This window comes from Lagopus muta, chromosome 10 (genome assembly GCF_023343835.1).
Source record: "Lagopus muta isolate bLagMut1 chromosome 10, bLagMut1 primary, whole genome shotgun sequence".
NCBI lineage: Eukaryota > Metazoa > Chordata > Aves > Galliformes > Phasianidae > Lagopus > Lagopus muta.
This window is the reverse complement of record NC_064442.1, coordinates 7,686,561-7,827,146: the sequence shown is the minus strand read 5'-3', so window position 1 is coordinate 7,827,146 and position 140,586 is coordinate 7,686,561. Positions and strand designations below refer to the sequence as shown.

At 43.7% G+C, this 140,586-nt stretch overlaps 4 protein-coding genes and 5 long non-coding RNA genes across 12 annotated transcripts; 2 read left to right on the top strand and 7 right to left on the bottom strand.

Moving 5' to 3' along the window:
- Positions 1-1,572: 1,572 nt before the first annotated feature.
- FAH (fumarylacetoacetate hydrolase) lies at positions 1,573-13,975 on the bottom strand. Its single transcript, XM_048956525.1, has 14 exons — positions 13,794-13,975; positions 11,566-11,676; positions 10,684-10,805; positions 10,145-10,194; positions 9,393-9,483; positions 8,824-8,921; positions 8,520-8,572; positions 7,421-7,520; positions 6,606-6,736; positions 5,862-5,937; positions 5,247-5,293; positions 4,091-4,192; positions 3,315-3,432; positions 1,573-1,832 (listed from the first exon to the last, which is right to left on the bottom strand). Exons 1-14 carry the CDS (start codon positions 13,872-13,874, stop codon positions 1,753-1,755), a joined length of 1,260 nt encoding a protein of 419 aa, XP_048812482.1. The 5' UTR covers positions 13,875-13,975; the 3' UTR covers positions 1,573-1,752.
- A 3,007-nt stretch (positions 13,976-16,982) lies between these two features.
- On the bottom strand, positions 16,983-50,774 carry ZFAND6 (zinc finger AN1-type containing 6). Of its 3 annotated transcripts, none has more exons than XM_048956045.1 (7): positions 50,644-50,774; positions 48,567-48,661; positions 28,182-28,351; positions 26,855-26,966; positions 24,650-24,750; positions 18,503-18,616; positions 16,984-17,898 (listed from the first exon to the last, which is right to left on the bottom strand). In XM_048956045.1, exons 3-7 carry the CDS (start codon positions 28,330-28,332, stop codon positions 17,750-17,752), a joined length of 627 nt encoding a protein of 208 aa, XP_048812002.1. In that variant the 5' UTR covers positions 28,333-28,351; positions 48,567-48,661; positions 50,644-50,774; the 3' UTR covers positions 16,984-17,749. The 3 variants fall into 3 exon arrangements, with proteins under 3 accessions (XP_048812004.1, XP_048812002.1, XP_048812003.1); XM_048956046.1 differs by lacking the exon at positions 50,644-50,774 and adding an exon at positions 50,411-50,516; XM_048956047.1 differs by lacking the exons at positions 48,567-48,661; positions 50,644-50,774 and adding an exon at positions 44,776-44,884 and having other exon boundaries at positions 16,983-17,898.
- A 7,213-nt stretch (positions 50,775-57,987) lies between these two features.
- Positions 57,988-66,920, bottom strand: LOC125698124 (uncharacterized). 2 transcript variants are annotated; one of them, XR_007379082.1, is made up of 3 exons: positions 66,861-66,920; positions 61,070-62,266; positions 57,988-59,623 (listed from the first exon to the last, which is right to left on the bottom strand). It is a non-coding gene; the product is annotated as an uncharacterized LOC125698124 (long non-coding RNA). The 2 variants fall into 2 exon arrangements; XR_007379083.1 differs by having other exon boundaries at positions 62,150-62,266.
- Positions 66,921-73,950: 7,030 nt separating this feature from the next.
- Positions 73,951-76,877, top strand: BCL2A1 (BCL2 related protein A1). Its single transcript, XM_048956084.1, has 2 exons — positions 73,951-74,462; positions 75,923-76,877. Exons 1-2 carry the CDS (start codon positions 74,043-74,045, stop codon positions 76,025-76,027), a joined length of 525 nt encoding a protein of 174 aa, XP_048812041.1. The 5' UTR covers positions 73,951-74,042; the 3' UTR covers positions 76,028-76,877.
- Positions 76,878-78,599: 1,722 nt separating this feature from the next.
- MTHFS (methenyltetrahydrofolate synthetase) lies at positions 78,600-98,839 on the top strand. The gene is made up of 3 exons (XM_048956023.1): positions 78,600-79,035; positions 82,203-82,467; positions 98,141-98,839. Exons 1-3 carry the CDS (start codon positions 78,892-78,894, stop codon positions 98,362-98,364), a joined length of 633 nt encoding a protein of 210 aa, XP_048811980.1. The 5' UTR covers positions 78,600-78,891; the 3' UTR covers positions 98,365-98,839.
- LOC125698110 (uncharacterized) lies at positions 82,474-90,041 on the bottom strand. Its single transcript, XR_007379078.1, has 3 exons — positions 85,733-90,041; positions 85,381-85,512; positions 82,474-84,646 (listed from the first exon to the last, which is right to left on the bottom strand). It is a non-coding gene; the product is annotated as an uncharacterized LOC125698110 (long non-coding RNA).
- A 555-nt stretch (positions 98,840-99,394) lies between the features above and the next one.
- On the bottom strand, positions 99,395-112,476 carry LOC125698111 (uncharacterized). Its single transcript, XR_007379079.1, has 3 exons — positions 104,438-112,476; positions 102,124-102,202; positions 99,395-99,464 (listed from the first exon to the last, which is right to left on the bottom strand). It is a non-coding gene; the product is annotated as an uncharacterized LOC125698111 (long non-coding RNA).
- Positions 112,477-113,151: 675 nt separating this feature from the next.
- Positions 113,152-115,071, bottom strand: LOC125698114 (uncharacterized). Its single transcript, XR_007379081.1, has 3 exons — positions 115,025-115,071; positions 113,568-113,683; positions 113,152-113,263 (listed from the first exon to the last, which is right to left on the bottom strand). It is a non-coding gene; the product is annotated as an uncharacterized LOC125698114 (long non-coding RNA).
- Positions 115,072-119,418: 4,347 nt separating this feature from the next.
- On the bottom strand, positions 119,419-133,373 carry LOC125698113 (uncharacterized). The gene is made up of 3 exons (XR_007379080.1): positions 133,052-133,373; positions 124,828-124,900; positions 119,419-124,738 (listed from the first exon to the last, which is right to left on the bottom strand). It is a non-coding gene; the product is annotated as an uncharacterized LOC125698113 (long non-coding RNA).
- Positions 133,374-140,586: the final 7,213 nt, after the last annotated feature.

Here is a 140,586-nt window from a genome sequence, read left to right as displayed (position 1 = left end):
AAAATGACTTGCATCAAGGTCAAAACCCACGAATAGCAATGTACTGCCCTGACACCTCCATCAGCTCTTGTCAATAGAGATTATTCCTGGGTTTTTCAGAAAAACAGCCTTCCTTCCAGCATACAAAACCCCTCCGTGCTTCCATGGGACGGTGGCATCGTGGCAAGATGAAATATGGGGCTGCCACAGCTTTAGCATCAAGGATCACACGAGTTATTTCCAAATCCAAGAGGGAATATGGCAGCTTGTGGTTGTCCTTCAAGGTCATTTGCCATCTAAGTCAGAGTGCATTAAAATAAGTATCTGTCTATTAGCTCAATTCGGAGTACCTAACAGACCCTGAAGAAAAAATTCCTTTTTTTTTTTTTTAATATAAACAAGGAGCTGTTTTTCTGCCCAGGTCATCCCTTCTGCCAACAGTGGAATGTCTTAAGCTAAAAATTTAAATTGGTTTGAGGATGATCCTCCCAGCATCATTCTTGAAAGGGACTGTTATTGTTGCACGCTGAGGCTGCCCGGGAGAGATCCCATTTCAGCAAGCATGCCCCGTTAGCAATGATTTATGCACTGTCACGTTTGTTCATTAATCTTCATTCCAAATTCACTCTTCCTTCCTGCCTGGCCAAGGGGTCACACAGCACACTCCCCCAAGGGTGATATTAAATGTCAGCATGCCCTGACACCCATGTTTGGAGGTGGTGCACCCAGACTCTCTCCTACAGGCAGCTCCATAAGTCAGAATCGTAGCTTGCCCTCCTGCTGCCCCCAGCCCCAGCATGAGGGGCTCCTGGCTCTGGGAATGCATCTGCAGCCCTGGGACTGCTATCCTTGCACGAAATCCACAGCTCCATCAGCCCCTTCACTTGGAGGACCAAGCAGATATTTGGCAAGATTCCCTTGCACCATACCAGAGTTCATTAGCTGTTCTCCTGAGCTACTTCAGTCAGTGATGTCCTCTAATTGATGTGATTTGGCACTGGGCCATGGCGTTAAATTGATTTGTAGGCCATGGGACAGAGGCAGATGCCCTTTGCACAGAAGTGCCATGTGCTTTGTTCACTGCCCGCTGCAAGGAGCTGCCAGCACCCAGACCCGTGTTGTTCCCTGACAGGGGACAAAGTGCAAATCATCATGCTGGGGCTGCCACCCTCCCTTTGGTACAGTGTAATTTCTGTTTTCACCCTTTTGAAAAGGCTGCTCCTTTAGCACCCTGTTGTTTTGCTGTCAGTTGCATTGACCATCACGTTCAGTTTTGTGTTTTTGTGTGTTGGTTTTGGGGGTGCTCCTGGAGCAATCTTCCTCCAAATGGTTCCTGGGTTTTAGCATCCACTTTTGGGGTTTTACCCCCAGAAGATGAACACTGCGAAAAAAAGAAGCCAGGATTTAAGCTCTGCTGTATCACCAACCTAGTGAATATTTCAGTTTACTTGAAGACCTTTTTATAGCTGTGATAAAAATATTAATGTAGAAGAGATAAAAATCTCGCTTTCTATTTAAATCACCCTATTCTCACATCGCAAGAACCTTAAAGCTAGGGCAGAAAAACTTTTCTTATCACACCAGAGAGCCACATTCATCTTGCAGATATTTATTGATAATTAAAAATAGTAAGTTTCCAATCAGTCATATAAAAATAATAAATCTGAGTTCAGTAGCACAGCTGTGAGAGGCTGGGGAGACGTCCTCCTTCTCCTTTCCCTTATATTCCACCTTCTTTTACTCCTCCTCCTGGATGATCCCTTCCCACAAACATCACAGACCTGACACAGCTGGGAGGATTTTTCCTGAGCAATGACCAAATCCCACGCGGAAGCCACTGCCTTGGCAGTAACCTGGGGGCAGAAAACAGGAGACAGGTTGTGCTGTGAGGACAGTGGGGTTCTGCCATGAATGAACAGAATTATCCTCGTGGATATTTGGGATGCATGTGCCCAGGCCTGCGCACGTTGAGATGTCGTGATGAGGCTATCCTATGGTAAGGATATTTCCATTACTTCTTAGATGCACAGACACAAGAACGTTTTTAAAGCTGGATCCCAACCCACGAGCACAGTCAGGCTTTGTGGATTGGTCCTTCTTGTCAGACATCAGGAAAAGTCATAGAATCACAAAGGCTGGAGAAGACAGCTGAGATTATCTGACCATCAACCCACCCTCACCATGCCCACAGACCACATCCCTCAGTGCCACATCCCCATGGCTCTTGAACACCTACAGGGACAGTGACCCCACCATCTTCCTGGGCAGCTGTGCCAATATCTCACCCCTATTTCAGGAAATAAATGTTTCCTAATACCCAACCTGAACCTCCCTTGATGCAGCTTGAGGCCATTCCCTCTCATCTTTATGCTGTTCCATGGGAGCAGAAGCTAACCCCTTCCTCAGTACAAGGAGAACCTGGGTCTGATCTTCCTTCAGGATCTTCCTTCAGCACTGTCCCTTCTCATCATGGAGCTGTGATCTGTGACAGCTGATGATTCAGGTGCTGCTACATTTAAGACTGTGTGTAAAGGGGGTTAAGAGTACAGTGGTCTTGAAATCTGACTGATAAATAAATCTTTAAGAACTGCAACAGGGGAAAAAAGAAGTTCAAATAGGCCAGGACTATTGGTGAAACACAGCAATATGCAAGTTCAGTGAATGTGATCAAAGAACAAACAAGATGTACAATATTCCTGCAGTCAGACCCAACCTGCAGCACTACCAATCCATTATGCTGGATTTTGTCAGCTCATCCATTTTAGCACCACCAGAAACACTGCTCTAGTAAGCATAGTGCCTACCTTCAGCCTCACATTTTACTTAGATGTCCTGGTGCTTTACTGTGTTGGGTTTTCTCCAATTAAACATTTCTGTGGTAGAGATACAGCTCGGTAACAGATCTTCAGCTTTAAATGCATTAATTAGGGCAGGCAATTGTAGCCTGCCAGCAAATGCCACAGTCCTGTTGTTGCTTTTGCCCATTGAACTTTCCTGCAAGGTTTAGGGTTGGTAGCTGGATCATTGCTAGAGGCCAGGAAAAGTGTAACTGAAGACAGTCAGGGGTGGGAAGGAAATGCTTTGCAGTGCAGAAGGAAAACAAAGTGGCCCATGCTCTTGCAAACACCAGCACTAGGGGAGATGCAGACACATGCATCTCAATAACAATGAAAACCATAGCCCAGCATGAAAGAGCTCTCAAGCACAGCTCTTTCAGAGGAATGGAAAGAGCTGGGGTTGCATGCGTGCACACGGAGCACAGCCATGTCCTCAGCTGTTACCAACACCTGGAAACACCTCCTAGGTACAGCATACGAGCATTTCTCAGCCATTACCTGTTATAATGATTTCATCTCCATCCTGCAGAAATTTACGAGACTGTCCATGGCCTAGAGGAATTTCTTTTGTCCCGTTCCAAGAAAGCTCCAGCATGGAGCCGAAGCTCTCAGGCTCCTGCAGCAAAAGTTATCAACAGGTGAATGTCTCTTTAGTAACAGTCCTACTGCTAAGCTACTTATTGCTGGAAGTAGATTCACAAATAGATTAACACACAGAATGGAGTTTTGCTGTTGATTTACTTTGTTGGTAATACACTGGCTTATTGCTTTGCCTTTGCATTACAATTCCTTGCTTGCTGTAAGCAGTCATAGCTTCATCTGGTATGTTTAAAGCAGTCTTAAATCCTTTACAAGCCGCTTGAGGCAGCTACAGAGAGCATGGAAACAAATCTAGGGCACTCCTGAAAACCCATGCTTTCATGTAACCACATTGCAGTTTTATTTATGTTTTGTTCTTCAGAAGCAAAGCTGGCAAAGGTTTATAAATCATCAATGTCAATCTGCAGCAGAATGGGTTGGGGAAGCAGAAAGCACTGCAGAGGTGCTCAGAATGGAAGGATAGGTATCAATGTTTGGAAACCACTTACCCTGAAGCTGTCTGAAAGACAGCATGAAGAGTGATTATATTTGATGTTTCAGCAAGTGCCAGTACCTTACTCAGACATTGCAACCACTCCCCGTACAAGAGTGATAGCTTGCAAAGTTAGGCCTGTGGATGTAGTATTTTAAATCTGCTGAGCTGTTACTGGTGCTATCAGCACTTGAACACTCACAGGCCCACTGATGGTTCCTGATGCCAGGAGGTCTCCAGGTCGAAGGTTGCATCCATTGATGGAGTGATGTGCCAGCTGCTGCTTCATGGTCCAGTACATGTGCTGCAGGAAGGAGGAAGAGGCTAAAGCAATGAAGGACAAACCTTTGTCACTTGCCTGTGCAGAAGGAATCGCATTCTCTGGATGATGCTGGTCAGGAGATCCCTAAAGATATTTCCTTATTTAATCAGGAACCTTCAGCAGCCTAAAAGTGACTCACCCAGCTGCATTTCTAATAGTAACTGTGACATGGCTGATAGCTTTCTATATGATCACAGGATAGTAGAATGAATCATAGAATAGATTGTGTTGGAAGGGATCCCAAGGATCATCAAGTTCCAACCACCCTGCTACAGGCAGGGCCACCATCCTCCATATCTGGTACTAGACCAGGATGCCCATGATGACCAAGGGGCTGTTGCATGCATATAAACTCAGACATATAACATGTAACTTTGCCCCTTAAAATTCCTCCTCTTTCAGTCAGATGCCATTTATCCTCTTCTTCCTCTTCAAGGCCAGCACTACTAGCCCAGGATCCATGATCAGGTTTAGTATTCTAACAGGCTTATAGAAAAATCTCCTCATTACTGCTGTGCTGAATGCTGATTTACTGATTAGGGTAATTACTACAGATGAACAGAGCCAAAGGTGAAGTTAAAATGGTTCACCAGCCCACATACTGTACCAGGGCAGACCTGGGCTCACGGCTGTGTCCCCATGGGAGGTACAAGTTGTGACTGCAAGGCTGTCTTCCACTGTGGCACAGCAAGAGCCCTTTTACATGAATTCAAAGCTGAGCAGGAGGAGGAGCTGCTCTCTTGTTCAGTGCTTGGGAGTTCTCATCCCAATGGAGGGAAAAGCTGCCACTACCATCCTCTCCTCTCCCTCTGTTTGCATATGGACTGATTTTTGGATGGTCCTGTGAGGTGCCAGGAGCTGGATTCAACAATCTTTAAGGGTTCTTTCCAACTCATGTTATTCTGTGATTCTATGAACCTTACCCAAACCTGACCTGATCTTTGACTAATGCAAAAATCAGTATTTGAGGCTGCCTAAGAGCTGAGCTGATGGCATCAGCAAGATTTCAAGTAAGTGAAAGAGGCCAAAGTCCTACCTTGAAATTGGACCTGCATATAGTGGTTGGCGTGCTCATTCCTTCTCCTGCAGAAAATAAAATGCAAGAAACAGGGAAACAACTCATTTGTTTTGGATGAATGATGGAGTCTTTTCATTTATAGATGGATGACTCCTTTTATCATTACAATCCCTAGCAGCAGAGCAGCAAATAACATTTTCCATTCCCTTAAGAGGGCCAGAAAACAAGTGCATGGATGGCACCAACGTAACATCAAGCTACCCAATTCTGATCATTTCCTTTATTGTATGAGCAACAATACGGACAACAACTGGACCTTCTGCTCAGTGAGGCCATTAACTGGGCTTTGTGCTGGCCTAACATCATGGATTTCTGCTCCCTCCTTGCCCAACTTTTGCCCACCCATTCAGAACAGCCCCCACAGGGGCTCCTCATCAAAGGTTGATTATCTGCAATCCTCAGGTGGGCTTCATTCCCTCCTACGTGCATCACTGGTTGGCCAAGAGGGAATGTGAAGAGCTTTGCAAGAAAAGAGGAATGCAGAGCCAAGAGCAAATTGCCTTATGTACGTGGGGGGTTCTGCAGTCCTTAATTGGTGATTTCAGCTTTACAACTGGCTCCACATTGCCATACCTTTTATTGCAACAAAGAGATTGATGTCAAAAGTGTAGGGTTCTTCATCCCGAAGGTAGGGCAGTGGTTTGGGATCCTAAAGTCATATAAAAGATGTGACAGTTTACACAAGCAAAAAGGAAAAATTCCATGTGCCATCTCAGTGAGTTCTTGTTAATGCAGGCTGTGCTACAATCCATTTACTTTACCATTATTACTGTTCAGATTATTGCTTTTCTTGCTCTCACACGCACGCTTTTAAGGATCTTTCTGAGCAGATGTGATATCCCGCAGATTCAGATTCCCTCTTTTGCACTTGGGCTCCAAAAGCCCTCTCCATCTTTTTGGCATGGATGTTAATCCAAAACTAATACAGAGCTAGCACATCTCTGTTCTGTGCCTGCTCAGAGAGGGTGGTAAATTCTCTGTAAGAACTTCATTATCTTTTCCCATTTTAACTACAGTTCCACATAACACAGATGTTTGAACAAAGTGCTCTGGCACGAACCCTTTCTCTCCCTCCTGCTTTCTGGATGCTAAGCACTACCAAACATGACCTAGCAGCTCAGTGATCAGTTCGTTTTCAAGACATTTTAGAGGAGATGATATTTCTGCTCTGCTCGAGTGGGCAGGATGGCAGGTACCACGTGTTTGTGCCGCATCAGTCAGCATTTGGATTCAAAGGGCTCAAGCTTTCTTTGTGTCTTTGAAGCAGGATCACACTTACAAACTGTTCAAAGTTTCAAGCCTTTTTCTCTTGCTAACCTGGATGGGGTTTGGCAGCAGGAATGGCCGCAGAGCTTCCATGGTGACAACCCAAGGGGAGATGGTTGTGCCAAAGCTCTTGCTCAGGAATGGGCCTAGAGGAACATACTCCCATTTCTGGATGTCACGGGCTAGGAAGGGAAAATTGAAAGTAATGCCATTAAACATACTTGGAGTTGTACAGCCTCTACACTGGTGAAAGACCTCTGCACAGCTACAGAACAAGTTGTGTGGACTTGGAAACGTTCTCACTACCAATTTACAGCCATTGTGCCCAAATTCTGGTTTAATTCCATTCCCTTTCTCAAGCCAAAGTTCTCAGACCAGCTACATTAAGTAGTCAGGAATAACTAAAGCAAGCTAGGTCATCCATAACCATATTTTCCTCCTCCGTTCAGTTAAACTGACACCCAGCCAGGGGGCTGCACCAGCCGGAGGGCTCATTTCACCTCTATAACAATGCTTTTGTCTGCTTAAACTTCTGCATAGGCAGAGGGATTTGTGATTGCCAAATTATTTCCTAATCCTGACATTGAAATCAATCCTCTGTTTAGATCACCATCCTTAGCGCTGCTCAATCCCTGCTAGATGGATATTAGCTCTTTCATAAGTAGATCAATCTTCATTAGGCAGCAGACACTGGTTCTACTGATTGATCAAAGATGGGTTTAGAAAGAGCTTAAGAAATGCAGGTAGTATTTCATTTTGAAACACACCCAGTGGTTTCAGTGCCCATGAATGTGTTTTTAAAAACATTATTCATCCATCTCTAGGGCACCCCATAATGCTCTGACCCCACCCATGGTGCTGGTTACCACTCCAGTCGTTCATAAGGACCATTCCAAAGATGTGCTCATGGGCTCTGCTGACTGGGATCGGCTCCCCGTGCTTGTTGCCAGGTCCTACAAAGAATGCCTGAAAATCAAAATGTTGGTTAAGTTTCTGAAGGTAGAAAGCTTCACCCCTTCACAGAGGGTTACATGTCAGAGCAACTGAGGTTGGCCAAGACATGGTTTTTTGCATCCTTTCCTGTACTAATTGGACAAGGAACAACCTACTCCCTCTTTCTTCCCCTCCTTAAGACTTTGAAACTCTTAGGAGACTTGCATTTCCAAGAGGCAGGAATTAGCAGGACTGTATCAAAACAAAGGAGAAAAATTAGTCCCTCCATTTGCAAATCAGTCCATTGGCCACTCATATTTTCTGTGGGCTGTGAAGATGAAAGAGAATTAAAGTCATTGCATTGCTCAGTGGGTGACTAGAGTGACAGGAGTTAGTGGGGAAATGTCCCTGCTGGGTGTTTACCATGACCTAGCATCTCTCTTACTCCCATATAAAACAACATATGCCACATAAATCACAACAGGGAACCCTAGAAAGCTCTCTCCTTTGGAACCACTCTAAGCCACAAGAAGATGCATTGTCCAAGGATATTTAATTACAAAACCCACAGCATGGGTTTTCTCTTTCTAGCCAGGATGAGGTGCTTGGGTTGCACTTGCAGCAATTTCTGCTCCCCCAGCTCCTGCACAGCCTTTCTGGGCCTCCAAAACCCCCACATCCAGCAAAGGATCCTGGCTGCATCTCCATGAGAACTGCTGACCAGGGAACAGGCTGTGGTGCCTGATAGGAGAACCTGCCATCTGCTTACTTCCAGGTTGCTCACGTCTGACCAGACAAGTTGTTTCCAGTCTCAAAGCTGTATTAACAAAACAGCGGATGATCTAAAGCACCCTGCTGTCCTCAGAAGGGAAGATTTCCTCCACAGAAACGTTCATTGCCTGCTATATGGAGTTTTCAGAGGAAATGGATAAGTGGATCGTGTAATATTCATTTTAGAACCTGATCCTACCTTTTTTTCCCCTCTTTTTAATGTTTATCTATTAAAATGGCAGGGGAAAAAACCCATCTTACCATTTCTAACTCGATATCCAAACGCTTGCAAGCACCGAACACTGGAGGTTTATCTGTGGGCATAAAAAAGAGTATTTTATAGGCAAGAAGCAAACAGAGAAATGAAAATGAAAACTGTACAGAAGAAACAAAGCATCCAATGCTGCCTGGCACACAAACACAGGGCAGTTTTAGCTCTTGGCTTCCCCTTGCTTTCTGCCTTGACCCCAGCTGGAACATCACAGACCCTACACTGCAATGTGCAGGGAAAACAATAGTTTAAAAAAGAGTAAGGGACCATGTTTAAAGCCTGTCATGGACTCACCATTGTCAGGTTTCATTTGCCCCACAGGTCTCCGGATGGGTGTCCCGGACACCACAACGGAAGATGCCCGGCCGTGATACCCAACAGGCAGGTGCAGCCTCGGGAAAGAGCATCACAGAGTATAGGTTAGATCTGAGAGCACAGCACCCAGAGCAGCTTCATGGGCTGCACAGAGTGCAAGGTTTGAGGAGCAGGCTCTGCACAGACGGGCAAAAACAGTTGCACCATCCTTGCTCTGTGATACAGACACATACAAAATCCTGCAACCATGTAGCTGTGCTAATGCACTCCCGTGCCAATGCTCTGCTTAATTCCTTGGAGCTTAAATCCAGAATGCAATTGGCAGAACACAGTTTCTTAGGTAAATCTGCCCTTGAACCAGAGGTTCATTGTGGTTGGTGCAGATGCACCAGCACAGGTTGGGGAAGTGGGATTTGGGGCTCTTTTCTCAAGCTCTTGACAGCAGTGTGAGCTGAAATCAGTGTTTTGCTGAAGGGTTACCCTGACCTTTAAAAATGCATGTATATACCTACGGGTGAGCACACAACACAGCCACCCTCATAACCCACCAGTTGGGCATCAGAGCATTCTCCTTCCCCCGGAACATGATTCCAACGTTGGTGGCATGTTGTCGCGACGAGTAGAAGTCGGTGTAATCTCCTGCATGGATAGAAACCCAGAGGATGTGGAGCAAAGGATGTGGAAAAGCCCCTCGTGTGCTCGGACTAAAGCTGATGAAAAGAGTGAGGAGGGGTGCAGGGAAGGATGCAGGGAAGGGTACAGAGGCGCTCAGCCGCATTTGGAATTGAATACAAGGCTGCACGAGAGGAGCTCCTGCCGAAGCGGGCGGGCAGCTGCTGCCCTCTGCTGGGGGATGTTGTGCTGGAAGCCGAGCTGCAGCCAACTGAGCGTTTAATGCTGTGCACAGCTTCGGGTGCCGTAACTTAAGAAGGACGTAAAACCATCAGAACCTCCACAGGAGGACAACGAAGATGGTGAAGAGTCTAGAGAGCAAGGTGTGTGAGGATCACAGCCACAAAGACCCTTAGCGTTACAAATCTGATGACAAGGATCTGATGGCAAAGGACAACCCTTAACACACATCCAGGAATTTTCAGGCTGATGTTGAGCGTCCCTGGACTTTTATTCTTGCACTGCAGACAGCACCTACCATTCACTGCATACAACAAGCTACTTCTGGCTCCTACAAAGCCCACTCCCCATCACAGCTACGCTAAGTCTGAGCAACCTGGAAATAAAGCAGGTCCTTTAGGCAGGAGCAAAGGGCAGAGCTGAGCAGCTGGCAACCCACAAGGCTTACCAATGTGTGCCGGCAGGTGCATGGTAGCAGAAGCCTGAGGTACAAATGCCCTGAAACAAAAGACAAAGACTTCAGCTCTCAGAACAGTTTGTGGCTTTCACCCTGAAGTGGTTTACAAGCACATAAAGGGCTGAGAATCTCTCAAAGCTGCTCCATCCTTATTTTACTTTGCAAAGCCTTGCAGCGATTCCTTTCTGTTGAAATAAAAACAAGGGCACTGCTGGGATAGGGGGAGGCATGGGCTGGAGGTCCCACAGCCACCTCCCTCATGGTTGGTGTGCATGGAGCTCCATGTATCCCCTGGACACCTGGGAACTCTGATCAGCTGTAGGTGCCCTTGTTCAGTGCAGGGGAGTTGGACCAGTTGGCCTTTAAGGGTCCCTTCCAATCAAATGGTTCTACGATCGCATTTGCAGGCAGTGATTAACCAGAGACACAGCAAGGGGTGGGAAGCTGTCCCTGAAGCTGTCATTAGGCACAAACAGCAGTGGGATCCCATTCAGATGGCAGGCAGCTGCCCCAGGCCCACGCTGGCTCACCGTTTCCGCAGGCCTGCGTTGTCCCGCAGCGTCGGCTCGGCGGCTGACAGCAGTGACTGCAGCAGGGCACGGGCTTCCCTCCAGGCTGTGGGACCCAGCCCCATGAAGGCGTTGAGGGTGGGCTGATGGGCAATAGATAAGAGACTGAGCTTTGCTTCACAAAAAACATCCAGGGCCCCAGATGCCCCCGCTGCATCCTCACAGCCACAGGCTCTGCCTCTAAGCGTAGCACAGCCAATGGTGCTGGCCGTGTTCCCCATGAGATGCCCCAAATTTGTGCCCTGTCACAGAGATCGGTTGGATATTAGGAAAAATCTCTTCTCAGAAAGAGCGATGATGCAGTGGCACAGGCTGCCCAGGAAGGTGGTGGAGTCACCATCCCTGAAAGTGTTCAAGAACCGTGGGGATGTGGCACTGAGGGACGTGGTTTAGAATGGTCACAGGCATGGGCTGATATCTAGACTAAGTGATCTTGGTAGTCTTCCCAAGACCACTCCATATGGCCCCCAGAATGGGACTTTGGGAAACTTGCGTTTCTGTTCCTGCCTTAGATCCAAATCCAAAGTTTCATGAGGAAAGCTGCTAGCACTGCTCTGTGCTGCACTAACAATTCAATGGAAAAGGCCTCAAGGTGACTGGAAATACTTTGCTCATTCTGGATGTTTCTTTCACTTCTCCTTACCACTCAAAACATGGGTGGCATTGCTTCATTGTATTTCCACTTTGCAACTACACCAGGCTAAAAACGGATCAAGAGCTTCAGTGCTGAATGAAAATCAGCATTCCCAGTTTGCTGTCTATGTCTCATCGCTCATTGCTAACAACTTTCATGCACGTATTTAAAAGCATGCAGAAATTCAAACTATAGACTGAGATAAATACCTGGTCAAAGACATGCTGGTGTTTGGCAAGAGCCGGTCCATTAAACAGATGCTTGATAACACTGAGATCCAAAATTTGGTCTCCAATTGCTACTCCAATCCTGTGCCGAGGCTGCAAAGCAGTGAGAGTGGGAGAAAGAGTTTACATTTGTAGCCAAAAATTCTCCAAAGAACACATGGAGGAAGGCAGCAATTGCAGGGTGCCGAATGCATGAGGACAGGATCTAATGTCACAGCAATTGGTGAACACTGGTGCAGATCCTGACTGCAGGGAAAGCATCCTGCCTGTGTAGGAGAGTGCCACGGTCGTGTTGCCTGACAGATGACAAACAAAGCCCCCATTCATTTGCTGCAGTCCTGAAGGGCTCACCATGCTGGTGCTCAGAGCAGCACCAACCATCACAGCCCATCACACTGCAGCTCCACCACTGAGGAATGGGCATTTCAGAAACGCTGCCACGTTCAAAGGCAAATTTCAATTACCCACACCTTTAAGCAAATAGAGACAGTCTGGTTACACTCATTAGGAAAACTAACTTAACAAAATGGAAAAAAAAAAATCACTGATGAAAATCCATGCTATTAAACCTATTTTTTAACCTTGAATTTCCAAACGAGATGTTTCTTAATCTTTAATTTCTAAGCATGATTCCCAATGCGATAAGGATTTATTCAGCAAACATTCCTGCAGAGCACTCTAAAGGTCACATCAGGTTAATTTGTAACTGGGGTGCATGACATCAACCACCATAGCTTGAAATCAGGGTGACACAGTGCCATTTTAAAAACATTTTTCCCCCAAATAATTTCCATAAACCCTTGCCTGCCTTCTAATAAGATCTTAGCAAATATGTTTTCTTCGATGAACAGTCTGAAGGTGGAAAAATAATCCAGGCTGGTTAGATAACAACGCATGCACCTAGGAAAAGATTAAACGAACCATCTCGTTTTGATCCGTGGAAAATAAGAGATCAGAAAACACAATCTTTGGGCTTAAATTCTTTTCTAAACCAGTATCGATAAGCAGAGACAGCAGCAACCAGGAGATAGCAATGAAGTTTCAGTGCGCAGTCCTCCAGTCCCTCCTTCCCAGGTACCTCTCTTTTTTTCCAGGGCCTGTTACAGCTGCTCTGAAGCATTGGGTGGCTGCAGGTTTCAGGTCAGCAGCTGCCTAATGGGGCTCAGCACCCAGGAACTGGGAACTCTCTTCTTTGGAAAAGGTTGAGCCACATTTCTTGGAGTTCCCAGTACAAGAAAGAAGCAGAGCAGGGCCACTAAGATGATCAGAAGGCTGGAGCATCTCTCCTATGAGGAAAGGTTGAGGGAACTGGGCTTGTTTAGCTTAAAGAGAAGGCTCTGGGGAGACCTCGTTGTGGCCTCCAGTACTTAAAGGGAGCATATAAACAGGAGGGGGAATGGCTGTTTATGAGGATGCGTAGTGATAGGACAAGGGGGAATGGTTTTACACTGAGATGGGGAGGTTTAGGTTAGATGTTAGGAGGAAGTATTTCACATAGAGGGTGGTGATACACAGGAACAGGTTGCACAAGGAGGTTGCAGATGCCCCATCCCTGGAGGCATTCGAGGCCAGGCTGGATGTGGCTCTGCGCAGCCTGGTCTGGTGTTGGCGACCCTGCACATAGCAGGGGGTTGAAAGTAGATGATCATTGTGGTCCTTTTCAACCCAGGCCATTCTATGATTCTATGACAAAACAGAGCTGGCTCAAGCCTTTGGGCACAGCTTTGCTTTGGCACATTTAACCCTTTGCTGCAGTGCTGTGCCCAACAAACCATAATGGGGCTGCAGCAGAGACAGAAGTAACATGTGCATGCTGTGCTCTGCTTTATTGCTCTTGCAACCACTCCACCCAGCTGGTGAAAGCAGGCTGCTAAGGGCCAGAACACGGCACGTACAAATACAGCTATTGCAGGAGACAATTCATTTAACAATAAAAGTAATCAAAACTACACAAGAACTATAGGACGCAGCAGCCAAAGTGCTCCTCAGAAGTATTAACACTTTCCATTCTTCAGTATGGTTTTGAGGAGGCTGTCACCAGAAACCCTACGTGAAGCAAAAAGACAATGCAGTAGCTGCTGCTCTGCTGTCAGATCAGCTACCTGCACCACCTGGAAGATTTTTCCTTATCCCACATCGCTGGGAGTTTCTCCTATTCACAGGATCCACACCATTACAACAGCCCAAGGACAACATGTGCTGTTACTCACCTCCTCCTTGGTGGAAAAAACCCCATAGGGGAGATTCTGAAGAGGGAAATCTGAGTCCTTGTCCACATGGATGAAAGACATGCTGAATGCTCACAGAGATGGGTCCGACCTGCTGGGCCACTGCGTTCCCACCTCAAAGGAAGAGCCCCTTCAGATGTTGCAAGGGGGAGCACAGCAGCACCAAATCCCACCCTCCATCCGCAGCCCCAAACCAATCACAGCCCTGCCTGCATCCCACCCCTCATCCTGCTGGCAGCAGTCGCGGTTAATTAGTGCCAGAGGTTTGCATGAGTCAGCAGCTGCTAACTGTTCCTGTCGAGGTACGGGGCCAGCGTGCAGACAGGCTTTTCCTGCTCGATAAACCCTTATGTGAAACCAAGGCCATCCTTCAGCAGCTCCATCCTTGCAGGTGGGGAAATCCACGCAGAGAGCTCCAGATGGGGCACTGAGACCAGAGATGCCATCCATTTACCTTCCATGGGGTGATTCACTTGACAGCAAGGCAGGAGAACGATGTCCCCACCGAACCTCAACGGAGCAGTTCATCTGCCAGCAGCTCAGCAACACTGAGAAAGTGCTCAACTGTCACCTCCAGCTGCACTTCACCTTCTTTTTAGCTTCATAATGCTGTATCCATGTTACATTTTCACCAGACAGTTCCAATAGCTTAAAAACGGGTTTGTGCAAACAGGACAAGGGCAGAGAAACCTGTGGCATCTTCTGATCACCAGCCCAGCTTTTACCCAAAGCACGGGACACCCACATTTGGGAAAAACAGAAACCAATGAGGGAATACTTGTGAAACTGAAACCAAATAGAAGAGGTCACACCTTTTCAATAAGTGTGGTTAGACAGCTTGTGACTGCCAAGGCAAAGAACTTATAAGAACTTATTTCCTGCTCAACTCTTTTTTTTTTTGGCAGAGAAGACTCATTAGAAGAAACAGAACAAACTGGAGAGGCAGAGATTCAGCACAAGATGACACAACACCAGTGACAAGAGCCCATCTGTGACAGCTCCTCACTGGTAGCAAAGACAGCTCACGTGGTGCCATCTGGAATGGGTTCTTATTTCAAACAATACAATGCCTCACACCAACTCCTGCAAAATTCCCCGTAAGCAAATTCAGTGCATCTCAGATACAACTGTTCCAGTGACCACTGAGAATGTTTAACACTGCAAAGTGGTTTCATGCCAGGTTACGGGAATTGTGTGCACATACTCCAAGAAGAAAACATCTTGAAAGCGTGCATCAAATACGCAGCACACGTCTGGAAAAACAAGATTTATGCAAGGGTGCTGTAGTGTTGTGAATGTACTGGTATTAATTAAAGTGTTCATCTGCTAACCTAATGCTGATGACAGAATATGAAAAGCATCGCTGGTTATCCAGGCTGAGAAGCAGATCAACCACCATGATAACATGAAGCCAAGGCCAAAGCAAACACCAACTTACTATCAGGGAAAGGTTGATTTCCAGTCTAAGTTTCAATATTACATCTTTCAATATTCTTTACTCGGAGCAATCTGCACAAGCCAGGCCACAAACAGATTTATTAGGTTATTTTGAGAATGTTACGTGTAGAAACAGAATTACCCAAGACTGACCCTGCCAGTCAGCACTGCCATCACACTGCAAGTCCAGTTTCCTCTTGGCACAGTTGCATTTCCTACCTTATAATCAAGGGCCAGCAGAATTATTGCTTCATAACAGGCAGCAGTAAGGATTACATGAATTCCAAAGGCAGCTGCTTCTCTGCCCTTTCTTCTTCCAGTCTCTCAGATACCAGAACTTACAAAACAATTGTTTTTCCCCCATTGCAAAATCGATGGCATCTCCTCTCTGCTTAGCCCAGAAACATCACTGCCAGAGGAAATAGAAAAGGGTACTTCCAGATAAAGGAGGAGAGACCAAAAATACTAAAGAGGAAGTTGTTAAACTCAGAAGGAAAGCTTTAGAGAAGAGTAAAGCGGTGGCTAAGTGAAAAGCAAACAGCCGCGAAAAAAGAAGCTGCTGCTCTTGTGTTCTCTATGCTGCATAAGAGGAAGTTTAGCAAATGCTCTGAGGAAATGTAAGATCTTTGACCCATAGGTGTAGACTGCTACTGGAACATGGAGTTACTTCTCCCCTCCTTTACTACAACAACACTTTGCTACATCAATTGTGAGTAAGCCACTTCAGCAAGAACAAGATACTTCATTTATGACTGGTCTTGCGAATTACTCTCCATAGCAATCTGATAGAGAAAGCTCCTTCTGCTGTGTAGTGTTTGTGCTAAATGCTTCATCTACTAATTGCCAACCATAGCTTTTAAAGAGCATTCAGAATTTTAAAGGATGCAGCCAGCTTTGATTAAAAATTTAACATCTTAAAGCCACGCAGTTCCATTTATTTCACAAATGCTCAAAGGCAGCCACAAGCCACCACGTGAGATTTCAGCCAGGGATCAGAACCACCTGGAGAGGAATTAGTCCCACCTCAGCGCTCTGCTAAGTCCTGTGATAAGCAGCACTGCCTGAATTTACCATACTACACAAACTACTCAGACTTTATGTGGATGACCTGGGTGGTAGAATGGTGAAACACTCTGGGTCTGATCAAACATACGGTCTTAAAGACAATTACTGAACAGTTACAAAATGGTAAGAAAGGTTCTCCCTACCCCCCACAGGAGGATTACTTACAAACCTGCAGATCTGCTGATGCATATGGAGGAAGAGTGGCTGTGGCAGCTTTCCATGTTGGAGCCTGTGGATTTCAAACCTGAGAACACAATGCCACTGGAGGAGCTGTCTCAGGATGCATTCTGTCATCTAACTTCAAGGAGGCTTGTGCAGTGCTCTGTCACAGTGAATCACAAACCCCAGAGCAGTATTTTCTAGGTCCAGAGTCACACATGCTTGGCCTAATCGCCAATAAAGCTGGAGACACTGCTTTCACCTATCTGTAGGCATGTTCCCAACTTAAGCATATCATCACAGATAACCCCACTCCTGCACATGTCAGGGATGCTGCACAAAACATAAAATCAGACGATAGCTGGCACTGGGATACGTACAGCCTGTGGACAAATGCACTGTAAGTAAAGGAACCATCAATGGAAGGATCCGTGAAAACAAAGCAGGAGAGATCCAGGTTATTGATGCCAGTGACAGCCACAGGGGCTCCAATTTTTTTTTTTTTTTAATTTTATTTAATCAAAGTTAAGACATGAATAAACATAAATACAGCACAGGTACTTCAGATCATTCTTCATATTGTGTACAGACAGACTGATGGATGTAATACCAATGGAACCTGCAGTCAGTGAAGTGCATACAGCCTTCCCCCATACACACAAACCAATTAAAAAAAAAAAAAACAAACCACACAGACAATCTCAGCACACACTCTCATTACAAATGATTCATACATAAATAGGTAGAGGGTGCAAACAAGCTAATATGCGAACATGTATAACCTCTCGTTAATGGGAAAAAAACAGAAGCAGCCATAATGATTAAAATACATTCAGTTACTGATAACTAGTTGTGCCATACAAGGCATTATCAAAAAAAGGAAATTGTGCTGCAGAGAAATGCTATATACAACAAGAAAATAAACTGCAAAGTTAACGCATGCATGTTTTATCCTGGAAAAGCACAGCCCTCCAATATTTTCTCCACGTTTGTTATAAAAGCCCTCTGCACTCAACTAAAATTAAAATGATCTTAAAGGATAATACTTGTAAAGTTTTACTTAAGTCTTCAGCCACAGAAAACTGCAATGAAAATAAATGTTCGGTCATTTTCAAAACAAAAACAAAGAACAAAATCTATTCATCTGATGACATGCATGATTAAAAGGTCTAGGCAAGGTACACTGCTCTACATTCCTGATGACTAAGGAAAAAAAGCTCAAGTCAATTTAATTTGCAGATGGTCAAAGGATTTTGTATTCCAGCAGGAGCAGCAGTTCAGATCTTCTGGATTTTCTCCCCCACAACTACAGGATTCTCTTTTCTGATTTTCTCAGCAGCATCAGCTTTGTAATTGTAAGAGCAACTGTGTACATCTGAGTAGCGGTGCATTCCGCAGTAAACGTTCCCACACCGACACTCAAACCCTGCGGACAGAAACATCAGTTTAGGCAGTTCAGTGTTCTGAGCACACCCACCTGTTCTAAATCCTGAACGTGTTCACTCACTATCAATAAATCTGTCACCAGTGTCAATCAGCCAAAGAGAAGCTCTGCTGCAGAAAGCATAAGAATCACAAATAATACATTTAAGTATTTAAATCAAGACTTGACCAATCCTTCCTATTGCATTATGTATCAGTGCAAAACGCATTCCTGAAGACTTCTGGATCACTTTCTTTGTTTCTGAACCATTATCCCACACAACCCAAGCTTCTCTGGCCCTTCCACTGACCCACTGCAATGATGGTTAGCAGATGGCAGCCAGCTATCAGCCAACCCCCAGCTAAGCAGACTTCAAAAGAGCACTACTTGGAGTTATAAATTTCACTTCAAGAAAAGAAGCTGAAAAACAAAACAAATGCATGGAAGACTAGATCTAGTACAAGCCAGCTAGAAACAAAACTTGGGCAAAGGCTCTTTCAATCAACAGCATGAAGAAGTGACCGCACCCCATTTATGCCATAAGATGCTTTCAAAGCTCCAAAGCCTAAGTTTCTTTTTAAGAAGAAGCAAAATGAGAATTTCTTACCAGTAAGTCCAACCTTCTTCCTGCACATGAAACAGCGATTCTTTTTCTGTTTTGGTTTGTCAAGTGACTTGTCTTGCTCTTCAGGTGTAGGCTCTGCATTCTCTGACACGGAAGCTAATATTAAAAAGTTGATGAGAACACTGGATAAACATTTCTCTCTTCTTCCTCTAAATGATACGATAAACTAAAGCCCATCTTGTTCAACTCAGGCTGTGGGGTTAGCAATTTTGCAGCACCTCCGGTATGTGAAGAGTCATGTACTCAAAGCACTCCCTCCCTTTAAACCTTCAATCCAACTCAAGGAGAGAACTCACTGAATGCCCTTATAGAACTGACAGTATTAAGTTACCACACATTAAAAGGTTTGCTATCCATCCCTTTATACATCAAAGTAAGTAAAAATAGGTTTAAAAATTAAGAGTCAGAGCTGCCAGATTTGAGGAGAGAATGAACATCCAGCACCAAGTGTTTCCCATCAGTGTTACTGGTCTGTTTCCTAACACAGGAAATACAGAAAGAAGCTTTTAGCAGCATTAGCAGCACTGTATATTATGAGTACGTGCTATGAAAAATCCTCCTTTCCAAAATGTTGGAACACTTATTTTCACTGAAGGCTGCAATACTGAGGCCATACAAAGTGCAGTGCTTCAGAACAATCTCTTCTACTGTGATGCTGCTGCTCACCTACATCTACAGCAAGGAAGTCACTCCTTTGCCCATGAATCTCAGAACTACAGGACGTCCACTGCTCTGAAACCCACGAGGGAGGGAAATACCTCTCTCAGTTTGAAGAGATTTGTTAAGACTACTATCTGTTCAGACTAGTTCAGTGTTCTCTCACATACAGAAGACAGCTTACAGATTGTGTGGAAGAACAAAAAGTACTGGCAATATTTGCCTTACTCGGGTCAAAACAGAAACTGGTTGGTTTTCCTCAATATTTGCACATTCCTCACTTTTCAAAACAAAAATAGATACCAGAGCAAACTTGATTTCAAGAAGGGCTGAAGAGGTTTGCAAGGTAAGTATGAAAGCAGTAAGGACTGAAAGACGCACAAGAAGCATCAGAAGTGGGAAGAGTTACCAAAGTGAATTCTAGCAGTGTTACACAGAGCAGACCTTCCTGCATTTATTAATTCATTAGGAAGCCTTTATGCCATAAATTGGCATTTCAGAGCTAACAACTCAGGCTTGCATGTCCTCTTGCAGCAAAATCCAGTTACTTCAATATAAGTTTTTACAGAAAGCCTCTGTAACTGTAAGGCAAATTTAAGGAAAGCTGGCACAGTTCCCTGCACAGCAAGGCTCTCTAATCTACACATACACTTATTTACTTTCTACATAAGACTCTCACACAAGAAAAAAAGGTTTAATAATATTTAAGGGATGCTGCTTACTGCTGAACTGAGTGGGAAGATTCTACTGCTGCCACAAGTCATTTTCTATCTACAGTAATAACCATACGTTCTACCTCTCAGTTTGCTTTTGCACAGAAGACAGATTTGACTGCAGATCCTCTCTGATAATCATGAATGCCCCAACTAATAAGTCACCTTTAGATAACAGGGTGTCAGTGCTCTGTCTGTAAACTAGGCATGACACACAACAGAAAAAAGCCAGGTAAAATGCAATGCCACCCAGCTTGGAGCTCACAGGAAATATGCTGCAACCACTCCCAGCTGCTGTATTTTGTCTGGATTCCAGGATGCTGCTGCCTGTGCTGCTGGAACTGGTTCCCTCCCTTCCTCCAGCCCCAGCCCTGCCTTTTGCTGGGGAACAGAAGCACCAGCAGTACCAGGACAAGCTGCCAACTAACCAACAAGGAACAGAGCAAGAAGAAACATTCACCTCTCGGGAGGCGACAAGCTGTCCTGCCCACTAGAAATCCCTTGCTTTACAGAGCATGCTCCTAGCTGATCAAAACAACCAGAGCCTGGATTTCCTTCTAGAGGCAGCAGCTTTTGCTAGTGCTTTGCTCGTGCCAAGTCTGCTTGAACTTCAGCGTACTCTGACCATGAAAACAACACCTTGGAGATAAAGCACACTTAGTTCTTGTATCCCTGCAGGCTCAACACAGAACTGCGTACATTTGTTGCAAAGCTGCTGACACCTCATCTGTTCTCTCCTCTCCGCCTGCTCTGGATGTTTTGTTTGTCACCTCTGCTACCAGGCAGAGCTTCTGAAAGAAAAAGGTCATTCCCAAGAGAAGACTAACAGCTACATTTACCTTTTAAGCACATCTGACCAAACCTAGGAAGAACAACACTCACTCCCCAAAAGAAATGAAATATAAGGTTAAACTAGAAGGTCACTACTAATTTTCAACAACAAGCCAAAGTGATCAGCCTAACACACACTGCACCTACAGAAAGACAACAGCAGGATACTGCTGCATTCCAGTCCTGTTTGCATTTTTTCCTCAAATGAGAGGGATTGTTTCAGCCTCAAATTAAAGATGCAACAAAAAAACAAAAAGCAACCTTATCATTTGCACTCCTTGCTAGGTTCCCATACAATTTAAAAAGGGTTCTCTTCTCACTTGGGTCAGGCTAGCCTTCCCCCACCACAGGCAGAAGGAGTCTTAGATGTTGGCTGATGACAAACATAAGCTAATCCTTATGGATATGAACTAGAAAGTAAAGATCATAATAAAACAATCACTGTGCTACTTGAACAACCTTAGGAGTAAAGCAGAAGTTCTAAAAAAAACTAATCCAGTATACTACTGAGAGACCTTGTACACAGTGTTAAAATATGGAGGCACTACGCTTATTTTAATGCTATCTTATGTAAAAGCACACTTACCTACAGAATTGAAGTTTAAATCTTTATCATCCTTCCCTCTCTGCCTGGAGAACTCCTCTAGTAAATCAAAATATCCTACGTTATTTCTGCACTCCTATCATAAACATTCTCCACACCCAAGTCCCTGGTACCACCACAAAAACATGAAGTAGCCATCAGTGCCACTCCAGTACTGCTTACTGAGACAGCCCTGATAAGGCCCACTGAAGCTGATGAACTTTTGGCTCAACAGCATTCCCATTAGGTCCAGGTTACCTCCCTGTAAAATTCCACAGCAACTACTCTTAAGAAAGCTTTTTATTCAGTCAGTGATACCTCACAATGAAAACAACAGCCCCACAACCAAAGCCAAGCAAGTGCAAAACCAGCTGGCTTAACTGAGAACAAACATCCCTGCACTTTTCAGCTGGTTACTCAAGTTGCTTAAGTCTGATTTCCTTTTAAAAAGTCTTTCTGAAATACGTGAATCCTAACCTGACCGATTTTAAACTCATTAAGCCTAGAGCAGTGGAACACCTTTTTCAATTGCTTGCAGGCTTGCCAGGAGGCAGCCCAATTAACCCAGTGCCCAACAAACAAGGAATCCTGACTGGCTAATTGTAACACGGCTGTAACATTGAGTGAAAGGTACAGCAGTCCACAAGGTAACCTAAAACGAGTTGCAGAGATGCTCAAAATAGAAGAAAGCTGCTAGAAGAGCTGGATTGTACCTACTTAGTGCATTTCATTTTAGGTCACCTTCAATGATACGTTCATAACAACAGTAAATTAAAGATATGTACCCATTAGCCACTATCCAGTGTCTGGGCTTTCTGCTCTACTCAGTACCTAAAAGCAGGTTTTTTTCCCAGCTAATGCTGAGCAAGTGAACAAACAGGAGAATCCCCCCCACACACCCCATGCACAGACAGCACAAGAATTATAAGCTCTTAATTTGGGACTCCTACCATACTGAGACTTTTTAATGCTACACAGCTAGTCATGCTAACTGCCTCACACAGCCCTATTACATTCTTGTCAGAAGCCTAAAATTCAAATTCTGAATGATGTGAAAAAACAAACTTTAGGATGCAAAACCTTAACAAGGCAATAAAGCCCACTTAGCACTTAATGTAAGTTGCTTTCTTTTCAAACTTGCACTTTTCAAAGCAGAAGGCTAAAACTGGAAAGGCTACATTTCATACGGTTTTCAGTTAAGGGATAGCACAGAAGTAATCTTCAGAAAAATGGGGCTGACCCTGCCACAGCCAGTTATAAATAGGGACTGTAATTTAGAACTGCAATTACGTGCTGATGTTCTTAGTTTAGAAACTAATAAGGTACAAAGAAAAGGACACAGCTGAAACACTCTAAACACCTGACGTAGGTTGACCCTTGAAATGCATTCTGCAGAATGGGAATACAGGAACATACCCTTGAAATCAGAGTTTCTAGTTCCTATCTTCTCATAGGGAGAATTAGTTTCAGAGACGGATAAATATATGTTCCCTCTAATTCTCTGAATGTGATTTGAGACATTCTTCTGAAAGCTTGCAGGGTAAAGCCTTTCCAGAGGCCCAATCACAGAAAAAGCAAAGATGATTTTAAGTTACAATACTATTACCCTACCTCCAAGTGAAAAAGCATTTTATGCTGTAAGCCCAAAGTTTCAACTTGCAGTTAAGCCAAGCAAGATGTATATGTAGACAGAGACACTAACCCAGGCTCTGGGTGGAAGAAGAATCATGAGACTAGCAGGTTTTGGAAGCTTTTGGGAGTGATGAGCCTGAAGAACTGACATCATATTGCCTGATACAGGCTTATTCTGATAGAGATGTGACATGCAGTACAAAGATTTCTGTGTCTGACTGATCTAACCATGAGGTCCCCTGCAAGGCACATACCTGTACAGGAGCTGGGTTACAGCAATGCTTCCCAGTTTCTCCATACTGTAGAACTGAGATGAAAGTAAAGCCATGTGTGTATTTTTACTCAGAGGTACAACAGCTCCAGATATGCCTTGAAAAGCCACTTCCACTGTGCAAGTACCCACAACTTGAGACCTATAAGCCCTTGCAGCCCCTGCTTTCTCTCAGACTAGGTAAGGTCAGATGTCACTGATCTGTATATTAAGAGCATGCCTTGTGCCCACTGTCAAAGTTGAGGTATTCTGTTCCAGAAAATGAAGTAATGGATACTAGTACATACTCTTAAAGATGCATTCTGGATGTAAATATGTTTCCAGTAATTAACTTTGCAAACAGCAGTACAAAACAGCCTAAGCATTAAAGTCTTTCCACCTCCTTGGTCACACAAATTGTAGTTATGAAACTCAGAAGACTTTGCTGAGTGCAGGTAACAGTCACAGAGGGTGACTCTTATTCTACCCTACAAAAAGGGACAACTCTGATATGGTAAAATACCTGAAACACTGAACTTCAGTAACAGAAGTTCCATAAGAACCTGTATTTAGCAACTGAGCGAAATGGCACATTGTATCTGTGGGAAAACCTGAACTGCTATTTTAAGCCTGCAGAAGCAGAGCTCTGTACACTGAAGCCTTAGCTGTGTCAGCAAGAGAAAACACAGAATACTTACTGACTTACCTTTAAGTACCTTCTATAAAGTCTGTGGATTGCAGGCCTGAACAAATTTGGTATACTATCTGATTTTTGCACTTTCCTAAGAAAACTAAAGCGTTTAATGGCATTTAAGTTCTGCAAGCCTCTACATAAGCAGAAGAATCAACCAAGAAAAAAAAAAACAAGATAACAACAAAATCTCTTTACATTGTAATAACAGTAAGAATTATAGGCCGGACTTGAAATGATCCTTTCAGGTGTTTGTTTTTTTTTTTTCCAAGCAACTGGAGTGCATAACCTAATAATAATTTTATCTTTGATCAAGTAATACACTAAAAATCAATCAAGTCCCTAGGCAAAAGGCTCTTCAGTAGATGTTTCATGCTTACACTGACAGTTTTCAGCTATGTCATAACACCCTTTGTAACAAATACACTCAAACTTCCATGGTGCTTGCCTAACCAGCAAGTTACCAACCTGAGAAATAATGAATTCTCCCAAGTCTATCCTCATGTAGTAGCTGTGGCATAGAGACTTCACAATACATTCACTTATGACGCGTATTTCCAATCTCAATTAACACACTTGTTACTGAAACTTGCAATTAAAGTCAAATCTACAGTTCAAGACTCTTACATTAAGTTTATCATTATTTTTTCACATCTGATTTCACAGAACATTTAGTTCTGAGAATGGGCCATCTCTTGAACAGGAGTGTAGAATGAACAGTCAAGGTTTTAAAGATATTTACAAGATCCGTCTCCAAAAGCCAGGTACCAACCTTGCAACTCTTCTGTCTCAGGTACTGTTTTGTCCACAGCTGTACTATCGGGTTGGGATGATGCTACAGATTCTGTTAAAAGTGACTGACTTGATACAGGGCTGAAAGGCAAAGAAAAAAAGTTACACTTTGTTTTTTAACATGAAGCTTGTCTATGTCCTACAGAGCATTCCTGAAAGAAATACATTAGAGTAAGTCATGACAAGCATGCCAATACTTTCTACTTCAGTGTTGTTTCTGTAACCAAAGTTCAATTAAGATTACTAGGCAATCTGAACTGATGAAAAATTAAACATCTTTGCATTCATAGCGAGAGCAATAAACCAGTTCAACTAACAAAAAATGTGTTATCTCAAGCCCCCCAACCATTTACTGTGGTTCAGTATGTTATTCCTCCATACAGAAGAAGCAACAATGCAACATTCAACACAAGAATTTCTGAAACCTTAGCCAGCAAGATAATTGTAGGGGAGCTACCTCTGGTGTTCCAGTGATACGAACAAGAAAATTGCAGCATGTCAATGTTTCCAGCAGTAAAGCATCCTCAGCTCTACACAGAACTTATATCCGTGCAGTATAAAACACCAATGGCCAACTGTCTCCACTCTGTCAGCCATACTGCTAAAACCAGAGGGCAGCTGAAGAGCCACAGTGAAATACCCAGGATAGTTATGGGAGAGACAGTGGCAGCTCTTCTGCGGACAACGCTCAGGTGAGGGGTAACACCACCCACTTGCCCAACTTCTTTCTCCCTCTGTTCTCAGGGATTTGCTCTGAATAAGAGAAATTGGGTTACCCAGCAGCCCACACTTTAACAGAGCCATGACACAACCAGGACATTTGGGTGGTCACTTTAATTGCCAAGAGTTGCACGCAGCTCTTGACCTGAAGGTCTGAACACCTACAGAAAGGCATGTTTTGTTCTGCAGCTGTTTCCTCAGTGCATGGAAAGGCTCAGTGAGGTACTGCCAAAGACTGAAGTTGAGCCCCCACTTTTATTTTGGAAAAAAGAAAAAGATGTTGATTTTCTGACATGCGAGGCTCAAGGCAAACAGCCATTCCTTTCTCCTGCAACCAACAAGCAAGCTAGTGATCAAATACAGTTCTTTTAAATACAGGTTGGGTGGGAAAACAAACCCAAGGCACTTCAGCTGGTTCACCTCTGCGCACCGACCTGGATGATTCTTCTTTCATTAATTTATTTTAAGCATACCTAGTGTAACTGTTGTATGAGGGCAAGATATTTACATTCTACCTCAGTTAGAAATCCCAGAATAGAAAAATCAAATACGACATCGAGCACAGCACCCAGAACTCAGTTCAGAGCAGGAGGCAAGCAAGAGATAAAACCTCCTATAAAAAGCTATAGGGCAGAAAACAGCCTGAGCAGAATCAGTCAGCGATAACTAATGAAACCAAATCCTGCTTACCCTTGGTCTGCACTTTACTACATTTCATTTTTTAACCAGCAGTATTTACTCAGATTTTCATTTCGCTTCCACCATGCAGCTAACATTCCTCACTCCAAAAAAATTCCAAAGCACTTCTAAAGTTGCTGTTGGTTATACCAATCCATAACTGAAATACAGCCAAGCAAATAAATATTTAGCTTTCACAAATGGAGAGCACTTAGTAAGTCTGAGTGATTTACAAGAGGACATTACGTCTCTCTGAATAATCCAGTTGGAAATGACTTGTTTAATAAGACATCAATTCAGCAGTACAACTTGTACTAGGATTTAGACATCCTTCCCCTGCATGCTCCACATTTTGCAAAGCAACCAGTTTGTTAACACATTATCATACACTTATGAGAGTACCCATCAACAGCTTTCTGCCATTTTTACAAAATTCTCAAGTGTATGGAATGGAAAAAACACTGCCTTGGTAAGTATACAACTAACTGCAAATTGTGGAGCTGGAAGACTAGCCAGATAAATCTCTATGGAACAGCATGAAGCTGGCAACGCTCCTATTTGAGGCTAAATTCTGAAGAGAAATTTGCATTTGAATGCAAGATGTAGCTAACAGATCCTCTACTATTTATTGTGAGATCCCGTGCTTTAAATGTTTCGGTTAAATTTTAGATGCTTTCCTAAGCTAGATCCCTGCACTTAATTACGGAGTATCAAAGCACACTTAATTTCATCACACAGACTAAAACACTTCCATGCAAAAAAAGACAGAATGACAGGACCAGCTTACCTTGGCTGCATAGATTGAGTCGATGAAGAATCTAAAGTTGACTGAGTTTCCTGGGCACTGCCTTCTGTGCACTGAACCGGTAAGGACTCGGTTATACTACTGACAGAAGTTGCTGGAAAGAAGACACTAATGTAAAATGTGTTACACTACTTCCGAGGGTTACATAAACTGCACAACTATTCTTTGACCCCCCTGACACCAGCCAGGAAAGTAACTGAATCTCAGTCTACATCATAATGAAAAATAGTTTTACAAAAAAGTAATTATGTCTGGTCATATTTCAAACATGTTTCAGCCCCAGGCTACCACAAGCTTCACAGCACAAAACTGCAAAACTAGAGCTTTAAAATACTTACTATTTTCTGTTACTTAGAGTGTCTACAAACAGCCTTCTCAGTATAAACTCCAAGTTCTCTTAACATGATAGGTTTGATTTTCTTAAACGAACCAGAGTGGATCTACGAGATACAGCACTGCAGCATCTCAACATCTCCTTAGGATACACTAGGAAGTTGTAGAACCTGGATCTCTAGGTTTCCAGTGATGAAAGCTGAAGCTTCCAAGTAAAAATTATATTTATAATAATAAAAAAAAAAGTTCACAATAGAGCCCAATGTGAGAAACTTGGTGTCGATATCCAGCCAAGCCAGAATAGGCATTTCAGATTCTAGAGGAATGCACTTGTCACACTCCTTCCCACAGCAGGACATGCTGAAGTCTGAAAGAGTGAAATAGAACAGAGAAAGGGTTCCTTCTCCCGAGGGAATCACCATTAACTTTGAGGGTGAAGAGCCCTCCCAGCTTTCTCCTAGAGAGGGAATTTCTACTGCACTTATAGCAGTGGGTTGGGGAAATCAGTTATGTAGAACAGAACAAATACTTTGGGCACTGCACCAAAAAAAAAAATAAAAATTAAAAAGGAGGAGAAGCCTTTCTTAAAATAGAAAAAAGCATCTGAGAGCTAATCCTTCAGCATCAGGCTGCAAACTTACACTTTAAACGCTTTTCACAAACATCTCCTAGGACAGACGTTTCCTCCACTATCAGTAGTTTTGGGAAAAATGTGTTAACATATCTCTGCACTTTCATCTTGGAATTGTAAACCACCATATGAATATAATATATATTAGCAACTTTAAGGAGATTAATTACAGCACAATAACACTGTGAGCATTTCATCCAAGTTCAATCCATCAGTTAAAATACGATGAATACAATCTATTGGTTTGCACTAATGCTCCTGCGTGTTTAGCACTGTGCCATGGTCAAGGTGCAGTCTAGCTTATCATTTCAAGTTTCCAAACAGCAGCACAACAGCATAACTTACCAGGAGGGCTAATTCTACCATTACTGTTCTGCCTTTGAAGATGTTCTTTGTAGCATACTGAACACATGCCATTTGTCCGAGGGTTCCCATAAAATCCGCAACCAGTGGAACAAAGCATAGGCACTTGGCTACGGTTGGTTTCTTGAGCCATTTTCTCTTCTTCTACACACCTGAAATTGATATATTTCCCATTATTCAGACGCCTCAGAAAAACTCTTTTACACTTAATATTTGGAAACCTACATTTCTCTACGCTCCATCAAGGTGCTTAAGGATCACCTTAAACCTTACCAGCAGAACTCCCACAAGTGATCCTCCTCAATGGTATTCTTAACTTCGTGACTATTCTCAAAAGGCCTAACTTGTAGATGAGTTTCTGACATCTGTTACTTACTGAGGCAAAATCAATTTTCATTTTTTTTCCTCCTCGTATACACAGACATATCTGCCCAATTTTGCACCAGTTGCAAAATAGATGTTTCTTGTTAACAAACTAAGTATCTCAAGGTATCACCTATTTTATTCAAGATCAGCTTAGGTCTACCATTTTATATTTCCTCACCAGAAATTAGGATGAAGCACAGACAATTCTTCTAAGACAAAATGAAGACAGATTAGCAGCATCACTGAAAATCAATGCTACAAGTAATGTCAGCATACATATCAAAAGCATAGAAAAAGAAAACTCAGAAGGGAAGAGGATCTAAGATACTTGATTATTTCACCAATTGTCTAGCTATAAAACTAGATGAACCTATGGTCAGAAATACGCCTGGGTAAAAAGGCTTCCTTTTACACAAGATGTATTTGAAGCACACAACAATTGCATTTTGTGTTCATTTTCCAAAAGCACGTGGAACTGATACTCAAAAGCAAATCTCTGGGTTGCAAGGCTCGGAGCAACACCAACACCAGCCAAGTCCCCTGTTCACAGCAGCAAAGTGCTCTACTTTGAGAACTCAAAATGTAAGACATGGAAGACAAAAAAAACAAAACTTCAGTATCATATTAAGCTTCAACCTGCAATTAAGCTTCTTTCAGCTGTCTGACCCACCGCTATACAGAAGTGTTTTGCTTTTAACACACAAAGCCCCCACTGACCTCAAATGGCAGCTAGATTTGATTTTGCTGAAGTACTGTACTTGTAAGTGGAGAAGCACCTTCCTGCCTGCCTTTCCTCCAGATAACCCCACTGAAGGAGCTGCAAGTAACCTATGCAGGAATTCAGTTCTTATGCTGGGCCCACTCACGCAGTGCAGCTGAAGACTAAAGTGTAAATTAACACGAGTTGCCTGCACTGTGGTAACTCAAACCACTTTAAAGATGAAACCTTATACAAGTCACTGCTGGCATACAGTATTTAAGATTGAAAATCTAATTAAGAGCCACTTTGGACAGAGTATTTCAACAGCTAATAAAGACTCAGTCACTGGGCAAAAACAAAGCTTTTAATTTTAGATTTAAAATCCCTACCAGACTAAACTTCAAGATTTACTATGATTGTCTTTCCATTCCCCAGCCAGCTTCAAGCAGTGCATAGGAATTCAATAACAGCACATTACTGGGTTTTTTCCTCCTGCCCAAACAACAGCTGCTGAACAGAGCAGGTGCTAAAGCAGTCACACAGTAACAATCTCTGGATAATGGACTTCAAGTCTGCTCCATTTCAATAAGCAAATTGTGAAAGGTGCACAAGGATGACCAGAAGAAAAACTAGAAAAGCCAGCTCCTGAGTTCCTTAACCAGCGGATCCAGCCACCAAGTGCACACGAGCCAATGGCATGAGGCTCCAGAATGTGCTGATCAACAAGGGAAGTGCCACAGATGCCTCTGGAGTTTCAATAAAAGCCACAGGAAGTGGAAGTTCCTATATTGGTTGCTAATATTTTGGGAATAAAATGAAGAAGAGATAGTATTGAACTGATGCAACAGTACAAAACTCAATGAGAAAGGAGCTGAAACAGCACAACAGCTTGTTGCATTCCAAAGGGGCAATGCATCCACAGCCTCACTTCATTAGCAGCCTGCAAGCTCCAGGATGAGATGGCTGACCTGAACCATCTGAACCCTAAAGCCACACAATGCCAAATCAGCATAATGAGCTTTTGCTGCCAAGCTTCTCACTCCCTCTCCCATGCTGTTCCCACCCTTGCAGCGCTCATAGGCACTAAAAGGGATCAAAGAAGTGATCAGCTCTAGAAATCCAACTGCATCAGCCAAGCTGTTTGTCACATGTTTGTCACGTCCCCTGGAAGTGCTCAAGGCCAGATTGGATGGGGCCCTGGGCAGCCTGGTCTAGTATTAAAAGCGGAGGTTGGTGGCCCTGCATGTGGCAAGGGGGTTGGAGATGCATGATCCTTGAGGTCCCTTCAAACACTGGCTGTTCTGTAATTCTGTTATGTGTTCTTGGGCAAGAGAGAGGGATGAGAGTGGGAGACGCAGGAGCTGAAGATTCGTGGAACAACTCATTTCAGCAGAGGAGCTGGCTTCAAGCATTAGGAGAACCACTGACCAAAAGGCAGACACTGAGAACACAAGGGACCAGAAGCCCAGCATATGCTTCATTGGCACTTCTCCCTCACCTCCCTCACACCACTGGAGCCGAACAGCAGCAAGCACAGCAATCAGGGCTGCTCCCATCTTAGCAGGCACTAATAGCAAGAAGTGGTGGAACAGCTGTTCTGGTTCAGCCTCAGAAGATCTTTTCAGAACAGTCCATAATTCCTCAAACAGGAAGATTCACAGGATCACCGAGTCCAACCATCACACATAACGGTGGGCTGTCATGGAAACTGCACCCTGAGAAGTGCTGCAGGAGGAGTATGCCTGCTCCCACAGCCCCTTATTGTGCTCCCACCCCTTCCTTTGTTGGCAACCCCATGGTGAGTCAGAGCAGCTTGCTTGTGTGATGGAAAACCAGCAAGATTTGTGCAGGTGAACTGGGAAGCTCACTGGTCTGACAGACAGCTGAGATCCGGCACACGGTGCAAGAAAAAAGACTACAAATGGGACTGGCCATTTGCAGTGGAAGCTAGTTGTTTCCAGGAAGTAAGCCTACTGAACGATATATCCTATCAGCAGCTTCACAACTGTCTACAAGCTTGGCTTGGACACAAAACTTGAATCAACTTCACAGTTGGAATGACAACAAGGTCTTGGAGCAGTGTGGATATATGCATGTCCCAATGAGGTGCCACAGAGCAAGTACAGAGCCTGGAACACTGCTGGAAATGTTTCTAGGCTCTGCCTGTTATCCCCCCAAGCTGTGCTACCACAATGCTCATAGGGTCACCCTGTTACTTTGAACAGGAATTGATCCATCTTTGGAAGAAAAAAAAAGAAAAAACACAACCAACAAAACATCTGAACTCTTCACAATATTTCAGGGACGTTCCCTGCAGTGCTCTGTAGCATAGCTGCACAGCCAGCTGCACGAGCACCAACATGAGGGAAGAGCACTGTAGGAAGGGCAAGAGCCTTAAACCAGCACAGCCCCAACACACCCTTTGATGAAGATTACAGAAGAAACGGCCTCTTTTTGTATTGGCTAAACATCGCTGAACTTAAGATTGACTTCATATTACTGCTCAATTCAGAAATGCTTCTTGTCATAAGAAGCCTGCAGTGTGTCACCACGCTAAGTCCTCTCCTTCCTACCCTTTCAGACCATCTCAACCACTAACACAGGTCCAACTGCTCCTCTCTCACTACTGCACATCCTCAGAGGGGAAATTATTTTCCACAACAAGCAACACAGAACCACATAAACAGCACCAGTGATCATAACACATTCAGAACTGAACTGCGAAAGCTGGTTACGCTCCCCAGGACATTGGGTTTTCTGGGAGAAGAGAGAGCTCTCCCAGTAATTCAAAGAAAATAACAAAATATTTATGAACCTCCTTTCCCCCCCAGACTATGCACCACAATACTGTGCTGTTGGGTTTGTTGTGGTTTTTTGTTTTTTGTTTTTTTTTTTAATTAAAATGTTTCTGTGTCACTCATTTCAAAGAGCTGATACTCTAGCTTTATAGGCTTGAAATGTTAATCAGTAAGATCAGAGAGCAGCATTTAGTAGGATTAAACACACAAGGTTTAGGAACCCCAAAATGCCAGCCTGCAGTCAGCCTTCCTTTCATCCATTCCCCTTCAGGAAAAGATCTCCTGAATTCAAGTTGTCCTCACACCTCCTTCCCATTCTGACACGTCCATTTCAACAGCATTTACTCACACCTCATCCTAAAGTTTCTCCTACTGCAGTTTACATCATCTTACTCAAAGCTGTCAGTACTGAGACATCTTTTAGCAGGTGCATAGCCAACCAAAATGCAGTTTGGACCACAGTGATGCCAACTTTGGAAATGCTTCTCCAAGAGAAAGCAGAGAGCTGAGTTTAAGGTGCTCTTCACTGTCAAGGAAGCTTGAGCAATGCACTGACAGGTATCAACATACTCTCATCTCAGATCTGATTCCAATTTTTAAACAAGTGTTTAAAGATATTCCCTCCTCTATCACAATCACATTTATAATGGAACAGTTCATTTAAACCAGTGCTAATGGTCATCTCCCCTCGTCCTAAAGAAGCAGGGAAGAAACTACAAAAAAAACAAACAGCCACTGGTGCTGCTTAAGCATGTAAAGCTTCATCCCAGGTCCAAACACAAGCAAGACACAAAGCTGTGCAGATTAAAAACACATTTCACTTTATAGAACATACAGGTATGGATGCCTGATACCACTTGTATCACCGTGTGAAAAGGCACGTTGGTGCAAAAAGCAGTAAGCAGCAAAATGCATTCCTCCCCAGATTTATCCAAACGAATTGCAAATAAAGGCCTAAGAAAAGAGCTCTGCTGAGTCTTGCTGCAGAAGCCTCCCAAGCACTGACTGTTACAGGACACCACTTCACAGCACAAGCCACAGAAACAGGGAGCAGCTGCTCAGGTGCCCCACTGAAAGCAGGGCTCTGCTCAGGGTACAAAGCCCCAGGAGCACAGAATAATAGCAAGCTACAAAATAGCCCTGTTGTTTCGGTTTTTACCCTACTGCTCTCTTCCAAGAGGTTCCAATTCACATTCACTGAGCTGTGGCTTGGAGCTCTAAGGCACTGCCCTGCCCCAGCAACTTGCTGCAAACCCAAGGAGAGCTAGCAGGGCTGAGCAGGGCTCTCAGTCCTTACGGCCAGCCCTGCACACCGACTGCAGGCAGACATGTAGGCATGGCATTCCTGCCTACAACACTACAGCTGGTTCAGATTTGCCAGCATAGCTGTGTGTGCAGTTACACTCTAACCCAGTTTCATCAGAATCCTCTGGGTTAAAAAAAAAAAAGTGAGTATGGTTAAGGACCAACTATGCAAGCAAATCTGGAAGGGCAGTGACCTCTTTGCGTAGCAGCAGAGCACACAGCTGCTGCGTGTTTGTGCACACAGGAGTTCTCCAGCTCCCGCAGCAGCAGGAGATCCCAGGCACGTAAAGCTTTCCGCTGATTCCTCCAAACCTCTTCCTGCTCGCAGCTGAATGTGGCTTTAAGATGCGATTTGAACTACCGAAGCAGAATTTATGCAATGACTTCATATTGAAAACATAATATTCAAACTAGTGACCAAAGACTTGCATAACGTGTTCTCACAACTCATTTGACAAGTCATCTAATATCTACTTATGCTCCAGTCTATTCTTGTTGAACAGCTTTTTATTTTTGTTTCATGCATAGATGTATTTTAGGCTCAAAAACAACAAGCACTTCTATTACATGCTCCTAACAGGAGCTTTACAAAACAAAAAATTGAACAGTTACAGGAACTCTTCCCTCCACTTCTACATCTAAGTAGGCTGTGAGGTCAGATCCTTAAGAATTAAAGTTCGGACCCTCAAGGAAGCCCCCTTCCCCCCAGCAGTGTACATCCCAGATTTAAGATGGGAAACAGACAGACAGCCTGCATGGCTCAGAACCACACAAGGAGGAAGAAGCCACAGCAACACACATAATGCAGCTTCAGAAATGGAAGGTGGACAGAAGGTGATAGGAGGGGAAGAAGCATCAGTCACTTTCTCAGCTGATCTGAGCCAGAAAACAAACCAGTCACCTCATTGAAGGAGCCAGGAACACCTGGTACAGACAAAGCCCTCAGTGTGGAAGAGTTTATATCGTCAACTCCAGCTGTCTGCTCTTGTACTCAAGGTTACACGAGGAACAAGACAAGTATTGCACTACAGTCCCTTTGCTCTTACTAGGCAAAAATAAAGACGCAGACTCTATACTGGTATCAAGAAGATCACTGATAATGAGGATTCAGCTTCTCACGCTTGTCTGCATGCACTATTAATAGATGCTACTTTACTTACTTGTGGCCACATTCAACCTTTGTAAAGTAGGGATTACAAGAACCAAGAACAGCTTCCGTATAGCAAGGCACCTTTGAAACTCTTATTCACCTCAAACAAAAGCATCAAGTTACTTGCAGACACCACTGCACCTACAAGCAGACAGCAGAAGCCAAAGCAAATTTTCCTGATTTTGTTTCCAAACCTTCAGTACCTTCACCATACCAAGTAAAGGGGTAATTCCATGACGTTCACTACTGCAGCTTAAAAATACCAAGCACAGTACCAGTTATGTTCCATTGACTACTATGAGGAATCACAATCTGTTTACATGGGATTTCAAAGAGGCAGAGCACAGACAACAGGAGTTTCATGAAAGTATCAGAATTCCAGAAAGCTGCCATGCAGAGCTGTTGGCTTTGGCTGTGTGATGCTGGGGTAACATCAGGTAAGTGCTGCAGCACCAAAAGGGTTCAACGCAGCACTCTGCGTAAAACCTTCAAGAACTTTCTTCAACTCAAACCTGGTGAGATTCAAAGAAAGCTTTTCTCTGGCTGAGAGTCCAAGAGTTTCTTCACATTACTCCCCATAGCACAATGCACCTGGAGGCAACCCCAAGAAACCCCAGCCCAGAGAAGCACCCAGAGGCTTTCAGAAACACCACCACCACCACCACCACGTGTTCTGTGCTCTTCTGTGATGCTTATCAGAAAGGCTGCCCTTTCTGGAGAGGTCAAACTGCATGCAAGTAACAAACAAAACCAAAAACCCACATACCACAAAAATCACTTCTAGGGTTGAGGAGAAAAAGAGCAGAAAGCCCTCAGAGCAGGACATGCACTTGTTTACAGTGAGACACAACAGGGACCTCCAATGAAGAGAACTGGTTGAACGTTTAAAGCACCAAGAGCTATACAATAACACAGTTGTTTTGCACAAAGTGAAGACAACCTTCAAGTGAGCTACCGACCAGAAAAAGAGAACCAAAAAAGAGCACGTCAGCATGTTATGCTTCTGCGAGCTGCTTTTGCATTGGTAAACCTGGGCGAGCTGGGAGAAGCACAGGAAGCAGCGCAAGGAATGCCCAGCACCACCAGCACGCAGGCCAAAGGAGAGGAAAGCTCCTTGCTCCCGAGGCACAAGGCTGCACTGCTCAGCTCAGCCCTCCCGTGATTAAAGGCGGGAGGCTGCAGGTCTGCCTTCCCCTTTGGGAAGCTGGCTCTGCAACAAGAGTGCCACAGAGACCTTCCGTGAAGTTACACCGGTGATGGAACACACCACTGTTAGGAAAAGAGCATTAATTTTAGGTAGTGCAGCTCAGGCATCTCTCTGCTCAAAAGCAATAAAGATCCAGGAGTTACACCCATGAGAACAGCAAACCATCTCAGCAATTACTTCCCAACTCACACGAGTCACAGCTGCACCGCATCAGGCACTGCTGATGGGCTCCTCTCTGCCCCAGCACAAACTGCAGGGAGGGCTATCTCACAGCTGAGCTTTGGCATTGAGGTGCCTGAGGCCAAAGACAGCACAAGTCCTCAAGCTATTCTCTATATTTTCAATCACAGCCCTATAAATAAAGTGTTTATTTGAAACTGTAGAAATGCTTCCTTTTAAGATGCCCTGGAAGAGATGAGAAAGCTGCTCTGAAGCAGGCAGGACAAAGCTACGTGCAGCCTGCCATGCTATCACGTACTGCTGCCATTTCAGAAGTCAGCGGACGTGTAAAATTAGAGGATTCTAGAATTCCCAATATTCCCTTTGGGCACCAGATGGAAGTTTAAGGGATGAACACGGAAGGCGGCTTCACAAACTATCACTGATGCCATTTTATAACAGGACTGGGTTCACAAACTGATAAAAAACACTTAAGGAAGATCAAACATTTACAAGATTACCCATACAATTATTAAAAGAATAGACTTGGGTTCAGTAATCGCTTCCTTTGAGATTCAGAGAGAAGTAATCTTTTCTCAATACAGCATGTTTCACTTATTTTAAGCATATCAAGCCCAGAAGAGATAAAAGCTGCTTTAACACAACTTCCCAAAATAGACAGCTTCTTGCTAACAAAACACCTGTTGCTCAGAACTGGCAGTAAGCACAAAACACATTATAATTTGTTTTTGTAAACAGCACTATGTAGAATTTTAATTAGCTTATAATGCTACAGCTCTACGTGGGCCTAATGCTAAGGGAGGTCCTGCTTTAATATCAGGGTTCCTGGATGTCAATAAATAAAAGGATCATCATCACTTCTGGCTAGGGCAGCTTGAATTCAGCTTAACTTCCAAGAACATTGTGATTACCATGCACGACGTGTTGTTCTATTTAGAATTATGCACTATGTCTAATTTAAGTGTCCAAAATTATACAACACTCTTACTGTGGTTCGATGGGGAATTTAACCTAAAGCTAAAGCCTGACCAAACAAAGAGGGTATTTAGGGACAACTTTTTGGCAAAAGAGGTATAATATTCCCTGTGGCAAAGCTGCATTCCTGGTCTTTTGGAACGCAGTTAAATTTAGCCAACGACTCCAAGGTGCTACTTTGCTTTAACCCTAATGTGATTCTAGGCTTTCTGTTGTTGTTGTGATTGAAATAATAATTAAGGAAAAAAGCACAAGAGAAGACAGCTTACATGTCTCCAAATACATAAATATCAGAACCAATCACCCCGCAGAAAACACTGGAGAATACAACTGATCAGTAAGCATCATGCTGGGCAACTGGTATTTATCTATCACTCCATATTTACTAACAAATGGATGAATACATCAACTAACTACTCATACTAGCCATTAAGTTCTGTGTCTTTCCTTACCTTCCTTTCAGCTGTCACTTACACTGCCATGTGCAGCCAGTACATGTATATCCAACATATATTTCCCTGTGACCAATGCAAAGATACAGGTATTTGGGGTATTATATCAGCTTCAGATGCTTCTGACACAATGCTGTTGTGCCAGGCACTCATCTGCCTTGAAGACTTCGCTCTTCAAAAGCTTGGGCCCATTCCTGCACCTGGTTCCTGGTGCAGCTCCACAGTCCTGCGCCAGGGCAGCCAAGGAAGCAGTGCTCTACAGCAAAAAAGTAGAACTATCACATCTATATGGGAACCAAACCTTTACACCACTGCCCAGCCACAGTGGAAGGAGAAACACAAGCTGCACATGGCACCGAGAGGGCAGGGGGCAACGAAGTACAAGTTGCCTTGTGTCAGCCTTAAGTGCCCAAAGCAGTGTCACATTAACACGTAAGGAGTTAAAGAACAACTGGCGATGTGCAGAGTGTAAGGCATTCTCCCTTCTGAAGGTTTCTAGAACTACACTGTTTGCTCAGATGGAAAGATTGTCAGTGCTTAGGAAAATCTTAAGAATTCGTGGAAGAAACTTAATTGATGACACCTGGCATTTTCCCTCACTGCTATCACAGAACAGACAATCTTTACTTTTATTAATACTTCTAAGACCACACAGAGGAGACTGCATGCATTTCAGTTCCTCAACCTGAGCAGACTGCCAGCTTCCAAGCAAGACTTTACACTACAAGTACCAGGGCATCCTTTTTACTTACTAATACTCACTTCAGGTACAACACTAAACTGCTTTTCTGACAAGCAAGCTTGCTATTCACTCCGTTTTCAGACAAGACTTTACTATGTGAGCGTGCATTTCTAGTACAATGTCTCTCCCACTTACTGTCCAGAACACTTAGATCAGCAAATTAGGAGCACAATAGCCTAAAAATAGCATGGCTGGATGCCACTGTCTCCCATTTGTTATGATGGTACCTTTGTACAGAGTTCTTTCTACAATTCTACATAGAAAAATACAGCCATAAATGGCATTAAGGGATGGACTCGTATCCAAAAGGACCGAGCTGTTAAGCAGCGCTTTGGGATTCCCCCTAAGCATATAAGAAAATTACATTTTTAAAAACACTTTGAACTCTAACTCCTTCTGAAGTACATCTGATTTCTTCTCTTACCGCAGTGATTGTGCTCTCTGGTGGAATACATCAACAAATGACAGAGTAACACCTTGCAGAGACAGGAAAATTCATCTTATAAAGAAATAGGAAAGCAAGGAAAACAAGCCAGATCTCACTTCAATTAGTTTGCTAGGCATACTAAAGCCTGCTCCCTCTTCATCCATTCCCAAGTATGATTCAAAGCCTGTTCACAAGATACCAAACCTCATTTTGGCCAGCTGCATGGCTTTATCACAACACTCATTCCCTTCCACTGACAAGCACTGGCCAATGGGACCTTCTATCAGGAAGCAGTGGATAAAGAGGACAATATATTCCCATTTATTATGGCATACGCTTACAAATACCCAGAGATCAGCAATACCAAGGCCCTTAAACTTGACCTACAGACACATTCACATGCACCACAGCCTCAGCTGCTGCCTTACACTAGGCTAATTCCATGAGTACCACCTGCTTGCTGCAGCTTGAAAAACAGAAGTCCAATGCACCAGCACTGTCTCCCAGCAGTCCCTCCTGTTTCACACTCCTTTTCCAAAGGGAACGCAAACAACCACCACTGTTGAAGAATATTTTTTACCCCTTTCATTTAAAAAAAAAAAACAAAAACAAAACACCAGCACCAATTTCAATGCCATAACCCTGCAAACGCATGGAAGAGAAGAGAATCTAAGCGAAGATCTTCACCTACTGTAACAAACAACACCAAAGCTGCTTAAGGAAATCCAACAACACGTCAATATGCGTTTCACACCATATATACCACCCTGTGTAAGTTCCCCAGACAGAGCTACCAGGCCATGCAAAGAAATTCCAGCAAGTTCTTCACCTCAGGCCTTTGCAGTACAAGAAAGTACCGTCACAGCTGCATGCAGGACAGAAGCATTCCCCAACAGAACAGACTGGCACTTGAAGCATCAGGATTGTGCGGTGGGGGACCCGAGGTAGAAGGATAAGTAACAACTAATCAGGGATTTATTTACATACCAAATAACCACGTGTAAAATTAACACCATGACTTTGAAGAACAAGCTAATTGTTGCAGTAGAGACAGATCAAAATAAGTTAGACCAAAACAACCAGAAGTTTCACAGACACTAAGTTAGAGAAACCAAGGGCAGGAAGGCAGCCACCCGCTGAGCGACTGCAGTGTGAAATTGGAGTTGTTCAGTACTTCTGTTTCTTGGGAGGGGCAGTGTGGTTGTTTACCCTTCCTTCCCCCCCTCCAAAAAAGAAAAACAACCTTAAAAGCGAGTCAGTTGTTCTACTCCTTCACCCGGGAGCTTTCAGGTGGAATCAAAGCACTGAGCCAAGGCTTGACGAGACTTTTTAGGAAGGCAAAACATCCATGCAGGGCTGTGAGGCCAGTGCAAGCAATGCAGATGCTCCTTAACCTGGGGGTTGGTCTCAGCCCCAGCTCTGCTGGTCACGCTCAGCCAACAGTGCTGGTTACATAACTAAGAACACACCCACCGTGACCCATCCTTACTAATGCCTCCTTCCTGCTCTTCCACGATACTTCAGACAACCCCCACAACACACACCGATAGCCAAACAATTCTCCAGTTGAGCAATTGACAAGTTGAGCAATTCTCCAGCCTCTTACCTAAAACATCATCTAGGTAAGTCCTTCCATATCAGTTTTCTGCAGGAGCAAAATGAAACCACTGTGATATCAAAAAGCACTAAAACAATTACTTTCCACCAAGATGACAACACTGGGTTGAGAACTAGTTCTAACTAGCTCCTATAGAATCAGTTTACTCAATGACCTAACACCAGGACCCAACAGAACATGACACTGTTACGATATATGGATGGTCAGGTCCCAACACAAGGAGTCTGCAGACGTTCCCTTAGAAAACTTGAATGTGGAAACTTTGGGAGGCTGTTCATCCCACTCTTTTTTAAACACTCAGAACACAGCGAGTTCCTCTGCTCCTTGATCGAGGTTCTGCTGCACAGAAGTCATTCTATTTCATGATACAGTTAACTGCACTACAGGTCTTGATTCCATGATCATTTTTGGACAGCATCTTAAGTTTACACAGCAGAAATAGAGACAAATTCAGCTTCCTTTGCAGTCTCTTATCTGCCTCTAGGTTCTTGTCTCCTATTTCCAAAACTTTCAAGTCTTCAGTGGAAAATATGTTTCCTCATGCAATATTTGTCTTTCATCAGTCCAATTCAGTGTTTATAGTTGATGGCACACACAGTCTGCTCTCCTGCCTTGTTTAAGCTAATGGCCAGAAGTTAAATCATTGTTTAAAAAACAAACAAGAAGACTAAAACACTCAACACAAAACATTTAAACAAGCTCAGAGCACCTTACTTCTGCCCTCAAAAATACTGCTATTAGGCTGCCACGCTCATTTGATAACCAAGTTTGTTTTCTTCCCTAATCCCTCCCATGGCTGCAAATACATCAGCACCGTGAATCACAGGACATGCCAGCAAAGCGTCGCCTTCAACCCTGGGCTAGCTGAAGCATTCAGGTGGCTGTCAGGGCCTGCCAAGGCAGCCGTGCTGTTTATACTTCAGTGCCACAGATACAGGATTATTACATTTCAGGCTGACAAATACCATGTCCTGAAGGTTAGAGTGCTGTGACGCAAATGGATCCTGACAGGGCAGAATGGCTGAGCAGGGGTGGTCTGCAGCTCACAGGCAGCAACGGCTTCTGCAAGGCTGCTGAACCATTAACTTAAAGGAAGAACCACGCATTTAATGAAACTGTTGCTTCAAAAAGGAACTATTTTTATGAAATATGCAAGTGAACTTCTGCATTTAGTGTAAATAACACTCAAATGATCGTCTAAAGTTGATCTAAATTTAACAAAAGATGGATTGCGCTAGGATTTCACTCACTCAATCTCAATGCATAATTTAATAGCCAGAAAAGTTACTTTCCAGATGGAAAAAAACCAAACACCTGAGCTTCTGTCAGCAACTACGGAACAAGCAAGCAAATACAACTTCATTGAGAAAAATGGTTTTCTACACTGTCACAGCTTTGTTTTTGCTGATCGATTTAGCTCAAAAGCCCTATAAACACAGTTGGAAGTAGGGATCTGTTAAAAATATATCACCCCACCCCTTCAATTAAGGGCTGAGAAGCTTATGACACATCTGAGACATCCAACAAGAACAGGGAAGAAAGACTTAATGTTCCTGATATTTCTAAAAGGAAAAAAAAAAAAAAAAAAAGCAGGTTTAAAAAAGCCCAAACCTTTCATGCCTCTGTTAAATGGATTTAAAAGCAAGAAAAGACCTCGGTTATTTTTATTCCTTTGTAGGTCATGTGTAATTAGCTGCTTATTTTCACAAAACGTTATTACAGTGTAAACATGGCCAGCCCCATCAGCTGCCCCACCCAGGAGGCCGATCATGTCCTGAGGAGCCCTGTACCACTCCGGGGCCTCACCTCCAGCACCAGCCCTCTCTGCAACACCCCAGCCACAACTATCAGCTCCACAGCCTTCCTAGAAGCAGCCAGCTATTGAGTGGGCACAGCCCCACGCCTGAAAACACAGACAGATATTGCTTTTTTTTTTTTTTATTTATTTATTATACGTAGGGCTGAAGTGTTCTAAGATGACATTATTCCCCCCTCCCACCCCCATTCTGCCTTAGGCACAAAGCAATTAACAGAAATGATCACTATACCACTCTGGGAATAGGGGGAAGAAGAGGGAAGCACAGCCAGCCTGCTTGGCTCAGGACACTCATTTAAAGCAAAGCAAGTGAGTGCAGCTGGCTCTGCCAGCAGCACCCACAGGACCACTCTGCTGGGGAGCAGCAGGCACTCAGCAGGGACCCCAAGCCCAGCTGCTGTTTGCAGGACAGGCCCACTGCCCTCCCTAAGGCTGCAGGGCTTGGTTTACAAAGATCATCCCATGGGAGGTACACGACCTTCACTAAGTCGTTGTTAGCCAGAAGCAGAGCATGGGGTGACCCTGCAGAGAGCCACCCACCCCACAGCATTGGGAACTGTGAGAACAGTCCCTCTCTGCGTTGCCAACAGGATAACAGGTCCTGCAATTTGTACACGGGTTTAAAATCACTCTAAGAATCTCTTACATCAGAGATGAGCCAGAATGGGATGCACAAGCAACAGATAAATCCCACAGCACATTCACAGTGTTTAAGATGTGCAGATGGAGCATGTGCAAGGGAAGGTTTTACGAACAAGGAGCACTGGTGCAACCAATCAGCGTGGGGACAGCACAGGTCCAGCCCCAGCTCTGAATGCTGTAGCCCAAATACAGAAGCTGTACAGCTGTGCCAACAAAGCAGTACATTGATCCTTCAGGGCAGATTTGCTTTCTACAAACAGCCTGTATTAGAACTGCACACGTGTGGTGAGACCAGCACTTCGCATGCTGAATGAATCCAGCAAATTGATCCCAGAGAACGTGTCTTCCCCAACTAAGTTGAGAGGTAGAGGGGACCAGAGAAGAATGGCTCCTCAGACACCAAGCACCATGAGCCAAAAGCCTGCCTGATGGATGCAGCCTTGTTCTGACTCTTAGCCTTTGGCCAAACACTTGAATTTTCTTCAGTTTAACAAGTCTAACTCACATACACACAGCATCCATTTACAGAGATGGAAGAAACTGTTTGATTGTTCTTGCCCCCACCTGAGACATGAAACCCATCCACGTGGCCTAGTATCAGTTTTAAATTAAGAAATTAATCAAACCCCAGGTAGGAGTTGGACTCAGTGATCCTTATGGGTCCCTTCCAAGTTGGGATCTTCTATGATTCTAATCAAACTTATGTATACCCCTTTCTAAATTACCTCCCTTTAGACCAGAGAACTGGCTCACCCCTTGAGTGCATACAATCACTGCTCATTCTACAGTATTCCCAAGGTATAAATATGATCTCCAGCATTAAAAATGCCGTAAGCAGATAGAAAAAGATGGTAATTCAGACCTTCAAGCCAGCAAGATGCCACCACGTCAGGATGCTTTGATGTAGTTTCAAAAAAGCAATCCGTACCCATCGCTTTGGGAGAAAGCAAAAGGGCTCAGTGCAAAACCGAAAGTGTGAGGGACGCTTTAATAACCACACTTTGCACAACGCAAGATTCAACTATGGCTTTCCACAGCCGTTCTCTTATCTCGATTAGTCATACAAATCCCACCAAACTCTTTACTGAGGCTCAACAAGTATTAGGGCCACGCGTATCGCTTTCTGACTCCCAGGAGGAGCTGCATACAGACGAGCGGTTTTGTAAAAAGAAGGGAAAATAAAAGGCAGGAAATATTTAGGGAAGCAAGAAAATAGGCTCACCCCTTTGGAAGCATTGTTCTGTACGTGGCCTCATCCAACACACTTGTCAGAGAGACCAGAAGGATGGCGATTCACGGCCCCGCTCTCGCCGCAGCCCGGCTTCCTGGCTCGCACTTCCTGCTCCCCTCCCTCCCAGCCCTGTCCCATGCCACCCTGGCAAGCTGGGCTCATCCTGCTCCTCAACGTCCCTCCGATGCATGAAGTATCGCTAAAAATAGTGTTGGGAAGGGCCTTAAACGCCACGTCTGGGACAAGAGACTAAAAATAATCCTCCCTCTAAGCAGACGCCCGCTGTCACCGGGCGGTGCAGGGCTCTCAGGGCCCCGAAGGGAAGCCTGCTGGAAGGGCAAGAGACGTTCCCTGCCCGTGCGTGCTCCGACGGCCCCGGCCGTTCGGCAAAGCTGATTAAAAAAGAGGAGAGGAAAAAAAATCGCCGTGCCTCGCATGGAGTTGTACGTATCTTTGTTCTGAGCGACATTCCTCTCGCCGAGCACAGCCGGCAGCAGAGCGGTCTCCCCTGCTGTAACAATGGACAATTGGAGACACACGGCTCGGAGCAAACGCTATCGCTGAATAATCCAATCGCAGCTGTCATCGTTCGTTAGCTCCAATCTGATCAGAACGAGCGAAGTTGGGGCTAAAACCCAGCTCTCCCTCTCCGTAACATTGTGTAACTCCGGCACAGCGCATCGCCCCCGATATTTCCGAATTCACGGTCTGCCCGCACGGCTCGACCTTCCCGGGCAGAGCAACGCGCTGCGAGGCGCCCGGCGACAAAAGAAACTCGGGCAAGTTTGAGCCCGGCACCCGATTTCCTGCCTAAAGAGCCCTTTTGTTCTGCTTCCCTGCAGAAATGTTAATGTTCTGCCATCATTAGGAAGCAAAACAATGGAGAAAAGCCCCACGCGCGTGCACTTCGCCGCCCCGGGGGGCGAAGCGCGGCCACACGACGCGATTAGAAGGGGAAAATGCCTACCCACGGATCGCCACAATTTTCTGTTCGCTTCACCCCAGATTAACTTCACTTGGAGCTGTGATGCGGAGCAACCGAGCCTGGCCGCGGCGCCCCGCCTACCACACCGCTATTGGGCGAGGCGAGGAGGCCCCGCCTCCCCCGGCAGGGCTACGCCCGGCGATTGGCCCAGCCGCGTATCCATTATAGAAAGAACTTTTCCTTGCTAGCACGTTCGGTTGGCCCGCTCCGAGCACTCTGGGCGAGCGGCTTCTTAAAGGGGCAGCGCCTCGCGAGGCTCGGCCCCACGCGTGCTCCGCCGGAGCCCCCACGCGAGGCGCGGCGCCGCCCCTCCGAACAGCGCGGCGGTGTTGAGCGGCACGGAAGCACGGCGAGTCGCCGCTGCGGCGAGCCCGACCGCGGTCACGCGTGGCACCGTGCGAGACGAGAGGCTCCGTGGGTTCGGGGCCCGGCGGCCGCCGCAGTTGCCCCGGGAAGCCGGCACGCCGCCCGAATTAGTAACCCGGCTAAAAATACGCGCAGAGGGCAGTTCCACACTGCGCTCCCGGTTCGAGGCGTGAGTCAGCACGGCGCAGGCAGGAAGCGGCTGCCTCCCGCTCGCGAGGTGCTGCGCGCTGCCAAAACTTTTCGTGCTTATTCAGCCTTCCCCCGGCTCGCCACATCTGCACGGAGCTGCTCGAGCTCCGACGGCCGGCAGCTTTTCCCACAGCACAGCTTCTTCGTGCTGCGCAAATAGCCGGCGCTGGTGTTGTAAGGATTTTCCTACCCGTCAAATGAATACAGGAAGAGTCAAAAACAAAGCGTAACAAATATTTCACAAGCACTGATAAATCCCATTGGAGAACAAACCTGGGGTGGGCCAGAGAACAGCAACTTCCCTCGCACACCCACCAAGTACCAGTAGTTACACAATACCTACCTCACCAGCAAAGTTGCCTTATATAAAGCAGTTTCAAGTGCTTATTTCTAGGTAGCTACCAACACAAAGCTAGATGAAGCTATCATGTTGCCTGCATAAACACATCGGGGTTGGGTTGTTGCTGTACAGGGGAAAAGCTGCTCCTCCTTTCTGCTCCTTCCCACCTCTCCCCAGGCAATGTCTCCCCCACCCCCAGCACAGACACCCACCTTAACTCCCCCTGTGCACATCAACCAAGTCGAGCACAGCTCAGCACGCTGCTGTTTCACAAACTCTACCAAAGAGAACACAAGCACCTTCTGAACACATCTAATTCCCCTTCAGTCACACATGCTTTGTGCTACCTTATATTACAGGCTGATCTGTCACACCACAATTCCAAACTGAACTGGAAAGCAGCAGTTTGAGCAGTTGTTTAGTTAAGGAGCACAAAGCATGACAAGAATGGAGATACCTTTGATAGGATTTGCCAAACTTTCCCTACAGAACCTAAAATCTGAGCTAGAAGCATCAGCTGTTAACCCTTATGCTTGAATCCAGTACTTCATAGGACTTCAAGTTACCCTGAGGGCAACCAGGGGACCATACTTACACAGCACTTATGGCCACAGCTATCAAAGCAATGAAAACCAAGCATGTATTTCATGCAAATAAAGCATACCAGCAAAGCGTCTTCCAAGTATCTCAGTGACCAATCCTGGAAAGCTTCAACTCAGAGCACATTAACTTTAGACCCATAACAATAACAGCAGCAGAAGTTGCACATCTTATCAACAGAACTGCCCAGTGCTAGCAGAGAACGTGACAATTGCAAACACTGCTTTATGACTTTCAGGAGGAAAATAAAAATGTTAACCTATAACTAAAGAAGCCTAACCACCTGGTAACTGTAACAGTGATGAGAAATCACTTATCATTAAACAACCTGCACTTGAACTCACATTTCTGTTAACCAGGCAGCCAGTAGCTCCTTATCGCAGCACAAAGGACAAGTTTCTTCCTCCTTTCTCCCCATCTTTCCCCTCCCAGCCACACAGCCTGGCCTACTCCCTCACCACAGCTCTGGTGCTCATCAGCCCCTTCTGTGCACCTCTGGCTCACTGATCTGGCAGAAGTTTGCTCACCTCCTGATAAGCCAGAATGTGGCTCACCACGGCATGGGGGAATGGCAAAGCAGCTTCTCCTCTGTTCAGAACTGACCTCCTCAATTTGCTCACCTAATTTCATTTTAAAGCAAACAAATAACATTCTACTATCTCACTAAGAATGCCCAATGAGTAATTTGCTATCAGCACAGAAGTAATAGAACCCTCCAAAAAATCTGTGTAATGGGGAAAAAAAGTGAAATCAAAACTAGGTTCACAGTTGGCCCTGTCTCATCAAACTGGAAATCATGGATACAACACATCTGTATTTAGATGTTGGAAGTCCACATTTTAAATAAATTGCTACTCTAGTTATTTCTTGTGCTGAAATCTAGTGGAACTCATCATTAAGAAGCCCAATTCATACGCTCAGTTTCTGAACACAATCTATTTCCTCTTCAAACTCAAGACACTACACAGGAAGTGCAGAGACATTGTTTTAAGGTCTAGGCTGAAGTTAAGCCTTCTTTACTCTTACAGCATCTGTAGTAATGCAGAAAAAAAATAAACCAGCAGATTGCAGCTGCAAGTACACTAAACAGGGAAGCTTTGACAGCAGTGTAAAAGAGATTTGGTTTGCTGCCACTGAACTTTGCTCTGAGGACAACAAGAAGAAAGCACCTGACTCTCATTTGACTACTGTAATCACAGAACGGCTAAAAGCCCATTTGTTCTGTAACCTTAAATATACAGAAGACAGTAAGTTTGGAGGACTTGACAGCTCAAGAGATCAACACCAGAGCCTTCCATCTTTAAGTCACCAGTTCCAAGAGAGACCAGAATAGTAGTGATCAAAAGCTGCGTGCGAAGGCTGTGGGGGGATTAGATACAGAGATGGTTACTTGCTATTTGATTCCCAGATCGCTGCATCACAGAAACCTTCTTCACATTTTGCACCTGTTTTCCACAGGTCATGAATACCCAACACTTCTGGATTTTATACATGTTAATAAGTAGCAAAGCAGTAGAAGTGCAGCTTTGACACACTGAGCTTGAATTGTAAAAGAGGACTTTACCCTTCTGTTGTCAATTGTGTCAGTGTTACAGCACGCACTGATTTGTAAAAACAACCATAGCTGTCTTTTAGTTTTATTTGAGATACTTTCAAGATTAAAAAGTTGTTATAATACTTGTTTGAGAACTGCAGCTTACAAACTTACTGTATAAGAGGTCTTTGCAAATACATCAGTTTAAAAGCACACAAGCATCGGAATTTCAGAACTTTGGCATTTGAGGGATGATTTCAAAAGTTAGCAGTATTACTAAACCTAAACAACATGTCTACATAAGGACCTGAAAAAAACACCCCTGCATGATGAAAAACACTCTTTTTCATGTTCTTATGCATTCTTCAGCAAACCATTGTGCAGCCTCTAGAGAGTCAGGCAGTCAGGGATAGCTTCTTTCCAACTTGGTTTTAGTTTAAAGAGCTTGCAGAAATGCCTGGAAATGCAAGGCAGGATGGGCAAGATGAAAACAGGTTCAGAGTGTATGTTGACTGAAGGTTCTGGAGCGCAGGTTCATTGCCCTGGTATGAATAACACTACTGAAAGTGATCTCCTGCACTACCCCAGCAATATAAAGCTCCATAGCTCTTGGTAGCTGAGAATAATGTTGCTGATAGCAAGCCAAAGTCCTAGAAACTTCACTGTCCTAAGCAGTAACTAACGAGGCCCATGCATACAAAGAATGCAACTTGGTACCCCAGGAGCCTATGGAGCACAACATACCAGACTGATGAGATTGCAGTAGTCTTGAAGAACTTCCTGAGGTTTCCCTTGCTGCTTTCGATCCAAGATGTACCACTGCACAGCAGTAATCAAACCTGGAAGGAACAGAGAGGTGCACATGGTAAATATCAGGCCTCCAGCAGAGCGGGGCAGTAGTTGCCTGTACAGCCACAGACCCTGCAGCTCAAATAGCTATTTCAGATCACTCACAGGTGAGCTACCATGAGAACTTACTGAAGTTTATCCACATGTTACACTCCAACTGCTTCCTCCTGTCTAGGGAACAAGCCAGTAAGTGAACAGCTTTGATTTATTTTTGTTTAAATGTTTTTCCTTCTCTTTCCTTTTTGCTCCTCTCTTACCTCCTCATGTACAAGCTGCACAGTCACAATTGTTCTCAATCACCCAGCAGCTGCCATGCTGATATTAAGTTTTTTTTTAATATTTTTTAAGATCATAACAAGGAATTACATCTTGTACGGACGCACAGCTGAAGGCTGCAGGATGAGATGCCACAGAACTCATTTCAGAGTACCTGAGAAATGATCCAAAAAGGATTTGGAAAGATTTTTCCTTGTCGTCAGGTAACTCTCGGGTGGGAAAAAAAAATAATAAAGCCAGTTTCCACTTAATTCAGCATGCTTCACCTGCATCTGTACATAATCTATAATACTCTCTGCAGCTTAAATTGAGTATGTTGAGCACAAGTCCAAGTCTATTCAGTACTTAATTAAAAAGGGAGCTGCACAACTATTAGCTGACAAGAAAATGGAGCCAGGAGTTTGGGTACTTCTAATCCCCTCCGAAATCAAACTGATTAATACAGCTGTTACAGAAGGACACACTCTTACAGAAACAGGGATTACCTTTATCTGTAACCATGGCAACTTTTCACTAGTTTATGTCAGTGCTGCTCTCCTGATAACTTGCTGCTATCTCTTTCAGGCTATTTGTACAAGGTTTTGTATGCACCATCCGAGACCGTGAAATAACAAGAAGCTGAAATGTAAACTTGTGTTCTTAGATCACTCTCTCCAAGGTGTATTATGAAACACAATGTTTGTCATCCGTGTCAACAACACACGATTAGGTAAGTTGATTTTAATCTGTTATTATTTTAATGATTCCTTGTTTTGTAAGGCAAAAGCTATTTTAAGAGGTATCCTCAGAAGCACACGCAGGATAGAGGAAATCCTTCCCTGCTGAAGACTCTATCAGGAAAGCAGTAAAATCAAGGAGTGCTGCCACTGCTGTGTCAGTTTTGGTACTCAGCATCATAAGGAACAAAAAAAAAAAACAAAAACCAAGCAGGAACACGCTGTTATTTTGGCCACAATAAATATATTATGGTTGAGGCCAGAGCCAGGCCCCTTGTTCGGCTAGGCAGTAATTAATATGAAGAACAGGTGTACGCACTGCAACAGCACATAAAAGAACCAGGCAGAACTCAAAGAGCAAAGTGACAGAAGTTAAAGCAGACACGGGAAAGACAGCAAGGAAGGAATGGGCAGATTTGCTTCCCCCAGCTGCTGAGTTACCATTATCAACAGAGGAGGACCAGCTTTCTGCAAAAGGAATCGTTTCAGAGGACATTAAGCCAAATCAATTGCTTGGAAGCAAGAGGAGGAAACGAGCAGCTGCTTCCCCCCCCCCCCCCCTTAAAGTTCATAGGGCAGCTGACAACGCTGCACCCTTCCGCGCAGCGCACACGCTTTGGCACAGCTGATGGAGCGCGGAGCCTCAGAAAAACCTCTTAACTCCAGTAACTCTTATGCAATGCCCCCCCGTGAGGGACAAGCCCGGACAGCCAGCCAGGGAACGGACTTCAGAACGGCACGGCTCACCTCGGGGCAGCTCCCTTATCCGCCCAAGGACACGCGTACAAACACCTCTGCCCCGGGTCGGCTCTGCGCACGCAGCCCGGCGGCCGCGGGAGGGGCGGGGGAGGAAGGAACGACCAAAAAAGGCAGAAAAGCAGCCCCGAGCACGGCGGGGAAACAGAACAGAACGCAGCAGCTCAGCGCCGAACCACCGCCCCCACCCGCAGCCGCCGCCGGTCCCGCCGCCCCGCTCTCACCTGCTGCTGCTGCTTCCAGCCCCGCTCGCTCCTCGCCAAACTTTTTCTCCCCTTTCTCCGTGTTTCCTTGCCCCGAGAGTGACGCGGGCGGGCGCTGATTGGAGGAGCCGCCGAAGGAAGGCCTGGAGGAAAGGGGGCGGAGCCGGGCCCGCCGCTAATTAGCGCAAGGAGACGGCGGCGACGTGAACCGCAGAATGGTGTTTAAAGGGACCGCGGCCCGTCCCGTGCGTTGTGTCCTTGTGAGCTGCCTGGGGCGCTGAGCCTCCGCTTTAGGTTCTGTCACGACCTACGATACGTCACACGATAGTGCTTTCTGTGTGGCAATACCGCAGCTCACGTATTGCACCTGCACTACAGCCTGACATTGCTGCACCTGCGACGGGGTCGTGGGGTGACATTGAAGGGCGATGAGCGACTCGGTGGCTGTTAGCAGGCGGGGGGGAGGACGGGATTCCAGAGGGATGAAACAAAGCAAATAAAAGAGGAATTTTATCTGTTGGGCCGAGACCGGGGGAGCTGTAAGGGAGGTCAGAGCAGCAGGTGAGCCGAGTCTGGGAGGAGAAATCCAGCTGTTGTGAAGCTCCAGGGAGTGAGACAGGGCAGGGAGATGGGCAAAACATTTCCATTTCTTATCAGGATATTTAACGATGTTATGGAATGCATGATTGTTTTAGGGCAGAGGAATTTGAGACTATTCTAAGATAGGCATTGCAGGAGGACACGGGGTGTCAGCAAAAAGAAAGTCTCAGAAGAGACGTTCCATCGGTATGAGCTTCTCACTGCCTGCAGTGTGAGCCCAGCAGGCAGACCCGTAAACCTGGCAAAGCACTGAATGGCAAGAAGACCCTTAATTATTGTTTTTTTAATATCTGAATTTGGATCAACTCCAGAAAATGCTTCTGCGACCAGCGTGGAAATGCTAACATAGCTTTATAGCTATTTTGGTAGAGATTATTCACACTTGGCTGCCTTTGCTGATGCAATGCGTCTTCCAAGCGGCAGGTTGCACGAGCAGAAGATGACCTGCATCTCGTGTGGGTATCACAGCATTCCCCACAGCATTATTTGGAGTGCTTTCATGGCCTTGGCAGTAATCACAAGGAGCTGTGGGGAGTGATGATCACATTCCTCCAAGCCTCTCCGTGGTCGCCTCTTTTATGTAGTTTTCTTATAAAGAAAACATAAAACCCCTTGGGTTCATCTGAAACTACTTTATTTGTGCCAGGTTTCATCTCACTGTTAGAGATACAGAGGCTTACTAGAAGGATAGAACACGCTCTGTCTGCTTAGGGAAAGGCCAGCTGATTCTTCTGCAGTTGTGAGCAACCAACACAACAGCTGGCAGGGAATAAAAAGGGAAATGCAGACAGTGAATGAGATGGATACCTCCTGCCAGGAGATATTGACCAGCAACACATGGTGGAACAAATGTTAAGTTATGGCATCAAATGTCAAGGGGGAGCAGCAGAATGTTCAGATGCGATCTTGCTTGATTGCGAATGAAGCTCGTTGATTTTCTGATGTGCCGGAATGAGAAGGCTTAGTCACAGAAATGCTGGAGTAAGTGGATTTCTTGAAACGTTCAGAATTGGTGTTTGGTGTGGTCAGAAGCCACAACTCAAAAAGGGCAAACAAGTGGAAAACAGGGAACAGAGAGTCACATATTATCTGCAGAAGGGGCTGTAGTCAAACCCTGTCTGAGAAAGAAAAATAATGAAGAAGGTGGCTGAGATAATTGGGTAATGGGATGCAGGTTAAAAAGTGAATCTTGAGCAACTGCGAGTAGAAGATGTATTAATGAAATAGAGTTCAATTTTCTCATTTGAAGACCTCAAGATTGTGAGGCCAAAAAAAATAAGCGTTGTTTGGAAAGAGGGAAGCATCTGATCAGAGAAATGAGTAAAGCAGAGAAAGACCTCCTGGATTTGGAAGGGATCAGAAATCAGCTAAAGAGGATGGAGGGTTAAATGTGGCCAGTAAATGAAAACAAAAGACTGTTTTCTACAGAGCACAGAAAAGAAGTTAAAGGCTATTTATCCTCCTCAAGTTGATGATAGCAATAGCTTTGATTTTGAAGAGTACACAAGTGTTAGCAGGACATATTGTCACTAAAAGCACATGGAGCTTGATAGGCAGCGCATGGAGATGAACATCCCAACAACCTCATTCTACCAGACATGATTTTGCTGTGAAAGAATAGTCAAAAAGGAGCTCCAAGCTCCACACTTTCAAGTGGGGCTTCTTAGTGCAAGCTGAAACGCCAAAGATGGGTGTGAAGGGTTCTCAGGTCTGTGGTGATTTGATGATGTATGGGAAGGTGGAACAACCCATGAACATTATTACCTCATTTACAGTGCCACAGCTGAAACAGCGTTTGATCTCCTTGGCCTGCATTATTTAGATGTCTGTTGCATTTTAAGGTTCCTGTTACCTTGATACTTTGGCACAATTTATTTCCATATTCTTAAGGGCCATCTGCCTCTCTAGAAAACATATGCAAAAAAAATTCTGAAATAAGTTTCTTCTAACTTTTACTCCCTTCTTCCCATTATATTCAATCTATCCACCAGCATATAGGACCTTTTCCTTTGGTTCCTGTTATGTATCCTTCTGCTATAGCAGCTTGTTATTTCTTCTTTTGCTAAAATTTTGGGAATTACTTGAGGAATCTTAGTAACGTATTCATTTTGAGATTCTTCAGAGGCAGTAAACAGAAAGTCTCTTCTTCAGTTCAGTGGGCTTTGGATCAGGTGTTCAGCGTTAACATCATTTCAGTTCTTATAACCTAGTTGTTTGGGGCCCAGCATGCAGCCCCTGAGACTGCCGAGAATTTCACTGTGGCATTAATGAGAGAGGAATCAGCCTCTGCTTCCTGAGATACAGCCTATACAAATCCAAAATAAATAACCCCCAAACTTTCTTGAACAGCTGAGTCTCAAATGAGATTTGATTTCATTCTGAATCTCGATGATTATCTTTCCGCGGTCACCCTGACCTCTGTTCCATTCCATACACTAATGGGATGAGTTGGAGTTTGTTATCCAAACCTACTGGAAATTTGGTCCTATGGTCCTTTGGCAGTGTTCTTTAATCAGCAGCAATGCCAGCTCCCTCTTTGAATGCACACATTCAGAGACTTGTAGAATTCGAGTCCAAATCCTGCTTGTATTTGCAAGCCCAGAATGCCATTGACTTCAAGGGGGTTGCAGGAGCTTAGCTAACAGTCAAAATTGGCCCAAGATTTTCAGATTCCCTCATGCTTCTGTTTATATGGTGTTATCATCAAGAACTAAGAGCAAACTTTATGCTGCATTTCACTTTTATATTACATAAAGGGTGTTTACTCTGCTGATGTTATACAGCTTGAAAGAAAGATGCACATATAAGAATTAAAAAATTAAAACCAACACTGATTACCATTAGGATTTCCATCTTTCAGTGTGCATTTTCCACAACAACCCAGAGATTATTTCTCACCAGGAAAATGCAGAAATGAAAATCCCATTCCTTGGCATTTCTCTATGGCATTCTGGAGTCTTGCTCATCCAACCTGTGATTAAATGGTCAGTAGAAAAATCAATCTAATAATGTAAAAAAAGTTAAATGCTGTGCTTTCATTCTCTGTGCGCTGGTTTCCCAATCAGATTCCCTCCCTGAAAAATCTTCATGTTTTTGTGCCTCTGAAGGGGTGGGAGCAGAAAACATACTGTGGGGAAAGCTGAATGGCCACAAAGGACTACAGGAGGAAACAAAGGTAAAAACTGAGCAAGAATGGAGCAAACCTGTAAAAGCAGGTAGGTGGGATGCCCAGCAAAGCCCATCCGACTGCCAGGCAGCCAGGGCAGCACATCTGCCATCACAGCACTGCCTCAGAGCCAGCTGCCTACTGGCACTTGGAGCTGTGGAGGGAACCTTGCAGCAAAGTGACTGCTGAGCGCCTTACTTGGACGGGGCACAGCAGAGGATGGAGATGCTGCACGGAGCCCTGTCTGCTCAGCATTTTCCAAAGTGAGGCAGATTGTTTTGCCACACCATTACAAATCTGGGAGACTCCTTCTAGATAGTTCTGTTTGGAAATCTGGGCTGGGGCCTTTTAAAGACTTAGCAACTCCCTGGTTAAGCTTTTAATATCCACATTAAATAGATCACTGAGCGTGTCCTGGTATTCAGGAGAACAGTGGGCCATTCTTGGCTAACGAGTAACTTCTACACAAAGAAATTATTTGGTACCTCCGTGCTTTTTCTCCTCCTGCTTTGTCTGTGCATAGTGCAGTCTTTGAGGGAGGGACTTGTCCTTAACACAGCAAGCACCAGCTTCCTCTGTGCTCCTCAGTCCTCCCTTCACCAGCAGCAGCCTCTCAACCCAAGGGCTTCTGCGTAGGCTTGACTTTCACCCCGCTGTTCTACAGCATTTTATTATTAATCACTATTTAAACTTCAAATCTGGAGCCCTAAATTCTGTAATGCTAAATTATCCATATTCCATGATTGCTAAACCCTTGCCCAAACAGGTGACTGGACAGGATGCCCCATGGGCTAGCCATTGCTCTAGCAGCCCAGCAGCAAGCTGTGAGTTTAAAGAGCTCCTCTAGCAGGGCAGCAGCATTCCTTCAACCACCAGGAATCAAAAGCCTCCATGCACACAAGAAAGCTGCCTGCCTCAGTTCTGGTCCTCACAATTCAAGGGGAGCAAAGCTGCTGATCCCTTCGAAGCATTTAAAGTCGGCAGAGATGAGTGCATCCCTGGGGCTGCACTTGGCCAATTTTTGCTTTTGCAATTTTTGTTTGCCTTCGCTTCACATAGCAGAGCTCTTAGCTAATCATGTGTCACTGGACTTCTGGATTTAGAGACAAAGAAGTGGCTGGCCTGCTCTGTGCAAATAGCTTTGGTGCTTGGCCACAGCGGGGCATCTGGAAAGCAAACAGCACATTTGACATGGCTGTCAAGGATCTAGGTACAAGTGGTACAAATGACAGAAGTGTCTGTCCATCCATCTACCTGCCTGTTCAGGAATGCCAAGAGCACCAGCCTACGGCAGGGCTGACGCTCTTGTTTGTTCCGTTCCTGTCCATCTGACCTTGCTGTACCAGACAGGCTATTTGTCAGTGCCAGAGAAATCTGCCGCAACAACAGAGGGAATATCTGGTGTCAGTATCCTCCAGCTTCTTGATGGAAATATCTCATTAGAGAAACTAAACCGGTGCTTTGATTGCTCGGAAGGAAGCCATTTGTTTTGCAGAAATCTCCGAGCTGTTATTCACTTCTTGTAAAACTATAATGCCTCAAGTCTTATTCCAAAGCAGCCTTGGATAGCTGGAATGACTTGAAATTTGCAACCAATAAAAAAATTTTTACAGCAAAGCAGAGCTGATCAGTGCTTCCTAAGTGCAGTAATTAATCTTTTCTGTCAAAATGTCATCAGATTTTGCTGGATTTAAGAACAACAATGTTTTATTGGAGAAAGTAATAAAACAGGACATTTCCATGGCTTCAGGGATGTTTCGAATGTGTTTGACATTTGTATCTTTTCCTGAGAAAATTTGGAGCTGAAACCCTTAATACACCTAGAGCAGGCAGTTCGTCCTGGAGCAGCCAGGTATTTTGCCACAGTCGGCTTGGAGCTGCCTCAGACTTTGGCAGAGGACACCAAATGTGAAGGGGATGGCTGCTGTGCTGGTGTCCTACCTGAGGAAAGAAGCCCGTGGACTTGGCATATTGCAGCTGTAGCCCATGTGAGGACACAACTAGAGAGTCACAATACTAGAGACCTTTCCACCTCATTCCTATCCCTGCTACATTTTGTAAAACTAGATCTGGGTCACTCCCTTAATGTTAAATTTACTTTGATCTGAAGAAATTCTGGTGCCCAGTTCCCTTTATTACCTCTTAACATCTTGTGCACTGTACAGAACAAACTAAAAACACATACCAGCAACTTACCAGCGTTACACAGAAAGTGCCCGGATGCTCTTCCAGAGCAGAAGGTTGGGGATTTGGATCACGGATGAGTCAAAAGGTGAAGAGAGGCTTTGTCTTAACATCACTCTCCCAAGAACACTCACATTACCTATAGACAGCTCAGCTAATGCTTCTTAACGTGTGGCCGTCAATGGGAAGCTTCAGCCATCTGTGATTCCTGCTTTCTTTCCCACAATTCGTTCTCTGCCCATCTTTCTCCCTCTCTGCTGCTCGCTTCCCCCTCTCCTGCTGCCCTGCAGAGTGTTTACTGCTGGGTAGTGGGATTATGACTTACCAATAATCCAGAAGATTATGACATCAGAGCACTCCATCACATCCATTCAGCCTTTTCTGCTTTTTTCCCCTCATAAGATAAAGAGGAAAGTCAGACCATTAGAACACACGCATTCTCCCAGCCTCTCCTGTGGCATCACTGCTTCCCTGCTTACATTTTTCCCTTTGCCTCCTGTGGACACGTTGGTCAAAATATACATCACACTGTGTGCACACTGACAAAATGCATCACTGTGTGTCGGCATGAGTTTCGTACGCACAGAATTTTGTGACACAGAGCTTCTTGTGCTGATCATAGACATCATAACTTTTTGGTTTGCTCGAATGCATTTCATAGCTTTCTGTTTAAAAATAGGGGAGGGGGATTTTATCCCCTTTTTTAACCATCTCTAAAGTTTGTGAGATATTTGTGCCGTGTGTTCCTCCTCAGTCCTTCAGTCTTCATAATGACTTCATGCTATGATCTTATTTTTGCAGTAATGGCCAATTGACAACATTCTGACATTTTACAGGCTTGCAAAATTCTCCTTCCTTCGGGAAACTGCTAATTATCAGAGTTGCCACAACAAACTAATCCTGCAGAAAGAGGGCAAGGCACCACAGTGCAGATCTCAGTCATGAGGAAGTTGGAATGTGCAAGTAATTCATATTTTTCACAACTATTGCTTTATAAAACCTACCTTACATTGTGCTTTGCTCGCTTATGTAGTGCTCTCAGGAACCTGCGTGGCAATATTCACCTTACCTGTTTTCTTGTCCTTACTAGTACAAAATAATATTTATACACACCACATCGAGTTCACTAGCACTCGCTGTGGATTATGGTTAACATACTGCAGTTAATTTGCTGGCATACCTAATTATACAACTGAATACATCCAGCATTAAGTTATATCTACCTGACAGACATTGATGTGGCTGTTAAACAACACAGAAGCACCCAAGCTACCTTTAAATGAAGCTCAGGCACTGCTACCAGCTTAGCCACACAGACTGTAAAACCAGTCAGAATAACCCCATAAATATCTGAGTTCCCAGCCTGTGCCAAGCCCTGGGTTACAAAACCAGAATGCTACCAGTAAGCAGTTGGGAGGAAGGGATGGTCACCCAGCTCAGAATCAAGATGGGCCCATTTACAGTGCTGGCAGAGATGTGCTGGGGTCTGAGATGCTGGGCTATGTACTGCAGTATGAGACACTCAACCTTTTGTGCTACTTTTATGCTGGTGTCAATAATGTCCAGCAAAAAACACTGGGGGAAGCACTGATCATTGGAAGCACCACAGTGAAACGTGCTGGAGCCCTTGCTCTTGGAAGGGAGGAACTGGGAGAATTACCAGCCATAAAACAGAAAGCTATCTGATAACAAAACGTCCCAGTGTAGTTCAGAATCAATATTAAGTCACAGGTAAATCAGAGACAGCAAAACAACAAGCAAAACAGAAAGTCATAAACCTTGAAGACCTGTGTATTGGTCCATATCTAACAACAAAAGTTACACCTTTTCATGTATATCATATGATTTATAGATGCCACAGGACAAAAGAGGCATAACCTCACCACAGTACATAGTGAGCCTTTCCTAACACACTTGGGGCAGGTTTAATACAAGGGCAAGTATTTACACTCTTAATATTCTGTGGGAAAATTGATTGTTTGCATTGGCGTCACATGTAAGAAGTATTTCAGTGGGATCAGGATTGATTCTGCTCCTGAGAAATGGGATCCTGCTAACATCTGGGGGAACATTTGAGTAAGATTTCTACTCTTATATTCCAAGAATATAAGAGTAAGATTCAGATCCTGTGAAAGACTTGACAACAAGGAGTAACTGCACATGAGCATTACTCTTCTAGCAAAGCAGAGCTGTTATCAGACACACATGGGTTGTGGAAGGATGGGGTTTTGATGTGAAGGGTCTAATGCAGAGCTACAAAGATGGACAAAGACGGGGAGCACTGGCTGGGCACATTATTCCTTACTGTATCGCACATGTTAAATAAAATAAGGCCAGAGGGAAGCACTGGAGAGCAGTGGAATTTAGGAAGACATCAATGCTTTGCTGGCTAAGTCAAGTATCAAGTGATGCTTTTTTATGGATGGGTTTTTTTATGCATGATTTCCTCCTACTGGCAGGGTGATGACTAAGGACAGATCTGAACAAATAACACTGACCAGTTCTGTGCACAGACACGAACCTTCCAGCTGCAGTTGATCCCTTCCCTGGCTGCTACTTTTATGGCCTTGAGTACACCAGAGAATCAACACTTCAGCTCTGCAGCACTCTTTGTCATGTCAGGGTAATTAAAAGGATGCCACTGCACCTGGAAGAACTATAAAAATGTCCTTATAAAAGCCTCAACAGTATTTAATATTTTATTCATTGCGATGTTGTTGTGTTTTGCCTGCAGTAAAACAGCCGCAAGGAAGCGAGGCACTACAGCTAAAGGCAAGCAAACATTTTCCCATCAACACATTACTTGAGCTCAAAGGTTTTTTTGCCTTCCTATTTTGAATCCTTGTATCTAACAACCTTCCTGCTTTCAAGAAAGAAAGAAAATTACTTCGCTAGAAGCAAGAAATTCAGCAGAGTTTAAGCTTCCATTCCTTTCAAATGTGTGGAAAGGCCTCAAAACTTTACTTCCCAGGGAAATGTTTTTCATCTTTTGGTCTCACAATGCCTGAACTGCCTAGCATATAACGTTCTCTTCTGTCAGTGACTCAAGACCTAAAAGGAGAAATAAAGTTTAATATATACAAAAGGACATTGATATCTGTTTTACAAAAGGTGTTGCAAGCCAAGCTGCACAAGCATAGACATAGCTATTAAGGGAAGATTATGAAGTTGCCAACACAACATGTTCAAAGCCACACAATTGGTTTCCAAAATACAGGTTCAGTATGTTCTTATTTGTCTACACTTCTCGATATGCTGGGAAATCATCTGTTATCAGCCTTGTTTTATAAGCATGGAGGCTGGAAACTTTGGTTGAAATTCTTAGGTGATAAAAACTCCAGAACACAGATTCCAGAAAATCACCACCAAGCCACACGTCCTGCAGTAGAACTACACATTTTGGCACCATTCACAAATGAAGTGATGTTTCCATACATGAAGCTCCCCATAAGCACACTGTTTTTCCATCCACCAACTTTGTATCAGAGAAAAAGGACTCTTAGCTTAAGATTTACAGACTTCTTGCAGCACAAAGGGAAGTAAAAGCAGGCTGGGACATCAAGAAGTCCCCACTACATTCTGCATACGCTCAGCTCATACATACATACACACAGGATGTCTGATTCATCCTAATTCCTGAATGTAAGTAGAGGAGTCCCAGGTGGAGATTGTGCCAGGAGTGCTATAAGCACCATGACTAACATCCATCATATGTAGTTTGTTTTCCCATATATTTTTTTTTCTTTCCAGGGGAAGGACTGCACGCCTTGGCAGATACCATTGTAATTTTGGATATGAAGAGCTCTGAACTCTAGGAACTGCATCCAGCACAGGAAGCTCAGAGTGGTGATGTTTGAGACAGCAATAAGTTCCCAAGGGAATGAATTACTACTCTTGGAGACTTGGATGGAGTCTTTCACCCACCTGGCTGAGCTGCACACTCATTTTGCAGCATCTTGTTTGGCCAAGAGCATGGCTGCCAGCCCGTTAATTAGTCTGAATGGTGAGGTATGCCAAGCTCAGCCTTTCTAGCGTCTTGCTATAAGGCTCAGATTTCATCAAGGGAAGGAAAATTAGAGAAAGCTTGGAAGAACAACATTAAGAACCTGGTCTGGTGGGAGGTGTCCCTGCGTACAGCACAGGGGTTGGAAATAGATGATCTTAAAGATCCCTTCCAACCCAAACCATTCTATGATTCTTAAAATGCAATCAACATAATTGCACCAAGCCAAGTAAAGGCAAAAAGAGACGAATGTGCCAAGCCAAAGCCAAACCCTTGGCACATTCAGCCACATGCTGAAGGCACAGACTCAGGGGGACATTCAGTCCTATTGTGACTTTTGTCCAACACCAATCCACTGACACATTCTAAAAAACAAAGTTAGCAAAAGCTATCTATGTTTTCTTAAAGAAGTCCTATATATCCAAACATGGAGTTATTTCGTTGTTGTGAAAAATCAAACCTCACGTTTTGGATGGAAAAGGTAAATCACTCACTTGGCTTCACTGAGTGCTTTCAGCAACAGAACCAGTGTTGGCCATTCTGGTCATTTTACTGTAAGTGTTTCAGTAAATAACTAAAAAAAAGAAGAAAGAAGAAAAAAGGCACTGCATGTAGCTCATGAAAAATAGGTGCCCTGAGTTTCTAGCCTTCGTGGGTGTGCCTTAACTTTAGAAAGCCCAAAGGCAAATAGAAAGCATGCATTTTATTGTTTTTGATCATCCTTGTGATTTTAAGTCATGCATGACTTTTCTAGGAGGCCTGACTCACAGCATTCTAATATGCTCATATTGGGTTGCAGCATCCCACAAAAAATGAAAACAACTGTAAGAGCTGTAGGGAGATGCCTACCCAGGTGAGAGAGGCTCAGGGCAGCCCGGTAGGCAACAAACACTCGGCATTTGCCAGTGTTTGCAGTTTCATACCCACACCTGGCAGTTGGAGCCCAGCACTCCTGGTGTTTATGGGAACAGAGAAAGTTAACAAAGAGCAAGAAGAGGCAAGGAATTCCTGCCTAGTGCAAAGATAGGTGAAAGTTTATCCTGAGAAAAAACAGACTGAATCTCTAAGAGCTATCAGTGTGTTAATGAAAGGTTGGGACAACAGAGTTTGTATTGTAGAGCTGATAACAAGAGATTCTTGGTTTCGTTCCGATTTTGCCAGTGACTCACAGAGCAGCATTAGGCTTCTTCACTTCTCACTTCAGAGTGGGTTTGACTTAACTGTAGACCCAGATGCTGTCACATTTACTCATGTTGAATAATACTTTCTTCCCTGGTGACACTATTTATGAAGTAAGAAGCCCCCAAAAACGTGAATGAGAATTGCTGCAGAAACAAGGAGATATGATGCATCTTCAGCACAAAGATGCTCTGAAGCTTCTCTCATTAGGTCTATGCCTAATGCATTTCTTAATTAGCTGAGCCACACGTGGCACAAGGGATCAGTTACTACCGGGAGCAAATGAACAGAAACAGGTTTGGAGCTCAGATTTGATCAGTTTGAGAGCCCAATGAGTCCTCATCCATCATAGCTGGGGTGATGTGACCAAGAATCATGGGGCACCCCTTCCATACCTGAAGCAGGAGTAGAAAAGGTGAGGAATTCCCAATATCTTTCTGGAGATGGTCCTGAAGTCCCCATCCTCAAATCCGAGACACTGCATCCAAACAGTTGCAGATCAGTTGCAGACCCTAGATTTAGAAAGTAAGCTCCATAGAAACTAGGATTTGTTATAGTTGTTGGATTGTGCCTGTGTTGTTCAAATACAAGAGGAGAACTGCTGATACCTCCTCAGATTTCAAATCAACTATATGCAAAATGAATTCAGGCCAACGTTTCATTAGTGCTCTTATGAAGGCCCTTGTGTTTACATTTCTGACTGGTAAATATTTACATTGTTTTCCTTTTCTCAGTGATCTCAAAGAAAACATTGCCTTGTTAGATCTCCCAATTCCTATATTACCTGATTTACACTTATTGTCATTACTTCAGTGCAAAAAAAATTAAATAAATAAATAAAAAGGCCGGGCAGCTAAACATCATTGTGTATTAAATGCTTCAGAACTTAAAGCTGCAATAAAACCCTCAACTTCATGCTCACAAGCTCAACAACTTCACACCCCCCTTTTATTACATATCCATAACTTACAGCAACATAAAAACACATCATTGTTTCTCTTGATAATTCTACCATCCTGCTATTTTATGAGCCTACGAGGACATGCACCAGGTACCATATCTTAAGGAGCTGGGTTACTGCCAAATAAAACACTCAGACCATTACTATGGCTAATATGCCAGGAACGTTCACAATGGGTTTTTAAATAATCCTCTACATTTATATTACATCATTTATCCTGAAGAGAACCGCGGTGCTGTGGAGGCTCTTTGGTAAAAGGTATCTGCTGCTAAGCTGGAGGAAAGGTGACAATCCTGCAGTGTTACAGAGTGTAGAAGGTAATGAAGCAAAGAACAATACTGCAAGTTAATTGCTTGAGTTGGAGTTTGATGAAGACATGACACGCTGCTCCTTGTAGATGTCCCACAGTGTTTGTGGGCCAAGTTTCATCACTCGAAGTGATGACTGTTCCACCAGCATCGGGTTTCCCACCGTCACACCGTTCCCAACTGAACTCAGGGACAGGATTGTGACTTGGACAGTGAAAACTTCACTTCTAACATCACATAATTTTCTGTAGAAAGTTCCCTAAGCAGGCTGGTGACTTGTGAAGCCCAGCTCTCTTTGGCTTAGGAGAACTTCAGCATAACAGCTTTACTCACTGCAGTCCACACACGATAATGCGTGGGAAGGTGCATGACAGGCAGCCTTCAGCCAGAGAGGCGTAGGCACTTTGTGATGTCTGAGTTGTAATGCAGATATAGCGGACTACTTAACGCACAATGAATCCTCCCTAGATGTGGTAGGAGGATCTATAGCTACCTACTGGACTTAGAGATGCATCATCAGTGCATTCCCTCAGTCTGCTCTATCTTCTGCTTCAGGAATGGCTATGACACATTATTGAAAGACGGGGAGATCAGAGTAAAACACGGGGAAGGTGAGCAATTCTTCTATTTTGTCATTTTCTGCATTCACTATATTTAGTTACGAGCAGATAGCTCTCGACAGACTGACCACAACATGCCACCTATATAACCCAGCCCTGTATGAGTGGAACAGCAGTACAAGGGAAGATCACTGACCAGACCATCCTTGATACTCCAGTATCCATCACAGACAGCATTCACATCCCAGGACATCTGTATTTTCACGCCAGTCTCCTCCCCTTGCTCACAGCCCTGGGAACAAGGCATCCACATTACTGAATCTTCTCTCTGGTTCCCATTGTGTCAAATGCTATTTCAGATGGTGCTTGTTATGTGTGCTTAACCAAAATCATTAGGCAAATTATTTAGCAGGGCGTACAGGGATTTTAGCAGTGGGATTTCCATTAATATGGCCAGACATGCACAGCTAAACCTCTGCACTAAGATCTCCCTGCACAGTATTGCCTTAATAATCTTCTCAGTAGTTTGTTTTGTCTATACAGAGATGCTGTAGACAAAGCAAAGGTAAAGCTTTACAGATTTTAATCAGTCAAAAGTCAATACTCCCTTGCTTCAGATTCCTCTAACCAGAAGAAACCCTGTAATGCTGTATGACAAAAAGGGAATGTGCCAAATTAAAAGCAACATAATAACTGGAACTGATTGGTATTGATCTGCGCTTTGTAAGCTGCTCTCCTCAAAATAAATTTGTACAAATTCCTTAAGAGGCAACAGTGACTGCTGCAATAATTCCCCCACAATAACAAGTCAGCCTGCACTGACTCAGCATCCTTCCTAGTTTAAATACATTGGAAGGCACCAAAATCCCAAACTTCATTAAAGGGTGGCGATTGGAGAGACCTCAGCATTAGTCTTCGTAAACTATTACAGACACCTTGGCACCACATCCTAACACACACACACACACACAGTGCAGGAACATTGACAGATAACACCACTGCAGGTGCTGAGCTTTAACAGTTAACTTCTTGTTTATCATTTTGGTTGTTTAACAACTGAACCTGCTGCAAAACATACCCTGGCATCAGCAGCAGAGGACAAGCTTTCAGTCAGTACTAAACAGGTATTTCAAGGTGTGAAGATGGATTACAACATCCCTGCCTCTAATCCCACTGCACCACCATTCAGACAGCTCCAAAAATAAATAAATAAATAAATAAAATCACATGCAAGTATCACCTATACTCAGGATATCAAGAAGAGTTTAAACTGGCATTGTCCACCTTGATCTATCAAGCTGGAGCAGTTCAGATTCTGCTTCACAAGAAGTTGAGCTGTCTCCACAGCAGGGACAGGATGGAAGAAGAGAGAGGAGGGAGAGAATAGGAACCACAGCAGTTTTACAAGGCATCAACAGGCATGAATCAGAGCCCCCATTCTGCATTGTTAGCTCTGTGAAACCATTAAAAGGAATGAAATTGTAAAGCTGTGGGGGATTCATCTAGCTAGCAGAACTGTCTTAGCTGGAAATTATGAGCTATACATAAGGAGGCACTAATTGAAATTCTGTGGTTTGTATTAGCAAATAGGGCAGACTAGACAGTCTGTTTCAAGTATACACTTTTAAAAATAAATACTTATCAGAAGGAATCTATCTGGACTTTATTCACACCCAGTTGCAACATGGTTGATGTAAATGCAAAGCAGAAGCAAACCACAACCAAGCCATAACTGCAGCACTACTTCAGAGAGATGACAACACATGGTATAGGGCAGCAGAATGGGAGTACAACCCCTTTTTACAGCTGCTGGCTAATAAATAAATCTTGTACTTCTGCTTGTAAACTGAGCGCATTTGGTCTGGCCTCACTGAAAGCCAATAATCCTGCAGCTTGGAAGTGACATTTTTACTGAGTCACTTGTCACAGCAGAACACCACTTGCAGTGTATTATTGGGGTTGTAAACATTTGCCTCAGCACTCCTATCTTGTTAGCGTTACCAAAAGTCAGGGAAGAGGTCTGCTGAACCTAAGCCCTATTTCAGACTTTGTTGTCCTGCTGTTTCCTCAGAAGACAATGGAAGTATTCACAGCATTTTAGGATGGAGAGAGCATCTTTAGAGGCCCTGCCTCTCTCCTCTCAGGAGGACATACTGACAGTAAAACATATATAAGAGGCTGCAAGGCCAGGACTTGAATCTGCAGAATAGAAGAAAAACACTCGAGAGAATGTTTTAGGATGAAGACACCAGTTTCTCAAAGAGATGTAATAGCATGAGACTCAATGTACCTAGATCTCCTACTGATTTCAGAGGCCACAGTTAATGCAGACAGCCTTGCTTGGCAAGGCAATACAATAAAACCCAGTATTTTCTTTGTTGGGCATCCAGCTGGATGCCAGTAACAGAAAACTGGGCTACATCATGCAAGCATGTTGTGCTTCTACCATCTAAGAGATATTAGCTGCTATTAGATTACAAGTTAATTAACTATAAATGTGGTTTATCGCTATTGCAATTACTTCCAATTTTCCATTTGCACAACATTACATACTGACAGAACTATTTCTTCACTTAAAAATGAGATTTCACCCTTTCATGAAATCTACCATTTTAAACTACTTTGGAGAACCACACAAGTTAATTTAGTACACTAAGCACTTAGTAAAGAATCTTCCCATGACTGAATAGGAACCCTCTCAAACTGACTCTCTTGGAAGAGTAGCTTTTATACAACAGTTAAAAAGGAAGAGTGTTTTCAGGAGCAAGGAGCTCATATCTAAGATAAACACGTAGGAAAATGAATTGACTCCAGCAGCAGTTTAACAGAATAATCTTACAGCCAGCAAAGCTTACTGTAAAAAAAGAAGTAATTGGAAGAGATGGACTGGATCAAACCATCCTTCAGATTGCATAACCAGCACTCAGACTTTGGTAACTTCTCTAAAACATGTCTGGAGAATTACAAGTTCTGCAGCTCTGGCACTTTTAAGGAAGATTCATCAGCTATCCACAGTGCCACAAAGGAGAAGAATGGGATCCAATAAACAAACAGCTACATAGATACCCAACCCAACAGCTCAACCTACAGCATACAACGTTAGGCTATGTTATTAAAAATATCATGAGCTTTGTCAGCAGAGATCAGGATCTCAGTGAGAGACAACTAAACAGCATCACTGACTTCAGACAAGGAACAGAAAGAAAAAAAATTAGGGCCCTAATTCACACACAGCCAGCAAAGAGCTAGAATGATACAGCTCTGAGTCAGCTCTTACCTGCTACAGCTCTACTGGATACATGCCTACAAACTCACTGCCAACAAACCCAACACACCTTCCTGGAAAGGCTGCTAAATACAGGCAAAAGGCAGCCACCTGACTGCAATTCTCTAATTTCCTCTATGTTAGAAGTAGGGAAGTGACTCACAGAGAGGCTAGTTGCTTTCTCAAGGTCAAAGCTGTGGCATAAGTTGAAAATATTTGCTGAATCAACGAATCTTTTGGAGCAAGCCTCTCACAGATGGGGAAACAGAAATTAAAAGAGCTAAAGGGCTCTGCTAGACCATACAAACACCAGCTTTTCTACAGAGTATAAAGGCTGTACGTTTTGTGGTTTGCTACCTTTTGTGGAGATTGCTGGTCCCTGCCAAGGCATTCAGCTAACAACTGAGCTGTGCTGACCAGAGACAACAGTTCCTCAGTCCCTCATAGGCAGTCAGAAAAATGAACTCCCCTTTGAGTTGTAAGAGCCATTTATTAACTCAAGAATATAAAGGGTGAATGAATGTAAAGCAAACTAATTACTTTTGATGGGGGCTTTTTGGATCTGAGTTCAAAGTTGCAAAATAGATTGGGACTGGCTGTTTATTGTCAAGCCTCCAGAAGGAGATTAAGGGAAAGGATAAGCAAGGATGCTGCTACCGTTTACATTGCTTGAGCACTGGCCACTGGATACGCATTGCTCATAGAGAGATTAACAGTTATCCAGCACAAAGAGCAATTAACAGCCTTGTCTAACTCAGTCCCATTCTCTCTGGTCTTGCTGCAATAAACCATGTGAAACTGCCTGTTTTATTTGCTGTCACTCTTTTGTATTGTTAGTCTGCTGTGATGTCATATTTAAAAATCAGGAATAATTAAAAAAAAATAAAGGAAGAGATCTTTTAAATAAAGTTCCTTCCCCTTGAAAATCAATAACTTCAGGCTTCATTTAGCTTCCCGTAGGTAGATTCATGTCTCTGCACAGATGAAGTTACTGAAATCAATAGAGCTTTGCTGAGGCACAAGGGGTCAGTCTGTGCAGTGCTCCTCTGATTTCATGAGCAAAGCACTCGCTGCTGGGTCCAAGCTTCCATCTGCATTTGGGTTTTAAAAGGTTTCTCTGCTCTAGAACAAACTACGAAAGCCCTTGATTAAGTCATTACGATGCATAATTCCCTGGCATGCCAAGAATCCAGTCCCAAATTGACACAAAGGCAAGTCTACTAAGGACGAACGGGTGTTCTGGGGTTTTACTGTGAAAACTCCAGATGACGTATGCTGGACTGCTGGTGCAGAGTTCAGTTGCTTGTGCTACTGATAGCTGTTGAAATGCCTCACTGATTGCAACAAAGATGACCACAGTCCTGCATCTGCTTCTTTGGGAAGCCAGCCTGGTGCTTTGAGTAGGCTCAGCACTTCTCCCAGCACTCATGAGCCGAGGCAGGAGACTCCTCCTGAGTTTCAGAGGTCAAACACAGAGGCACAAGGCAATCCATGCTTCCAGTTGGGGCACCCAGGTATTGCTTTACCGTCCAGAACATTCAGCACAAACAGCAAATACTTTGCATTGAGATTAACCGAAAGTGTGCAGAAGAGCCGATCTTTCTAAAGACCCCATCATTTGGGGGTGTGAGCAGGCTCCATTATCAGCATCAGGACTAACACACTTGCAGCTTCTGTACGACATTCCCTGCATGGACCAAGAGCTCGATATACTGACACAGTGGGACATTAGGTTTCTGAGCTCTTCCTGGGCCAATGCAGGTCATTTTATTCTACAATAAACAGTCCCATATCTTAGGGTGTAAGTGGATGGAATTAATTTAATACCAAATTTTAGACTCTTTGAAAGTCTTACCGAACTGCAGTGTAGTCTGAGCCTTCCTGCTATGTTAGGTGAAGGACTTAAAGAAAGAATCCAGAAATGTGATAAAGCCTAGGCTCTAAAGCACCGCAACAATTTCATGCAAATACACAATTGAGGAGGTAAAAAATTACTGAATTAGGGTTCAGAAATGTGTTTTAACATGAATATTTATTTTTGAGCATATGAAACTTGCTAAATTCATGTTACACATTCATGTCCTAAACATAATTCCTAGTCAAAGCAGATCCAGATTGATTATAACAGACAAAAATATCTGCACGCTGTTGAATTCTTTAAATATAATTTAAAATAATTCCAGACAATTTGAAAGGGGAATAAAAATAAATGCACTCTCAGAGTGGACCCTGCATGTAAAACAAACTACTGGTGAGTTACGAACCTCCCTGAAGGGTGATTAATGGTACAGAAATACCAGTGCTGCTACAACTCTCTTTTATACAATAATGAACAGATATCATGAAAAGGGGCTAAAGTGATTTATTTGAAAGATACTCTACCTTCTAAAGGCAACATATTTAATCTATGAATCACTAACCCTTCAGCCAGTGCAAAGGTTTCTGGTATTATCAGGAGCAGATGCAGGCTTGATCTAAATGAGGGAGAAGCATGGAAGCAAGCATACTCCTGGAGGGCTGAGGCCACAGCTGTCTCAGATGTGTGCCACCACATTTTAAATGTCACCACAATTTAGAGTATCTTTAAAGCACTGATGCAGCTGATGTTGAATGCCTGTCTCTCCTGATAGCATTGCATCCAGAGATTCAGATCAAAATGAAAACTGCACATTAAAATACAAATGGACCTTGCACATGTTGACATTGGACTCTACAATGGAATGAGCCAAAAGTCAAGAGCACTCTTGCCTTATGGCAGTGGAGATCACAAAATCTTGGCTATCATGTTGAGCTATGAGCATATTGACATATCTTGACTTATTTCATGGATATTTACAATCAGATTTTTTTTTCCTTTTTTTTTTTTTTTTTTTTTTTCTTTTTTCCTTTTTCCACATCTAGGAACAAGTATTTTCAGCACTGAAGCTGGATTCAGCCTGAAATTTTCCACTGGGATCTGCAAGGTCTTGTTAAGCTTCAACCAAAACTGGCTGAAGGTAAGTAAGAAGTAAGCCATACTTTTGTGAAGGTAAGGTAGCCTTACTTTTCCATGGCTCGCTGCCAACAGTCTATGACTCCTTGTTCAAATTATCCTAATCCCGGATAAACATTTGGAAAGGCTTGTGAGAACTTCGAGCACAACACGTGTCCATGCACATGCGCACGATGACACGTGGCACACGAGCGGTGGAGCAGTGTGCTTGGCTGCTTCCTTGACTCATGATGATGAGAGAGGCTTGGATCCACAAGAAGCCAAGTTCTGAGCTGAGTTACCAGAGGAAGTCACAGGGCACTGGTTGGACCCTGAATAACACAGCCAAATTGCTGTGTGGTATTTGGGGAATGGGAGAGAGCTTGTGCTGTATTGCTCAGCACACCAGGGCTATTCTGCACTGCCCTGCAGCTCAGCAGAAGGCTCCTTGGCTCGTGTATGCTGGGGACTGCTCCTGCTTTCCAACTGGCCTAGAATATCTCAGCTGGCCAAACAGATGCAAATATATCTGCACCCTCCTTTCCACCCCGGGAGCTCATCTTGTGTGCTCTGTCAGCATCTCCTGAGATACACAGCACACAAACTGGCTCCAAGCCTTTTAGTTGCCACACAATTTGAGATCTAGGATCCTCAGGAGTCTCACCGCTGCAGCGCTGCGTCTCTGTGCTGCACAGAATCCCAGAGCGCTGCCTTGGTTGTGGGCACGCAAGAGGGACGAGGAGCTGAGCCTGCAGCCAAGACGGCTGCGACTAGGTGGCAGCACTCCACTGGGCAAACCGAGCCGGGACTTCAGCGACAGCCAACGGCAACTGGAAAGAAAGTCAGATTGCATATCCCAATCTGTAGGAAAATGGAGCCGAGCAGAAGTGACCAAATCCTCCCTTACATCAGGGCTGTGCAGGACAGCTGGAATGTTAGAAGTGAACTGAGCAGCTCTTTTGCAATGAAACTCAATGCCACACACACACACACACGCATGCACAAAGTCCTGATTTGGACATCAGAAAGGGAAGAAAAACAGAACAAATCTGTAAGAGCTTTCTCAAAAACTCACTGTTCCTCCAGACAAAGCCTGGCTGTCTTAGAAGAGTTCACAGTTCCCAAATTCACCTGGAACTGGAACAGCTCTGGCAAGGCAGATGCAACACAAACAGTTCCAAGGAGCTGTCATTTTGGCTTAGCTTTGTTTGAAACAAGATAAGATACCATCATCTCTTACCAGTCAATTTTATGAGAAACTGTCAACTCACTTCCCATCTGTGCTGGAAAATAAGCCTTTTCAGGTTAGGTGAGGATGTGGAGTCAAATCCACAGAGCACAGATTTAAATTAAAGTATTTGAAGTCCCTTATATGCCAGCAAGCAAGGAGAGGGTTTGAATTTGAGCTTCCAAGTCAGGCAGCAATGGTATAGTCAACATTTATCATGTATAAAAGAGAAAGAACATACAGGCAAGAGGAAAAGAAGGAAGCAGCAAGAGTGCACAATATGCAGCACTGAGGGGATAGAGCAGGTGGAAAGAAGAATGGAGACACATTATGTTAAAGGTATTTGCTTATAACTACAAAACGTGAATGAGATCTGGTAGGATAAAGGAAGGCACTGCCTAGTGTAGATAATGAGAATCAGAGCACTACAATGCAGGTAAGAGACCTAAAGCTGACTTCTTACAGTGCTCAGAGCTGAACAGCAGAGCTTGGGAAGGTAGAGCTATGTACTCTGGTCTAACCTTATAAATGCACATATATACATACACACACATATATACACATATTAAGACATAGCAACTGTCACAGCTACTAAACATCCAGCACTTGGAATCACACCCTGCATGGCATGCTACTGAAAAGAAAACGTGTCTGACATTGAGGTCAACAGGCTTGGGGCAGCTTCAACAGCTACATCCCGAATTCTGGCCACAAGTGTCATACCTTGCTGCTAAAGGTGTCTGCTGAGAGCTGCCATCCCTCTTGTAGAAGCTGAGCACTGAGCTTCACCCTTCAGCCCTGCAAGAGATCAAGGGGCTGGAAGTGCAGCATTTGCACCCAAATTGCCAAGGTATTAACATGGATTTCTTTCAGTAGTGGTGACATATTCATAGCCTTATCTGATCACTCCCTTCAGAATCCCAAATGCTCCACTAATGAAGAAATATCAGCCTCTGCCTGTGTTCTGATGCTGTAGATGGTGAAAAAAACAAAACCTGTCTCCTCAAGTACTGCTCACTGTCCCCATATTCAAGGATTACTTGTATTCAGAATGAATACAACAAGCTTTTCATTAATCGATTATTGAGAGAGTCAAGAGTGATTTATAACCTCACAGAATGTGCAATATAGAAGAAGGGTTCTCATGATTTTTCCTTGAGTACTTCTTGCAGCCCTGTTTGCAGCAAGCACTTGACAGGAGAGGAGCTGAGCAGAGCCATGCTACCCCATCCCAGAAATTTTTGCCCAGGTTGAGTTGAATTGGAAGAATTAAGAACCATCATATTTTTATTTTTTTCCTTTTTTTTTTCTTCTATTTGCATTACCCCCCACCCCCTCCTCCCCCCCCCAAAAAAACTGTTGGCAGTTTGCTGACATTGCTGAGCATAACAGAGGCAAAGCCAATCTGCCAAAGCAGCAGCTGAAGGTATGGGATGGAGAACACCTCTGAACCTTCAAAGTGAGCTCTGGTTGGTAAGACAGTGTGTGTGAAGGGGACAGCAAGCTTCCCACCCCAACCTGATGCTGCCACTGGGCAGCATCCAACACGTGAGTTTTTCCAGCTTACCTCCCACCCAAACCCATTCTGAACACAGTGAACACAGCATCAGCCAGCTCTGCTTCCAACAGAAAGTGAGTCAAATATTTTCCTTGTAACCAAAGTCATTGATGTCTGGGCTACACTGATGATGATGGCTTGAGGTTTCAAACCTCGCTGCACATGGAAAATTACTGTGTCACTCTGAGCCAGGTTCGCCACATACAGAAGAAAAGCCCTGAGAAGGAAGTGGAAAGTATGCTTTTCTAATCAATGGCTTTCTGCAAAACTGAAGTCAGAGCAGCAGCATCCACAACCTGGGGGGGACAAACCAGACCTATAAATATAGCACATTTGCGTCACAGCTCTAGTTAGGCTTTGCTCCAGTGTGATCAGCTGCTCTGAAGTCTTTGCAGTGGGGTGAAGCTCTCGCCACAGTTTCACCCTTTAGGAAAGTCAGATCTGGGTTTGTCAAGAAAGAGCGGGTTTGACATCTCTGCCTCTTATCCCCTCAAAAAACTGCCTGATCAAAACACAGAATTGAAGAGTTGCCACTGTAGGTATCATGCTAATTTTGTTATTTGTCAAGAAAGAATCAGATGGTATCACACATCACCAGCTTCACCCCGTATTTTCTACTTCATGTTCTGACACACTGACTGCATTAGCATTGTCTTTTATACTCAAATTGTTTTTCATACCAAATTCCCTGTGGGGGAAAGAAATCTTTGAAGCCATCCATTCAAATCTTCAAAGAAGGACCTTGAAGAGCACTCACAGAGTGTGAGAAAGTTTGGAGAAGGAGATCATGCTATAAAGTTGGTTTTCCCCTTTTGCTTTCCATACTTTTACCACTGCTGAGCTTCCTCTGCCAGTCGTTACATAAAGCTCCCTGCTTGATGGAAAAGCTTTGTCCATTTCTCCATACTGCAAACTTCTACCAGATTCTTCCAAAATTTGTGATGTAGAACTGACCCACATGCAGTGGGTCTGCAATGCAGACTGCAGCTTTAACCTGTGGTAATGAAGAGATTTGGGGTGCAGGATGTCGGGGGTTAAGAGCAGACTGCATATTCCTATAGCATGCACTTTTCAAGACATTTTTTAAGCTGAATCTCTTCCAGTGTTACATAGCAAAAGACCCTAGGAAATGCAAACTTATACTGCTGAAGAACGTGGTAAAAGATGGCAGATTCAGTTTTAGAGTCATACTGTCTGTAAAAATAATAAATCACTCAACAAGACTTGTTTTCTCCCTGGAGCAGACATTTGTCTTTCGTTTCCGCTATGACATATTCACAGCCTACACATTAAGTCATTACATTTGAACAGGAACTTTGTGGTAAAACCAAAAAATTCCATCAAAACCAGAAGATACAAAGCTGTGTGCATGTCCTGTGGCTGCTCACTATTGAGCCTGATTAAGAGCAGCACACTGCTCTCTGAGCTTCGTACTAAATGGAAACTGCTGAGTTCTATTATGTTTATTATTTAGCTCAAGATTATCTGCAATATGTGCTTCAGGAATCACATCTTGGACCAGCCCAAACCAGAGTTGCTCACGTCTTGCGAAACATCGCGTCCTCACTCCAAGATCAGACAGAGGAGGCACTCAGACCCTTCTTGGACAGGATCGATATCACCTCTGTAGATGTTGCCAAGAGAATTTTCAACGGAGTCATGGAAGAAAAGTTTGCTGACGGAAATACTAACTGGGGACGAATTACGACCATATTTACTTTTGGAGGTCTTCTCACCAAGAAGCTTCAAGAGCATGGAGTTCAGCTCACTGGAGAGGAGAAGGAGCAGATTTCTTATTTCATCACAGAGTACATCATAAATAACAAAGCCGCATGGATAGATGCAAACGGTGGCTGGGTAAGCTACAATTGCGTGTCTTCTCATTTTCCACCACAGTGTAGATTCAAAGATTTGTCTTAATTAAGGGAAACTTTTGTTACAGACACTTACAAAAACATTTTATCCGGGGTTTTATTTGGTGACTTAATTTATGATGTCTGCAATGTCTGCTTCAGACTTACAGTGAAAACTTTGCTTCTGCTTTAAATAGAACAAGGTTAAAAGACATCTTTCTTTTGAGAAAGGCACTTTCTGTTAACAGCCAAAACCCCAGAGTAAGACTTGAATCATATGATAGTACAATAATACGGGCTGAGAGAGATGTTAGGAAACCATCTAATTCAACCCTGTGCTCAAAGCGCATTAAATAAGACATTCCATCACACTTCCTATTACTAAATTTAAAAGTGAATGCATCCTATGGTTAGAGCAGCAATTCTGCTTCCACAGAAGCAAGCTGGTCCAAAAACACTGATGTTCAAGGCAAGGAAAGAATACACAAGTCTCATTCTCACAGTCTAGTCAGTACTTTTGCTGTGGATCTCATGAAGCTGTTATTTAATCCTCCAAATCAGTTTACTTAAACAAATTTACAGGTAAGCACAATGGGGTCCAATCTTTTTTATTTGTTTGGACTGAGATAATCCTAGAACTTGCATACATCAGTGGTCAGAGCAGAGCAAAGCATTTGTCAATATGTGGATGAGTTCATCAAGCTGCTGAAATTCCCTTCTGCTAACAGAGGCAAGGTCCCTTTTGCTTTGCATAGTTTCATCCTGACAGTACCTTTCACTACTGCACTTCGGGGGAGGCTGAGTATCAGTGACATCAGAGGCAGTTATTTCCCTGGTACTTTTTTCCTTCTACCTATTTGTAAATGCTACTTTCTCTTTCCACTCCTCTCCAGTCTCACTTCTCTTATATTTCCTCTTTGCTATTTCTTTTTTTTTCCTTCGCTTGTTTTCTAGTGTTTCCCTTTATTCTGCTTGTTTTTATCCTTCTCTGATAACATTAGAAAAGGAGGCAGTGAGTCACAACCCTTGATGCATCAGATTTGTTGTAATGATCCTCTCTGCATCCCTTGCAAATATAGAGTTATTTTTATTGAGGAGAAGTATTAACTGCAGGCAGCATTCTGTCATAATATGTGCCTTATCACAACAGAATAAGGATGTTCAAGGAAGATATTTACAAGCATATTATCACATCAGAAACACAGTACCTGTATCTTCCTCTAAGGTGTGGGCTCAGATGATGCAGTTCACACTCATTTTCTCTTCACATAGCCAGGCCACAGTCTTTACTTGGAGATAAAACAACATTCATTTTGAAGCCCTATTCAGCTGGTGGAGGAAGAGGTGTGAAGAGCTGCCTCTCTAAGCACCAAGGTGTAGCAGTGTCACTGATACTGGCACAAAGCGCTGCATTTCTCCTGCACATCCTAAGCTGGCCCTAACTGTGCATATTCTTTCCTACAGGAAAACGGTTTCCTAACAAAGTTTGAAAGAAGATCACCACTATCTTTCTCTACAATTACAGACATGTTTGCAGCTGTTTTTTCCTTGTTCAGAGAGTACTACTGAAATAAATGGACCTGCTTGATGCAACAAGCTTCATTGCTAAGTTTTCCTCCAAGCAGTATCAACTAGAAAATAACTTCCCTGCATAATTTGTTTTTAATTTATTTCTATTTATTTTGACTAATGCAATGTCTAACACACTCTCCTAATTGTCAAACCTAAAGAAAAGATGCTTCTAAAGAGGAATCAACGCTGCATGTGCAGCAGTGCAAGCCAACCTTTCCAGGCACAACTGCTTCGAGAGAGAGAGCTTTGCATCCACACAGCTCTTGGAATTTCTGTTGCACCTCCAATGAAAGGACATTGTCTTACTGAAATACAATCCAATGGGTTAGGAAACAAGTTTTAATCTCATTTGTTTTGTAAATGAAATACTACTGTAGTGCATTTTTATTGCAACATTTGTATAAGCAAAAGGGGGGGGGGGATTTCTGTGGAGAAAAAGGAAATGCAAATTGCAGTGTAAAAGTGGGCACAAGTTACTGATCCAGACAAAGCAATCTTAGTGGGAAGAACAACTTGTGGAAGCTAGCAATTAAAAAATGTGCACTCACTTACTGTTAATGCAATGGTATGTGTTTCTTTGTTCTATTTTTAATTGCTCATATCTACACTGACCTTTCAAAATTTTGTAATGCAGTCACCTGGCTGGACTTTTTAAAACAAATTTTTTTAAAGAGAGAAGTACAAACTGTTCTAATTTGTTACAGTGTAGCTACACTAATATTTTGGGGGGAAAAAAATAAAATATGCATTTTCAAATCTTATGGTGGGCCTTATCTCTTTCAGAAAAAAATGTTGGATGGGAGAAGGGAGGAAGATCTACCTGGTTAAGGTAACTCAAGAAAGCTGTTAGAGAGCTACTGGACAACCTAAGAAATACACGGGTTAGAAGACCAAGTATGTCAGTACTACATTTGCTGTAGTGCTCCATTATGATTTGGTAGTTTATAAAAGAAATAGACTAGTTTTCATAAAATAAATGATCTGAATCAACGTTGACGACAGAAATGAGTGTTTTGGGTTACACTGCCAAGTCAGCAAATTCACAAGTAGCCCTAACAGATTTCCAGACTTTTATAGTCTGGGGCAACTACTATTTGGACTCAAGAACCATTTGATTTGAAACTTTAAACAGTAGTTTCTCACTGATTCATTCTAGAAGGGTGTTCTTTAGCTGTACTGACTGTACTGCAGTTGGGAACCAAGGTAGCACTGGGCCTGTGGCTCACAGCAGCAACATTCTGAGATAAATCCTCTGTATCACCAAGGCTTTATGACACTGGCAGAATGAAGCAGCCTTCTTCTGGTAATGGGTTCTCCAGCCAACTTGGTGGCTTTAACTACACACACAGATGTTAACATCTGCCAGAAACTGTATCGCTTCCTCTTCCATGAAAGCAAGAGAGATTTAGCATTCATTGCTGGACTTCAGCTGACCTCCTTTTCAGTATCTAAAGATGGAGTGTAAGAAAGGAGACAGACTCTTTAGCAGGGTCTGTTGTGACAAGAGGAAATGTGTGTTGGACAAGAGGAAATGGTTTCAAACTAAAAGAAGGGAGATTTAGATTGGATATAAGCAAAGATTTTTTTTACAATAAAGATGGTGAGGCACTGGCACAGGTTGCCCAGAGAGGTGCTGGGTGCCCCGTCCCTAGAGACACCCAAGGTCAGGCTGGACGGGGCTCTGAGCAACTGATCAGCTGTAGGTGTCCCTGTTCAGTGCAGAGGAGTAGAACCAGATGGTCTTCAAGGGTCCCTTCCACAATTCTATGAACACCTAGAGCAGATGCATGACAGTGCCTGTTTCCACTTCCCTAATAATGAGGAAACCAAAGGACACTGGCAGTATCTCCCTTCTGAGCCCATCACCCAGGCCTGCACACAGGGGGAGTGAAGCTGCTGTGGGTGCAGCGCTTTCTGTTCCTCGCAGCCCACGAAATCTCATCCGCATTCCAGGTCCTCTAGCCATCACCAGGGCCTGTAGGGATGTGAAACTATCTGGCAGGCAGTGGTCAAATATCCTGCTGAAGTGTAATTTCCCTTTCTACAACAAAATTAAGAAAGAGGAAATTCTCTGCAATCGATGCTAGACTGAAAAAAGAAATGACAGGCCTTGAAGATGTTTTGGCATGGCACTGGTCTCACCCTTCTGCATGCCCAGAGAAGGACAGTGAAGCTGCGAAGGGCCTGGACACACAAATCTTACAGGCAGCAGCTGAGGAAGCTGGGATGATTCGGTCTAGAGAAGAGGAGGCTCAGGGAAACCTTATTGCTCTCTGCAACTGCATGAAGGGAGGTTGTGCTGAGGCAGGGGTCAGCCTCTGTTCCCAGTAACAGCGATAGGGTGAGAGAGAATGGCCTCAAGTTGCAGCAGGGGAGGTTCAGGTTGGATATTAGGAAAAACGTCTCCAAAAGAGCGGTGATGCAGCGGCACAGGCTGCACAGGGAGGTGCTGTGGTCACCGTTCCTGGAGGTGCTCAAGAACCGTGGGGATGTGGTGCTGGGGGACATGAGGCACGGTGGGGTGGGCTGGGGTTGAACCGGGTGATCGTAGCACTCTTTTCCAACCGTGAAGATTTGGTGACTCTGCACCCTCACAGCTTAGCGGCCAAATGAAACACAAACCGTACCCAGAGCCCACCGGAGCTTTCCCTGGCCCGAAACCACGGGACCGCCCAGCTCCCCGCAGGCAGCGCTGAGCGGAGGTGACCGACCGAGCGTGGACAGAGGATGAACTCCCCTCAGAGGCCACCGAGCACCCCCGGCCGGCCCGCCGCCCCGCAGTCCCCTCCCCGTCGAACTGGAAACCGCGGGGGTGCCCGGCCCGTCAGCTCGGCCAGGGGCGAGGCGGTGCCGCGGGCCGCATGGAGCCCCCGGCGGAGGGCGGCGGCGAAATGGCGGCGGCGCTGGGGGCCGCCAAGCGGGCGCTGCGAGCGGAGCTGCGGCACAGACTGCGGGCCCTGGGCGCGGCGGAGAAGCAGCGGCAGTCCCGGCTGCTGAGTCGCAAGGTGGGTGCTTCCAGGAAGAGCGGAACCCGGAGGCGGGGGGAGGGCTGCGGGCATTGCAGGACCCTCCGCTCCTGGGGCGCTGCGAGGAACGAGCTCTTCCCTTCCTTCAGCCGGCGGCCGGGATTGTAGGCCGCGGCGGGAAGCGCTGCGTGCCGGGAGGCGGTGAGGCCGGAGGCGAGCTTTGCGACAGAGCCCAAAGCGGCGGGGTTTTGCGGCAGGCGTTCGGCTTGCGTTTGTCGCATCGCTCTCGCTGTGCGCCCAGCAAAGCGCCTCTGAAAACTTTGCGACTGACTGGTTGCGGCCTTTCGGCTGCCGTTTCCCGTTCGTGCCTGTCGGTGTGCTTCTTCCGTGCAGTTCTGTTCCTAATGTAATTTCCATGCTTTAAAGCTACAGGGCAGGGCTCACCTCAGCCGTGCTTTTTGGAATTTCTGTTTGCATTTGGGTGATTGAATTTTTATATTGCTGTATTTTATCATTTTAATAAACACAATAAAAAGATATTTTGCAGTCACTGCGCGTAATAGAACACAGCTCTATTTTCACTTTTTTTTTTTGCAGCGCCAGCGTGTGCATGTAGGTGATCTGCATTTCTGTAGTTATTTTCCTGCAAAAGGACCTAAAATCGTTTTATAAACTTAATAGTGATGTGCAGCCACTTCATGACATAGCAGCACAGAAACTTTAGGACAGAGGTTGAACTAGATCTCACATATGCTTTTTTTAAATTATTTTTTAATTTGGAATGTTTCATTCTTTCTTTCCCCTTTTATATATATAATGTCCTACTAAAATATGTTTGCACTGTAGTAATTTCCCATCCTATCCTTAAATTCCAGTTTTTTGGAACACTGTCCAAAAATGCACAGTCCTCGGCCAACCTTATAAGCACCCAGGCCACATAGTGCAGAATAGTTGGAGCCCTCAGCCTTTGGTCTGACCACAGCTGATACACTCAGCAGCAACACATTTATTGTTGGTAGTAAGAACGTGCTAAAAGGTAAAGCTTTTGTTTTACTTAAAGGAAGGCTGGGGAGATATGACAAATTCATGCCACCATGACATTTTGCTAGTATGACACAAGTTGAAAGTCTAGAGCTTTCTTCAGACAGGGTGGCATTCTGCAATGACAGAAAGCAGTCAACTTCCTCATGGGAAAGCGATGCAATAGACATGAAGTTTCTGAGAGTGCTGAGAAAATACTTGGAACAGCATGAGGCTCAAAGTGCAGCTTTATAATACACACCAGAAACGGCAGCTAATAAAAGCAAGCACATCATTTTATAGCACCTGAACAATATTTTTCGAAGCAAAATCTCTTCTCAAAATGATCTTTAAGTTCAAACTGAAATTGCTACGCTAGCTGGTCTAGCCACTGGTGTTTAATTAGCTACTGGATGACTATTTTTCTTTAATGTGCACATCCATGATTGAAGTCATGCTGTTTGCATGCTCTGATTCTGCAGTAATAGCCATCAGCGGGTGAGCAGAGGGCACATAATATTTTTTAAGTGTGGAAATTTTTTTACTCTTCTCAGAAACTACTCAGAGCAGCTTCATCTTCACGTTTCAGAAAACATCACTAATTTTGTCTTCCTGGTAGCTTGTGGTTTTACATCTCCAACCTCATTTCTTTCTGTACTGCATAATCAATGTGTTGTTGGACATGTCAGAACACGTTTGGCCTGTATGGTGCCCAGAGCACCACTTTGAAAGAAGAGAGCTGTGTGTTTCAGTTTCTCTGTTCTCTGAAGCCATGAGAAGGTGAGGGAACCCTTCAGTAACATGAATTGCAGGCTCCAGACAGTGCTGTGATTCGACTCAGTAGTCAGTTCGTTCAAACAAAGGCTAGCGTGGAGATTCTGTTGTTCAAAAACTTAATAACTTAGTTGGAAGAGTCTGTGGGTAAGGTTGGGTGAATTACAAAGAGAAATAAAATGCACTTTGGTGTTGCTAGGTGCTTCTATCGTCAAGCAGAACATTACCATAATTAGGGCTGGAGTACCTCATTATATCTTACCTTCCAAAAAGGTATCCGTCTTTTGATACTGGGTTTGTAACTGGGGTGCTAGAAAGAAAGGACAAAAAGGAATGAGAACCAATTTGAAACTCAGATATTAGCATATCTTTCTCCAACAAGTGCAAGGGCTAAAGCTCAGAAGGGCAGTTACCCTGAAGTTAGGCAAACACAGAGGATTTGCTGTTCTCTGTTCATTGATAAGCCCCATTTCTCAATTCTTAAGAGATGTCTGGAAGCGTGTAGAACAATTATAAATCCCATTTAATTCACAAGGGACCCATTTGTATTTGTTTTGTAATAAACTAGAAAAGGAGAAGATAGGCCTTTAAAAAAAATCCTCACAAATCATAATACGGGATTTAATCTGGAATTGGGCAGAAACACAGCAAGGTATGAATCTGTTAATTTGGTTTTTTTAAACCACATTCACTGCTTTTTGTTTTCCTTCCCACATTCAATCTTTCCTAAGTCCAGCACAGACAACCTCCTGAAAATCAAAAATGTGCAAGTCCATCTTTCCTTCAACCTCTGAAAAACATACAGCAATAAGATTGCTCATCAAAAGCAGGTGATGTTTGTAGCTGTATAGCTAAATTTGCTTTTGGAAAGGCATCCCAGATTAACAAAAGAAAGGCCTGATCTTCTAAGACTTGGAGCTCTGCAGTCAACTGCTCTGATGCATATCTTCTTTTGGGTTATTGTAATCAATGTTGTAATCAATGCACTTCTCGTTGTGGCCAGGTCCAGTTATGAAGCACAGCATATAAAAAAGATGGAATTAAAGGAATGCAAAAACCTCATGTATAAGCTGGCAGTTCTGACCTGCTGTATTTGTCCCCAGTGATGTTGGGTATTTAAGGATACTGGTGCTGTATGGCATAAGTACTTGAAGGGTCCGGACTGACTCCAAAATTGTTCTGTTGTTAGTCTCAACCTGTTTTATTTTTATCTGGGTACAAAAATTTGCTTATTTTGATCTGTGTTGGAACAGGAAACAAAGTCATTTTATTCTCTTTATGGTAATTTGTATTTCTACTTATATTTCTACAATACTCCAATGGGTATTTTTCTCCAGTGGTGTTTTTAATCAAAATAAAGTCAGTCTTTTTGTGAACTCTTCCTGAACTGATGATGGCAGTTTCCTTTATAGGTGATTGGGCATTCCAAGTACCAAGAATCCAAAAGAATTGCAATCTTTCTGAGCATGCCAGATGAAATCCAGACAGAAGAAATCATCAAGGACATTTTTAAGCAAGGCAAAGAGTGTTTCATCCCACGCTACAAACCTCACAGCAATCACATGGACATGCTGAAGTTGTCATCAGCTGAAGACATGGCTTCACTCACTTTGACGTCTTGGAATATTCTTCAGCCTAGTGATGGTGACAACACAAGAGAGGAAGCTCTTGCTGGCGGTGAGTAATTTCGTCGTACATCATAGGGTTGTTGAGCAGGAGCAGCCTGGCGGGAAATAACCTGATCACAACAATTAAGTGCTTTGCTTTGGTCTTACATGCTTTGGTAGAGATGCTGAGGTCAAAGTTAGCAGGTGTTACTTTCTCTTGCCTGTTTTTCACTGCTCTCTGCCACCACTCAGTAGAGCTGGCAAGAGCAAGACTGGACAGTTGATCCAACTGAAATAAGTCCATCGCTCCAGATAAATCATCTCCCTGGTCCTGTTCCAGGGACAGGCTCAATGCAATCTTGGCAAGCACAGCATAGAGGCTCACAGAGGAGGCAGGAGCTTGCCAGGAGTCTCTTGAGATGCCATTGAAAGTCACGGGGATTCACAGTTTTCAGATACACTTTGAGAACTTTGATTTCCACTGCATGAAAAGTGCAAAACTTTTCAGATGATGCCTATAGGCTGACATGAGAATTTTCTGAAATCTTTGATCCTGCAAATTGTATTGCATGGGTGAAGCACAGTGCTGCCCATGCAGAACAGTTTTGTGGACTGAGACCTTAGACTGAAAATAAAGTAACTTGCTTGTAGGATTGGATAAATATCATAAACTCTTTTCAATCATTGTTGTTCCCTTACCTTTTTTATTCTGGTCTTACAGTGGTGTCTCAGATTCTTCATAGGGTCGAAAAGTTCATGTTGGTCTGCACTGATCCCAAATTAACCTCTGTATTTTACCATGAAATTCCCCAGTTTCTAAAGAACTGTGAACAATCTTACCTTTTCTTTGTCTGCATTATTGTCACTTTTTATAAACAATAACATCATCCTGAAACATCTGCAGAATTTTTTAGTGGTATTAATGGAAAACATGTTGCATTTGTGCTTGAAACCTCAGTCTGGGGAAATTTTCTCTAGACGGAAATTTACCATGCAGACAGCTTCCACACCTCACAGCTTTTGAATGTTCAATGCAGAAACATAAAATTTATATGAAGCTGTTTGGTTGCACTGGGCTTTGCATTTGTTTTGGGATGCTAATGCACTTTCCCTGAGCACTGTGCTTTAGACAAACATTGCTGAAAGCATTAGCTCTAGTACACAGTCTTCAATTATCAGCATTTTCACTGTGTTTGATTCCCTTCTCTTTTATTTATCATTACCTCTTCCTTAATCCACGATCCCGTCTGTCCATGTCTGCAGTATAGCTAGCAAGGGATTCAACTGTTTCATACAGCTGTGCTCTTTGCATTTAATATTTAGTACTGTTACTTGTTTTCCTATTGGTTTTTCATCATGAATTTGCAGGTATCAGTGGTATCTCAGAGCTTTTGAAGGTAACCCATAAAAAGTCCAGGGTTCTGTTGACTGGGCTTGCTTTAGGTACTCGAAACTAGCTTTTGTACTGCCAAAGAGCTGCTGTTAGTTGACTTTAATAAGTCTCTTGCAGAGATCACAGAGTAAGCACACAGTTTTAATTGTAATGAGAGCAAGAATTACCTGGTATAGAGTACATAGGAATGGACTTCTTGGGGATGACTTGTATGGGGCTGTGAAGATGGAGAATGCAGGAGCAAGCTGTGGTACCTGTTTATCTCTGGAACTGCTGCACCTGGATCCAGTGATGGGCATAGAACAACACCAAGAAAGCTTGGTAACTTTTAAAATGGTGCTTTGTTTTTATGACCAGCAGTTGAAATCACTGATGCACAGCCGCATCAGACTTGCTCTGCCTAAAGCTTCAGTTTAATCTTTTGTACTCAGTAACAAACAAGTAATTAATTCACTGTGGATTGGAAGTCAGACCATAATCCTTTCTCCCTGGATAGGTTTTGAAAACTATGAAGTAAGTTTGGTTTTTTCTTTATGGCATGGTTGGACACACTCACCTCAATCTTTCTCCACAGAAACAGACACCGACTTTCAGTGCTTCTTTAAAATACTTCTACATTTTTGTGTCAGTTATATCCATTGAGCTTTGGTACGTTTGCAGGAATGCAAACTGTCTTGCTGCCATATTCATCCTCCACTGTTGGAATTATGCATGGATGAAACATTTATCTTTGTGATGTTATCAAAATACTGTGGTGATCCAAGGCATTTACACTGATATCAGGAGATGACATGGTGTTATATTAGTAATGTTCCCATTGCTTTCATAAGTTGCTATGTAATTTCCAAGGAATACCCTGCAGGTACATAAATAAGTCATGTCACTACTGAGTGTATTCATTTTGCATGACAAAAAGCTTGAATTCAGATAGCCCTTAAAACTTCTTTACTTTTTACAGTTATGGTTGTTGTGAAGACTAGCTCAAATGTAAGGCTAAGTAAATTTCACATCAACTTTCCTAGTCTTCAGTAGCACTCACAGGCTGCGAGTACCAGGCACCAATGCTACCTTTTGGAGAAAGTCTTTTTTTTGTTGGATCAGGGTTTACCTGTTCTCATCTTGGCAGCACATGGTGTTACACATTGCTGGCACAGCAAATGCCGCTGCAGGTTTTGTAGTAGATAGCCTGTTGTCTTCTCTACCGTGCATTGATAACTAGTTTTCATATGAAGAGTTCTTTCCTTCAGGCTGAATGGACATGGTAACAAGTAACAAATGTGGGAAAAGCCCAGATATTTGGTATGGGATATGGATGTATATATGTGCATTACTCAGTTGCTTTCTAGTTATATCTGCTGAAAAATTCTCAGCAACCTCTCAATTTCTCAATATATGCCCTTTCATTTGATTATATCCTTGCCCACCTAAAGCATAAATACATACTAGTATAGTGTTTGCTGAAATGGTGCTTTTGATTAAAAAAATCTCATCACAGTAACTATTTGTGGGAGTATAGACACCTTGCACAACTTTGGAAGGAGTAAATCAGATAAAACCATGCTCCCTGTTTGCTTTTTCAATGATTCTTACAGAGATTTGAAGGGTACTTCACCAGCAGCTCTCATCTCAGCATGGTTTAAAGAGGCGGTGTGGTTCAGCAGGGTGGACGTGGGTTTCCTTACTTGTATTATCATGTATTATTATTTTAATTTGCCTTGAGTACTATAGGAAAAAAAAAAAAAAAAAAAAAAAAAAAAAAAAAAAAGCTAATTTAGTACTTGTAATAACAGATTATTCTTCTTGGGTCTTGAAAACAGTAACTGGATTCAACACATCCATATGATAAAATGCCCCTATAAGGTAAAGCAACAGAAGATAGCCTAAATTGCCCCCCAAAAAGTTGATGGTCAGAATCCAGTTAAAGAAAGAAAGAGTTACTTACCAACCCCCAGGATCAGGTCTTACAAATACACCAAAAGGAAGGATCTCCAGGTACAGATCCTTCCCTTGGGGCAGCCACCCCTTAAATGAGGCTTAGGGAGAGGTGGAACCTGGTTCCAGCCACACAGGTGAATTGTTTTCACCTGTGCTCCCTGGGCTGGCTGTGTACCTTCACCAGGTGCTCAATCATTGGTTCATTCCCATACAGCCCCTTTTCAAACCAATAATTTCCCTGTGAACTTAATGTCTGCCTCCAGCCCTCCAGTTCTTTGCCCAACAGTCCAAGTCTCCATTTCCAAGCATCCTTTCTGAGCCAACTCCCTCTTTCCTCTTCCTCCTAGCCATAGGCTGCCATTTCGTGGCCAGCTGGGCCAACATAAATAGCTTCCCTCCACCGGAAAGGATATCATGTGCTTTTTCTTCTTTCACTTGTCTGAGCCCAGACATACAAGATTCCTAGTCCCAGTATACTCATTTCCTTCCCCACTGGGCTGGCTTCTTCTTCATTGACTTGGAAGAGTTCACTTTCTGTTAAATTTTCATTTTCTTCCACTAAGCAATGCAGAATTGCTTCTCAAGCATAGTTTGGTGATAGTTTTTGTTGATCATTGCAGTGTATAAGCTGCTGCCCTCTCCTCTTTACTTTCTTTCTCACTGTCCCCATCCCTCCTCTGTGGAGCAGTACAGGTATCTGTACAGGAAACCTAGTCTAGGTTAGAACCAGCCCACCACCAGTAAAAGGCTCTCCTCTTAGGGCCATGTGCCATTTGGACTGCTGCAACTACAGGCTTGGTAGGGAGCTGGTGATGAGGGGTTGTGTAAACTGGTGGCTCGCCAGAAGAAATGCTAGTGAAACTTCAGTCATTTCCTTCCTTGTTTCACTTCCCAGTCTTGCTCCAGTTTGACAGGCTTTGTGATGGGGCCCTCCTGGCTGCCCATGGCTTGGAGTCTGCAGGCTGGAAGGCCTGAGCTTGCAGCTCCAGCTCACTCTGCTGGTTTTAGGAACGTTCTTTCCCTGCAGCACGCTCTTACCCTGGCCTCCCCATCGTAAACTGGATGAAGAGTATTTTCCTCCTGTCTGCCTGATTGGGTTGGGATCTTTTAACTCAGATAAGTGACTGGATTGAGTTTGCCATGTGGCTGTGGGGCAGGCAGAATGGAGGGAATGTCCCATGTAAACTGGCACTGGTTCCTGGAAAGTTGTGGGGCTGTCCATGTGCGGTTTGGAGATGGTGACAACTGGAGAGGCCCAGCATTAACCCTGACAGATCTTTCCTGAGCCCGTGCAAACAGCAGGTTTTAACAGCATTTTATAAGACTGACTCAAATGGACTTTGAAAGGGTTATAGCCACGTTGTTGACACAAAGGCTACTCTGATCGAGATTTCTTGCCTGAAACATGGAGCTGCAGAGCTTTCCTGGACATTTTTTGCTAGCTTTGTTCTCAGAAACCGATGAACCGTTTTGTCTGAAATTGGAAAAAAAAAAAGAACAAAACAACGTCGGTTTGGCAGAAATACCCAGGCTGGAAAATGTCATTTGAAAATATAGCATTTTGTGATAATGGGCCATGCTGAATAAGCTGCAGCTACTCTCCTGAAACATAAGTATTTTTGCTCCCAGAAATGAATGTATAAAGAACTGAACTTGTAATTTACTTTAGAGACTTCCAGAATTTTCAGTACTGGAAATTTGGTGACCTCCTGATTGCAGTATTTGTGTTGTACCTTCAAAATAATCAGTGAGATGCTAACTAGACAACCCACGATTTGGAAAGTATGTTATTTATTAATAATAAGGAAAAATCCAAAGTTCAAACGAAGTGAGGAAATGTTAACATACATCTAGCAATGATTTACAGCTGCTTTGTTTTCACATAAGCCTTGTATGCTAGGTTAGTTATATTTTGCTGTCCTTACAACTTGCAGAATACTTTGAGCCTTGCTGCAACATAAATGCCACAACATGCTGGTAGCTGGGAAGTGTGGTGTACAAGAGCTACTTATCCTCACAAGGAAACACTGACTTCCTCTAGACTGCCATTCCAGGCAACCTCATGTGGTTCAAAATGATTCCAGGATGTTGATTAGCTCTATTTTAAACTTTTCCATTAGGATCTGCCCTGCAGAAATGTGTTAGCCCTCAAAATCTCGGTTTCACTTGTCACTGAATGCCACTATTGAGTCATACATCCAGAGAGCTGCGTGTGTTGCCAGGACTGATGGTCTGCCTTGTGATGCTGTCGGTATTCTCAATCGTTCCAAATTTTAGCAAAGTTCTTTAGAAGCAGTGAGAATACAATCTTAAGAAGAAGAGGTTTAACATACAGGTAAAATGGGATGTTAAAAGATAGGTAATGGGCTAGGAGCCCTCTCCTGCCCAAAACAGAAAGCACCAAAAGTGAGAGGATTTTGAAAGATGAGACTTATGGGAGCTGAGAATCAAAAGGCAGTATGAGGAGAAAATGCCTTGCCTTGAAGCACAGAGGTCTAATAAGCTACTTCAGATCCATTAGAGGTGGTGGTGTTGTACATGGAGGTTTAATGGGAGTATGCAACATGCTGTTAATCATTCTGAAAAAAGGCAGGTAGTAAATAATACTCAGGGGTAACTGTGACATACTTAAGTGATATACATCTCAATGTGCATATCTGGAATAAATGAAATATGGCTTTGTGGAAAGCAGGCATGATAAATATTGCTGTTTAGTAAGAAAAAATAAAAACACTAATCAAAATTGTAAAGTGATTGAGGATAGTGTTAGATTTTCCTTTCCTCTGGGAGTCTTGATTAAAACATACACTACAGTATATGTCAAGAGTTAGATTATAATTTAAAGTCTCTTTGCGCTGGTCATGAAAAAGAAAATCTGAAACCATGGGACGAAACAAAATGGAAAATCAAGGCTTAGTTCTTAATGTAATCTATTTTTTAATGAAATGATCCGTGGTTTGGATGAACTTCTGCATGGAGACAATGAGCCATAGTATTGTGATACGCATTAGGAGAACAAATTCAGTGCTGGGTCACAGCTCTGGGCATTCAGTCCAGCATCAGGAGTTGTACAAGGTGCAGGAAATCTCACAACTTGTACATCTGTAGCAGTAACTGAAATTTCTTCCTACCTCTGTACATGCAGGTCCTGACTTATTCCTTTACAAACAAGTTCTCTTTTCTGCTTTAGCTGTGTGCACTCTGGTCGTGCCTATAAGCAGCTACTGTTATTTGTATTAAGCCCTTGGCTCTGCAGCCTTGTGACAGCAGTGAGTTGTACTCAGTCATAATATGAAACATTATGTTCCCTGTTACGTTAATATTTTATTATGTTCCTATGTTATGTGAAATACTGTGTTCCTTGTATTCGATTTAAATTCGCTGCTTTCATTTCAAGTGATACCTCATTCTTCTGTGATGAGAAGTAAATAAGGATGTTTGATGTACTTTCTCGTTATTATTCATTGCTTAGTTAAGCCTGTATTATAACAGTAGCATTTTTTTCTTTGCCAAGTATTTTCTGTTTTCTTATTCTCATATGAAGGCTTTCCTACATCTGTAGCAGTTCCACCCACAGCTCTGTCAACCTTTGCGATTTCTCTATGTTATTTTGGAGAAAAGATGTCCGAGATACCATTTTATGCCTAGGCGATTAAACATTGTGAAATAGGTGTAAAGACAGTGTATTAGTTAATGCTTTCTGTACATACCATATCACAGCTTTCAAATCAGCTAGCTGGGTAGGCCTTTTTTGGTGGTTTCCACACAGGTAACCCACAAGCACAAGTTTTTACACAGATGCCTGTTACGTTATTCCAGCTCTGTAAAATAGACCAGAGGTAATCTTAAATTATTCTGCATAGTGTGTTCCCTAACAAGAAGCACTAGGAAAAGACTTGCTTGGAAAAATAACTATTTCAAGGTTTGGACCCAGCTGTGGCAGCAACTGCTCCCCCAAGGTTTCTGTGCGTTTCAGCCTTCAGCTGCAAGATGTGCGGTGCCATCCCCAGCGCTGGACCCCTCTTCCTTGCAGTGATGCCTTCCCTTCCTCTGGTGCTGCACAGCTGCTACAGCTCTCTTGAGACAGCCCTGCAGCACTCCACACCCAATTTGCTACTTGAACACCCATAGTTTTAGTTGAACTTCTCCCATTTCTTCTATTTGAAATTCACCTGCAGAATTCTCCTGCAGAAGCTGTCAGCTGGAGGTGTTCTGTGGGGACATTGCACTGAGGGACATGGTGGGGTGGGCTGGGGTTGGACTTAATGATCTCAGTGGTCTTTTCAACCTTAATGATTCTATGATTCTCTGCATGGTATGATTACAAAGAGCCTCTGTCTTTGAAAGATTTTGGGAAAAAAAAACTCTAAGATGGGAAAGTTGATGTGTCTGTGTCATCACTTTGTAACGTCCTTTGGTATCCTTTCATCCTGAATTTCTCTGGTGTAAACTAAACCATGAACACTGTGGTTTAATTTTAACACTATGTCTATGCAGGGTATCCTGCAGTGAACCTGGATGCCTGAGAGTTTTATTATGCTACAGCTTTTTGCTTATGTAAAGTTCATTAAGGCTTTAAAAGTGCTTTTCTTTGTAATTTTAATTGTCACATCCACATTTGCCTTCTTGCAGAAAACATTCTCCTTGCACTCAGGAAAACAACTAAAACGATTACTCCTGTAATCAATTGAAGTTGATACAGAACTAAAGTCAACATAGGCACAGGCTTTAAATTCATTGCGAGTGACTCGAAAGTGTTTTGTTTCGGAATGCTAATTTTGCTACAGAGTGAATAGTAGCATTGTCATTTTCTTTATCCTGTCTCCTGGATACAAGAATCTTTCAAAAGCAAATAAGAGGTTGAGTTGTTTTGTGGAGTGTGGCATGAGTCTGTGTAATAAATTAGGGGAAACACGAAGATGGAGGTATCTTTAGCTGCATGGACTAACCCAGACAGACTTTTGTCTCCCTTTATTTTCCTTTTTGGAAAGGAGGAGGGGACACCAAACTTATCTCTGTGCCTTGGTGCACGTCATCTGAATACTTTGGAGGAAACCTTTTCCTGCTGGTCACCTGTGTATTTGCCCACGTGGATTGTAGGTGCAGTTTGCTGAGAGAGCTGAGCCTGCTGGCTGGTGCCAGTCCTGCTGCCTTAGTCTTGCTTCCAGCTCTGTTCTGCCCTTGTCCTCCCAGCTCTGTTCTCATCTCTGGTACTCACTGCTGAGCAGATTCAGCTCATGAATGCGGCACAGGATTACTATTTCTTCTTTTTTCCCTAGGATTGGTTTTCTGCCAGCTTGTTGGGCTCTGAAGCCAGGTCAGCATTTTGTCAGTTACAAAAAAATTGTCTTCCTGGCACAGGTAATTTCTGCTCTCTTTGCTGAGATTCAAAACACACTGTCAACTCCCAGTGCAGTGGGAAATCCCACGGAGCTGGCAGGGAGCCACTGGCTTCTAGGGGGCAGGAGTTCCTTGCAGCTGTTTCACAGTATGAGGATAACTCTTGGTCTTCATTTTGGCATCCTTACTGTGCTCATTTCCTGCTTGTGGTGGCTTTAGCGCTCATGGGACGGGAATCAGCTTTTGGGTGTAGATGGAGGGCAAATTGCTGTCCAGGAGTAATGTGAAGTCCTTTGCCGGCAGGTGTCAGTATTCCATAGATTTACTGTGGAGCACTGATGACATTTAGGCTGTTTTCCTATAATTGAAGTCTCATCCCTGCATTGTCACACACATAGGAGAGAGCAAGTGCTCCAAACCAACATCTCTGGATAATCAGGGCATCTGGAGTGAGGGAGATAGAGAATTCCAGGGATGTCTGTGGTATCTTTTAAGCTTAAAAAACCCAAAATCTTGTGATGGAAGAAGCCGGATTTCTCAGCTGCTGTGATGTCAACATGTTTGACACAAACAGTGAAGGTGCCATTATCTACAAACCAGCTGACTCTCCCTGCTCAGCAAACCCTGCCAGTAAGCATGCCTAATGTTTCTGTCAAGTGGTGTAGCTCCTTGCAGGTTTCTACACAGCTGATGTCTTAACTGTTTGTATTTAACAAGCAGTTTGGAGTATGTTTTGAAAGACTATCTGCTGACTGAGTCAAAGAGGTTGGAAATATTGATAGTGATACATGATGTGTTGAGAAAAAAAATCCCCAAATGATTCACTTCTGACATATTTTGATTTAAAAATAACCAGACAGCAGAAAGCAAAAGAAGAACAAGAGTGAAGAAATGAAGTGCACATGTGCACGTGTCAATTGGAAGTGTTTAAAATATTTAAATAAGTCCTTAGATAATCATTATGTTGAAAGTAGCTGATAAAATCTTGAAGAATCTCACATAAATACATATTGAGATACACAAAGATTCTCATGTTTTAGCAGAGTTCCAGTGCCAGCATAAACAATGCCTTGCCAGTTTCTCTGAAGGAGTAGCACTGCAGTTGGCATTTACTGGTTTAACAAGATGTGTTGATGTGCTCTAAAGAAGTTGTAAGGCACTTTGTCTTCCCTTGGAGTTGCTCCTTTGTACATCTGGCTTCAGAGCATTGTGATGCTTTACAAACAAAGGAGAACCCAGGTGTGACCAACCCTTAGGACCAAAAATTGTTTGTTTCCCATGCTTTCCCAATCAAATCATTCTAACTGTGCTCAAGTATCTGAATGTCAGGAATAGGTAAGTAATTTTTCACAGGCCGGTAACTCAAACATTTCTAGGCAATGATTTCCTTTACTCTGAATTTGCAAGACCAGGCATTTTTGTAGGAGGCATTGGGTAATTACGGTTAATTCACTGTGCTTACACCAGCTTGATGAATAATAGTGAAATAGAAAAGTACTTGATCAAATTTTCTTTTGGGTAGACATTTGGCAAATGTTGAAAATGAGACATAGACCTCAGCTGACTGCGACTTAAACCTCAGGGGAAATGAGTGTGATGGTTGTAGCCTCACATAGCCTTCCCACAGTGGGAGCCCAGCTAGAATTTGCAAGTCTTAGCCTTATACAGTAGCATCACTGATGACACATGAAGAGATAGTTTGGAGCAGAGCAGGTTTGTTTGTGAAGCTGTGCAGGGCTTTAACCTCTCAAATGCCTTGGCGCTAAATTTTGTTTTAAATGAGTTCAGAATAGAAGGAGGGTGTTTACTTGACTGCAGCTTCATAGCACAGAAGCTGATCAGAAGGAATTATTAGTGTGTTTTGCAAGTCTAATAACAAGAGAGTAGCTGTTGCTCCATTGTTTTAAACCTGTATGAGTGATGGCTAGAATGTGGCTTCTCAAGGAGAAGTATAAATATTTTATCATGCTGTAGTTCAGGAGGGCAAGTGTGAACTGTGAGACCGATGTTTCATGCTGACACAAAACACAGAATGGATGAGTAGACAAATAAATGCTGAGTTGCTCGGTGCTTGTTTGTAGATTCTGCTGATGGCTCTATTTTCTGCAAAATATTTTATCGCAGTAATAACGAAAGCTGTCCCAAGTCGTGCTAATAGACCAATTAGCTGTGGCACATAGATGGCACAGCAGATAGGGTGAATGTATGTGTGCAAAAGACATTGCTGGGTGCGTCATAGTTGTGCATGGATTTAGATAAAATGTTAAGGGAGGTATGTAGTAGAGAGATGATGTGTTTGAAATGAAAGGCAATATTTTCCCACTTTCATCTGGAAGGAAGGACTGGGAGGTTAGCAATGTCAGCAGTGGTGCAAGGGGCACTCCGGGCATTCTATAGGGGAAGGCTTAATGCTAGTCATGAAAAGAAAGGAATTTGTTTTTCTGTAGCATAATTGAAATATTTGCTTCTGTGGAATTGTTTCCCATGAGATCTAGTGATTAACCTAGACCACAGTGAGTTGGGTGCTCTGCAGATACAGAACCAGATGATGATCTGTGCCCTGCAGTGTACATTGAGAAGCTAGCACCTACCCAAGAGATAAGGCATAACTGTGCTGATGGTAATTAAAGTTACAGTAATGATTCTGCTATTAATTAGAACTTTCTCAGTTATTACAACTCATTGGCCCATACCCTGCATGTCGCCAAGAGTGGTACTTTCAATATTAGGATTCAGTGCTCAAGTTAATGTTTACTTCACAGATGCAGCCTGTGGTTACTGTGTCCCTGGGATGGCAGTGCTGCTGTTCCATCTCCGTTAGGACTGTCTGGCTGTGCAGGGGATATGCATGACCCACACCAGGCAGCAGGCAGGTGAGGCTGACTCAGTTCCAGGAGGTCGTGCTGGCTGCCTTGCCTGGGACAAGGCCCCGGCAGCCCTTCCATGACCCATACCTGTGCACTCTGATGGACCCTGCTGTAATTAACCATTGTCAAGAGTGCTTCAGAAAATGCCTCTTGGCATTTCAAATAGGAACATCAGAATAAGGAGAGGAGAAGTAATCAGGTGCAAGGAGCAAATCTTTCCCTGGGGAACAAATCAAACCTGATATCATCATAAAGGGTAATGAGAAATGCATTGTTGAAGGGAGGAAATTCACCAGCTGCCTAGAGGAAATGAAACTTTGTATTCCCTATTTAAAACAGCAGAGAGAGGGTACTAAAATTTTGGTCTGCTGGTTAAGTGGGGGACACGCAGTGTGCACACCTGCCTGTTGCATGTGGTTTTGCCACACATTTCCTGAGTCCTTGGGCCAGTCATATCACTTTTCTGTGACATAAGGTTTGTCTACATGGATGTGTGTACAAAGTGTGCCTGCACAGCCACATGGCAGGTTCTGAAGCTGTGACTGCATACTGCTAAATAAAGCAAGACCAAGTGGCACAGAGCAGCCCTGTCCCCACTACGGAGAACTTGGCCTGTCTCATCTCTTTTGGTCTCTCATAGTGCCAGGCAGCGTGCTGGTACTTGAGCGGTATGGACGAGCTGTGATCCTGCAAATGAATTTGCTTTCTGGCCCTGCTTTATTTAGCTGTATAAATGAAAGCTGTGTGGCCATGTCAGCATGGCTGCATGCCCACATTGATAAGTCAGCGTATATTATTTCACACACAGCGCTACACAGTAGAAGGAGCTGTGGCCACAAGAGCTCATGTCACAGATACAGCGAGTATTAGGTGATTGTCATTGTAATTGCCAACCTTACTTGGATACCCTGTAGCTTAATTAAAGTTTATAAGAAGCATTAGTATTCTCTTCATAGGAGAGCTGGGCTAGTGCAGTGTATTGCTGCCTGAGACTGTGTTCAGCCCTTAGCATTCTGCAGACATTCTGTAAGTACTGCAGGAGGAGTGCAGATTACCTGCAGCAAAAGACCTCTTGACAGTGAGCGTACTGTGAGTGTTGGTTTTCTCCCCTGGGCTCCTGGTGTATTGTCACAGGGATCCACAAGCCTTTAGTTAAGGACTGAAGGCACGCGGGGGAGAGAAACATTACAAGGAGAGGGGCAGAAGTAGGTGAAGATCACAAGGCCTCATTTACAGTGCCTATAAAAACTGATGGGGTGTCAGGGACAACGATGCCATTCCACAGAGTGAAAGTGAGAGAAGTAGGATGTGGGAAAGGAGCAAACTTGCAGGGTATCCTGAGTGGCAACTCGTGATCCTGCAGGGCTGGAAGGCTGGTCAGCGTGAGGAGGGCACATGCCTTTAGGAGTAAGATGTCCTTTCCCTCCCTTGCCATCCTGTTGATGTCTGCTTGCCACTGATAGTAATCTTACATGTCTGCAATCTTGGTCTCATCTGTGTGTCACCTCTCATCCTGTGACGGCTCTTCCCCCACGCCGCCGCAGGCACCACAAGAGGTTTTGTTGCTCCCCAGGTTGTGCGGAGGGGAAGTGTTTTCTGCATGCAGCTTTCTGCCGTTCAGTCTAGCTCCCAGAGTTGGATTTTGGGGCAAATTCTTGAAGTGCCTTCAGGCTCGGTGCAGGGCAGCTGTGTCATTTTTCTACTGACAGTCTAGCTTGGTATTTTACTTAAATCTTGTGCAGCGTGAGTTGTGTGGATATCAATCAGTGTGTTGTGAGTCAGAGTAAAGGCATTTAGTATCACAGTGCTCCAATGGAAAAAAAATAAATGAGGGTAGCTGTTAAAGCATCTACAGCATTGTTTTTCATAGTGAGATTTGCACAAGCTTGTTTGAGTTATTTGGCATAAAAAATCCATGATTATAGAGGAAGCTGAGTCATTAAAACAGACTCCATTTCTCCAGAGAACCCAGAAGAAAGCAGTGCTTTAATGCATCTACATTCACTCAAGTATGCCCTGTGCTATCAGTTAAACAGCACAGAAAATATATTTCTTCCCAGCACTGTTCTTGCCAATTCCTCCTTCCCTTAGTGCTTCCCTTGGCTTGCTTTTCTTCTGTCTGTGATGTAGATGTAAAGAGAAATGGCACCTTTTTGCCTAGCAAATTTGCCCCTTGTGTACAATCCTACCTACTAGCAGTAGCAACTGCAAATGTTTTCTTCCTTTTGCCATGAGAGTCACATGGAGTGAAAAAAGCTTGAAACAATTGTATGCTAGAATGAGTTTCTTTCTAAGTATGATTGATGCTTGGTACATACAGGTTCCTGGGCCACCTGAATGCCTCTGGTTTGCTAGCGTGAGGCAAGTGATGGGTAGAACAAGGAATAAGCATAGTATTAATTGCAGGAGGGCTTGGCATGCATAATCTCCATTACTGATCATGATAACCAGGAAAGACCAGTTGGTTCTTACATTTTAGTCCATAGATCTGACAATTGGCAAATGTCAGTTTTTACTCACAAACTGAGGTTTGTCATGGTGCATCATGGTCTGTGTGGTAATACCATAAAAACGGCATCTGTCTTCAGGGGACACTGTATTTCCTCTCTGTTGCCTCTTTTCTTCTTTGTTTGTTATTCACCAATTGTCTTTCTTATGAAACAAAAGTTGACTGCAGTGTGGTGAATCACTTGGGCTCCCTTTTACATCAACCAGTATTACTATGTAGCCTCTCCTTTGGCTTATTCCCTCTTTGTATTTCCTTGACCTTTTTTTTTAAAAAACCCACTCTTGCTAACTGCACGATGCCAGCTTTATAAGATTAATCTTCTCTAAGGGTCTCTTACTGCATTGCCTTGCATATTTTATATCCGTGTTCTAATTTGGTCAGATCATGATGGATAGTTGTTCACATCAGTGACTCCTCTCTGAATGATGAGCAGTGGAAGACAATCTTCAGGAGCTTGAGAAGCGTGTGCAAATGAGTTGGTCTTCTGTGCACCTTTAGTCTACTCTTCCAAGTTGAGTTCAGAGTTGATTCTTGATCTCACTTGGGGTTCCCTGGAAACTAAAAAGCTCTGCTCAGCTCTGGTTCTTTCAGTACATGCTTCCATGTTTCTCCTTGAATGCTGAGTTGTGTTCTTCAACTGAAAGTGGTGAGAGCTGTGCAGTCCAAAATGGCAGCAGAAACTTGGCTTGGATGTAGGAAAAGCAGAAAAATACCTGATGCATCCCAGCTCTGGTAACGAAGCAGAAAGTCATTAGGAACGTGCTTCTTAAGGTATTACTATTCCTATAAGGCAGAAACAGAGGATGGAGATGCAGCATTTGCTTTCTTTCCAGGCTCATATTAGCTGTGCTTTCGTTCATGCTAGCTTTCCCCTTCCATTCCTCACCTTCTTTCCTTAAGTGTCCATCTGCCGCAGCAGCAAGTAATGCAGGATTTTATTTGCACTGTGAAACTAGTAAGTGGTGTGTTCTGAGTTCAGCAGTCAGTACCAAGGCAGCCAAATTCATTTGTTCAGAGAATGTCTTGCAAGATTTCTAATGCCAAAAGAACAATCTTTGTGTAAGGGATGGGAAGCATCAGAGTGGCTGCGACTGTGCGTGGTGGATGGATGTTGTGTCAACTCAACCCCTTTACATACCTGGCAAAGAAGAACATTCAGAATATATTGTCTTTGTGCCTCTGGTTTTGGGAAGATGAGTGTTCAAAGGTTTGTGACATCTTAACAGCTGTGTCCAGAAGTGCTCTTTCTCACTTATGCGAGAGAGAGCATAATCTTTCTTCTCTCCTTCTTTATTCTTTTTCAATGTTTGTGGCAAATGTTGAAGTTCATTTAATTTTCTGATTCTTCCTGAATTTAATTTCTCTGAGTTCAATCTCTGTCTAGATTTATAGTCATAATCATTTGTATTTGCAAGTGTGAGGTTAAAGTGATAAAATAAATTTGTTATAAGGTAGATTTTTTTCTTTCCAGCTTTTCAAGGTCTGATTATTTTACAGCTGAGCTAGTATTCAGTTGATAAGATGAAAATGTAAATTCACAGGCTTAGCATTCAAGGTATTTTTCATCTGATCAAAGAAAGGGAAGCATTCTGCAAAACACAAAGCTAGCATTTTTGCTATGCATAAAATTATCTGGATGTAGTCCAGCCATCAGGAAATCCACATCGCATCCATTAATGTGTATTTTGTTTTTCTACAGGCGGTCTTGACCTTATCTTCATGCCAGGCCTAGGGTTTGACAAAAAAGGCAACAGATTGGGAAGAGGGAAAGGATATTATGATACCTATCTTGGAAGATGTATGAAACATCCCAGTGGAAAGCCTTACACGATTGCCTTGGCATTTAGGGAACAGATTTGTGAATCTGTACCTGTGACAGAAAATGATGTTCAAGTAGATGAAATCCTTTATGAAGACTGCTAGAAGTGCCTTGGTACCATCCTGCCTTCAGAGTGACCAACCAAAGACTGCATGTCCATCAGTCAGAACTTTGCTAATAGTCATACATGATGCTGGGGGCATATTTGCCTCTGAGCTGCAAGAACAACAACAACAACAAAATACAACGATGTAAATGTGGTAATGGTAATGCAAATTGCATTGATTTGTTTCTAATTAACGAATACCTGTAGTGAATTCTTATTCTAGAACCGATAGAAATAAGAGTATGCGACTCTTTAGTAACTAGGAGTCATTTCTTGTCATCATACTTGTGAGGAACAAGCTACGTGGCACTCACAGTTTTATTATTCCAGTTTCCAAGTGAACTGGCTGCTGCTACAGAGAAGACCTACAGCAAGCTGGGCTGAAAAAGGTGATTCCAAAAAAGTCTGAGCTGATTTTTCTGTATTCAAATAACACTGGTTGTTTGCTTGGCTCTTTAGAGTGGTCTCACAATAAAAGGAGTATCTGCTAATAACAAAAGTTTCGTGTTTATGACTTCTGCATATGTTTGTTCCTTTTGTCTCAATGTAAATTTGTCATGTTGTTTCAGATGTGATCAGTGCATTCTCAATTATTTTGGTAAAGTAATATTCAGTGTTACTTCAACCTATGTAATTTTGTATGAGCCATTCACAATATCCCATTGGGTTGGATGGAGGTTTTAACTTGCCCCTCTGCAGACAAAAGGCGCTGTGAGTGCAATACCTTGAGAGTGATGATGGGATGAAAGAGCCTGGCCCACCTTTAATATTGACCTGCTGGGCTTCCCACCAATGTTTAAAGAAAAGCTGCAACCTGAGCGTGGAGCTGACAGCAGTTTGCACTGTGGGCTGTTCAGTAAAGTGATGGCGATCAGACTTGGCCGTCTGTTGGTTCTGTATCAAAGTAGCTCATCCCACCAAATGAAAGAAGCATTTTCTCACTTGGTGTGCTGCAAACTATGCAGAGTGAGAGGTGTGCATGGGTTGGGATGACTGTGTTGGTGCATGCAGCAGAGCGGCCTCCAGCTCCTCTCAGCTCTTCAGTGCTGTCAGCTGCACTGCCTTACAGGAGGCAGGCAGGCTCTTACAGTTCAAGACCTTAGGGGAATAAATGTGATGAGAAAATTGGACTGGTTTTGTTGTTTTCTCACAGTTTCTGTCCTGGCAGAGCTTTAATCCCTTCTTCATTTCTGAACTTCTCTTGACATAAGGAGAGCAAGAGAGAAAAGATGGGGCAGGTTTCGTGCATAACAGGTCTGTCTGCAGGGCTGTTAGAGTTCACTGATCACAATAGGATGAGCCCTGTGCCATATGGCACTATCTGCCTTGGACATCAACAAAGCCACACTGATGCCAGCATTTTTCACAGCAGAAACCTGGATCCCAATTCTGATAAATGTTTTAAATGCATGCATTAAGTCCAGCCCTATTCAAGCAGCTACATCCTTTTAGCCCACCAAAATCAGTGTGCTTTTACTGGTGTCCTTCCTCAAGGTCTAACCCTGGAGGCTTAGCACTGATCCTGAGGCATGGTTCCATGGTTTTGGTAGTATGACTCTAAGCATGACTGCATGAATGCTACACCAATTCTGGCACAAATCAGGAGACCACGTCAGCAGAAAAGAACATAACTAGATGCTAATGACCTCCTGCTGTAACATTCAAGCTGAAGAGAAGCTTAAATCAAGGGGAAATGGTTTCAAACTAAAAGAAAGGATTTAAACTAAACATAAGAGAGAAAATCTTACAATAGGGGCAGTGAGGCACTGGCAGAGGTTGCCCAGAGAGGAGCTGGGTGCCCCATCCCTGCAGACACTGCAGTCAGGCTGGATGGGGCTCTGAGCACCTGATCAGCTGTAGGTGTTCCTGTTCAGTGCAGGGCAGTGGGACCAGATGGCCTTGAAGGGTCCTTTCCAACTCACATGATTCTGTGATTCCATAAGCTGTGATGGTTGGTTCTGAAGCTGGTTTTTTTTTTGTTCTTGTTTTTTTACCATGTTTGATTAGAATGCAATGAGAAATAACTAGGGAGCTATTTAATACACTGCATCACTGGTAGCAAGAGATGCTGGCACAGTGTTTCTTGCCAGCCACTCCTGAATCAGGAGGAGATCATCACAGCCTCATTGGCCACAGGACCCTGGCTGATGGAGATAGCCCTTAACATTTGGCTGGTAGGGACAGTAAAACAATATTTATGTATATTGTCCTGAGAATCAGAGCTAAATAAATGTGACAGCTTTCATTTGGCACCCGAAGCTTGCTGCTGTCGCTCTGGGTTTTTCTTTTTGCCACATAACATGAAATCACTGTCAGTTTGATGGTATATAACAGTGTTTCTGAAGCACAAAGGTTAGGGGGTTGGTAGGTGCGTCAGAATTATTTACGTTTGCTATGCATAAAATGGCACTTGGGGAACAAGGCAGGCTGCCAAGAAGGAGAGGAGTCTAGGCTGCCTGCTTGCTCTCCTGTATCAGGGCTGGATTGTCAGGGTAGGATTTATAAAAATTGCTTCCAAACAGTATCATCTTTCCCCAAATGGATGTGCCCCTGTCTGTTGCAGCGAATGTCATTATTGCTATTCTCATGACAAAGTGTCTATCAGGCTCTACTTTGTTTATAAACAAGTCTGCCTGCCCTGCATAAGAAATGGATAGTTTGAGGAAAAGTACGGTGAGCAAAGGAAGAAGTTAATTACACTTTAGGATCTCAGCAGGGAATGCTATCTCAGAGTATTCAGTAAGATCTGACCAGAGGAGTCACAATTAAAAAATGTCCCCTGGGAGGAACTTGTAAATTATTTACTGTAAGGGGCTTTTCCAGGTTCTTTTAGTTTAATTACACACTCTGAAAGAGAAAGGCTTCAGAAACAAATTAACTAAGGGGTTGAAATGGATTTGTTACAATCACATTTACAGCTAAGCAAGTGGGAGGCTGCAAGTTCAAATATAGGGCAAATCATTGGAAGCTGGCATTGCATACAGCTTAAAAGACATATGGAAAGCACCAAAGTGCCCATGCATAGAAATGCAGTCATTGGGATTGTCCAGAGTTTCCACTGGCCTCAGAGGACTTTCTGTGTACTCCACGGGCTCAGATCTGATGCTGCTTCACATCCTCACAGCTATTTGAGCAGCTGACACTTGTGGGCTCCAAACAGCCTGGTTAACCCTTGGTGGAAGGTACCATAAGTGCTTCCCTCCTTTTCAGAAGCACAGGGAAGCCTGACTTGCTTGTCCTCCCACATCAAATATGCTTTAAGCATTTGCTACTGAAGTTGGTCTCTGAAGCTGACCTTTGCTGGAAGACAGCTGGAGCAATCCCAGATCAGATGTGGAGTAGGGAAGTCAAGAGGCCGGAGCCCTCCTCTCATTTCAACCACTGACTCACTGCTTGGCAGAGGAGGGAATTAGCTAATATGTCTGCTAAGGAGTAAGGCAGCCAGTAATCCTCTGCCTGTCTGTTGATGCCAAATCTTTTCTATGTAACGACCCTTCTAAACTGCCTTTGTCCTTGCATTTACTTCCTTTTGAAAATGAAAAAAGCCTCTGCTGTGACACCCTGAGCAAGCAGCCAACTGGCTGAGCAGAGCAGCAGCTCTGGTGCATCACTCCGTGTTCAAGCATATAGAACTTCTCTTCACCTTGTGCCTCCTTTTTCTTTTGAATTTATTGACTTAACACATCTGGCTTAGATGGAAACTGGCCCACAGTTAGCAGTATTTCTACCCCCTGTATGCATGCAGTCTTCAACTCACCATTTGATTATAGCCTCAAGGTACTGCTATAACATCCTGAACAATAAGCTCTCCACCTTCAGGCAGATCAGCTGAAAATCTGTGGATGAAAGCTGCTTTAGTCATTCATCAGGCAGATGAGATCTCAGCTTTTATTTTGTTATAGTGTAAATCTGCTGCTTAGTTTTCTAGTCTCTATAAAAACTACTGAATCATAAAAACGCTTGTAGCAAATGCCATCTTTTCTGTCACCAGAATAATACATTAAATGGCTTATCAACTCCAAGAGACGACTACAATACCTTGGAGATGATTTGGATGTATAGTTAGGGAACAAAATATGTTGACAGCTTTAGAATTGTCTCGATCAGTCGATTTTATTTTGTATTTTACTATAACGTATCAGTACTACTTGGAGACGAAAAACGAAACAGCTACATTTCTGCAAGTGTAAGGAAAACCATAGAATAAAAGCGGAGTATAAATATAAAGTGAAGGATTGTTCTTGAAAGGGCAAGACTGTGAGGTTTGGCCATTCACAGCAGAAGTATTGCCGTTTAATTATTAGGAATGGTGAGTCCATGTTAACCTTTGTGGAAAACTACTATAATAAAACATAATATTTTTCTGTAGGATTTTGTTATCACCTTGTCAAATTTAATAAGAACTTACTAATAAAGAAATTCCATCAGATTGGCTAAATATACACACACACACACACACACACACACACAGGAAGGAACCACTTGCTATTAAATAGTGTAGATTCATGAAATGATTGTTATCAGATGATATTAAATTATGCATGATTTCTTCATTCTGGATACAGCTGGAAAAATTGCAGATTGCAGATAAACTGTGCCTGCCACCAATGCCTTCCCCTGGGACTTCGTCTGCTGCAATTCTACCAGCGTGCTGCTGTCTCCCTAACAGGAAAAGCTCATGTATGAACAGTGCTGTTATAATATATTAAGAGTAGTGGGAAAGGCCGTGGAAGTGAGCCATAAATCTGGAGGTAAGAGCCAGGAGCAGCAGGGGCTCTGCTGTATGCCATTAATAAAGATGTTCCAGAGGCACAGCAGCACGTTGCTGTGGATATCGCTCCTTGGGTCTCAACCACAACAGTGCTGGGCTTCGATACACAGCAAGGCAATCAGTCAAATGATTCAAGTTACTCTTGATAAGCGCTGCTGTTAGCAGCAGGATTATCATTCCTGCTTTTATTTAAGAGTCCAGCTCAATTGTTCAACGTAATACAAATTTCTCAAGAAATTCCCCAGCTTGTTGAACAATGCTGTGAATGCTTTGTTTTGCATAATTTGCCCCCAAAATAGAGTGAGGTTTTAAGCTCTTTAGGGCACCAGCCTTGGCTTTGTGCTCAGTCTTCAGCACAACAGTCCTCTGGCTGGGATTAATACCAGCACAACGCAGATTATTGAAGGAGGAGGATAAAGAGGCAAGAGGAGAGTATTTGAGTGCAAAAAGCTTAAATGGGGTAGAGGACTGCATCCATCTGGGCATCAAGGATGGGGAACAAGGAACTGTGAAGTACAATGCCAGCAGAGGAAGAAAGGGCCAAGCTCTGCAGCTGGGCCTAACACCAACCATCCCCTGTGAGTATGAGGAAGGAAACCTACAGGCGGAGCCCTGGAGAACATGAGCATCTGTGGGGTCCGTGGAGGGAAACCAAATGCAAATTACATTTTAAAGAAAGCATTTAGCTAAAATTAGTGCCCATAGCACCATTAGTGTCATGTGGGCTGTGACAGGAGGCACGGCTAATTGCAAGCAAGTTTCCACCCCTCTTGATTATTGTGGTGACACACAGATCATTAACATGATGCTCTGAACATGAAACAAATTGTTTAAATATTAAACTGCCAACTCCTTCCTCTGATCTCTAGTTCACTGCCTAAAATAGTGGGGATGTGTGTGTAAAAGATGAGTTGGGGGCTCTGCTGCTGCCTGACACCACCCTGATCACTGTCAGTGTGGTGACTGCACCAGAAGGCTGTGAAATGGCATTTTCTGATATCTGTTTTAATTGCAGATGTATTTAATACCTGGTCACTGCTCTTAAGCAGGCCTCCAAAGCAACTAGGCCTGCTCACAGACTTCAAGCATCCAAAGCAGGATAACTAGGTGACCTTTCAGAGCCCCTTCCAACACTAACGATTCTACAACAAATAGGAAAGCAGAGAGATCATTTGCCAAGACCTGCCCTTATCTGCTGTGGATCTGAGTGGAAGCCTGTGGGCAAACAAAGACAATAACAGAGCCTTTTCCTGGGATGCAAGTACTATAGAACAGAACAACAAAATAAGAACTGACTCACCCCTTCCAATGACCAGCAATAGCTCAAAAGGAGCACAGCCACAAAGAGATGCCACTCTCCCAGCTTCTAGTCCTTAAATGAGTGAGAGGAGGGGTGGATCTAAGCTCCAGCCGTATCAATCACTGAGATGCATTGCTTGCACCTGAGCTCCCTGGGTTAGTCACAGTTGGTGCTCAGCCATTGATTTGGGCCCTGACCTGGCAATTCCACTGCAGAGCCATGCAGCTGCCACGTACAGCCCTCCTGACACAAAAGGGGCATTGGACCAACGTGCAAACTGTACGCTGTTTTCCTATTAGTCCTTACGCCACAAAACAACACAAACATCCTCTGGATGCTCAAAATGTGGTAACGGTTGGATATTAGGAAGAATTTCTTCTCAGTAAGAGCGGTGATGCATTAGCACAGGCTGCCCAGGGAGGTAGAGGAATGTGTTAAAGGAAAGAGTAGACGTGGCACTGAGGGTCTTGGCCTAGTGGGCAGTATTGGTAGTAGGAAGGAGGTTGGACGTTAGAGGTCTTTTCCAACCATTGGAAGACCATTAATGGTCATTTCCAACCATTAATTCCAACATAGAATTAATGATTCTATGATCCTAAGATTCTGAGATTATGGAAATTATTTCGCAGGAGGGCAATGCTGCTGGGAGAAAAATACAGACTCATTAATGACATCCAGCCAAAGGATTATCAAAGGCAATGAACCCAGGGCACTTATTTGGGAAACTGTTCAAGGAGGAGACTCTAACATTTGAATTCGTGGTTTCCTTCCTGCGTAATACAAGAGAGCACAGGAAAGCAGCCCTTGAATTCACAGGTCATAACCCTATCTACTGAACAGCTTGAGTAGGATCAATTTAAAATGAGTCTCAGTGCTCTTCTGCTTTTCCCAAGAGCACAGAAAAATTAATCCACCACTGAAGTTTCTCACTGTCTCAAACTGGAAAATAGAAGTTTGTGCCAATAATTATTTTGACAGCCATCACATGTGCCTGTTGTGAAGGATTGGCACAGACAGTTTCCAATACGATGTGAATGGCTAATTAGAATGCATTACACAGCCAGTCCCTACAGTTCTCTGTTCTGTAAGAAAATCTGCATTTCTGAAGAGAGCCTTATATTTGATACACAGAGACAATGTTGCGTATAGATTTCCATTGTGCTACACCATACCCATTTGTACCAAAGCATTTTCTTCCATAGCTCACCAAATATAGCAGCTTTCTTCAGCACGGGAACAAGACTCAGAAGAGGCTTTGTCCTAGTTCTCCTTAGAGACAAGCAGGTACAAAAATACCAAGCAATACGTAGCAGGAGCGTTCGAGGTTACCTAAGGAATTTCGTACAATGCTACTTTGACAGAGTTGTCTCAAATATTACCTGCTGTCAGTGTGATATCTAGAGGGTAAGTAAATCTGTTGCTCACACAGACTTGCCAAAACTGGACTCAGAATGAGTTAGAAGCTTTTGAATAGTGCTCTGATTTCTAAGTCACGTAAGCATTTGCAATTTTACCCAGAATCAGGTTGCACATGCAGACTGGTTTCAAGCAGCACGAACATATTCAAATTCTTCTGTGCTGGAGGTATTAATCCACATAAGGATATTCAATTACTATCAGAGCAAACTGTTCAACTGCACCAGAATCAGATAAAAATATGCAAAGCAGGTGGCTTGAGGCTCATTTATACCGAAATTCCTTCGGCTGTTTGAAGAGACTTTGTAATGTCAGCATACTCCCACCTGAGTACATTCTTTATTGTGAGCAGAGTAAAGTGGCCTTCTTGTACGTGAATGCTGGATCTGAATATGTTCACTTCAAGGATACAGGGTTCTTGTTTCAAGATAAAAATGAACGAATAGGTAAAATAACCTAATTATTTCCTTTCTTTCAAGGACTCGTGGAACTTATATAGTGAGAATCTGTGAAACCTGGATTCTTCTTTCTAATTTTCTCCTGCTCATCTTTTATCCTTTCTTTCTTGTTCTTCCTCAACTCCATATTATCATTCCTGCTGTCTTTATCAGCATTATTGCTTTTGTTGGCCTCCAGTTCAGAGGCCTCCACCCCAGCACCATTTTATTTCTCCAGATGCAGAGCAGGGTTTTAGGACAGAATCTCATCCTTTGGGAGTCCACAGAGATGCATGGGGGAAAAAAAAAAATAGAAAAGAAAAAAAAAAGCAGATAAGAACAGTAAGTCTATAAATCTCCACGTCTATAAATCTTAAAATGGATTACTGATTACAGTGACTCTTTAATGGAAAGAGTGACAGCTCATATAGACAAAAGGCAGTGTAATTCATGGAGGCTATTAAATTTGAGAGGCCTTTTCATTCTCATTTGTCTTTTGATGTTATGTGTCGATTTCTGGGAGATTATTCTCTGGAGAGGATGAGCCCTACTCATCAGAGCCTGAAAAGTGCCTGTGTTTATTTGTCTGCTATTTGCCATGGTAGGCAGTATGTTTGCCCCTCCTCCACCAGGGTGGACTACCCACAGTGCTAGTGAAGGCTATGAAAAGGCACCCATCTGTCCTGCCCTGCTTGTCATTTGTGAGATCATGCTGGTTTGGGGTTAAAAGGGGCCAAAACCCCATCACAGGGCAGCAGGACAGATGCAGCCAATTTCTCCACGTCTATGATCATCTGGAGTGTGCTGTGCCCAGACTCTTCTCCTAGCATGGCACAAACATCATAGGAAAGGAATCACCCTTATGGCATGGGCGGTGCTTTGTTCGAGGGGCTCCTCTGCCAGTGGATTTGCAATGGAACCAAGGTCTTGGATAATGGTCATGGATGGACCATTCTGTGATCAAGGAACTGGTGGTGAGATGGTACCCAGACAGTAGTGCTCAATGGCTCAGTGTTCAGGTGGAGATCAGCGATGAGTGGAGTCCTCTGGGAGTCGTTACTGGGACAAATACTTTTAACATCTTTGTCAGTGACATCAGCAGTGGGATTGAGCACACTCACAGCAAGTTTGTGGGTGACACCAAGCTGTGTGTTGTGGTCAAGGGACAGAATGCCACCCAGAGATCTAGACAGGCCTCTGAGAGTGGCCTTTCAGTACCTAAAGGGGCTGTAAGAAAGAGAAGGCCAGACTCTTTAGCGAGGTCTGTTGTGATAGGACAAGAGAAATGGTTTCAAACTAAAAGAGGGGAGATTGAGATTGGGTGTAAGGAAAAGCTTTTGGCGATAAAGGTGGTGAAGCACTGGAAAAAGCTGCCCAAGGAAGTTGTGGATGCCCCATCTCTGGATGGGGCCCTGGGCAGCCTGATCTAGTGGTTGGCAACTCTGTCCATGATAGGGGTGATCTCTAAGATCCCTTCCAATCTCAGTCATTCTACGATCCTGTGATTCTATGAGACTTTGAGCTGCTACTGACCAGCAAAAAGAGTCTGTTTTTTAAATGCTCATACATCAGAGTAAGAGTGCAGAACAGCAAGTGGGCACTGGGGGAGTTCACATCCCAAAGCACTCCCTTTGCCAAGGTTGCGTTCCTTCATTTTGATCACAGATTACAGAGCTACAGTGCAATGGTTTCCCATGGGAAACCAGAGGCCAGTGGAGTTTCATCAGGAAACAAGTTACTGCTGGGGCTGGGAGCAGCATGGTTTCACTCCACAGCACAGGAGGATTTACTGTAGCACAAACCCTTCATGCAGGTGATTGACTGCTCCTGCTACCTGCAACAGCCCAGAATCTGCTGCCTTTGTGTCCTTACTGTTAGTCCAATTGTTCATTCACAGACCAAGACACTCCCAGCGCATCCAATTCCAGCCTGGGTAAGTGGCTGCGATCCTCATCAAAAATCAATTGACTGAAGTCAGACCACATCTCCAGTTGCTGAGGACAGGCAAATCCACATTGCTCATGAGAAGACCAGTGGTGCAGAACATCACTTAGTGCTTGCAGCTGCTTTATGGCAACAGAAGTGGAAGAGAAGATGCAGAGACATGAGGAGCAGGATCCTGTGGTACTTGGGAGTCCTGAACATGTGGATGGGAAATAACTTTGAGAGGGGGTCTGTTCCTTGACCATGTGTTGAAAATGTCCATTCAGTTTTGGAGGAAAGCATTGTCTGTTTACTTATTTATGCAGCTAAAAAGATTGAGGACATTGCTGTCAACCACCAGGGCTCTGAATCCATACTCTGTCACTGCAATCAGGTGCTCTAGTGCTCTAAATTACTAGCTAGCTGCACTTAGCCCTGGTTGACCATTGCAGCAACCCCTCAGAAACAAAGTCACGCACTTTTCCAGGTGCGTATACAGCCCACGTTAGTTTTGGGGACCTAAAATTGCTGCCTTTCCCTCTAAAGAGAGGGAGGATTGCTCTCAGGCTCCTGAGTGCTGCCTAGAACCTTTGTCGCAATGCCCCTTTGCATCTGGCAGCCTCACTGTTGTTTTGGGGATGAGTCACAGGAGACTGAGCTATCTGGTCCGAAAGGCTCAGTTTCGGTGCTGAGTCACTGCAAAGACATTCAGGGCAGCTCAGGGCTGTGTTTGTGTTACACCTCCTGTTTTACAAAGGACTTCTGCTTATTTTTGCTCACCTAAAAGGTTGTGCATCCACGTGTATTTCTTAACTGGTGTTCCTCCAGCACGTCTGGCCGAGGATGGTGTGGCCGCTTTGTGGTTCTCACTATGGAACATGAGGCCTTCGTTGTGGTGCATCACCCTCATCCTCATTCTGGCCACCTCCAGCCTGGCTCTGTCTTCAAGGCAGATTCCATTTCTTTCTTTTTTTTTCCTTCAAATAAAACCAATATTGCTATTGCTATGTATTATTTATGCGATGGAAAACATTGAGAGGAAGAAGTGGGAAAAATTATCTCGTTCTTTCTAGAATCCGCAAGCAGCTGAAAGACAAAGAATATAGAATTAACAAAAGAAAAAAAAACAAAAAAAACAACCTCAGCTAATTTTGGAAAGTTTCATCTTCACAAGATCCACTCATTTCACAGCTAATTCTTTGTAAACCGTTATCCCTTTTGTTCCAAGTTTGGCGTAGTTTTACGTCAAGCCAAGTTCAATGAAAGAAAAAAAGGGAGAGAGGGTTTGAATTATTCCCCATCCCCTCATCCCACAAGAAAAACTTGGGTTTGAAGATCACATTTTAATATGCAAGAATCCAGCCAAGGACGCCCTTGCTAATCTTTCAAAATGCAGCGCTGTGCTCCTTCAAAGTATTGAAAGCTGCTTGGATTGTGATAGAATGCATAACCCTGTATTAAACTTCTAATGGCTAACGAGACAGAATTTGGTTATGAAGGCTGAAATATAGAAAATATAAATCAGTAGTGCGCAACGAACACTCATCCTCTGTTATTTTCATTAAATCAGTTTTAAACTAACTTTACCATTTGTCTTTCATGATATTTTCATTACTTTCCTCTCCGTTGAGGACAAGCTGAAACAGTTTTATAGTTCATTTCTCTAATCTTCACTGTGGGTTATTCAAGCAACAGAGTGTGATGTTTTACCTCCAGTCCAAGCCAGAGTTTTGGGCTGAGTTACCCTGTTGTGCCTTACTGGTAGGTAGGTGGAAGGACAGAACATGCACCTTGAAAACCAGATAACTCCTTTTCAGCATCATTCACTGGAGCAAATCATGAGGACAGTAGAAGTGGCTTTTGTTGTTCCTTTTTCCCACTGGACAGTTACACAGAAATCCATCTAGCTTGGTGCGGTCTCTGTTCTCCTGTATGAGCATTCTGGATGTCCCTCAGGATCCTGCCCCACTCAGCCCATGGGAAGGCTGAAGCCCTGTGCATCCCCTGGAATTTCAGTGGCTAAAGGCTTCTTACCCATTTGTGCTTTCTCTTAAATGGAATCTGTCTTGTGAATAAACCAGCAAGGGTTGGATCAGTGGTTATCAGTGGGATTTCTGACTTTGGCTAAACTATAAAGCTTTAATTTTGTTAATGCACACCTACAGAACTCCTCACAACCACAGCCAGAAAACATCTGAAGGACAATAACAGGGTTTATGTGAATCAGCTGTACAGTTATTTGTGGGGATTACACTGTAGCTGTGCTGGAAATAATGGTAATTCTCCAGTAATTCACATCAACAGTGTGATGCTGTTCCCCAGCCACTCTGCTCGTCACTGCCACAGCCCAGGAGTGGAGCAGGCAGGACGCAGTGCTGAAGCAGTCAGTGAGCTCCTGAGGGCTTCACACTGCAGCAATGGGAACATCACCAAGGTAGACAGGGCCTGTGCTGCTCTGCAATCTGTTTGACCAGGAATAAATCATTGTTTTTTTCAATCTCGGCAGCTTGTTTCGCATAATTCCTTGAGAGATAAAAATTAAATATCACTGCTTTAGAAGCTGTATGTCCTAAGTAGGGAACAAACTCATAACCATGTAGCCATCACATTAAACAAACGAGCTGCTCATTAAAAATAGATGCAAAAGATTCAATTAGATCCGATGCTGTATTAGGAGTCTGAGGACATGCTGGCTTTCTTTCCATTGGTTTTAGGCAATAATGAAACAGCTTTTAGTAGTGACCCAAGAGGAATACGTTTCTTTTTTAAATACTTATTTCCTTCCTAATCTTGAAACTACTGTTAAGCACCTTTTCCATTAAGCAAAGAGGGTAAAAAAAAAAGCAAACCATTTCAGCTGGGTTTGGAGGCATAGAAGAGTGAGGGAACCCAATCTTTCTTCTGTGCATCACATAACTCAGAGCAACGTAATAGAGAATCAGATCTCTGTAAAGATTATTGAAGACACAGAATTTCTTTCAGCCATTATCTCTCTCCTCAGTGTGCACAGAGCACTGGAGGAGCCCCAGTACTGTGATGGGAGCACTGCCTTTGCTGTGTCCTGTAAGCCGGGCACCATCTGAACTCAGACGGCTGTGGCTTTGCTTTAAGCTTTGCAACTGATCCTCCTCTCACAGCTGGTTCTGCTGAGAATCCCCTCTGTGGCTCTGCCTCTCATGTTTTGGAAGCAAGTTTTGCCATGAGCCGAGGCTAGATGCTTGTTCTCCTTCCTCCTGAAGGGCTGCCCAGGAGACAGGGCTGTAAATTACAGCTCCCTCTGAATCCATCACCTGCAAATGCAGGGGAATCCTCGCAAACACTGAGACAAAATCAGCTTTGCTTTTCCCCTGAATCTCACCTAGCTCGCAATACAGACACCATCTGCATTTCGTTATGCATGGGCAGACTATCCAGATGCAAATGAACTGTGCTACACCATAAATAAAACGTTTTCATTCCTGTCTTTGACCTTTTCCTACCTCGTAGCTCCAGTTTTTACTAAGACTAATGCAGAAAAATATTTACTTTAACTATCTGATTAGTTTGTTGTGGCTTTGTTCAACGGTGCTCCACTTCATTTGAGATTGTCCTGCTCCCTGCCCATAGTCTGGATAACCACAAGTTGACTGAGTACAGTGAGGAAAGACGAATTAAAACCAATCAAACAGCCTGATGTAGCGTCTGCTGTAGATGGCAAAACAGATCGGATTGATTGGGCATTTGTCTCTGGAACAGAGGGTGGTTTTGATGTATGTGCATAATTTGTGAGAGAATTTGCTTCTCCTTAGAACTGCTGCATTTGATGCTGCATAATTAAGAATTCCATCACCAGTTTGAAAAGCGCCCTTTGGTTTACACTGGGGCTCAGCTACATGGAGAACTCACACTCTGGACACAATGTGTTTTGGAACCTTAAGAATCACTGCTGCCCTGGGGCTGGGAGCTCACCATTATATCATATATCATTATAGTGGCCAATTTCTTGACAGCACCTTGCAGACCAGTGTATTCTAGCAAAAGGCATGAAAAGTCATCCAACTAAAAGGAATACAAAAAAAGGGAATATTTGAGGTATCTTTTCCACCACATTTCAGCTCTTGCTGCTGTGTCCAGCTGATAGCTGTCTCTTTCTTGCCAGGTGTAGCACAGTGTGGGGATTAGCTTTGCAACGCTGCTCTCACTGATCAGGAGACAGCAGTGGGAACAGGGGCTCATCCGTCCAGTCCGGTGCTCCCTGTGTTTTTCTCATTCTCATGGAGACACCAAATCCTTCAGGAGAGGAATAGATGTCAGTTTTGCCTGTAGCACATACAACCCTGACTTCAGGAAGAGAACTGCAGGCTGGGAAGCAGAGGATCAGCAGCCACTGCTGAAACTTGCAGGACATATCTTTTGCTCACATACTTTTCCTTAGCCAGTTCATTTCCACCCCTAAATGAGTCATAGTTCATAGAAGATCATAGAATGGCCTGGGTTGGAAAGGACCACAATGATCATCCAGTTTCAACCCCCTGCTACATGCAGGGTCGCCAACCACCAGACCAGGCTGCCCAGAGCCACATCCAGCCTGGCCTTGAATGCCTCCAGGGATGAGGCATCCACAGCCTCCTTGGGCAAGGATATGTGAGAGAGAGCTGGGAAATCAAGAGAAACTATTGCATTTCAATGATCTTGTATCTTGGGCTAATTTAAACAAAAATTTTAATCTGGCCTCCTAAGTTCCACATAAGTTCCTTATGTGCTATTTTACTGACCTCTCCAGGAATGCTTTGCCTTGGAGAGAATTTGTCTGTACATTTCTTCTGATAAGAGGAAAGCTGTAACCACCATCACTGAGCCAGCTAGTACCTCCCTTTGCATGACTCTGTTTTGTAAACTCTTAACTGGAGAAAATAATATGCAAAAGGTTTTTTGGGTCGTCCCCCCCCCCCCCCTTAGAATGCCTTCCATTCCTCATTGGCTGAATTTATTTCATCCATAAAACAAGAGTCTCAAAGGATCCCAGCCGTCTGTGCATGGGGTTGGTTGATTTGTATTCTGCCACTGTTTTCTGGAAGATAACAAATACAGGAGAACATAAATCCTGATTATTATTTTCCCCCCTTTCTTTATCTGCCCTCCCGTTCTCTGTTGTGCCACAACTGCTAATGGCATCCTGTTTTAGTGGTGGTTGTAATGAGATAAGGCTGTGAATAGTCTTTTTGCACCTGTTGCATCCATATAGATGCTGTCTGCAGGCTTCGCTCCTCCCCTCCTGCTCCTGAGCTGAATTAATTTACCTCACAATTACAGACCTGTAGTCACAAATCCATTGGGTCAGGGAGATATGTAGAGCAGTGATGTAGTCCACTCACCCCTCTGTATACACTCTCACTGTTATTGCTCCCTTGTCTCCCTTCTTCCTGCCTTCGAAAAAGAGGGACAAATGCTCCATTCTTTGACTTCGGTTCCAGATCATTCACTACAGTCACTGTGTGTAACCAAGTTTAATTATTTATAAAGGTGAGACTTTCTGTACTTGTAATAAATTTCTCTACTCATAAAAAGCCAGGGATTCATAATACCCAATCCTAAATTATTTATCAGCCAGAAAGACTGCAGGATCCACAATGCCAGGGTGTTCCCAAGCACCTCAGCTTCCCAGAAGGGTTATCTCCATTGGGTTGGGAAGGGACTTGACCTTGCTTTTTCTTCTCCCTTGAGCCTTCTTGACAGAGGAATGCAGTGACATTATTCAAGCACAGATGAGTCTTTGACAATTACACACTAATAGTACAGAGGCATTGAAACTCAGGAGCTGGATATCTGACCCTCACCAATCAAACAGAAAGAGCAGAAGTGCCCATCAGAGGCACAGCAGGGCTGCAAAGGGCAGGACGTTCTACACCCACTCACATATGGCCCCAAAGCAGACTTTATTGGTGCAGAGTCACCTCAGCACATCTGTCCCCACCTCAGCTGTGGTAACAGTGACACAGAGCAGAGCCTTTGCCCATGCTAAACCTGTGCTTTCATTCCCCGGACAAAATGGCAAGATAGAATTTCCCACCTGCACCAGAAAGGCAGAATGGGAAGAAAAAACAAGAAAAAAATTCCATTTGTTAGGTGAGCCTGAAAGCACGTTCATAACTGCTGCTCACCAACAGAAGCATTTTGGGGAAAAAGTTCTCCAGAGCAAAGCAGGCATCAGCACAGATGATACAATGCGGAAAAATCAAGGGCAGGAAGTTTTTCCCCAGATCTGTACTTTTATAAGGAACAGAGATTTTTTGTTTGTTTGTTTTCAAGATGAAAGAACTGAGAAAAAGAAAAATCATGCAGCTCCTCCCATCATGGAATACACACGGTGGCAGAATGCTGCATGCCTTGTGTCAAAGGATCCATAGCATTGATTTCTTGAAATGAGAAATAAGTTTAGGGTGGAGTGCTTGGGAAAAGATAAATCAATAGAATTTGCAGTGACTGAATATAACTATCAACTGTAATGGCAGCAGTCAAAAAGCCTTATCCAGTTCCGTAACATTTTGTTGTCTGTACCTTTATTTTCATTAGAACTGTCATAGATGCAACTCTGACCTTACTTTACCAATCTGTCTGAAATTAGACTAAAATTAGCACAGCTCAAAAACACCCGTTTTCATTCCTCAGGATGCTTGGAGGCAAAAAGCAAAAAACAAAGAAAACCAAAAACCCACACACAAAAAAAACCCCACAAAGTAGAAGTGCTTGCAATGCAAATTGGGATTCTAAAACCCAACCAACTAGGAAAAATATTTTCATGTACCTACAGAGGTTCCAGAAGCAGCCCTACCTTCCAGCACCCAAAGCATCTCCCAGGCCACCAGCTACAAGACCAGAACATAGAAACCCAGCCCTTTCTGAAACTCATTTTATTGTTTTTCCCTCTTCATCCCCACATGAATTGAATTATCTGTAATCAAGAAGCACTCAGCCCACATGTGTCTGAGGGCTGCAGCTGCTTGGGGCAGATTCTCCCCATCCCTCTGACTCATGGTTTGGGACTTTCACCTCAGCCTTGCCTATCATCACCACCATCACCAGTACCATAGTGGGGCTTGCGTGCTCCTCTCTGCCTCCCAGTTAGTAAGAGCCTGTTTGGATGGTATTTGCTACCTGGTTGGCCCCAAATACTTCCTTGCTGTTGGCAACCAAGCGTGGTTTCTGGCTGACCTTCTGGAGGCTGCAGGCTCTTTGTTTAGATACTGCCTTGCACACCTACAGCCTGCGATGGTTGGAGAGCTGGGGTGTTGATATCACTGTTTTGCACTCTTACCCAAACCTTATTATTTTTCTCTGTTCCCCTGCCTGTCTGTCCACGCTGACCCGCTATGAGCTGTGTTATCCTGGGGGAGAGTTGTTTTCTAGCAGAACGTAGGAGAGAGAGAGGCCTCAGTCTGTTGTGTCTCCTGGGAGTCACTCCCAGCAGTGAGAGCCAGTGACATCTGCAAAGCTGCCATAGTCCTACTCTGTCTTTGCATTACTCACCCAAAGAGCCAGTACCTGAGGCTCCCTGAATCCCAGGGCATTTATATTGAAACACCAGAAGCTGTTGGCCAGCAGAAGGTGGCTAAAGCCTTTTGGCCACCACAAGTCATTGTGTTCAGCATCCGGGCCATACCCATGGCCAAGACTCATATGCATAGACAGCAGTCTCAGAGTCTGAGGTGTCCTTGTCTGGGCTCTCCTCAGAGGCCTCGTATCAGTATCTAGAGGATCAGTGCTCCTCTCACAATAAGCATTTTGGTCTCTCTTGTTCCAGACAACGACATTGAATTTGCAGAGCACTTAACTGAGGGCAAAAGCTCCCAGGAAATACTGACTTGCATTAAAAAAACAAAACAAAACAAAAAAAAGACTCAGAAGAAGAAGCTCAATGGCAAGTTGATCTTTCCTAAAGTCTTTTGAACTTCTGAGGTCTCCAAGTGCTTGATTTACTTTGTGGTTCAGATGCCAGATCAGGCAGATTATTTTTGAGACTTGTTCTCTTGTCCCAGGTTTTGCCCTTGATCTTCAAGAGCACCTTGGCTTCCACTGCTGAGCTCCTTTGGGAATGTGCAGGCTCACGCTCAGCTGCAAAGAAAGCAAGAGCAGCCTCCCCCAAAGCACTGGAGTTGATTTACAGGAGGAGGACCAATTTTTCCTTTATCGCTTCTACTGTTGCAGAGAGATGAATTCTCCGTGGCATAATAGCAGAACAAAAATAGATTGCTTCTGTAATACACTACACAACAGCCTGGAATGCATCAGCCGTTTTCCTCAACCGTTCTTTGACAAATGAAATTTTATCTAGCTGAGTTTATCATATCATTTTCCTTTTCCCTTTTCCTCCATTTCCCCAAAGTTCTGTAAGTGCCCAAAGGGGCTTCATAGTAGTACGACTGTTAAGGTCATGCATATCTTTTTAACTTGGACATGCTTCCAACTTACCAAACCTGCCTTGCCAATGCTGTTGTGATGCTATGACTGGAGATACACAGAGTGCTTCGGTGAGGTGGATGGATAGGTTGCCATTTATGACTCTGTTGATCAGCAACAGCGATAGGGTACTTGTGATCTGGGTCAGGTATCGGCCACATTTCTATTTATTTTGGGCTGGTTTTGTTTTCACTGATGACTCACAGTCATTTCTGCACTAAAGTTCCCAATCTATTTGGTCTTGAGGTAAGAACAGTATTAGGGAAATGCCCTTTTCTACAGAAAACCTTGTAATTAAAACAACTGCTTGGCTCTGCACTATTGAGGGTAAACAACTCTGAAGGGAGCATTTGCTTTATCAATGTGTAGAGGAAAAGCAATAAAAGATCACAGTGGCTATAAATGGATGTAGAAGTGAAATTCCTATTTTGCACCATCTTCAAAAAGCAAAATCTTTTTTCAAAAACGTAATACTTTTTTGTCAAATACGTTTCAGCCTCTGGGGAGAAGCCATTCCCTTCACTCAGGGTGAAATATCTTCTTCCACATGAGTGCTTTATGGTTCTGCCCTAGCACCTCAGCACGGTGGTTCCGTAGGGATGTTGAATGAGACCAGCAGGGAAGGCAGTTCTTCTGTATATTGTGATTCTGTGTCAAATGTATGTTTTCACCTTTTTTTTTTTTTTTGCTTCTGCACCCATGGATGTTCTCAGTGTTTTGTGCTGCTGGCTGCAGGGCTGCTAATCCCAACATCAACATGCCAACATTCAGATTGGATGTTAGGAAACATTTCTTTTCTGAAAGAGAGGTGATGCAGCGGCACAGGCTGCCCAGGGAGGTGGCAGAGTCACCATTCCTGTTCAAAAACTTTTGGGATATGGCACTGAGGGATGTGGTCAGTGGGCATAGTGGGGGTGGGTCACAGAATCACACAGAATCACAGAATCACAGAATCACCCGGGTTGGAAGGGACCCCAAGGATCATGTAGTTCCAACCCCCCTGCCTAGCAGGGCCACCAAACATACACATTCAGATCAGGTTGCCCAGGTCGATGTTTGGATTTGGTGGTCTTAAAGATCTTCTCCAACATTTACGATTCCATGATTCTGTCTCAACCCTGCACCCAAGACCAGACAGAATCCCAGGGGACAGCCCCCATGGGGGCACATGGGGCATGCAACCACGCAACGACGTTATCCCAACTGGGCACAGCCATGCAGAGCTGCTCGTGGGGAGCTGGTGGCTTTTTACAAGACCAAAAAGCTGCAAAACAAAGCAACCGATGGATTTTGGCATCACTGCAGGGAATTCTTGGACTCAGACTGTCAAGTGTGCCTCATCAGCACATTGGGTGAGGATGCCAGGCTTCAGATGCAGGGGGTGAACTGCAGATGGCAGGCATAGTTTGTGAGCTCACTTTTGTACCTTGAGGCCCACTAGGCAGGATTGATTGTACCTCTCAGAAAGCGGCATTTGCAGATGTTATTGATGTGGGATTGGTGCAATCCACAGCCTGTGCTGTTGATGTAGAGAAATACCACAGATGACATCATTTTTTTAAAAACCCCTCCGCCAAAATCTTTTAAAACAAAACTTGCCATTTCTTTTCACATTGATCCTCCCTCCCTGCTATCGATTTTCCCTTTCCCATTACTGATGCGATGCGCCATGCCAGCATATTGCAAGCCAACTTGATGGAAGGAAATCGCTTCCAGAAATCCTGTTAGTGAGTGGTGGGGGGAACCTTGCTTTGCTCAAGTTTTGATGTTGCTTTTGTTCTGATCTTGCTGCTCGATTTAACATCAAAATAAGAGGGCTGTTAGACTGGCTACAAAGTCCCCACTGGCCATAAGGAGAAGTTGGTGCTGTATTTAAGTGATGACTGTGCCATAAAAATGGATCAATAAATGCTTTGAACAGAAAGCTTGGTTTGAGTTCAGCCCCACAGCCTGACCTGAGCTGGAGCTGAGGAGGTATTTCAGAACCTGAGAGATGCATTTCTAGGAGGACAAGGAGGAAGAGGACTGCTGGATAACGCAGAAGAAAACTTGAGACCTGCAAGGTGTCAGGAACAGGACTCAGTTCTGCCTTTCAGGCTGCCTAAAGAAGAAGTGGGTGCTCCATCCCTGGAGGTGTTCAAGGCCAGGTTGGATGGGGCCCTGGGCAGCCTGAGCCGGTGGGAGCAACCAGCCTGTGGCAGAGAGTTGAAGCTGGCTGATCTCAGGTCCTTTCCAACCCAACCCCTTCTCTGATTCTATGATTCTTTATTCTGCAAAGGGCCTGAGGTGAGTTTGAAATGTCACAGTGGTTTTCATCTGCACTTTGCAACTTCTTTTCTCAGTCTTACTGATAACATGCTGCAGGAAATAAGTCATGGCTTCATCCTACATATTCTAGGATGCGTTAGTCCTAAAAGATCATCCTTATGATGTGGCTTTACACATATTGCTTTTCAGCAGCAAAGCTGCTCTGTGCCTGGCTGCTGAGCTGGAGCACTTCATCCCTGGTCTGGATGTCCCAGTGCAGCCAAGCAGCTGGATATGGGAATACAGAGGGCACAAATCATTGTATCCTGACACTCTAAACCAGAGCTGCTGTTGCAGAAGCTGGAATTGCAGCCTCCCAGGAGGCAGTGCTAGGAGGACAATGCACCCTGCACTCCAGTGCATGTCACTAAGAGAAAGCCAGGCGAGGAATGCAAAGCCAGACTTCCAGGAAAGTGTTGCAATCCTGAGTCCAGGCCTTCACTGGTAACAAACACTCGTGCTTTGCAAACAGTGACATAACACCCTGTTAACGCAGACAACAAAACAGGGATAGGTTCATAAGTGACTATGTTGAAAAATTGTGGTTTTTTTAAGCTGAGAATTTGCTCTGTCAGATAGTGTTATTGTGCTCTTTGTAACTGCTGTAGTTTCCACAGAAATAATTAGGAAGCATTACTTTTGGAGCAACCAACATAATTGCACACGCACTGTCCTGGTGCAAGCAGAGTCTGCAACAGGCAGGGACCCCCTGGCCTCCCAATCCCTGCAGAAAAATGTGTGCATTGCTGTAGGGAGATGCCCCATCCATCTGCCCTGCTGGGATCAGCGCAGCTCAGGACAGCTGGAGGGAACTGAGGTGAATCAGCCTCTGGTTTGTTTCCAGCTCTGCTACATTTGTAAGAGCAGACCTTTTCTTGCAATATATTCGCAATAAGTTTTGTGTCAAACGGCAGATAGTGGAAATCATCCTGGCTCCCATTACTTTGGTGGCAGCCTACCCTGAATGCAGCATTCAGTTCTGGGCCACATCATTACCAGGCAAAAACAGACAAGCTGGAGACAATTCAAAGAGCAGCTAAAATGATTTCGGGGTTGAAAAGATTGATTTATGAGGAAAGATGATGAACTAAGTATATATAGCTTCACTGAGTAATGACTAGAGCTACGGTTACTATGTTCAGGCAGAGAGAAAAGAATTATTTTGTGTGTAACAAAATGTGATGCTGAGGGAAGCATGATAGAAATGACAGAAGCGAAAGCCTGAGCTCATAAACAGGACAAAATCTCTGTGAAATAGTCTCCTAAAAGGCATGGAAAAAAACTCCTATCTTCTAACAGACATTTAAGGGAAAACAGGGGAAAATACAGTTATTCATCCAATTGCTTTCTTATCAGCCTATACCCCAAGAATAAATAAGTAAATAAATAAATAACAAGATTACTTTCTCCCGACTTCAATATTCCTTAAAAACTCTGGCTTGCTCTGTAAAACGATGGTTGAGGAAAATATTCAGACCACGTATCTCCTCAGGAGAGATCTTGGCAATTCTCAGTACCCACACACAGTTCCCTCACACACCCTCACGCAGGGGCATCTCTAACCCGGTGTGTCTGTGTTGTGGAGGTTTGTTTTGTTCATTGCACACCACAGAAACCAGAGGATGTGGGCAGTGTGTGCCTGGATGTGGGGTTCAACCTGCTCTGGTTCTGCAATACCCACAGTGAAACCCAAGTCCCAGCCCACCCCTATGGCCCACTGAGGCAACCTTCTCAGTAGCTTTGCAGAAATGCTTGCCTAGCTCTGGAATGAGACGATTAATCTAAAGAAAGGCTGATAACTGGAAGAAGTGGACAAAATAAGCGATGTCATTCCATCTGCTGTCTTCAGTGTCCAAAGCCCTGGAGTAAATGGTTCAGGGATTGAAGATCCAAACATCCCCAGATGATCTACCTTGAGAAAAACTACTGCGATCTGGGTGATCTGAACATTATTGTCACTAATATGTAGTCATGAGTCACCACGCTTGGAGCTACAGAAAAAACTTTGCTGTTGTGGTGCCCAGCTGAGAATTTCATCATTAAAATCTGCATTCTTAAAATCAGCTTATCAGCAGAATGGCTAACGAAGTAGTTATTTAATTTAGATTGCAATCATGCCAACATTTTGCACAGCAATGCCTGTAGATGAAGTAGGATGGAACATTAAGTGATATAAGTGAATGTGTCATTAAAAAACCAAAGGGCTACTTTTTTCTTGGTATGTTATTTAGAAAAAAAAAAAAAAAGACGCCTCATTTAAACTCATCCAAAAGTTGTTAAACCAATTTAACACGTTGCTGTTTACTTCTGAAATACATTGAGAGCTTATCTTATCTCCTCCTACCGCTGTTCAGGCTAATCAGAATATTTTAGCACACTTACAGTATGAAAACCTCTTTTCTATTGCCATAAACCAGCAAAATGAATGTAGAGATTTCTACATGCTGGTTACCAAAAGCCTATTATTTTCATTGTCCAAAGGCTGAGAGAATGGAAGCTGTGAAGAAGTGGAGCACTGGATGACACAGACTCCTATTCACGGAAGGGAATTACCAAAAAAAAAACCTTAATGTGAAAAGTGTGGTAGCCTAAAACAAGTTTAAAATGACTCAGGAAGGCTTTCCAAAATCTGGCCATCATCATGCTGGGGAATTATTTCTCCTCCCTATGTCCCAAAGGAGAAAAAAATCAGCTCTGAATGCAGCAGCCCAAGGATAGAGTGTGAGGCAGACATCGGAGCCAGGTGCACTGATGGAACATTCTGATCACTGGGATGCATGGGGACTTGGCTTTGTTTTGTTTGCTTTCGCCGCTTAGGAGGGAATAAGTAAACCAGGCTCCTTCTCATCCTTATGCAAGAGACTGGGGAGAAAATTTAAGAGAAGACAGGGGAGAAACAAGAAACCATTGAGAGAGAAAACCAAACAGAAAACAGAGCCAGATGAGGGGATGGCGCAGTGTGAAATGTCTGGAGATTTGCTTGGTGCATGGACAAAGGACAAATGTGTGAAAATATTTTTCTCTCTTGCTGAGGAGTTTGGAAATCTGCTTTCATTTTCTCTGCACCGATAGATTCTTGTTCCCTGCCCTTCAAAAATAGTACAAAAGAAATGAGTGGCTCAGTAAGGGGCAACAGATTTATGGCTGGATTTAAATCAGTGCAACTTCACCTGGGAGGTTCAGTTTTGGATGTATTCAGAACAGGGAATAAGCATAAGAATTATTCTGGTATAGCAGTAGTAAATAGTCCAGCAGTCTCAGACCAATTTCTGCAGTGCCATATCTCATAAGGGCTGATAAATCCAACATGTGCTACTGCTGAGGAGTCTGGCAGTGTTAAAAACAGGCTGTGGGTCTATGCAGACAGCAATGGTTTGACCATGTCCCAGTCCCACACCAGTAGCATCCTTCTGTGATGCTGAGATTTAGAGTTGGCCTCAGCTTCTTGTGTTTCATTAACTGCTTCTCAACACTGGAAAAATATATTACCATGTTAGATGGTGAGCTGGAACAACATCTCCTCCTCCCACTATGAGAGATTAAAAATGGAATTACAAAAATACTGTTGTGGATAATTTCAGCCCAGAAATACTGAGCAGCTCTTGTGAATGATCATGTTTTCACTAAAGCTTCCTGGTAGAGCAGCATCCTTATTTCCACTGAAATCACAAAGAGCTACTTAGAAGGGTGGTTTAATGCATTTAGGAGGTTTGGAGAGCTGTCTGAACGCAGGCAGTCAGTCTGCACTGTGATTTTCTGTCTCTGAGAGTGCTTTGTTTAAAAAGCAGGAGTAAATGTTGCCTAAGGAAATAAAAAGATTTGAGATGGAAAATCTGGCAATGGAAAGCCAGCTGCCAATTATCCAATATGTATTAAATCCTGGCAAACAAGTCTCCAGTGTCACCTCTAACCCATTTTTTTTCCTTACTTTCTTTTCTTCAGGCTACACACGATCTTTATTCCATCAGGGCACTGATAAAGAGATTTTCCCCAAACCACCACGAGGGCCATACAATTAATGCCAAGACCAAATGGGAGCTCACAGGGCATACCAGGCACGGAGCAGAGCCATGTTGAAATGTTGGTGTCTTGGTAGCATTGAACATTGCACCACACTGCAGTGGAGAGAAAACAGCATATTCAGAAACCCAGCCCTGGAGACTTCCCTCTCAGTTGTCTTGAATCCTTGACCTGAGAGAGGTGTGAGACAGCACCAGTGTACGCCCATTTGCCTTTGAACTCACAAGTTGAAAAGCTCTGGAAAGTTGCCCTTCAAATCCAAACCTAACTTTCCACAATAGATGAAACAGCAGGATTATCTTGTCTGCAGTTTTTCACACAGCTGATGCTTTATGTGCTGAATGCATTCCCGACGCGCTCTCCGCTGAGGGGCTGTTCACTGCTGTATGGATATACGTGCTGGTGGCTTTTTGCCAGAGCATTTTGGTCTCAGCAGCAGAGGTTGTCAGTTCAGCATTTGCTTGATATTGCTCTTTGCTCAGGAGAATTCCTCTCTTCTCTCATTTCCCACACAGCTATCGCTGTGCCTCTCTGCAGTGCTCGTAGCACCATTTAAACCATGCCAGCACATTCTAGTTTTACATGTTTAGAAATGGCAACTCTATAATGAAAAATGGATGTATAGGAGAGCAGTGCGATAGATGGTGCAAAGCACTTGCCATGCAGGTGAGTCTATGAAACAAATACATGCAAACCCTCTCTGAGCCCTGTTGCATTTCCTTTTCCTTTGCCTATTTCCTTTTGGTTATCATTCAAGTAATAGTAGCCCTTAGAGACTTGCATAGATTTGCTTTGGAGCTTTCCTGCCTGAAATATACACCTCTTTGCCCCTATTGATTCAGAGCAGTCAAGATCAGATGGGATTTTTAGCTTTCTGAGATGGGAGAGAGCTGATGCCACTGTGCTCCATATGATCTATAATCTTATTTCTGGAGCAGCTGGTCCTAGTAACCGATATGGAGAAAATTCTTCTTCTGAGCTGTGGGCCTGATGAAGACAATGGCCAGAGGGCCAGATGCTCCTGTTCATAGCAAGAGAAATGACCCTCCCACATGGAGAATTCTGTGTTAGGGAGAAACATAGGACACTTTATTACCACCACGTACAGGTGTCTCTGAAATTACTAAGGTTAAGTCAGAGTGATTACCAGTGAAGTTCTGAATACCTGCATGAGATAAGTCCTTCAGGAGAGCAAGGAATGCCCATGGTCCTGTTTGGAAGCTGTGACTGCCACAGGGCTGTGTGAGAACCAAGAGAAAAACAGAATGTTCTGGGAGAAGGCTGGCAGTACAGCCACTGCCCATCCATCCATCCAGCCATCCATGCCCTTGTAGATTGTGGCACATCTGCTGTGTACTTGATCAGAAGATGGTTGTATTGCGAGCAGATTTGCAATGCTTCTGCAGCCAGGAGGCAGCCAGGCAGAGCTCCCCACTCCTGTACGTGGCCATTAGCATATTCACAGGGCCAATTTGCAGTCTTTTGGTAGTCTTGCTTGTCCAAATGGGAGGCTGCCCAGCTGGAGTCACCGAGGCAAACCTATGGCTGCTGTAGCCCAGTGACTGCGAGGCAGCAGTGACAGCACCAGCAGTATTTGACTTGAAATATTTGCAGAATGTTCCCCAGTTTAGGCAGAATGACTGCAGCCTAAGTGCAATGCACGCTCATTTTTCTGCTTTTACAACCTTGCTCCAATGGCTGGGCCCAGCTCCGGGCGAGGGCTGGTGCAGGCCTTCACCTCTCCCCATCAGTGCTCAACAGCCTGTGAAGAGGAAAGGCTTTGTTTTAGTGGGAGCAGGTGTTTGATTATCCTGCCTCTCTCTTTTTGTATTCAACATATCCCCGGCTCACCTCTCCGGCAGGGATAAAGTCGTGTTAGCGAAAGCAGCAAGGGAAATCACTTGAAAGGCGACACACAGGCAGGCTGTTGGATGAAACAAAGAAGCGTACAAATTAAAAGCAGCAGTTAGAGCATTCTCCCTCCTTGTGGCTGCACTGCTGGCGTTGTGCGAGCCTGCCCATGGCACCCAGCAAAGGGCAGAAGTTCAGCCCTCTTCCCCCACCCCTGGGGTTGTCTGTCCCCTGCTTAGAAGCCATGTCAAAGGCATCCCCAAAGGAGACACGGGATCCCTGCTCCATGTGCCAAGCTGCAGCCTTGCAGCAGGACCACGCTGAGAGCAGCAGCTGAGGCCTTGGCACCAGAGCAGACCTTGGCCTGAGCGCCTGGCTCAAGGTGCCAGCACGGAACGGGCCGGTAGGCTGCAGATGGGCAGGATGGAGATGGGCTGGCAGTTTGGGACATAAAGGAGGAACCAGTGAGGCCTCTGCCTGGGTTTGATACACCCTCAGTGAACAACACCCCATTAGCTTGATCCCAACTGAGCAGACAAGCAGAGAACTGTAATCCAGGCTGGAAACCTTTGTTTTAAATAAAGAATGAAGGCGGCCATGCCTCAGCAGCTACAAGCCTACTGATCCACTATAACCACCATCCAACTTGCTACCTGTGCGCGTTTGCTCAGACACTCATAGGGAATTGCCCTCCCTATATCACAGCAGATCATTTCTCACCTTCTCACCACTCCATTCCCCTTGAGAATATTTGGGATCTTTGCCTCCAGTGGCTCAAACAGAGGTGTTGGATGATTGCCATGGAGTGTCAGGGACAGAGAATAATGAAATCTTTGGGCATCTTTGGATGATGTTCGAAGGGATTTGAGTCAGCTCTACCAGAGTTTGCAGATACCAGAACAGCACCGGGATCAAAAGATGAACCAGAATGATTTCACTGTTCCCTTTGGCACAGTGATGGAGGATGTTATCTAGAGATTGGTCCGGAGTACAGACTCAAGGCCAAACTGGAAGCTTTTGCCTATTTGAAACATCTGCTGTTCTTTTCTGTTCCCCATAGAGTTTGCCAAAATATTCTTCTTGCACATTCCCAGCTCAGCACTCTTTGTGGTGAGGCTTAGTAGTTTTGTGATGCGTGATCTTTTGACACATTGCTGCCTGATGATGTAGGACATGGAGATAATGAAGGAGGATAACTGGAGTGTAAATACACCAAAAAGAGTGCAGTGCCCAGCTTGGAAGCTGTACAAAATGCTTTCATGAGTATCAGTTAGCTTTGCTATTATTAGTTAAGAGCCAGAAAGACTGTAAAAGTTGCTACAGCCAAAGATAAAAGACTGTGTGCCATGAACTGAATGTTCTGCTGAAATTTTAACCCTCCTTTGACCTCCTGATATGATAAAGATGAGTGTCCTATGCTAGCATCTAAGCTACTCATGCCACATGTGGACATCTAAATACCCTCAGCCACTCTGTGAGGTCTGAAATGGATGGATTCAATCTATTTTGCTCTAATAGTGCCATGGTCTCTCCTCTAACAGGAGAGGGAATACAGCTTCAGCAAGATGTGCAGTATATAGACAAGGAAAATGAATCCCCCACATCTGGCTAAATCTGGGACCAGATACTGATGTGCAGTTTTTTCAGCCAAAGAGGTGGGAATGCTCCCAAAACCTGTTTCTTACTGATTGTGTGGTCATTTGAACACAATGGTGAAGTACTAGACTTTAGCATTACAGTCATACTTCAGATGAAAGATGAATATATAAATACTTCATAAAGAACTAATGAACAATTAATAGTTAATTCAAGAAATGGATGACCAAATGTTATAGATTGATATACAGTCTGACAGGTCAATACGCTGCTCACAATTATGGCTTATTGCTACTCATAACATCTTCAGTGATTGCTACCAGCTTTAACAAAAGGTGTTTGTGCCTGGGCAACATCTATTAACCCTCTATCCACTCTTCTAGAAATAGAACCTTTCTACAAAATGTGCCAGCTTTAGCGGGTTATGTTACGAACATAAGGTTGTGCATTGTTGAGCAGCTCATTTGTAGCTCAAGAACTTGATTATAGATGAGAGAAGGTAGTAGAGACAGATGAATGCAGACTGCAAACAACGCAAAACATCTGCTAACAGAACAGGCAAAGTTCTGAGTGCCAGAATTGCACATCCAGAAGCTCATTTGATGGGGCTCTTTAATCTGTGCTGGAGGGGGGGTCAGGAGGATCCTAGAAATTCCTTCAAGCTTTAGTCATAGGCTTAAATGCCTGTCCTACCATTTTAAAATTAGAGCTTAGGGAGCAGGTCAGCTACGTACCCCAGATGGGTCATTACAAGACAAATTGCTCTTTCGTGATTTCAGCTTTGCTACCATACAATCAATTCTGCTTTTAAGTAATAAAAAACTCACTGGAAGCTGCCAGTTCTGATTACAGCATGAAGCATCTAACCTTGGTTTACAGCAATTGAAATTACGTTACTCTTGGCTTGAGATTTACTTGGCCTGAGGCTGTGCAGGGTGAAGGGGGAAAAACACCCATCCTGGCACCTTCGGGAAGGTACAGATCTCTCACACGTGCCATCAGTGAGATGGAAAGGGAAGAGTGCTGAAGGTCCAACCCACAACTGGAGTCCTGAGACACAGAAGCCTGAGCACAGATGCTGTTCATTTGTCCTTGGAGCTGCAAGGATTGCTGGAGTGACAGCCGAGGCATTTCACACCCCAGTAAGCACATTCTCCCCAGGTAGTTCTGATCACCATTCATTTTGTTTGCTGACAAGTTTGTGGCAATATGTTCACTCCAGCTAAAAATTACACACTGGCTAAGAGACGAGGAGGCTTAATTTTCCTCTCTTTTACTCTGGTTTTGTAATCAGGGTAACTTCAATGACCCTTTACTTTTATACCAGAAATAGTACTGAGGAAATTGGATTTAACAGAGTAAAGAACGTGTTCAGCGTGGATACTGCAGGAAGGCACAGACCAGTCAGAGATGTTTTCCCTCTCTTCCTGATCCCAACACAGGCTAAAGGCCAAATCTGCCCTTGGTACAAAACAGAGCAACCCTCAGTTTGCTTTAAATGCCTTTGTTCTGTGAAGCCTGCTAAGGAGACTCACTGGGCCCTTGGTTTCTGCATCACTGTCCGCCTTCCCTTTAAAACACAAGTAGAGCTGCCACCTCAGCAATGTCTGAGATCACAGAATGATTAAGATTGAAAAAGATCACTAAGATCATCTAGTCCAACCTTCTACCTACCACCAGTAGTGCCCAATAACCACGTTCCTCTGTACCACATGCCTATGGTTATAGAACACCTCCAATGACCACTTCCCTGGGCACTTGTGCCAATGCATCACCACTCTTTTGGAGAATAAGTTTTTCCTAATACCCAACCTGAACCTCCCCTGGCACAACCTGAGGCCATTCCCTCCTATTCTATTGCTGTTACCTGGGAGATGAGGTCAACCCCACCTCAATGGAGAGATGGTTAAGATGTCTGTCTGATTTCAAGTTTCTGTGCCAGTCCAGCCACAAAGAAATTCTGGATTAGAGGACATCCATATCAACCTTTCAGGTCTTCTCTCCTTTCTCTTCCCACCTGCTTAGTGTTGGACACTTGATCAGTCTGGTACTGAGGGAAAACATTCAGATTTTCCTTCAAGGGCGCTAACAGCAATATGAGCATCTTGCCAACAGATGCAGCAAGCAAGAGGTTTTGATGGTAGAAACCAGAGTACATTCCATGGAGCCAGCACTAACACTGTGTCTGGGGTCTCAGAAGCAGCTTTCCCCCCTTTCACATCTCTCCTATGGAGGAACAGTACGAGGTGGGAGCTGGCTGCATTCCTGAAGGCATTTCAAATCATTTCCATCATGCAGGAGAAAATAATTCTTAGCAGATGAACAACCCCCAGGGCATGCACAGATAGAACATCCATCTCTCAGTATTTGCGCACGGTCCCCAGCATCAGTAGCCAAATTATTATTGCCATTTTTTCCCTCTTAATTTTATAACAAACTTCTCCTTTCTTATTTTGATATGAACATTTGGGTTTTGTGCCCTTCTTTCCCATAAACATAGGTAGAAAAGGAAATCTTTTCACATGTCAGCAGCCCACAGGAGTTCTCCCCATCCCTGGAAGTGCTCCAGGGCCAGGTTGGATGAGGCCCAGGGCAGCCTCATCTAGTGAGAGACAACCAGCCCATAGCAGGGGGTAGGATGTGGGTGTTCTTTAAGACCCCTTCCAACCTAAGCCATGATTTTGCACAGCAGGACAAACCCCAGGGCTGCAGGGCTGCTTGTGCAGCAATGCAGGGTCCCAAAAACAATGAAGGTCAAGTGCTTGCTTCTAATAAGTGGCACAAAAGGAAAGAATACACTGAGCCTCCAAGACAAGAACTGAAAGGAGAACAAAGGAAAGAGCACAAGCCTCCTCAGAGAGCAGCTACCCCATGGCAGCACTACCAAAACTGCTCTGACACACTTCTCTAGCTCTTTCCTAAAAATCTCCTTGCACAATCAGTGCCAGCATTCTGTTACACAAATGTCCAGAAAGCTTTCGCTGGCATCTCACCCCCAGCAGTGGGCAGGCTTTAGCAAATAAGAAGTGAGGACTCAGCTGCTTGGGTATAAAATGGACCAAAATCTTAAATATCAGTGCATGATATGCTCTGTGCAGCAGGCCTGAAATGGCACAGGAAAGGACAGAGCATTTACTGTTTTCACAGAAAGAACTTAAGATGAATATTAGCTTCCAAAACAAGGGCTGTGTTTTATATAACAGCCTTCATTATCTTTTGCTGCTGGCCTGAGCTACATTCATCACGTGGGTTTGCGGACACAATCTGAGTGGTTCTGCTTGTTACTACCCTGCAGATATTATCCTCTTCTGCCTGTGGTGTAGTAAGAAAGGCTTATTCCTCAGTGCTACTACTCTGCTGAGGCTCTGGGAGTCATTGGGACACGCAGGAGGCAGAATCCAAGGACAGATGGAGTCAAAGAGAGTGCTTCCAGAAAACACAGGACAAGGAAAGATGCTGGAGGATCCCCCAGCTCCCCCAGCTCCATGTCCTTTCCTCACAGCAGCAGCTGAGGCTGTGGCTGATGTTTACACAGCTGGAGAATACCAGAGCAGGGTGCCCTTTTGCTAGCCAGAAGCTGTCCTTTCTTTGTTACTTCCTATATTTCCTGTGCAGAAGTAGCATTAGAGGACAAAATTGTACTGTTTGAGATGCCACTTTTCTTGGTTTGCTAATTTTTGCCTGCCTCAGAACAGCAGAACTGCTTTGGCCTTTGGGGAAGCGTGCAGACGCTTTCACAAAACACTGCTACTTATAACTCAGAACTCTTGCTCAAGTTTCATTTCTTATTCCTGGCAAATACTGCTGCTTTGTCACAGTCTTGTCAGGCAGGACACTGCTGGCTCTTCAGCTAAATTTGCTGGAAAGACAGGGGAAAACAATTCTACTTGCATTACTTTTCTTCCTGCTGTACCCCCAGCCAGCTCACTGCACACCAGTGACCACATCCCAGGCAGAATTTGGGGTCGCTGGATTCTGTAATGCAATGAGTTGTACCGAGATACATTTTTCCAGAGGCTTACTTTTAGTACAAACTCAGATGAGAGTTTCTTCTGCTAATATATGTTAGCAGCACCTTACAAGAACCATAGAACCATTCGAGCTGAAAGGGACCTTTGAAGGTAATCTGGTCCAACTCCCCTGCACTGAACAGGGACACCTACAGCTGATCTGGTGCTCAGAGCCCCATCCAGCCTGACCTGGAGCACCTGCAGGGCTGGGGCATCCAGCACCTCTCTGGGCAACGTGTGCCAGTGCCTCATCATCCCCAACAGAGCAGTCCAGCAAGCACACTCTGTACTGCCTTGCTTTTCTTTCTCCCATGAAAAGAAATGATAACAGCAGCACAACAGTTAGCTGACACAGTGCGAAGTCTTCTTGCAGAAGATCTTCATTGAGTTTTTTGCTAAGTTGCAAAACAAGTAACCCTGTTATTTTGTCTGAGTACCTACGGTTGTTCCACTACCATGTGGAATTTTGGAAGTCATCAATATTTGGTGTTAGCACACATTTGTTTTCACTAGTCTGTGGGAGGGTTTTTACAGTGGTTGTTTTTTCCCCTGTGAAATAAGCTCGGCCTGTTTAAATTCTGCAGCTTTCTATAAGGTAAAAAAAAAAAAAAAAGTAGTGCTTGGCTAAGTAAACTAAAGTATTAAGGATATTACACTGAAAAACATGTTGCCATAAACATATTACAACGCTACAGAAAGCTTGTCAGAACCACTGCAATAAAATAAATCATTTCTTCTGAAAAAATAAACTTTTGTGTTCTGTGCCCACATCCTAGCTGGGTTATTTCATTTCTACTGAAGATATCATCACTTTTTTTTTTTTAAATGCGATTTACTTAAAAGACATCTGTGCCTTCTCACAAGCATTGGCTTCCTATTGTCAACTGAACACTGCAACCTAATCCTAACCCACATTCTCTCTGCTGTAAGAAAAGAAACATGGAGCTGCTGTTGTTTCAATTCCTAGATTCTTACTGGATGTCTAACGGCATCTTCTGTTCTGATTACTTGTTGCATCATTATGGTGTCTGAAACCCTCACAAACATTAACACACTTGTCAATCTCATGAGATGTAAAGTTCAGGGCTAGGAGGAACTAGCAGGGCCTATAGGCTATTCCCCTGCTGATGCAATGGCTATGTACAGCCCATTCTACAAACTCTATTTCCTCATCTGTAAAATACTGTTTATTACATAAAATTTTCTCTATCAAAATCTGCATCAGAGCCACAGGATTCACTGAGACAACATGGATACTTCACCAGCAAGTTTTCCTCCCACTTAGAAATAGAGAACCAGCTTAAGTATATTCTTGGCACAAAACAAAGACAAAATAAAATTCTCTAATTGATAATTCAGTTATTTAAAGGAAAATAGAAACCAGCCCACTGTAAAAGCCATCATCTTTCTCCTGTTCCCCCTGCCACCCTCCTCCCTAGCCTGATTGCAGAGGAGTATCTGGGAAGCCTATGCTTTTTATTAGCAGAAGAGACAGGCTAAATTGAGATATGATTCATGCTTCTAATTTATGCCTTCTCTTCCTTTATTGTCAATGGATAGCGAGATGCCATTGCAAAAGCTCACAAAGGGATTAACTTTTACAAAATGAGAACTGGTGAAGGTGTGAGTGAGGCTGCTTCTGCAGTTCAGAGCGTTTTCATCTCACCGTGGGTCTGTTCATGACCTGCCAAAGCTGTTTCTCTCTGAGCTCAACATAACCTGCCAGAGTTGGAAATGGTTCCCTCTGCAAATCAAATTCTTTGAATAAGTCACCAGGAATGATATTCAGCACTGTATCACATACACATCACAGGACACTCCTCACACCAGTGCCACACCGTTAACCGTTAACGCACCCAGACCAGGCCCAGTTACACTGATGGATCTGGTCTAATTACTCCTGTTATTTCTTTGTCTCTCTGGCTCCATCTATTGTCTCACTTCTCAGACTTACATGGCCAGCTCTGGGATGTGCACTGCCCACCAGCTCTGCTTGATGCATGGCAGTAGGAGCTTTAAGCACTGGAGGGAAGTGAAGGGTAAATAAATTGACGGTAAAATACAACATTTAACCACTGTGATCCAGCACTGCATGATGTGTTTCCCTAGGAATGGCAGTATATTTGTTTTCCAGATCGTTAGCTGATGCAAAGGAAAACAAGAACATTTATTAGCCTCCCTCAGAACCACCTTTAACAAGAATGAATATTCACTGCTATAAATAACACTGCTTCAATTAAGTCTCCACATAAAAAAAAAAGCTCCATGTCTTCACAGAAGGACACGCTATTTAAAAAGAAGTATCCAGATGAAAGTATTTAAGCCTGTCTGAGAACAAACACAACTGCTTTACTTCTAGCGCTTCACTGAATGCCATTGTGTTTATATGTGATGGTCACAAGTGGAGATGCAGAGGAAACCTTGGACTCACATTTTTCCTGCTTGTCAATGGAAATCTGGTAGCATCACTGCTTCCTGGTTTAGTCTCAAATCACCTGCTGTGTTGGCAATGGGTCATGCGCTTGCCCGAGTTTCACAAAGAGCATCACAGTACTGAAGTGCTCACTGCATCCTCAGTGAACGTGGCACAGGGCCCCATGGCATCCTGCTGCACTGACCTGTGCCATCATAGAAGATCATTCCTCCTTCATGAAGGGCCATCGCTCCCTGTACTGCCTTCAGAAATTCTGTGGGGATCACCACTTTGGTGAATCGGGGCTTTTGCAACAACTCCAGCAGCCTGTAAGCTCACCACACCACTCCTGGGAAAGCTCAGAAAGTTCCAGGTCTTCTGATTACTGAGAACTGGGAAAAAGTGTTGGGAAAACACCAGAATTTGCTGCTGTCTCTGCCTTGGGCTTCCAGTCTTTTCTCAGCTGTTTCCAGAGGCAGTCAGCTTTTTCATCCAGTACAGCTATTGCCATGTTCTGTAAGAGACATCATTTACTGAACAGGAAAAAAAAAAAAAAAAAAAAAAAAAAATCAAGAGAAGTCAATGACTCTGAAGTCAAAAATTGGCCACGGGAAAACTAAGGACAAACAACAATTTCATGCATGGCAACAAGCTGAACAACTTCTTCCAGTCAACCTTTCCCTTCCTCTTCATTCATAGGATGGATGTGCAAACACTGGTCTTCAATAGGCATCTACCCCTGGGAGGACTGATCCTCCTCTCCTTCACGTATGTAAAGTTACCTTATTTTAGTAATACTCATCCAATTAAGAATTCTAGAAGGGTTTATTAAATACCACTGGAAAACATTATGCCAGCAATTATAGGGAATCCATAAAGACATTTGCTGAAATCAATAATCTAAATTACTAACAAAAACATTGCCAGTATAAGCAGTTCATCTATACCACTTTGGGATAGGAAAATCAGACCCTGCATCTAAATACGGTATCAGTGACAACAGCACAGTTCCAGAAAGGATTTACCTGCTGCAAGACAGCCATAATGCACAGAAGTGGTAATTTAGTCTGAAATTACAAATTAAATTCAGCTCATTCAATTCAAACAATTTCAGGTAAAGCTGTATCAGAACAGGAAATGATGAAAGCTATGTCACCCCAAGCAGCAAATAAAATGAGGCTTTGAGATGAACACCTACCATGAAGTCAAAGAGAATAATCTATGGGCAGTCATGGCTCAGACATCTTGATTAGCATTAGTTAAAATTCTGGTGATCAGGTGGCTATGGAACGAACGAAACTTTAAGAGAGTTTAGGCAAGAACGAAGGGCTGGAGATAGGGTAATAATTAGGAATAATATCTCTTGTTAAATTTAATTCCTTTAGCCTTGAAATTACCATGACAGATTTCAAATTTAGTGGCAGTTTTCCAGTCACTAAAAAGAGCTTAATTATAGAGTTTAAGACTTTGGGAGAACTGATTCAGATAAAGCTACACGAGGCCCATATCAAACGTGTGGTATGCTTGAATGGACTCAGATTAAAAAGAAAAGACAAGACACCAACTTGTATGACAAACTTAAACTCCACATACCTGTTGGTTTTTTTTTTTTCATTTGTTTGTTTTTTGAGACACCAAAAAAGTTTGGATAACTTTTTAACTTTGTCTTGTAATTAATAATAATCACTCTCACTCAATTTGCCTTTCTACCTCTTGATTTCAGCTGGGACTAGGAGCAAGACAGAGATAAAGCAGCCTGAACTCTGAACAGTGCTGATACTAACAGAACTCTTTAATCATTGAACTGGCCTATCTCTAGAGCCCAGGCAAGATATCTAGAAAGCTGAGCAAAGTTAAAATCTGCAAGCTACTCCTCTGAGTTCCAGGACACCCTGGAAAAACCATCACTGCATCTTATTAACTCCTGCTAGTTTATAAGAAAATAAGAGATACGTATGAAAGTGTCAGATCCCAGCTTCCTGTCCAATAGAGGAAATGTTTATTCTGATAAACACTTCATGTCAAAGCTCTTCTAGGTTTTCAGGGCCAGGGAATGTCCTGAATGATCAATGGATCAGCAATATGATTAATAGCCTGAAACACAGATACAGAACGGTCTCTTCTTAGAGAACTGAACTCAAGATAATAGATGCTAATATTATTTCAAAACCGTCTTCATTGGATTCTGCCATATCTGTGTAATGCTCTTCTACGATCTCATTGTCGGATTAACGGAACACTTCATAGTTTTAAAGGCATTTATTTTCCCAAGAGCCCCATGAAAGAGGAAAATACAGCTGTCCCATTACATAGATTTGGAGCTGTGGCACAGAGGTGCAGCGTCACACTTGCGAGGCAGGGAATTGAGCACAGCTTTCCTAAATCCCAGGTTGTCTCCCTACTGTCACTGCATACTCTTTACATCAAAACAAATGGTTCAGCCAGAGGCCCTGCACTGCCTTTTGCTCCTTGGCAAATCTACTAGTGTTACACCAACAGGTCAGAGCTGGTCAGTGGGAGACGTGCCCTGTTTAGTGCAATGCCTCATGGCTGATCCTATACCTTAGGATCCACTGGCAAAGAGTAAACTGTTCCCAGAGATAATCTTTCAACCTAAAAGTCTGGGATGCTACACCTTACAAGAGTACAAATGGGCTCTCGGAAGTGATAAAAGCAAGCGCAGTTTGGACTCTGTGAGCAGAAAGGGCTCATAGTTCAGATGTTAAATTCAAAAATGGCCAATCTCATTTTGCTTTAATTTGAACGTGTGCTGTCCTCTTGGAACACGGAGAAACTCCAAAGTGACTGTCCTGATACTGCTAAGCACAGAGGACAGTGGGAACATCCCAGAGGTGCTCACCCGTCTTCAAGATGAGCTCTGAAGCTGAAGACCTTTGTTCTGTGAATTCCGGGCTGTTTTCCTTTGTGTCATTTCAATAGCATCCCAACCAAGAGACACATGCTGCATTTCTCCTGTTGAATCACCACTCTCAATCATGGTGCAGTTGTTTTACAAGAGTTTCCATGCATTTTCGCTCCATCTTAAATTACTGCAAGACCCTCTGCTTCGAGCAGTTCTGAGCTTGTTTATTTATTGACATCATTGAGGTCTAAACCTGATGTGGGTCCCCCATCAGGATCTCAACAAAGCCATACCCAGCCACTTTCAGAAAACAGATCAAGCATGGAAGCACTGCCTTACATGCTGCTATACAAATAGCTTTTTCTCTCCTTGTGGATAATAGAAACATTTCACTAACTCATGCTACAACACATCCTCTCTTCACGCTAGCTCTGCCAGGACAGATTCATCTCATCATCCATGGAAATTGAAGTATTATTCCAGTTACTTGCTCCTAATTGCAAACCCTTTTTTCTCCTAGGTTTTCTCTCTTCCGTGACCTTTGCTAATAAGCCACACTTCAATTTGAGGTTATTGAGCCCTTGGAGAAAATTAAGATGGTCTAACCTTCTTATTCCTTAAAGCTAAATCTCCACATCCTCATCAACTTCACTGAAAGTTCTGCCTTGTAGAACTGGAGAGAAAAGGAGCAAAATGACAACATTTTGCAGACCCAATGAGCAAAGGAAGATGCAGTAGAAAAAAAATGGGTTCCTGTATTTATGTTTTCTGACTTCAGCCAGAATAGGGTTGCCTGATTTAAAGCATGTGCTATGTCATTTAGACCATTGGTGAGCATAACACGTGCCTCGGCCAGCTCTGACAACTACCACTGGACCTTTACCTCCACTGACCAGTGACAAGAGGGCTGTGAGAGCCAGGAAGGAGGGGGAGAGACCACAAGCAGGAGCACAGAAGCTTCAAAGGGGCAGATATCACAATGGGGAGTCCTACACACTCTATGACCAATAAGGCCTATAGAGTAACAATGCCCTTTGTCAACTGTACGTAGCAGACTGGATCAGTTTGTGTACATCACTCTTGGTGGGGTACCGGTTATGCCACCTAATGAGGGGCATGGGATTTGTGAATGTACTGCAGGAAATCCCATGCTAAGTGGGACAGCTGGTATCTCAGTATGGGAGAGACTGGAGCCAACATGCTGCTTACCCACCTGGAAGTGTCCCCATTGGCTTTTATAACGTTTGTGGCACATTTGCCCACAACATGAATCCTTTCTAGTCTCTGAAAGAGAAAGACTGCATTTTGTTCTACACAAAAAAAAAGAAAAAAAGTTCCTGAACTTTTTGCATTGTTTTCATTGCACATCTTGACCTCCTTGTATCTCATATTTCCTCTCACTGTGATATTAAAAAGGCTTCATTTTTCTGCTGTGATGCCTTTGCCTTTAGGAAACCACAATGGCCAACTTTTCCTGTATTGTCCTAACGAAAGTGCTTTGGCCAGAAATCAGCATATGATGATAGAGGATGCCACGAGAGCAGAATTACAATGGTAGCCAGCTCCCAGCCTTTCCACCACTGTGGGGGTAAAGTCCTCTGTGACAGTAGCGACATTAATCATTAGGAAATAAAAGGGTGAACTAGACTTTAATGAACACGCACAGCCTGAATCTCTGCAAAACTGAAACAACACACTCAGTCCTCATGATTAATTATGGGCATACTTGGAGACTTCTCACCCTCTGCTATGAAGGAAACTAATACTAAAATATCCCAGAAAGAGAGCAGTAAGAATATCACGTCACTTCATTAAATACAGATGTTGATTCCCTTACTTGACCACAACACAAACCTGAGCCTTTTTCCAGCATGGATATATGTACACACGTGATAACTGTTAATGATAATGCAATTCATCATACAAGCTCTGGAGAAGCTTCACAGGTTTGTAGAGGTGAGCTTCTTGGAAAGCTTATGTGGAACTCACCTCATTAGCCTCTGCAATTCCCAGTTTTCTGTGAATGGACAGAACATGGTGCTCTGCCTTGCCACCAGCCCTTCTGTGGATGAGCAGGGCTTGGAACAGCTGACCAAATGCCAGATAGCCCTCTACACCTCAAAGATGAGCAGAATCTCCTAATTGGTACCATCTGCTTTCATGCCTGTTCCATTCCTAGTCTTTCATTCTAAAGTAGTGCAGCTCATTTCTATCGTAGTGGCAGAAGGACTTAGGACAGAAAGAAAGAAGCATCACTGAAGCCTTTGTGTTTGGAACACGTTGACAGGGACCAGGGACTGAAGGGCCATCTGTAAACATGTCAGGAGAGGAAGAAAATCATGAAGCAGAGCAGCAGGCTGCCCTTAATGAGACCAGTCTTGGGGCTCTGCTTCACATCGCACTGAATTGCGGCAATCGAAGACAGATGCTGGTGGAATCATTCTGCTGCCTCTATATAGAAAAACACTTAGAAGTATAACAGCAACATGAGCTTAATATTGGCATATTTATACTGAAGAGCACAAGTGTGAGAGTTCTTCAGCATGAGCTTGTAAGTCATTTTTAAGAGAGGTTGAAACATTATGCCCCCTCACTGCTGCATGTTCTGGATGTGCAGCAGTCTGTGGACAAGCTGCTTTAAAGTGCTATTAAATGAATATTTCCAATCTATTTGCTTTCCCCCCTTGCTGGTGCAGAAAGCTCTATCAAAACAATTGGATTCATGACTTTATCTTCAGAGAGCAAGCCAAACTTCAACACATTACCAAATAAAACCTAAATCTTTGAGGGCTGAAAACAAGAGTGAAGGAGAGTGTTTAACTTCCTACATTTCTAGAGTCATAGAGGCTTTAAGGTTCAAAAGACCACAAAGATCCCCAGTCCAACCATCAACCCACCCTCACCACTTCACTGAGAGCACTGAAGAGCCCCAGACTCACAGCCTAAGCAAAAAGGTGCCACTTTAGTCACTGCATGACTATGACATACCTGGAAATACAGAATCAAAATGCTAAAAGACATAAGATCCAGTCCTACAAACCATAACCCACCTTAAGCTTCATGTCTTCTTCACACCACTCCCCTCGCTCTTCTTTCCTTTTAAAGCCTCATGTTTAAGCAGGCACAGCTTTGCCCTATCAGATCTCACCTGGGAGTATTTCCCTGAGCAGCCCTTGAACTTTAGCAAGAAACTAATCCCTGAATTTTCAGGCTTTGCCTGCTCAGCACGTTGTCTAAAAGCACTGTGTGTTGTATGGAGGAGCCTGGCGGGCAGATAGGGTGCTGCAAGGGTTGGATGGCTGCTAAAGGGTGTCTTGCTGCATGAAAGAGAAATTTAGCTTCATCTGCTCCATTACTGAGCTAGGCACTTAAGTGTGGGGGAACTTGTGGGGTTTGCCTTGCCTGGATGTGTTTTAGCCTTTAAAATGTCAGAATAAAAAAGTAAAATTATAAACTGTATAAATTGTTTGTGTCAGCTGAAGTGTGCAGCTCTAATCTGTGTTCTTATTTGAGCTCTAATTTTATGCCTGCTGGTATTCAGTTATACAGAACTTCAGCAAACATTTATATCTTTCTTAATTATCCCTTTTCCTTGCTAATTTCTCTTACATTCAATAAATGATCCTTACCCCTATTGGTTTAACTTTTTACAAAGTTGTTTTCTCTTGCTTTTCCATAAGCCAAATATTTTAATTTCTTACACTATGCCTCATTTGATAGTAACAATGATGTATTTTCCCTTTCCCCACGTATTTATTTTTACTGAGAGATGCAGCCGTTCATCACATTCAATGAAGAATTATTAGTTAGCTATCATTATTATTGCTAGTGATGGTATGTAAACAACTATAATGATGTGTGGGCTTGTGTAGGAGCAAAGACCACAATAAAGATGTTGCCTTAGGAGGAATGAATGAGGGAAACGTGCAAAGATTTAACCACTGTACCCTCTTACTGCTGGTTTTGTGTCCTTTAGCAGTTCTGTGGCCCCTTTCCTTTGGTCTTGTTCTCCCACTTGATTGGACTGGGTTGGACTGGGAGTCACTGGTCACTCCAGAGTTCTCTACAAAATGTGGGCAGACACCACTGTTACAAGAAGGGCATATGCCAAGACACTGGTAATCCTGAATGATGTGGGAAAAGAGGTTTTGCCTAATATTGTAATGAGAGAGACAGAACCAAATGGAAAAAAAAAAAAAACAGCTCTTTGGCAGAGCCATAAAGAAAATTTAGATTACTAAAGAAAGTTCAGTCTCTTTATTCTGCGCTGCCGGCAGTTTACTGCCCTAAAATGAAGGCAGTTGGCTTTAGGAGGATCAGCCTTGAAGACAGTAAAATTTCAATGCTGCACATTAGCTTGGCTTCCCTTCTCACGAGCAGGAGTGCGAGCAGAAGAGGCATCAGTGCGTTCATGCCTTGCCCCACACCTTCTGGCTGCTGGTGGCTTGGTACCAGCCTGACCTGATAAGGCTCTCCAGAGGAGGGATACCTCTAAATACTGGACAAGCAAGAGTTTTTTCTGCAATACTTGTTCCTCAGAAAAGTGCAACCATAGCTCTAATCTTCCCAACCACTGCAAAAGGATCCTGGTTTGTAAAGTCCAGCTCCAGGACCACACCTGCAGATCCCCAGAGCTGCTTTTCCATCTACAGATCCAGATTGGCTGCTGCTGCAGCCTTGTTACCTTTTTCTGTAGACTGCAGTAATTTTCAGCAATGAGCACTGGGAGCAACCCAATAGCAGGAAAATCCACATAGGATCTCCAAAGAGCTTACCAAGTGGTTTTTACAAAGAGCTGACAAGAGCAGAGAAATCTTAAAACATATTTTACAAATTCAACAACTTGCTCTAAAATAAATATTTTAGCTTTTCTTCCT

Excerpts from the sequence above, each read along its gene's own strand:
- FAH (XM_048956525.1), bottom strand. The coding sequence starts at position 13,874 with ATGTCTTTCATCCATGTGGACAAGGACTCAGATTTCCCTCTTCAGAAT. Across the intron at positions 10,195-10,683 it reads AACGCAGGCCTGCGGAAACG|GGCATTTGTACCTCAGGCTT; the intron begins GTGAGCCAGCGT and ends CTTTTGTTTCAG. Across the intron at positions 3,433-4,090 it reads CAGGAACCATCAGTGGGCCT|GAGCCTGAGAGCTTCGGCTC; the intron begins GTGAGTGTTCAA and ends CTTTTGCTGCAG.
- ZFAND6 (XM_048956045.1), bottom strand. The coding sequence starts at position 28,332 with ATGGCTCAAGAAACCAACCGTAGCCAAGTGCCTATGCTTTGTTCCACT. Across the intron at positions 26,967-28,181 it reads TGGTAGAATTAGCCCTCCTG|CAACTTCTGTCAGTAGTATA; the intron begins GTAAGTTATGCT and ends TCTTCTTTCCAG. Across the intron at positions 17,899-18,502 it reads GAAGAAGGTTGGACTTACTG|GGTTTGAGTGTCGGTGTGGG; the intron begins GTAAGAAATTCT and ends TTCTGTCCGCAG.
- BCL2A1 (XM_048956084.1), top strand. The coding sequence starts at position 74,043 with ATGGAAACTGCTGAGTTCTATTATGTTTATTATTTAGCTCAAGATTAT. Across the intron at positions 74,463-75,922 it reads TAGATGCAAACGGTGGCTGG|GAAAACGGTTTCCTAACAAA; the intron begins GTAAGCTACAAT and ends TCTTTCCTACAG.
- MTHFS (XM_048956023.1), top strand. The coding sequence starts at position 78,892 with ATGGAGCCCCCGGCGGAGGGCGGCGGCGAAATGGCGGCGGCGCTGGGG. Across the intron at positions 79,036-82,202 it reads CCCGGCTGCTGAGTCGCAAG|GTGATTGGGCATTCCAAGTA; the intron begins GTGGGTGCTTCC and ends TTTCCTTTATAG. Across the intron at positions 82,468-98,140 it reads AGAGGAAGCTCTTGCTGGCG|GCGGTCTTGACCTTATCTTC; the intron begins GTGAGTAATTTC and ends GTTTTTCTACAG.